Genomic DNA, 144,179 nt, shown 5'->3' on the forward strand with positions numbered 1-144,179 from the left:
AACTGCAGGAAGGGTTTGTGCAAAATGTGACTCATCGGCGCGTTCAGTAATTGGCATATTTTTGGTATAAAAAGTCGTAATTTCAATCTGCGAATACGTGCAGAGAGCCAGAATTTAGCGCCAAAATATGGCCCAAGCGTCGAATTTGGGATGTTTGGGATATTTTGAAAACTGTAGGGAGGGTTTGGGCAAAATGTGATCCATCGCCGCTTTCAGTAATTGGCATTTTTTCTGTATAAAAAGTCGTATTTTCAAACTGCGAATACGTTCAGAGAGCCAGAATTTGGCTCCAAAATATGGTTCAAGAGTCGAATTTTATATGTTTGTGATATTTTTAAAACTGCAGGGAGGGTTTGGGCAAAATGTGACCCATCGCTGATCCCAGTAATTGGCATATATTCGGTATAAAAATCATAATTTCAAACTGTGAATACATGCAGAGAGCGAGAATTTTGCTCCAAAATATTGCTCAAGCGTCAAATTTGGGATGTTTTGGATATTTTGAAAACTGCAGGGAGGGTTTGGGAAAAATGTGATCCATCGCCGCTTTCAGTAATTGGCATTTTTCTGTAAAAAAATTCGTAATTTCAAACTGCGAATACGTGCAGAGAGTCAGAATTTGGCTCCAAAATATGGTTCAAGAGTCGAATTTGGGATGTTTGTGATATTTTTAAAACTGCAGGGAGGGTTTGGGCAAAATGTGATCCATCGCCACTTTCAATAACTGGCATATTTTCGGTATAAAAAGTCGTAATTTCATTCTGCGAATACGTGCAGAGAGCCAGAAGTTTTTCCAAAATATTCCTCAAGGGTCGTATTTGGGATGTTTTGGATATTTCGAAAACTGCAGAGGGGTTTGGGCAAAATGTGACCTATCGTCGCTTTCAGTAATTGGTATATTTTCGGTATAAAAAGTCGTAATTTCAAACTGCGAATACGTGCAGAGAGCCAGAATTTGACTCCAAAATATGGTTCAAGGGTTGAATTTGGGATGTTTGGGATATTTTGAAAAATGCAGAGAGGGTTTGGGCAAAATGTGACCCATCGCTGATCCCAGTAACTGGCATATAATCGGTATAAAAAGTCGTAATTTCAAACTGCGAATACGTGCAGAGAGCCAGAATTTGGCTCCAAAATATTGTTCAAGAGTCGAATTTTGGATGTTTGTGATATTTTTAAAACTGCAGGGAGGGTTTGGGCAAAATGTGACCCATCGCTGATCCCAGTAATTGGCATATATTCGGTATAAAAATCATAGTTTCAAACTGCGAATACATGCAGAGAGCGAGAATTTTGTTCCAAAATATTGCTCAAGCTTCAAATTTGGGATGTTTTGGATATTTTGAAAACTGCAGGGATTGTTTGGGCAAAATGTGACTCATCGGCGCGTTCAGTAATTGGCATATTTTGGTTTAAAAAGTCGTAATTTCATACTACGAATACGTGCAGAAAGCCAGAATTTGGCTCCAAATTATGCCTCAAGGGTCGTATTTTGGATGTTTTGGATATTTTGAAAACTGCAGGGAGGGTTTGAGCAAAATGTGACTCATCGGCGCGTTCAGTAATTGGCCTATTTTGGTATAAAAAGTCGTAATTTCAAACTGCGAATACGTGCAGAGAACCAGAGTTTGGTTCCAAAATATGGCTCAGGAGTCGAATTTTGGATGTTTGAGATATTTTCAAAACTGCAGGGTGAATTTGGGCAAACTGTGACCCATCGCCGCTCTCAGTAATTGGCATATCTTCGGTATAAAATTCGTAATTTCAAACTGCGAAAACGTGCAGAGAGCCAGAATTTGGCTCCAAAATATGGTTCAAGGGTCGAATTTGGGATGTTTGGGATATTTTGAAAACTGCAGAGAGGGTTTGGGCAAACTGTGATCCATCCCCGCTTTCAGAAATTGGCATTTTTTCTGTATAAAAATTCGTAATTTCAAACTGCGAATACGTGCAGAGAGCCAGAATTTGGCTCCAAAATATGGTTCAAGGGTCGAATTTGGGATGTTTGGGATATTTTGAAAAATGCAGAGAGGGTTCGGGCAAAATGTGACCCATCGCTGATGCCAGTAATTGGCATATATTCGGTATAAAAAGTCATAATTTCAAACTGGGAATACGAGCAAAGAGAGATAATTTTGCTCCAAAATATTGACCAAGCGTCAAATTTGGGATGTTTTGGGTATTTTGAAAACGGTAGGGAGGGTTTGGGCAAAATGTGATCCATCGCCGCTTTCAGTAATTGGCATTTTTTCTGTAAAAAAAAGTCGTAATTTCAAACTGCGAATACGTGCAGAGAGCCAGAATTTGGCTCCAAAATATGGTACAAGAGTCGAATTTCGGATGTTTGTGATATTTTTAAAACTGCAGGGAGGGTTTGGACAAAATATGACTCATCGGCGCGTTCAGTAATTGGCATATTTTCGGTATAAAAAGTCGTAATTTCAAACTGCGAATACGTGCAGAGAGCGAGAATTTTGCTCCAAAATATTGCTTAAGCGTCAAATTTGGGATGTTTTGGATATTTTGAAAACTGCAGGGAGGGTTTGGGCAAAATGTGATCCATCGCCGCTTTCAGTAATTGGCATTTTTTCTGTAAAAAAATTCGTAATTTCAAAATGCGAATAAGTGCAAAGAGCCAGAATTTGGCTCCAAAATATGGCTCAAGCTTCGAATTTGGGATGTTTGGAATATTTTCAAAACTTCAGGGTGGGTTTGGTCAAACTGTGACCCATCGCTGCTCTCAGTAATTGGCATATTTTCGTTATAAAATTCGTAATTTCAAACTGCGAATACGTGCAGAGAGCCAGAATTTGGCTCATTAATATGGCCCAAGTGTCGAATTTGGGAAGTTTGGGATATTTTGAAAACGGCAGGGAGAGTTTTTGCAAAATGTGATCCATCGCCGCTTTCAGTAATTGGCATTTTTTCTGTATAAAAAGTCGTATTTTCAAACTGCGAATACGTGCAGAGAGCCAGATTTTGGCTCCAAAATATGGTTCAAGAGTCGAATTTTGGATGTTTGTGATATTTTTAAAACTGCAGGGAGGGTTTGGGCAAAATGTGACCCATCGCTGATCCCAGTCACTATATAACCATATTTGAGGATTTTAACTTCAAATCATAGAGCGAGGTTTCGTATTATTTAGATCCAAGAAAAGACATACACCAATGTTGTTTCCAATACAAATGATAAAAAACAATGTGTTTTCATTAGAAATAACTAAAATGTTCTTGATTTTCCGTTTATATTAACGAGGGAAGATGTACTCGTAAAACCGCTCTAATCCGGCTGAAACGTCGATATATGCAATACAAACCGAACTTCTCCTCTTTTCAATATCTTACTCAGTATTTTACCGAGAAACAAATAGATGATTGAAAATGAAGTATTTAAGGTTATTATCTAATCAATTATGTGTTTGCATCATTTTTATCGTATATATATGAATTAATATCCATGGACTGAAAATTCACAAAAACGTGGAAAACGGCAAAATATTGCCTAATTCGATGATATTTTGTTTAAATCACATGAAGGAAAAGGGGATGATAAACGTCAAAACATTGCTAAATTCGATGATTTTTCGTACGAAACAAAATGCAAGAAAACTTGCTTAAAATGCAATATTATGCGAAATTCTGAGATTTGAAGGCCAAATCACATATCGTGATACTACATGAAATAGTATCGAAATATTGGTTAAAAATGAATATATTTACGTAATATCAAACTACATGATTAACGTGAAAAAGTTACTATTTTACCATATTTGAGGATTTTAACTTCAAATCATAGAGCGAGGTTTCGTATTATTTAGATCCAAGAAAAGACATATGACAATGTTGTTTCCAATACAAATGATAAAAAACAATTTGTTTTCATTAGAATTAACTATAATGTTCTTGATTTTCCGTTTATATTAACGAGGGAAGATGTACACGTAAAACCGCTCTAATCCGGCTGAAACGTCGATATATGCAATAAAAACCGAACTTCTCCCCTTTTCAATATCTTACTCAGTATTTTAACGAGAAACAAATAGATGATTGAAAATGAAGTATTTAAGGTTATTATCTAATCAATTATGTGTTTGCATCATTTTTATCGTATATATATATGAATTAATACCCATGGACTGAAAATTCACAAAAACGTGGAAAACGGCAAAATATTGCCTAATTCGATGATATTTTGTTTAATTCACATGAAGGAAAAGGGGATGATAAACGTCAAAATGTTGCTAAATTCGATGATTTTTCGTACAAAACATAATGCAAGAAAACTTGTTTAAAATGCAATATTATGCGAAATTCGGAGATTTGAAGGCCAAATCACATATCGTGATACTACATGAAATAGTATCGAAATATTGGTATAAATGAATATATTTACGTAATATCAAACTACATGAAAAACGTGAAAAAGTCACTATATAACCATATTTGAGGATTTTAACTTCAAATCATAGAGCGAGGTTTCGTATTATTTAGATCCAAGAAAAGACATATGACAATGTTGTTTCCAATACAAATGATAAAAATCAATGTGTTTTCATTAGAATTAACTAAAATGTTCCTGATTTTCCGTTTATATTACTGATGGAAGATGTACACGTAAAACCGCTCTATTCCGGCTGAAACGTCGATATATGCAATAAAAACAGAACTTCTCCCCTTTTCAATATCTTACTCAGTATTTTAACGAGAAACAAATAGTTGATTGAAAATGAAGTATTTAAGGTTATTATCTAATCAATTATGTGTTTGCATCATTTTTATCGTATATATAATGAATTAATACCCATGGACGGAAAATTCACAAAAACGTGGAAAACGGCAAAATATTGCCTAATTCGATGATATTTTGTTTAAATCACATGAAGGAAAAGGGGATGATAAACGTCAAAATATTGCTAAATCAGATGATTTTTCGTACGAAACAAAATGCAAGAAAACTTGCATAAAATGCAATATTATGCGAAATTCTGAGATTTCAAGGCCAAATCACATATCGTTATACTACATGAAATAGTATCGAAATATTGGTAAAAATGAATATATTTACGTAATATCAAACTACATGAAAATCGTGAAAAAAGTCACTATTTAACTATATTTGAGGATTATAACTTAGAATCATAGAGCGAGGTTTCGTATTATTTAGATCCAAGAAAAGACTTATGACAATGTTGTTTCCAATACAAATGATAAAAATCAATGTGTTTTCATTAGAATTAATTAAAATGTTCCTGATTTTCCGTTTATATTACCGATGGAAGATGTACACGAAAACCGCTCTATTCCGGCTGAAACGTCGATATATGCAATAAAATCAGAACTTCTCCCCCTTTAAATATCTTACTCAGTATTTTAACGAGAAAGAAATAGTTGATTGAAAATGAAGTATTTAAGGTTATTATCTAATCAATTATGTGTTTGCATCATTTTTATCGTATATATATGAATTAAAACCCATGGACTGAAAATTCACAAAAACGTGGAAAACGGCAAAATATTGCTTAATTCGATGATATTTTGTTTAAATCACATGAAGCAAAAGGAGATGATAAACGTCAAAATATTGCTTTATTCGATGATTTTTCGTACGAAACAAAATGTAAGAAAACTTGCTTAAAATGCAATATTATGCGAAATTCTGAGATTTCAAGGCCAAATCACATATCGTGATACTACATGAAATAGTATCGAAATATTGGTATAAATGAATATATTTACGTAATATCAAACTACATGAAAATCGTGAAAAAAGTCACTATTTAACCATATTTGAGGATTTTAACTTAGAATCATAGAGCGAGGTTTCGTATTATTTAGATCCAAGAAAAGACATATGACAATGTTGTTTCCAATACAAATGATAAAAATCAATGTGTTTTCATTAGAATTAACTAAAATGTTCCTTATTTTCCGTTTATATTACTGATGGAAGATAAACACGTAAAACCGCTCTATTCCAGCTGAAACGTACAATAAATGCATGCAATAAAAACAGAACTTCTCCCCTTTTCAATATCTTACTCAGTATTTTAACGAGAAACAAATAGATGATTGAAAATGAAGTATTTAAGGTTATTTTCTGATCAATTATGTGTTTGCATCACTTTTATCGCATATATATGAATCATATGTCTTTTCTACCCATGGACTGAAAATTCACAAAAACGTGGAAAACGGCAAAATATTGCCTAATTCGATGATATTTTGTTTAAATCACATGAAGGAAAAGGGGATGATAAACGTCAAAATATTGCTAAATTCGATGATTTTTCGTACGAAACAAAATGCAAGAAAACTTGCTTAAAATGCAATATTATGCGAAATTCCGAGATTTCAAGGCCAAATCACATATCGTGATACTACATGAAATAGTATCGAAATAATGGTAAAAATGAATATATTTACGTAATATCAAACTACATGAAAAACGTGAAAAAAGTCACTATATAACCATATTTGAGGATTTTAACTTCAAATCATAGAGCGAGGTTTCGTATTATTTAGATCCAAGAAAAGACATACACCAATGTTGTTTCCAATACAAATGATAAAAAACAATGTGTTTTCATTAGAAATAACTAAAATGTTCTTGATTTTCCGTTTATATTAACGAGGGAAGATGTACTCGTAAAACCGCTCTAATCCGGCTGAAACGTCGATATATGCAATAAAAACCGAACTTCTCCTCTTTTCAATATCTTACTCAGTATTTTACCGAGAAACAAATAGATGATTGAAAATGAAGTATTTAAGGTTATTATCTAATCAATTATGTGTTTGCATCATTTTTATCGTATATATATGAATTGATACCCATGGACTGAAAATTCACAAAAACGTGGAAAACGGCAAAATATTGCCTAATTCGATGATATTTTGTTTAAATCACATGAAGGAAAAGGGGATGATAAACGTCAAAACATTGCTAAATTCGATGATTTTTCGTACGAAACAAAATGCAAGAAAACTTGCTTAAAATGCAATATTATTCGAAATTCTCAGATTTCAAGGCCAAATCACATATCGTGATACTACATGAAATGGTATCGAAATAATGGTAAAAATGAATATATTTACGTAATATCAAACTACATGAAAAACGTGAAAAAAGTCACTATTTAACCATATTTGAGGATTTTAACTTTAAATCATAGAGGTAGGTTTCGTATTATTTGGATCCAAGAAAAGACATATGACAATGTTGTTTCCAATACAAATGATAAAAATCAATGTGTTTTCATTAGAATTAACTAAAATGTTCCTGATTTTCCGTTTATATTACTGATGGAAGATAAACACGTAAAACCGCTCTATTCCAGCTGAAACGTACAATAAATGCATGCAATAAAAACAGAACTTCTCCCCTTTTCAATATCTTACTCAGTATTTTAACGAGAAACAAATAGATGATTGAAAATGAAGTATTTAAGGTTATTTTCTAATCAATTATGTGTTTGCATCACTTTTATCGCATATATATGAATCATATGTCTTTTCTACCCATGGACTGAAAATTCACAAAAACGTGGAAAACGGCAAAATATTGCCTAATTCGATGATATTTTGTTTAAATCACATGAAGGAAAAGGGGATGATAAACGTCAAAATATTGCTAAATTCGATGATTTTTCGTACGAAACAAAATGCAAGAAAACTTGCTTAAAATGCAATATTATGCGAAATTCCGAGATTTCAAGGCCAAATCACATATCGTGATACTACATGAAATAGTATCGAAATAATGGTAAAAATGAATATATTTACGTAATATCAAACTACATGAAAAACGTGAAAAAAGTCACTATATAACCATATTTGAGGATTTTAACTTCAAATCATAGAGCGAGGTTTCGTATTATTTAGATCCAAGAAAAGACATACACCAATGTTGTTTCCAATACAAATGATAAAAAACAATGTGTTTTCATTAGAAATAACTAAAATGTTCTTGATTTTCCGTTTATATTAACGAGGGAAGATGTACTCGTAAAACCGCTCTAATCCGGCTGAAACGTCGATATATGCAATAAAAACCGAACTTCTCCTCTTTTCAATATCTTACTCAGTATTTTAACGAGAAACAAATAGATGATTGAAAATGAAGTATTTAAGGTTAGTATCTAATCAATTATGTGTTTGCATCATTTTTATCGTATATATATGAATTAATATCCATGGACTGAAAATTCACAAAAACGTGGAAAACGGCAAAATATTGCCTAATTCGATGATATTTTGTTTAAATCACATGAAGGAAAAGGGGATGATAAACGTCAAAACATTGCTAAATTCGATGATTTTTCGTACGAAACAAAATGCAAGAAAACTTGCTTAAAATGCAATATTATGCGAAATTCTGAGATTTGAAGGCCAAATCACATATCGTGATACTACATGAAATAGTATCGAAATATTGGTTAAAAATGAATATATTTACGTAATATCAAACTACATGATTAACGTGAAAAAGTTACTATTTTACCATATTTGAGGATTTTAACTTCAAATCATAGAGCGAGGTTTCGTATTATTTAGATCCAAGAAAAGACATATGACAATGTTGTTTCCAATACAAATGATAAAAAACAATTTGTTTTCATTAGAATTAAATATAATGTTCTTGATTTTCCGTTTATATTAACGAGGGAAGATGTACACGTAAAACCGCTCTAATCCGGCTGAAACGTCGATATATGCAATAAAAACCGAACTTCTCCCCTTTTCAATATCTTACTCAGTATTTTAACGAGAAACAAATAGATGATTGAAAATGAAGTATTTAAGGTTATTATCTAATCAATTATGTGTTTGCATCATTTTTATTGTATATATATATGAATTAATACCCATGGACTGAAAATTCACAAAAACGTGGAAAACGGCAAAATATTGCCTAATTCGATGATATTTTGTTTAATTCACATGAAGGAAAAGGGGATGATAAACGTCAAAATATTGCTAAATTCGATGATTTTTCGTACAAAACAAAATGCAAGAAAACTTGCTTAAAATGCAATATTATGCGAAATTCTGAGATTTGAAGGCCAAATCACATATCGTGATACTACATGAAATAGTATCGAAATATTGGTAAAAATGAATATATTTACGTAATATCAAACTACATGAAAAACGTGAAAAAAGTCACTATATAACCATATTTGAGGATTTTAACTTCAAATCATAGAGCGAGGTTTCGTATTATTTAGATCCAAGAAAAGACATATGACAATGTTGTTTCCAATACAAATGATAAAAATCAATGTGTTTTCATTAGAATTAACTAAAATGTTCCTGATTTTCCGTTTATATTACTGATGGAAGATGTACACGTAAAACCGCTCTATTCCGGCTGAAACGTCGATATATGCAATAAAAACAGAACTTCTCCCCTTTTCAATATCTTACTCAGTATTTTAACGAGAAACAAATAGTTGATTGAAAATGAAGTATTTAAGGTTATTATCTAATCAATTATGTGTTTGCATCATTTTTATCGTATATATAATGAATTAATACCCATGGACGGAAAATTCACAAAAACGTGGAAAACGGCAAAATATTGCCTAATTCGATGATATTTTGTTTAAATCACATGAAGGAAAAGGGGATGATAAACGTCAAAATATTGCTAAATCCGATGATTTTTCGTACGAAACAAAATGCAAGAAAACTTGCATAAAATGCAATATTATGCGAAATTCTGAGATTTCAAGGCCAAATCACATATCGTTATACTACATGAAATAGTATCGAAATATTGGTAAAAATGAATATATTTACGTAATATCAAACTACATGAAAATCGTGAAAAAAGTCACTATTTAACTATATTTGAGGATTATAACTTAGAATCATAGAGCGAGGTTTCGTATTATTTAGATCCAAGAAAAGACTTATGACAATGTTGTTTCCAATACAAATGATAAAAATCAATGTGTTTTCATTAGAATTAACTAAAATGTTCCTGATTTTCCGTTTATATTACCGATGGAAGATGTACACGAAAACCGCTCTATTCCGGCTGAAACGTCGATATATGCAATAAAATCAGAACTTCTCCCCCTTTAAATATCTTACTCAGTATTTTAACGAGAAAGAAATAGTTGATTGAAAATGAAGTATTTAAGGTTATTATCTAATCAATTATGTGTTTGCATCATTTTTATCGTATATATATGAATTAAAACCCATGGACTGAAAATTCACAAAAACGTGGAAAACGGCAAAATATTGCTTAATTCGATGATATTTTGTTTAAATCACATGAAGCAAAAGGAGATGATAAACGTCAAAATATTGCTTTATTCGATGATTTTTCGTACGAAACAAAATGTAAGAAAACATGCTTAAAATGCAATATTATGCGAAATTCTGAGATTTCAAGGCCAAATCACATATCGTGATACTACATGAAATAGTATCGAAATATTGGTATAAATGAATATATTTACGTAATATCAAACTACATGAAAATCGTGAAAAAAGTCACTATTTAACCATATTTGAGGATTTTAACTTAGAATCATAGAGCGAGGTTTCGTATTATTTAGATCCAAGAAAAGACATATGACAATGTTGTTTCCAATACAAATGATAAAAATCAATGTGTTTACATTAGAATTAACTAAAATGTTCCTGATTTTCCGTTTATATTACTGATGGAAGATAAACACGTAAAACCGCACTATTCCAGCTGAAACGTACAATAAATGCATGCAATAAAAACAGAACTTCTCCCCTTTTCAATATCTTACTCAGTATTTTAACGAGAAACAAATAGATGATTGAAAATGAAGTATTTAAGGTTATTTTCTAATCAATTATGTGTTTGCATCACTTTTATCGCATATATATGAATCATATGTCTTTTCTACCCATGGACTGAAAATTCACAAAAACGTGGAAAACGGCAAAATATTGCCTAATTCGATGATATTTTGTTTAAATCACATGAAGGAAAAGGGGATGATAAACGTCAAAATATTGCTAAATTCGATGATTTTTCGTACGAAACAAAATGCAAGAAATCTTGCTTAAAATGCAATATTATGCGAAATTCCAAGATTTCAAGGCCAAATCACATATCGTGATACTACATGAAATGGTATCGAAATAATGGTAAAAATGAATATATTTACGTAATATCAAACTACATGAAAAACGTGAAAAAAGTCACTATATAACCATATTTGAGGATTTTAACTTCAAATCATAGAGCGAGGTTTCGTATTATTTAGATCCAAGAAAAGACATACACCAATGTTGTTTCCAATACAAATGGTAAAAAACAATGTGTTTTCATTAGAAATAACTAAAATGTTCTTGATTTTCCGTTTATATTAACGAGGGAAGATGTACTCGTAAAACCGCTCTAATCCGGCTGAAACGTCGATATATGCAATAAAAACCGAACTTCTCCTCTTTTCAATATCTTACTCAGTATTTTACCGAGAAACAAATAGATGATTGAAAATGAAGTATTTAAGGTTATTATCTAATCAATTATGTGTTTGCATCATTTTTATCGTATATATATGAATTAATATCCATGGACTGAAAATTCACAAAAACGTGGAAAACGGCAAAATATTGCCTAATTCGATGATATTTTGTTTAAATCACATGAAGGAAAAGGGGATGATAAACGTCAAAACATTGCTAAATTCGATGATTTTTCGTACGAAACAAAATGCAAGAAATCTTGCTTAAAATGCAATATTATGCGAAATTCCGAGATTTCAAGGCCAAATCACATATCGTGATACTACATGAAATGGTATCGAAATAATGGTAAAAATGAATATATTTACGTAATATCAAACTACATGAAAAACGTGAAAAAGTCACTATTTAACCATATTTGAGGATTTTAACTTTAAATCATAGAGGTAGGTTTCGTATTATTTGGATCCAAGAAAAGACATATGACAATGTTGTTTCCAATACAAATGATAAAAATCAAAGTGTTTTCATTAGAGTTAACTAAAATGTCCCTGGTTTTCCGTTTATATTACCGATGGAAGATGTACACGAAAATCGCTCTATTCCGGCTGAAACGTCGATATATGCAATAAAAACAGATCTTCTCCCCTTTTCAATATCTTACTCAGTATTTTAACGAGAAACAAATAGTTGATTGAAAATGAAGTATTTAAGGTTATTATCTAATCAATTATGTGTTTGTATCATTTTTATCGTATATATATGAATTAATACCCATGGACTGAAAATTCACAAAAACGTGGAAAAACGGCAAAATATTGCCTAATTCGATGATATTTTGTTTAAATCACATGAAGGAAAAGGGGATGATAAACGTCAAAATATTGCTAAATTCGATGATTTTTCGTACGAAACAAAATGCAAGAAAACTTGCTTAAAATGCAATATTATGCGAAATTCTGAGATTTGAAGGCCAAATCACATATCGTGATACTACATGAAATAGTATCGAAATATTGGTTAAAAATGAATATATTTACGTAATATCAAACTACATGATTAACGTGAAAAAGTTACTATTTTACCATATTTGAGAATTTTAACTTCAAATCATAGAGCGAGGTTTCGTATTATTTAGATCCAAGAAAAGACATATGACAATGTTGTTTCCAATACAAATGATAAAAAACAATTTGTTTTCATTAGAATTAACTATAATGTTCTTGATTTTCCGTTTATATTAACGAGGGAAGATGTACACGTAAAACCGCTCTAATCCGGCTGAAACGTCGATATATGCAATAAAAACCGAACTTCTCCCCTTTTCAATATCTTACTCAGTATTTTAACGAGAAACAAATAGATGATTGAAAATGAAGTATTTAAGGTTATTATCTAATCAATTATGTGTTTGCATCATTTTTATCGTATATATATGAATTAAAACCCATGGACTGAAAATTCACAAAAACGTGGAAAACGGCAAAATATTGCTTAATTCGATGATATTTTGTTTAAATCACATGAAGCAAAACGAGATGATAAACGTCAAAATATTGCTATATTCGATGATTTTTCGTACGAAACAAAATGTAAGAAAACTTGCTTAAAATGCAATATTATGCGAAATTCTGAGATTTCAAGGCCAAATCACATATCGTGATACTACATGAAATAGTATCGAAATATTGGTATAAATGAATATATATTTACGTAATATCAAACTACATGAAAATCGTGAAAAAGTCACTATTTAACCATATTTGAGGATTTTAACTTAGAATCATAAAGCGAGGTTTCGTATTATTTAGATCCAAGAAAAGACATATGACAATGTTGTTTCCAATACAAATGATAAAAATCAATGTGTTTTCATTAGAATTAACTAAAATGTTCCTGATTTTCCGTTTATATTACTGATGGAAGATGTACACGTAAAACCGCTCTATTCCGGCTGAAACGTCGATATATGCAATAAAAACAGAACTTCTCCCCCTTTAAATATCTTACTCAGTATTTTAACGAGAAACAAATAGTTGATTGAAAATGAAGTTTTTAAGGTTATTATCTAATCAATTATGTGTTTGCATCATTTTTATCGTATATATAATGAATTAATACCCATGGACGGAAAATTCACAAAAACGTGGAAAACGGGAAAATATTGCCTAATTCGATGATATTTTGTTTAAATCACATGAAGGAAAGGGGGATGATAAACGTCAAAATATTGCTAAATCCGATGATTTTTCGTACGAAACAAAATGCAAGAAAACTTGCATAAAATGCAATATTATGCGAAATTCTGAGACTTCAAGGCCAAATCACATATCGTGATACTACATGAAATAGTATCGAAATATTGGTAAAAATGAATATATTTACGTAATATCAAACTACATGAAAATCGTGAAAAAGGTCACTATTTAACTATATTTGAGGATTATAACTTAGAATCATAGAGCGAGGTTTCGTATTATTTAGATCCAAGAAAAGACATATGACAATGTTGTTTCCAATACAAATGATAAAAATCAATGTGTTTTCATTAGAATTAACTAAAATGTTCCTGATTTTCCGTTTATATTACCGATGGAAGATGTACACGTAAAACCGCTCTATTCCGGCTGAAACGTCGATATATGCAATAAAAACAGAACTTCTCCCCTTTTCAATATCTTACTCAGTATTTTAACGAGTATTTTCTGTTTTTATTGCATATATCGACGTTTCAGCCGGATTAGAGCGGTTTTCGTGTACATCTTCCATCGGTAATATAAACGGAAAATCAAGAACAATTTAGTTAATTCTAATGAAAATACATTGTTTTTTATCATTTGTTTTGGAAACAACATTGTCATATGTCTTTTCTTGGATCTAAATAATACGAAACCTCGCTCTATGATTTGAAGTTAAAATCCTCTAATATGGTAACTTTTTCACCTTAATCATGTAGTTTGATATTACGTAAATATATTCATTTTTACCAATATTTCGATACTATTTCATGTAGTATCACGATATGTGATTTGGCCTTCAAATCTCAGAATTTCGCATAATATTGCATTTTAAGCAAGTTTTCTTGCATTTTGTTTCGTACGAAAAATCATCGAATTTAGCAATATTTTGACGTTTATCATCTCCTTTTCCTTTATGTGATTTAAACAAAATATCATCAAAATAGGCAATATTTTGCCGTTTCTCCACGTTTTTGTGAATTTTCAGTCTATGGGTATTAATTCATTATATATACGATAAAAATGATGCAAACACATAATTGATTAGATACTTCATTTATATAAGCCTTAAATACTTCATTTTATATCATCTATTTGTTTCTCGTTAAAATACTGAGAAAGATATTGAAAAATGGAGAAGTTCGGTTTTTATTGCATATATCGACGTTTCAGCCGGATTAGAGCGGTTTTACGTGTATATCTTCCATCGGTAATATAAACGGAAAATCAAGAACATTTTTATTAATTCTAATGAAAACACATTGTTTTTTTATCATTTGTATTGGAAACAAAATTGTCATATGTCTTCTCTTGGATCTAAATAATACGAAACCTCGCTCTATGACTTGAAGTTAAAATCCTCAATATGGTAAAATAAGGACTTTTTCACGTTAATCATGTAGTTTGATATTACGTAAATATATTCATTTTTACCAATATTTCGATACTATTTCATATAGTATCACGATATGTTATTAGGCCTTCAAATCTCAGAATTTCGCATAATATTGCATTTTAAGCAAGTTTTCTTGCATTTTGTTTTGTATGAAAAATCATCGAATTTAGCAATATTTAGACGTTTATCATCCCCTTTTCCTTTGTGATTTAAACAAAATATCATCGAATTTGGCAATATTTTGCCGTTTTTCAACGTTTTTGTGAATTCGCAGTTTATTGGTTATTGGTTTATTGGTTTATTGGTTATTGCAGTTTATTCATTAAATATACGATAAAAATGATGCAAACACATAATTGATTAGAAATTAACCTTAAATACTTCATTTTCAATCAACCATTTGTTTCTCGTTAAAATACTGAGTACGTTATTGAAAAGGGGAGAAGTTCGGTTTTTATTGCATATATCGACGTTACAGCCGGATTGGAGCGGTTTTACGTGTACATCTTCCATCGGTAATATAAACGGAAAATCAAGAACATTTTAGTTAATTCTAATGAAAACACATTGTTTTTTATCATTTGTATTGGAAACAACATTGTCATATGTCTTTTCTTGGATCTAAATAATACGAAACCTCGCTCTATGATTTGAAGTTAATATGATCAAATATGGTAAAATAGTGACTTTTCACGTTAATCATGTAGTTTGATATTACGTAAATATATTCATTTTTACCAATATTTCGATACTATTTCATGTAGTATCACGGTATGTGATTTGGCCTTCAAATCTCAGAATTTCGCATAATATTGCATTTTAAGCAAGTTTTCTTGCATTTTGTTTCGTACGAAAAATCATCGAATTTAGCAATATTTTGACGTTTATCATCCCCCTTTTCCTTTATGTGATTTAAACAAAATATCATCAAATTAGGCAATATTTTGCCATTTTTCCACGTTTTTGTGAATTTTCAGTCTATGGGTATTAATTCATTATATATACGATAAAAATGAAGCAAACACATAATTGATTAGAAATTAATTTTAAATACTTCATTTTCAATCAACCATTTGTTTCTCGTTAAAATATGATATATATTAAAATATGAGTAGGATATTGTAAAGGGGAGAACTTCGGTTTTTATTGCATATATCGACGTTTCATCCGGATTAGAGCGGTTTTACGTATACATCTTCCATCGGTAATATAAACGGAAAATCAGGAACATTTTAGTTAATTCTAATGAAAACATATTAGTTTTTATCATTTGTATTGGAAACAACATTGACATATGTCATTTCTTTTATCTAAATAATACGAAACCTTGCTCTATGATTTGTAGTTAAAATCCTCAAATATGGTAAAATAGTGACTTTTTTCACGTTTTTCATGTAATTTGATATTACGTAAATATGTTCATTTTTACCAATATTTCGATACTATTTCATGTAGTATCACGATATGTGATTTGGCCTTCAAATCTCAGAATTTCGCATAATATTGCATTTTAAGCAAGTTTTCTTGCATTTTGTTTCGTACGAAAAATCATCGAATTTAGCAATATTTTGACGTTTATCATCTCCTTTTCCTTCATGTGATTTAAACAAAATATCATCGAATTAGGCAATATTTTGCCGTTTTTCCACGTTTTTGTGAATTTTCAGTCTATGGGTAGTAATTCATTATATATACGATAAAAATGATGCAAACACATAATTGATTAGATAATAACCTTAAATACTTCAATTCTCGTTAAAATACTGAGTAAGATATTGAAAAGAGGAGAAGTTCGGGTTTTATTGCATATATCGACGTTTCAGCAGGATTAGAGCGGTTTTACGTGTATATCTTCCATCGGTAATATAAACGGAAAATCAAGAACATTTTAGTTAGTTCTAATGAAAATACATTGTTTTTTATCATTTGTATTGGAAACAACATTGTCATTTGTCTTTTCTTGGATCTAAATAATACGAAACCTCGCTCTATGATATGAAGTTAAAATCCTCAAATATGGTAAAAAAGTGACTTTTTTCACGTTTTTCATGTCGTTTGATATTACGTAAATATATTCATTTTTACCAATATTTCGATACTATTTCATGTAGTATCACGATATGTGATTTGGCTTTCAAATCTCAGAATTTCGCATAATATTGCATTTTAAGCAAGTTTTCTTGCATTTTGTTTCGTACGAAAAATCATCGAATTTAGCAATATTTTGACGTTTATCATCCCCTTTTTCTTTATGTGATTTAAACAAAATATCATCGAATTAGGTAATATTTTGCCGTTTTTCCACGTTTTTGTGAATTTTCAGTTTATTGGTATTAATTCATTATATATACGATAAAAATGATGCAAACACATAATTGATTAGATAATAACCTTAAGTACTTCATTTTCAATCAACTATTTGTTTCTCGTAAAATACTGAGTAAGATATTGAAAAGGGAAGAAGTTCTGTTTTTATTGCATATATCGACGTTTCAGCCGGAATAGAGCGGTTTTACGTGTACATCTTCCATCAGTAATATAAACGGAAAATCAGGAACATTTTAGTTAATTCTAATGAAAACACATTGATTTTTATCATTTGTATTGGAAACAACATTGTCATATGTCTTTTCTTGGATCTAAATAATACGAAACCTCGCTTTATGATTCTAAGTTAAAATCCTCAAATATGGTTAAATAGTGACTTTTTCACGATTTTCATGTAGTTTGATATTACGTAAATATATATTCATTTATACCAATATTTCGATACTATTTCATGTAGTATCACGATATGTGATTTGGCCTTGAAATCTCAGAATTTCGCATAATATTGCATTTTAAGCAAGTTTTCTTACATTTTGTTTCGTACGAAAAATCATCGAATATAGCAATATTTTGACGTTTATCATCTCGTTTTGCTTCATGTGATTTAAACAAAATATCATCGAATTAAGCAATATTTTGCCGTTTTCCACGTTTTTGTGAATTTTCAGTCCATGGGTTTTAATTCATATATATACGATAAAAATGATGCAAACACATAATTGATTAGATAATAACCTTAAATACTTCATTTTCAATCAACTATTTCTTTCTCGTTAAAATACTGAGTAAGATATTTAAAGGGGGAGAAGTTCTGATTTTATTGCATATATCGACGTTTCAGCCGGAATAGAGCGGTTTTCGTGTACATCTTCCATCGGTAATATAAACGGAAAATCAGGAACATTTTAGTTAATTCTAATGAAAACACATTGATTTTTATCATTTGTATTGGAAACAACATTGTCATATGTCTTTTCTTGGATCTAAATAATACGAAACCTCGCTCTATGATTCTAAGTTATAATCCTCAAATATAGTTAAATAGTGACTTTTTTCACGATTTTCATGTAGTTTGATATTACGTAAATATATTCATTTATACCAATATTTCGATACTATTTCATGTAGTATCACGATATGTGATTTGGCCTTGAAATCTCAGAATTTCGCATAATATTGCATTTTAAGCAAGTTTTCTTACATTTTGTTTCGTACGAAAAATCATCGAATATAGCAATATTTTGACGTTTATCATCTCCTTTTGCTTCATGTGATTTAAACAAAATATCATCGAATTAAGCAATATTTTGCCGTTTTCCACGTTTTTGTGAATTTTCAGTCCATGAGTTTTAATTCATATATATACGATAAAAATGATGCAAACACATAATTGATTAGATAATAACCTTAAATACTTCATTTTCAATCAACTATTTCTTTCTCGTTAAAATACTGAGTAAGATATTTAAAGGGGGAGAAGTTCTGATTTTATTGCATATATCGACGTTTCAGCCGGAATAGAGCGGTTTTCGTGTACATCTTCCATCGGTAATATAAACGGAAAATCAGGAACATTTTAGTTAATTCTAATGAAAACACATTGATTTTTATCATTTGTATTGGAAACAACATTGTCATATGTCTTTTCTTAGATCTAAATAATACGAAACCTCGCTCTATGATTTGAAGTTAAAATCCTCAAATATGGTTATATAGTGACTTTTTTCACGTTTTTCATGTAGTTTGATATTACGTAAATATATTCATTTTTACCAATATTTCGATACTATTTCATGTAGTATCACGATATGTGATTTGGCCTTCAAATCTCAGAATTTCGCATAATATTGCATTTTAAGCAAGTTTTCTTGCATTTTGTTTTGTACGAAAAATCATCGAATTTAGCAATATTTTGACGTTTATCATCCCCTTTTCCTTCATGTGAATTAAACAAAATATCATCGAATTAGGCAATATTTTGCCGTTTTCCACGTTTTTGTGAATTTTCAGTCCATGGGTATTAATTCATATATATATACGATAAAAATGATGCAAACACATAATTGATTAGATAATAACCTTAAATACTTCATTTTCAATCATCTATTTGTTTCTCGTTAAAATACTGAGTAAGATATTGAAAAGGGGAGAAGTTCGGTTTTTATTGCATATATCGACGTTTCAGCCGGATTAGAGCGGTTTTACGTGTACATCTTCCCTCGTTAATATAAACGGAAAATCAAGAACATTATAGTTAATTCTAATGAAAACAAATTGTTTTTTATCATTTGTATTGGAAACAACATTGTCATATGTCTTTTCTTGGATCTAAATAATACGAAACCTCGCTCTATGATTTGAAGTTAAAATCCTCAAATATGGTAAAATAGTAACTTTTTCACGTTAATCATGTAGTTTGATATTACGTAAATATATTCATTTTTAACCAATATTTCGATACTATTTCATGTAGTATCACGATATGTGATTTGGCCTTCAAATCTCAGAATTTCGCATAATATTGCATTTTAAGCAAGTTTTCTTGCATTTTGTTTCGTACGAAAAATCATCGAATTTAGCAATATTTTGACGTTTATCATCCCCTTTTCCTTCATGTGATTTAAACAAAATATCATCGAATTAGGCAATATTTTGCCGTTTTTCCACGTTTTTGTGAATTTTCAGTCCATGGGTATTAATTCATATATATACGATAAAAATGATACAAACACATAATTGATTAGATAATAACCTTAAATACTTCATTTTCAATCAACTATTTGTTTCCCGTTAAAATACTGAGTAAGATATTGAAAAGGGGAGAAGATCTGTTTTTATTGCATATATCGACGTTTCAGCCGGAATAGAGCGATTTTCGTGTACATCTTCCATCAGTAATGTAAACGGAAAACCAGGGACATTTTAGTTAACTCTAATGAAAACACTTTGATTTTTATCATTTGTATTGGAAACAACATTGTCATATGTCTTTTCTTGGATCCAAATAATACGAAACCTACCTCTATGATTTAAAGTTAAAATCCTCAAATATGGTTAAATAGTGACTTTTTCACGTTTTTCATGTAGTTTGATATTACGTAAATATATTCATTTTTACCATTATTTCGATACCATTTCATGTAGTATCACGATATGTGATTTGGCCTTGAAATCTCGGAATTTCGCATAATATTGCATTTTAAGCAAGATTTCTTGCATTTTGTTTCGTACGAAAAATCATCGAATTTAGCAATGTTTTGACGTTTATCATCCCCTTTTCCTTCATGTGATTTAAACAAAATATCATCGAATTAGGCAATATTTTGCCGTTTTCCACGTTTTTGTGAATTTTCAGTCCATGGATATTAATTCATATATATACGATAAAAATGATGCAAACACATAATTGATTAGATAATAACCTTAAATAATTCATTTTCAATCATCTATTTGTTTCTCGGTAAAATACTGAGTAAGATATTGAAAAGAGGAGAAGTTCGGTTTTTATTGCATATATCGACGTTTCAGCCGGATTAGAGCGGTTTTACGAGTACATCTTCCCTCGTTAATATAAACGGAAAATCAAGAACATTTTAGTTATTTCTAATGAAAACACATTGTTTTTTATCATTTGTATTGGAAACAACATTGGTGTATGTCTTTTCTTGGATCTAAATAATACGAAACCTCGCTCTATGATTTGAAGTTAAAATCCTCAAATATGGTTATATAGTGACTTTTTTCACGTTTTTCATGTAGTTTGATATTACGTAAATATATTCATTTTTACCATTATTTCGATACCATTTCATGTAGTATCACGATATGTGATTTGGCCTTGAAATCTCGGAATTTCGCATAATATTGCATTTTAAGCAAGATTTCTTGCATTTTGTTTCGTACGAAAAATCATCGAATTTAGCAATATTTTGACGTTTATCATCCCCTTTTCCTTCATGTGATTTAAACAAAATATCATCGAATTAGGCAATATTTTGCCGTTTTCCACGTTTTTGTGAATTTTCAGTCCATGGGTAGAAAAGACATATGATTCATATATATGCGATAAAAGTGATGCAAACACATAATTGATTAGAAAATAACCTTAAATACTTCATTTTCAATCATCTATTTGTTTCTCGTTAAAATACTGAGTAAGATATTGAAAAGGGGAGAAGTTCTGTTTTTATTGCATGCATTTATTGTACGTTTCAGCTGGAATAGAGCGGTTTTACGTGTTTATCTTCCATCAGTAATATAAACGGAAAATCAGGAACATTTTAGTTAATTCTAATGTAAACACATTGATTTTTATCATTTGTATTGGAAACAACATTGTCATATGTCTTTTCTTGGATCTAAATAATACGAAACCTCGCTCTATGATTCTAAGTTAAAATCCTCAAATATGGTTAAATAGTGACTTTTTTCACGATTTTCATGTAGTTTGATATTACGTAAATATATTCATTTATACCAATATTTCGATACTATTTCATGTAGTATCACGATATGTGATTTGGCCTTGAAATCTCAGAATTTCGCATAATATTGCATTTTTAGCATGTTTTCTTACATTTTGTTTCGTACGAAAAATCATCGAATAAAGCAATATTTTGACGTTTATCATCTCCTTTTGCTTCATGTGATTTAAACAAAATATCATCGAATTAAGCAATATTTTGCCGTTTTCCACGTTTTTGTGAATTTTCAGTCCATGGGTTTTAATTCATATATATACGATAAAAATGATGCAAACACATAATTGATTAGATAATAACCTTAAATACTTCATTTTCAATCAACTATTTCTTTCTCGTTAAAATACTGAGTAAGATATTTAAAGGGGGAGAAGTTCTGATTTTATTGCATATATCGACGTTTCAGCCGGAATAGAGCGGTTTTCGTGTACATCTTCCATCGGTAATATAAACGGAAAATCAGGAACATTTTAGTTAATTCTAATGAAAAAACATTGATTTTTATCATTTGTATTGGAAACAACATTGTCATAAGTCTTTTCTTGGATCTAAATAATACGAAACCTCGCTCTATGATTTGAAGTTAAAATCCTCAAATATGGTTATATAGTGACTTTTTTCACGTTTTTCATGTAGTTTGATATTACGTAAATATATTCATTTTTACCAATATTTCGATACTATTTCATGTAGTATCACGATATGTGATTTGGCCTTCAAATCTCAGAATTTCGCATAATATTGCATTTTAAGCAAGTTTTCTTGCATTTTGTTTTGTACGAAAAATCATCGAATTTAGCAATATTTTGACGTTTATCATCCCCTTTTCCTTCATGTGAATTAAACAAAATATCATCGAATTAGGCAATATTTTGCCGTTTTCCACGTTTTTGTGAATTTTCAGTCCATGGGTATTAATTCATATATATATACAATAAAAATGATGCAAACACATAATTGATTAAATAATAACCTTAAATACTTCATTTTCAATCATCTATTTGTTTCTCGTTAAAATACTGAGTAAGATATTGAAAAGGGGAGAAGTTCGGTTTTTATTGCATATATCGACGTTTCAGCCGGATTAGAGCGGTTTTACGTGTACATCTTCCCTCGTTAATATAAACGGAAAATCAAGAACATTATATTTAATTCTAATGAAAACAAATTGTTTTTTATCATTTGTATTGGAAACAACATTGTCATATGTCTTTTCTTGGATCTAAATAATACGAAACCTCGCTCTATGATTTGAAGTTAAAATCCTCAAATATGGTAAAATAGTAACTTTTTCACGTTAATCATGTAGTTTGATATTACGTAAATATATTCATTTTTAACCAATATTTCGATACTATTTCATGTAGTATCACGATATGTGATTTGGCCTTCAAATCTCAGAATTTCGCATAATATTGCATTTTAAGCAAGTTTTCTTGCATTTTGTTTCGTACGAAAAATCATCGAATTTAGCAATGTTTTGACGTTTATCATCCCCTTTTCCTTCATGTGATTTAAACAAAATATTATCGAATTAGGCAATATTTTGCCGTTTTCCACGTTTTTGTGAATTTTCAGTCCATGGATATTAATTCATATATATACGATAAAAATGATGCAAACACATAATTGATTAGATACTAACCTTAAATACTTCATTTTCAATCATCTATTTGTTTCTCGTTAAAATACTGAGTAAGATATTGAAAAGAGGAGAAGTTCGGTTTTTATTGCATATATCGACGTTTCAGCCGGATTAGAGCGGTTTTACGAGTACATTTTCCCTCGTTAATATAAACGGAAAATCAAGAACATTTTAGTTATTTCTAATGAAAACACATTGTTTTTTATCATTTGTATTGGAAACAACATTGGTGTATGTCTTTTCTTGGATCTAAATAATACGAAACCTCGCTCTATGATTTGAAGTTAAAATCCTCAAATATGGTTATATAGTGACTTTTTCACGTTTTTCATGTAGTTTGATATTACGTAAATATATTCATTTTTACCATTATTTCGATACTATTTCATGTAGTATCACGATATGTGATTTGGCCTTGAAATCTCGGAATTTCGCATAATATTGCATTTTAAGCAAGTTTTCTTGCATTTTGTTTCGTACGAAAAATCATCGAATTTAGCAATATTTTGACGTTTATCATCCCCTTTTCCTTCATGTGATTTAAACAAAATATCATCGAATTAGGCAATATTTTGCCGTTTTCCACGTTTTTGTGAATTTTCAGTCCATGGGTAGAAAAGACATATGATTCATATATATGCGATAAAAGTGATGCAAACACATAATTGATTAGAAAATAACCTTAAATACTTCATTTTCAATCATCTATTTGTTTCTCGTTAAAATACTGAGTAAGATATTGAAAAGGGGAGAAGTTCTGTTTTTATTGCATGCATTTATTGTACGTTTCAGCTGGAATAGAGCGGTTTTACGTGTTTATCTTCCATCAGTAATATAAACGGAAAATCAGGAACATTTTAGTTAATTCTAATGAAAACACATTGATTTTTATCATTTGTATTGGAAACAACATTGTCATATGTCTTTTCTTGGATCCAAATAATACGAAACCTACCTCTATGATTTAAAGTTAAAATCCTCAAATATGGTTAAATAGTGACTTTTTTCACGTTTTTCATGTAGTTTGATATTACGTAAATATATTCATTTTTACCATTATTTCGATACCATTTCATGTAGTATCACGATATGTGATTTGGCCTTGAAATCTGAGAATTTCGAATAATATTGCATTTTAAGCAAGTTTTCTTGCATTTTGTTTCGTACGAAAAATCATCGAATTTAGCAATGTTTTGACGTTTATCATCCCCTTTTCCTTCATGTGATTTAAACAAAATATCATCGAATTAGGCAATATTTTGCCGTTTTCCACGTTTTTGTGAATTTTCAGTCCATGGGTATCAATTCATATATATACGATAAAAATGATGCAAACACATAATTGATTAGATAATAACCTTAAATACTTCATTTTCAATCATCTATTTGTTTCTCGGTAAAATACTGAGTAAGATATTGAAAAGAGGAGAAGTTCGGTTTTTATTGCATATATCGACGTTTCAGCCGGATTAGAGCGGTTTTACGAGTACATCTTCCCTCGTTAATATAAACGGAAAATCAAGAACATTTTAGTTATTTCTAATGAAAACACATTGTTTTTTATCATTTGTATTGGAAACAACATTGGTGTATGTCTTTTCTTGGATCTAAATAATACGAAACCTCGCTCTATGATTTGAAGTTAAAATCCTCAAATATGGTTATATAGTGACTTTTTTCACGTTTTTCATGTAGTTTGATATTACGTAAATATATTCATTTTTACCATTATTTCGATACTATTTCATGTAGTATCACGATATGTGATTTGGCCTTGAAATCTCGGAATTTCGCATAATATTGCATTTTAAGCAAGTTTTCTTGCATTTTGTTTCGTACGACAAATCATCGAATTTAGCAATATTTTGACGTTTATCATCCCCTTTTCCTTCATGTGATTTAAACAAAATATCATCGAATTAAGCAATATTTTGCCGTTTTCCACGTTTTTGTGAATTTTCAGTCCATGAGTTTTAATTCATATATATACGATAAAAATGATGCAAACACATAATTGATTAGATAATAACCTTAAATACTTCATTTTCAATCAACTATTTCTTTCTCGTTAAAATACTGAGTAAGATATTTAAAGGGGGAGAAGTTCTGATTTTATTGCATATATCGACGTTTCAGCCGGAATAGAGCGGTTTTCGTGTACATCTTCCATCGGTAATATAAACGGAAAATCAGGAACATTTTAGTTAATTCTAATGAAAACACATTGATTTTTATCATTTGTATTGGAAACAACATTGTCATATGTCTTTTCTTAGATCTAAATAATACGAAACCTCGCTCTATGATTTGAAGTTAAAATCCTCAAATATGGTTATATAGTGACTTTTTTCACGTTTTTCATGTAGTTTGATATTACGTAAATATATTCATTTTTACCAATATTTCGATACTATTTCATGTAGTATCACGATATGTGATTTGGCCTTCAAATCTCAGAATTTCGCATAATATTGCATTTTAAGCAAGTTTTCTTGCATTTTGTTTTGTACGAAAAATCATCGAATTTAGCAATATTTTGACGTTTATCATCCCCTTTTCCTTCATGTGAATTAAACAAAATATCATCGAATTAGGCAATATTTTGCCGTTTTCCACGTTTTTGTGAATTTTCAGTCCATGGGTATTAATTCATATATATATACGATAAAAATGATGCAAACACATAATTGATTAGATAATAACCTTAAATACTTCATTTTCAATCATCTATTTGTTTCTCGTTAAAATACTGAGTAAGATATTGAAAAGGGGAGAAGTTCGGTTTTTATTGCATATATCGACGTTTCAGCCGGATTAGAGCGGTTTTACGTGTACATCTTCCCTCGTTAATATAAACGGAAAATCAAGAACATTATAGTTAATTCTAATGAAAACAAATTGTTTTTTATCATTTGTATTGGAAACAACATTGTCATATGTCTTTTCTTGGATCTAAATAATACGAAACCTCGCTCTATGATTTGAAGTTAAAATCCTCAAATATGGTAAAATAGTAACTTTTTCACGTTAATCATGTAGTTTGATATTACGTAAATATATTCATTTTTAACCAATATTTCGATACTATTTCATGTAGTATCACGATATGTGATTTGGCCTTCAAATCTCAGAATTTCGCATAATATTGCATTTTTAGCAAGTTTTCTTGCATTTTGTTTCGTACGAAAAATCATCGAATTTAGCAATATTTTGACGTTTATCATCCCCTTTTCCTTCATGTGATTTAAACAAAATATCATCGAATTAGGCAATATTTTGCCGTTTTTCCACGTTTTTGTGAATTTTCAGTCCATGGGTATTAATTCATATATATACGATAAAAATGATACAAACACATAATTGATTAGATAATAACCTTAAATACTTCATTTTCAATCAACTATTCGTTTCCCGTTAAAATACTGAGTAAGATATTGAAAAGGGGAGAAGATCTGTTTTTATTGCATATATCGACGTTTCAGCCGGAATAGAGCGATTTTCGTGTACATCTTCCATCGGTAATGTAAACGGAAAACCAGGGACATTTTAGTTAACTCTAATGAAAACACTTTGATTTTTATCATTTGTATTGGAAACAACATTGTCATATGTCTTTTCTTGGATCCAAATAATACGAAACCTACCTCTATGATTTAAAGTTAAAATCCTCAAATATGGTTAAATAGTGACTTTTTCACGTTTTTCATGTAGTTTGATATTACGTAAATATATTCATTTTTACCATTATTTCGATACCATTTCATGTAGTATCACGATATGTGATTTGGCCTTGAAATCTCGGAATTTCGCATAATATTGCATTTTAAGCAAGATTTCTTGCATTTTGTTTCGTACGAAAAATCATCGAATTTAGCAATGTTTTGACGTTTATCATCCCCTTTTCCTTCATGTGATTTAAACAAAATATCATCGAATTAGGCAATATTTTGCCGTTTTCCACGTTTTTGTGAATTTTCAGTCCATGGATATTAATTCATATATATACGATAAAAATGATGCAAACACATAATTGATTAGATAATAACCTTAAATACTTCATTTTCAATCATCTATTTGTTTCTCGGTAAAATACTGAGTAAGATATTGAAAAGAGGAGAAGTTCGGTTTTTATTGCATATATCGACGTTTCAGCCGGATTAGAGCGGTTTTACGAGTACATCTTCCCTCGTTAATATAAACGGAAAATCAAGAACATTTTAGTTATTTCTAATGAAAACACATTGTTTTTTATCATTTGTATTGGAAACAACATTGGTGTATGTCTTTTCTTGGATCTAAATAATACGAAACCTCGCTCTATGATTTGAAGTTAAAATCCTCAAATATGGTTATATAGTGACTTTTTTCACGTTTTTCATGTAGTTTGATATTACGTAAATATATTCATTTTTACCATTATTTCGATACCATTTCATGTAGTATCACGATATGTGATTTGGCCTTGAAATCTCGGAATTTCGCATAATATTGCATTTTAAGCAAGATTTCTTGCATTTTGTTTCGTACGAAAAATCATCGAATTTAGCAATATTTTGACGTTTATCATCCCCTTTTCCTTCATGTGATTTAAACAAAATATCATCGAATTAGGCAATATTTTGCCGTTTTCCACGTTTTTGTGAATTTTCAGTCCATGGGTAGAAAAGACATATGATTCATATATATGCGATAAAAGTGATGCAAACACATAATTGATTAGAAAATAACCTTAAATACTTCATTTTCAATCATCTATTTGTTTCTCGTTAAAATACTGCGTAAGATATTGAAAAGGGGAGAAGTTCTGTTTTTATTGCATGCATTTATTGTACGTTTCAGCTGGAATAGAGCGGTTTTACGTGTTTATCTTCCATCAGTAATATAAACGGAAAATCAGGAACATTTTAGTTAATTCTAATGTAAACACATTGATTTTTATCATTTGTATTGGAAACAACATTGTCATATGTCTTTTCTTGGATCTAAATAATACGAAACCTCGCTCTATGATTCTAAGTTAAAATCCTCAAATATGGTTAAATAGTGACTTTTTTCACGATTTTCATGTAGTTTGATATTACGTAAATATATTCATTTATACCAATATTTCGATACTATTTCATGTAGTATCACGATATGTGATTTGGCCTTGAAATCTCAGAATTTCGCATAATATTGCATTTTTAGCATGTTTTCTTACATTTTGTTTCGTACGAAAAATCATCGAATAAAGCAATATTTTGACGTTTATCATCTCCTTTTGCTTCATGTGATTTAAACAAAATATCATCGAATTAAGCAATATTTTGCCGTTTTCCACGTTTTTGTGAATTTTCAGTCCATGGGTTTTAATTCATATATATACGATAAAAATGATGCAAACACATAATTGATTAGATAATAACCTTAAATACTTCATTTTCAATCAACTATTTCTTTCTCGTTAAAATACTGAGTAAGATATTTAAAGGGGGAGAAGTTCTGATTTTATTGCATATATCGACGTTTCAGCCGGAATAGAGCGGTTTTCGTGTACATCTTCCATCGGTAATATAAACGGAAAATCAGGAACATTTTAGTTAATTCTAATGAAAAAACATTGATTTTTATCATTTGTATTGGAAACAACATTGTCATAAGTCTTTTCTTGGATCTAAATAATACGAAACCTCGCTCTATGATTTGAAGTTAAAATCCTCAAATATGGTTATATAGTGACTTTTTTCACGTTTTTCATGTAGTTTGATATTACGTAAATATATTCATTTTTACCAATATTTCGATACTATTTCATGTAGTATCACGATATGTGATTTGGCCTTCAAATCTCAGAATTTCGCATAATATTGCATTTTAAGCAAGTTTTCTTGCATTTTGTTTTGTACGAAAAATCATCGAATTTAGCAATATTTTGACGTTTATCATCCCCTTTTCCTTCATGTGAATTAAACAAAATATCATCGAATTAGGCAATATTTTGCCGTTTTCCACGTTTTTGTGAATTTTCAGTCCATGGGTATTAATTCATATATATATACAATAAAAATGATGCAAACACATAATTGATTAAATAATAACCTTAAATACTTCATTTTCAATCATCTATTTGTTTCTCGTTAAAATACTGAGTAAGATATTGAAAAGGGGAGAAGTTCGGTTTTTATTGCATATATCGACGTTTCAGCCGGATTAGAGCGGTTTTACGTGTACATCTTCCCTCGTTAATATAAACGGAAAATCAAGAACATTATATTTAATTCTAATGAAAACAAATTGTTTTTTATCATTTGTATTGGAAACAACATTGTCATATGTCTTTTCTTGGATCTAAATAATACGAAACCTCGCTCTATGATTTGAAGTTAAAATCCTCAAATATGGTAAAATAGTAACTTTTTCACGTTAATCATGTAGTTTGATATTACGTAAATATATTCATTTTTAACCAATATTTCGATACTATTTCATGTAGTATCACGATATGTGATTTGGCCTTCAAATCTCAGAATTTCGCATAATATTGCATTTTAAGCAAGTTTTCTTGCATTTTGTTTCGTACGAAAAATCATCGAATTTAGCAATGTTTTGACGTTTATCATCCCCTTTTCCTTCATGTGATTTAAACAAAATATTATCGAATTAGGCAATATTTTGCCGTTTTCCACGTTTTTGTGAATTTTCAGTCCATGGATATTAATTCATATATATACGATAAAAATGATGCAAACACATAATTGATTAGATACTAACCTTAAATACTTCATTTTCAATCATCTATTTGTTTCTCGTTAAAATACTGAGTAAGATATTGAAAAGAGGAGAAGTTCGGTTTTTATTGCATATATCGACGTTTCAGCCGGATTAGAGCGGTTTTACGAGTACATCTTCCCTCGTTAATATAAACGGAAAATCAAGAACATTTTAGTTATTTCTAATGAAAACACATTGTTTTTTATCATTTGTATTGGAAACAACATTGGTGTATGTCTTTTCTTGGATCTAAATAATACGAAACCTCGCTCTATGATTTGAAGTTAAAATCCTCAAATATGGTTATATAGTGACTTTTTCACGTTTTTCATGTAGTTTGATATTACGTAAATATATTCATTTTTACCATTATTTCGATACTATTTCATGTAGTATCACGATATGTGATTTGGCCTTGAAATCTCGGAATTTCGCATAATATTGCATTTTAAGCAAGTTTTCTTGCATTTTGTTTCGTACGAAAAATCATCGAATTTAGCAATATTTTGACGTTTATCATCCCCTTTTCCTTCATGTGATTTAAACAAAATATCATCGAATTAGGCAATATTTTGCCGTTTTCCACGTTTTTGTGAATTTTCAGTCCATGGGTAGAAAAGACATATGATTCATATATATGCGATAAAAGTGATGCAAACACATAATTGATTAGAAAATAACCTTAAATACTTCATTTTCAATCATCTATTTGTTTCTCGTTAAAATACTGAGTAAGATATTGAAAAGGGGAGAAGTTCTGTTTTTATTGCATGCATTTATTGTACGTTTCAGCTGGAATAGAGCGGTTTTACGTGTTTATCTTCCATCAGTAATATAAACGGAAAATCAGGAACATTTTAGTTAATTCTAATGAAAACACATTGATTTTTATCATTTGTATTGGAAACAACATTGTCATATGTCTTTTCTTGGATCCAAATAATACGAAACCTACCTCTATGATTTAAAGTTAAAATCCTCAAATATGGTTAAATAGTGACTTTTTTCACGTTTTTCATGTAGTTTGATATTACGTAAATATATTCATTTTTACCATTATTTCGATACCATTTCATGTAGTATCACGATATGTGATTTGGCCTTGAAATCTGAGAATTTCGAATAATATTGCATTTTAAGCAAGTTTTCTTGCATTTTGTTTCGTACGAAAAATCATCGAATTTAGCAATGTTTTGACGTTTATCATCCCCTTTTCCTTCATGTGATTTAAACAAAATATCATCGAATTAGGCAATATTTTGCCGTTTTCCACGTTTTTGTGAATTTTCAGTCCATGGGTATCAATTCATATATATACGATAAAAATGATGCAAACACATAATTGATTAGATAATAACCTTAAATACTTCATTTTCAATCATCTATTTGTTTCTCGGTAAAATACTGAGTAAGATATTGAAAAGAGGAGAAGTTCGGTTTTTATTGCATATATCGACGTTTCAGCCGGATTAGAGCGGTTTTACGAGTACATCTTCCCTCGTTAATATAAACGGAAAATCAAGAACATTTTAGTTATTTCTAATGAAAACACATTGTTTTTTATCATTTGTATTGGAAACAACATTGGTGTATGTCTTTTCTTGGATCTAAATAATACGAAACCTCGCTCTATGATTTGAAGTTAAAATCCTCAAATATGGTTATATAGTGACTTTTTTCACGTTTTTCATGTAGTTTGATATTACGTAAATATATTCATTTTTACCATTATTTCGATACTATTTCATGTAGTATCACGATATGTGATTTGGCCTTGAAATCTCGGAATTTCGCATAATATTGCATTTTAAGCAAGTTTTCTTGCATTTTGTTTCGTACGACAAATCATCGAATTTAGCAATATTTTGACGTTTATCATCCCCTTTTCCTTCATGTGATTTAAACAAAATATCATCGAATTACGCAATATTTTGCCGTTTTCCACGTTTTTGTGAATTTTCAGTCCATGGGTAGAAAAGACATATGATTCATGTATATGCGATAAAAGTGATGCAAACACATAATTGATCAGAAAATAACCTTAAATACTTCATTTTCAATCATCTATTTGTTTCTCGTTAAAATACTGAGTAAGATATTGAAAAGGGGAGAAGTTCTGTTTTTATTGCATGCATTTATTGTACGTTTCAGCTGGAATAGAGCGGTTTTACGTGTTTATCTTCCATCAGTAATATAAACGGAAAATAAGGAACATTTTAGTTAATTCTAATGAAAACACATTGATTTTTATCATTTGTATTGGAAACAACATTGTCATATGTCTTTTCTTGGATCTAAATAATACGAAACCTCGCTCTATGATTCTAAGTTAAAATCCTCAAATATGGTTAAATAGTGACTTTTTTCACGATTTTCATGTAGTTTGATATTACGTAAATATATTCATTTATACCAATATTTCGATACTATTTCATGTAGTATCACGATATGTGATTTGGCCTTGAAATCTCAGAATTTCGCATAATATTGCATTTTTAGGATGTTTTCTTACATTTTGTTTCGTACGAAAAATCATCGAATAAAGCAATATTTTGACGTTTATCATCTCCTTTTGCTTCATGTGATTTAAACAAAATATCATCGAATTAAGCAATATTTTGCCGTTTTCCACGTTTTTGTGAATTTTCAGTCCATGGGTTTTAATTCATATATATACGATAAAAATGATGCAAACACATAATTGATTAGATAATAACCTTAAATACTTCATTTTCAATCAACTATTTCTTTCTCGTTAAAATACTGAGTAAGATATTTAAAGGGGGAGAAGTTCTGATTTTATTGCATATATCGACGTTTCAGCCGGAATAGAGCGGTTTTCGTGTACATCTTCCATCGGTAATATAAACGGAAAATCAGGAACATTTTAGTTAATTCTAATGAAAAAACATTGATTTTTATCATTTGTATTGGAAACAACATTGTCATAAGTCTTTTCTTGGATCTAAATAATACGAAACCTCGCTCTATGATTTGAAGTTAAAATCCTCAAATATGGTTATATAGTGACTTTTTTCACGTTTTTCATGTAGTTTGATATTACGTAAATATATTCATTTTTACCAATATTTCGATACTATTTCATGTAGTATCACGATATGTGATTTGGCCTTCAAATCTCAGAATTTCGCATAATATTGCATTTTAAGCAAGTTTTCTTGCATTTTGTTTTGTACGAAAAATCATCGAATTTAGCAATATTTTGACGTTTATCATCCCCTTTTCCTTCATGTGAATTAAACAAAATATCATCGAATTAGGCAATATTTTGCCGTTTTCCACGTTTTTGTGAATTTTCAGTCCATGGGTATTAATTCATATATATATACAATAAAAATGATGCAAACACATAATTGATTAAATAATAACCTTAAATACTTCATTTTCAATCATCTATTTGTTTCTCGTTAAAATACTGAGTAAGATATTGAAAAGGGGAGAAGTTCGGTTTTTATTGCATATATCGAAGTTTCAGCCGGATTAGAGCGGTTTTACGTGTACATCTTCCCTCGTTAATATAAACGGAAAATCAAGAACATTATATTTAATTCTAATGAAAACAAATTGTTTTTTATCATTTGTATTGGAAACAACATTGTCATATGTCTTTTCTTGGATCTAAATAATACGAAACCTCGCTCTATGATTTGAAGTTAAAATCCTCAAATATGGTAAAATAGTAACTTTTTCACGTTAATCATGTAGTTTGATATTACGTAAATATATTCATTTTTAACCAATATTTCGATACTATTTCATGTAGTATCACGATATGTGATTTGGCCTTCAAATCTCAGAATTTCGCATAATATTGCATTTTAAGCAAGTTTTCTTGCATTTTGTTTCGTACGAAAAATCATCGAATTTAGCAATGTTTTGACGTTTATCATCCCCTTTTCCTTCATGTGATTTAAACAAAATATCATCGAATTAGGCAATATTTTGCCGTTTTCCACGTTTTTGTGAATTTTCAGTCCATGGATATTAATTCATATATATACGATAAAAATGATGCAAACACATAATTGATTAGATACTAACCTTAAATACTTCATTTTCAATCATCTATTTGTTTCTCGTTAAAATACTGAGTAAGATATTGAAAAGAGGAGAAGTTCGGTTTTTATTGCATATATCGACGTTTCAGCCGGATTAGAGCGGTTTTACGAGTACATCTTCCCTCGTTAATATAAACGGAAAATCAAGAACATTTTAGTTATTTCTAATGAAAACACATTGTTTTTTATCATTTGTATTGGAAACAACATTGGTGTATGTCTTTTCTTGGATCTAAATAATACGAAACCTCGCTCTATGATTTGAAGTTAAAATCCTCAAATATGGTTATATAGTGACTTTTTTCATGTTTTTCATGTAGTTTGATATTACGTAAATATATTCATTTTTACCATTATTTCGATACTATTTCATGTAGTATCACGATATGTGATTTGGCCTTGAAATCTCGGAATTTCGCATAATATTGCATTTTAAGCAAGTTTTCTTGCATTTTGTTTCGTACGAAAAATCATCGAATTTAGCAATATTTTGACGTTTATCATCCCCTTTTCCTTCATGTGATTTAAACAAAATATCATCGAATTAGGCAATATTTTGCCGTTTTCCACGTTTTTGTGAATTTTCAGTCCATGGGTAGAAAAGACATATGATTCATATATATGCGATAAAAGTGATGCAAACACATAATTGATTAGAAAATAACCTTAAATACTTCATTTTCAATCATCTATTTGTTTCTCGTTAAAATACTGAGTAAGATATTGAAAAGGGGAGAAGTTCTGTTTTTATTGCATGCATTTATTGTACGTTTCAGCTGGAATAGAGCGGTTTTACGTGTTTATCTTCCATCAGTAATATAAACGGAAAATCAGGAACATTTTAGTTAATTCTAATGAAAACACATTGATTTTTATCATTTGTATTGGAAACAACATTGTCATATGTCTTTTCTTGGATCCAAATAATACGAAACCTACCTCTATGATTTAAAGTTAAAATCCTCAAATATGGTTAAATAGTGACTTTTTTCACGTTTTTCATGTAGTTTGATATTACGTAAATATATTCATTTTTACCATTATTTCGATACCATTTCATGTAGTATCACGATATGTGATTTGGCCTTGAAATCTGAGAATTTCGAATAATATTGCATTTTAAGCAAGTTTTCTTGCATTTTGTTTCGTACGAAAAATCATCGAATTTAGCAATGTTTTGACGTTTATCATCCCCTTTTCCTTCATGTGATTTAAACAAAATATCATCGAATTAGGCAATATTTTGCCGTTTTCCACGTTTTTGTGAATTTTCAGTCCATGGGTATCAATTCATATATATACGATAAAAATGATGCAAACACATAATTGATTAGATAATAACCTTAAATACTTCATTTTCAATCATCTATTTGTTTCTCGGTAAAATACTGAGTAAGATATTGAAAAGAGGAGAAGTTCGGTTTTTATTGCATATATCGACGTTTCAGCCGGATTAGAGCGGTTTTACGAGTACATCTTCCCTCGTTAATATAAACGGAAAATCAAGAACATTTTAGTTATTTCTAATGAAAACACATTGTTTTTTATCATTTGTATTGGAAACAACATTGGTGTATGTCTTTTCTTGGATCTAAATAATACGAAACCTCGCTCTATGATTTGAAGTTAAAATCCTCAAATATGGTTATATAGTGACTTTTTTCACGTTTTTCATGTAGTTTGATATTACGTAAATATATTCATTTTTACCATTATTTCGATACTATTTCATGTAGTATCACGATATGTGATTTGGCCTTGAAATCTCGGAATTTCGCATAATATTGCATTTTAAGCAAGTTTTCTTGCATTTTGTTTCGTACGACAAATCATCGAATATAGCAATATTTTGACGTTTATCATCTCCTTTTCCTTCATGTGATTTAAGCAAAATATCATCGAATTAGGCAATATTTTGCCGTTTTCCACGTTTTTGTGAATTTTCAGTCCATGGGTATTAATTCATATATATACGATAAAAATGATGCAAACACATAATTGATTAGATAATAACCTTAAATACTTCATTTTCAATCGTCTATTTGTTTCTCGTTAAAATACTGAGTAAATTATTGAAAAGGGGAGAAGTTCTGTTTTTATTGCATATATCGACGTTTCAGCCGGAATAGAGCGGTTTTCGTGTATATCTTCCATCGGTAATATAAACGGAAAACCAGGAACATTTTAGTTAATTCTAATGAAAACACTTTGATTTTTATCATTTGTATTGGACACAACATTGTCATATGTCTTTTCTTGGATCCAAATAATACGAAACCTCGCTCCATGATTTAAAGTTAAAATCCTAATATATGGTTAAATAGTGACTTTTTTCACGTTTTTCATGTAGTTTGATATTACGTAAATATATTCATTTTTACCATTATTTCGATACTATTTCATGTAGTATCACGATATGTGATTTGGCCTTGAAATCTCAGAATTTCGCATAATATTGCATTTTAAGCAAGTTTTCTTGCATTTTGTTTCGTACAAAAAATCATCGAACTTAGCAATATTTTGACGTTTATCATCCCCTTTTCCTTCATGTGATTTAAACAAAATTTCATCGAATTAGGCAATATTTTGCCGTTTTCCACGTTTTTGTAAATTTTCAGTCCATGGGTATTAATTCATATATATACGATAAAAGTTATGCAAACACATAATTGATTAGATAATAACCTTAAATACTTCATTTTCAATCAACTATTTCTTTCTCGTTAAAATACTGAGTAAGATATTGAAAGGGGGGAGAAGTTCTGATTTTATTGCATATATCGACGTTTCAGCCGGAATAGAGCGGTTTTCGTGTACATCTTCCATCGGTAATATAAACGGAAAATCAGGAACATTTTAGTTAATTCTAATGAAAACACATTGATTTTTATCATTTGTATTGGAAACAACATTGTCATATGTCTTTTCTTGGATCTAAATAATACGAAACCTCGCTCTATGATTTGAAGGGAAAATCCTCAAATATGGTAAAATAGTAACTTTTTCACGTTAATCATGTAGTTTGATATTACTCAAATATATTCATTTTTACCAATATTCCGATACTATTTCATGTAGTATCACGATATGTGATTTGCCCTTTAAATCGCAGAATTTCGCGTAATATTGCATTTTAAGCAAGTTTTCTTGCATTTTGTTTCGTACGAAAAATCATCGAATTTAGCAATATTTTGACGTTTATCATCCCCTTTTCCTTCATGTGATTTAAACAAAATATCAACGAATTAGGCAATATTTTGCCGTTTTTCCACGTTTTTGTGAATTTTCAGTCCATGGGTATTGATTCATATATATACGATAAAAATGATACAAACACATAATTGATTAGATAATAACCTTAAATACTTCATTTTCAATCAACTATTTGTTTCTCGTTAAAATACTGAGTAAGATATTGAAAAGGGGAGAAGTTCGGTTTTTATTGCATATATCGACGTTTCAGCCGGATTAGAGCGGTTTTACGTGTACATCTTCCCTCGTTAATATAAACGGAAAATCAAGAACATTATAGTTAATTCTAATGAAAACACTTTGATTTTTATCATTTGTATTGGAAACAACATTGTCATATGTCTTTTCTTGGATCCAAATAATACGAAACCTACCTCTATGATTTAAAGGTAAAATCCTCAAATATGGTTAAATAGTGACTTTTTTCACGTTTTTCATGTAGTTTGATATTACGTAAATATATTCATTTTTACCATTATTTCGATACTATTTCATGTAGTATCACGATATGTGATTTGGCCTTGAAATTTCAGAACTTCGCATAATATTGTATTTTAAGCAAGTTTTCTTGCATTTTGTTTCGTACGAAAAATCATCGAATTCAGCAATGTTTTGACGTTTATCATCCCCTTTTCCTTCATGTGATTTAAACAAAATATCATCGAATTAGGCAATATTTTGCCGTTTTCCACGTTTTTGTGAATTTTCAGTCCATGGGTATTAATTCATATATATACGATAAAAATGATTCAAACACATAATTGATTAGATAATAACCTTAAATACTTCATTTTCAATCATCTATTTGTTTCTCGGTAAAATACTGAGTAAGATATTGAAAAGGGGAGAAGTTCGGTTTTTATTGCATATATCGACGTTTCAGCCGGATTAGAGCGGTTTTACGTGTACATCTTCCCTCGTTAATATAAACGGAAAATCAAGAACATTTTAGTTATTTCTAATGAAAACACATTGTTTTTTATCATTTGTATTGGAAACAACATTGTCATATGTCTTTTCTTGGATCTAAATAATACGAAACCTCGCTCTATGATTTGAAGTTAAATCCTTAAATATGGTTATATAGTGACTTTTTTCACGTTTTTCATGTAGTTTGATATTACGTAAATATATTCATTTTTACCAATATTTCGATACTATTTCATGTAGTATCACGATATGTGATTTGGCCTTCAAATCTCAGAATTTCGCATAATATTGCATTTTAAGCAAGTTTTCTTGCATTTTGTTTCGTACGAAAAATCATCGAATTTAGCAATATTTTGACGTTTATCATCCCCTTTTCCTTTATTTGATTTAAACAAAATATCATCGAATTAGGCAATATTTTGCCGTTTTTCCACGTTTTTGTGAATTTTCAGTCTATGGGTATTAATTCATTATATATACGATAAAAATGATGCCAACACATAATTGATTAGATAATAACCTTAAATACTTCATTTTCAATCAACTATTTGTTTCTCGGTAAAATACTGAGTAAGATATTGAAAAGGGGAGAAGTTCTGATAGAATTGCATATATCGACGTTTCAGCCAGAATAGAGCGGTTTTACGTGTACATCTTCCATCGGTAATATAAACGGAAAATCAGGAACATTTTAGTTAATTCTAATGAAAACACTTTGATTTTTATCATTTGTATTGGAAACAACATTGTCATATGTCTTTTCTTGGATCTAAATAATACGAAACCTCGCTCTATGATTTGAACTTAAAATCCTCAAATATGGTTAAATAGTGACTTTTTTCACGTTTTTCATGTAGTTTGATATTACGTAAATATATTCATTTTTACCAATATTTCGATACTATTTCATGTAGTATCACGATATGTGATTTGGCTTTCAAATCTCAGAATTTCGCATAATATTGCATTTCAAGCAAGTTTTCTTGCATTTTGTTTCGTACGAAAAATCTTCGAATTTAGCAATATTTTGACGTTTATCATCCCCTTTTCCTTCATGTGATTTAAACAAAATATCATCGAATTAGGCAATATTTTGCCGTTATTCCACGTTTTTGTGAATTTTCAGTCCATGGGTATTAAATCATATATATACGATAAAAATGATGCAAACACATAATTGATTAGATAATAACCTTAAATACTTCATTTTCAAGCAACTATTTGTTTCTCGTTAAAATACTGAGTAAGATATTGAAAAGGGGGAGAAGTTCTAATTTTATTGCATATATCGACGTTTCAGCCGGAATAGAGCGATTTTTGTGTTCATCTTCCATCGGTAATATAAACGGAAAACCAGGAACATTTTAGTTAATTCTAATGAAAACACTTTGATTTTTATCATTTGTATTGGAAACAACATTGTCATATGTCTTTTCTTGGATCCAAATAATACGAAACCTCGCTCTATGATTTAAAGTTAAAATCCTCAAATATGGCTAAATAGTGACTTTTTTCACGTTTTTCATGTAGTTTGATATTACGTAAATATATTCATTTTTACCAATATTTCGATACTATTTCATGTAGTATCACGATATGTGATTTGGCCTTCAAATCTCAGAATTTCGCATAATATTGCATTTTAAGCAAGTTTTCTTGCATTTTGTTTCGTACGAAAAATCATCGAATTTAGCAATATTTTAACGTTTATCATCCCCTTTTCCTTCATGTGATTTAAACCAAATATCATCGAATTACGCAATATTTTGCCGTTTTCCACGTTTTTGTAAATTTTCAGTCCATGGGTTTTAATTCATATATATACGATAAAAATGATGCAAACACATAATTGATTAGATAATAACCTTAAATACTTCATTTTCAATCATCTATTTGTTTCTCGTTAAAATACTGAGTAAGATATTGAAAAGGGGAGAAGTTCGGTTTTCATTGCATATATCGACGTTTCAACTGGATTAGAGCGGTTTTACGTGTACATCTTCCCTCGTTAATATAAACGGAAAATCAAGAACATTTTAGTTATTTCTAATGAAAACACATTGTTTTTTATCATTTGTATTGGAAACAACATTGTCATATGTCTTTTCTTGGATCTAAATAATACGAAACCTCGCTCTTTGATTTGAAGGTAAAATCCTCAAATATTGTAAAATAGTAACTTTTTCACGTTAATCATGTAGTTTGATATTACGCAAATATATTCATTTTTACCAATATTCCGATACTATTTCATGTAGTATCACGATATGTGATTTGCCCTTCAAATCTCAGAATTTCGCGTAATATTGCATTTTAAGCAAGTTTTCTTGCATTTTGTTTCGTACGAAAAATCATCGAATTTAGCAATATTTTGACGTTTATCATCACCTTTTCCTTCATGTGATTTAAACAAAATATCATCGAATTAGGCAATATTTTGCCGTTATTCCACGTTTTTGTGAATTTTCAGTCCATGGGTATTAAATCATATATATACGATAAAAATGATGCAAACACATAATTGATTAGATAATAACCTTAAATACTTCATTTTCAAGCAACTATTTGTTTCTCGTTAAAATACTGAGTAAGATATTGAAAAGGGGAGAAGTTCTAATTTTATTGCATATATCGTCGTTTCAGCCGGAATAGAGCGATTTTTGTGTTCATCTTCCATCGGTAATATAAACGGAAAACCAGGAACATTTTAGTTAATTCTAATGAAAACACTTTGATTTTTATCATTTGTATTGGAAACAACATTGTCAAATGTCTTTTCTTGGATCCAAATAATACGAAACCTCGCTCTATGATTTGAAGTTAAAATCCTCAAATATGGTTAAATAGTGACTTTTTTCACGTTTTTCATGTTGTTTGATATTACGTAAATATATTCATTTTTACCAATATTTCGATACTATTTCATGTAGTATCACGATATGTGATTTGGCCTTGAAATCTCAGAATTTCGCATAATATTGCATTTTAAGCAAGTTTTCTTGCATTTTGTTTCGTACGAAAAATCATCGAATTTAGCAATATTTTGACGTTTATCATCCCCTTTTCCTTCATGTGATTTAAACAAAATTTCATCGAATTAGGCAATATTTTGCCGTTTTCCACGTTTTTGTAAATTTTCAGTCCATGGGTATTAATTCATATATATACGATAAAAGTTATGCAAACACATAATTGATTAGATAATAACCTTAAATACTTCATTTTCAATCAACTATTTCTTTCTCGTTAAAATACTGAGTAAGATATTGAAAGGGGGGAGAAGTTCTGATTTTATTGCATATATTGACGTTTCAGCCGGAATAGAGCGGTTTTCGTGTACATCTTCCATCGGTAATATAAACGGAAAATCAGGAACATTTTAGTTAATTCTAATGAAAACACATTGATTTTTATCATTTGTATTGGAAACAACATTTTCATATGTCTTTTCTTGGATCTAAATAATACGAAACCTCGCTCTATGATTTGAAGGGAAAATCCTCAAATATGGTAAAATAATAACTTTTTCACGTTAATCATGTAGTTTGATATTACGTAAATATATTCATTTTTACCAATATTCCGATACTATTTCATGTAGTATCACGATATATGATTTGCCCTTTAAATCGCAGAATTTCGCGTAATATTGCATTTCAAGCAAGTTTTCTTGCATTTTGTTTCGTACGAAAAATCATCGAATTTAGCAATATTTTGACGTTTATCGTCCCCTTTTCCTTCATGTGATTTAAACAAAATATCAACGAATTAGGCAATATTTTGCCGTTTTTCCACGTTTTTGTGAATTTTCAGTCCATGGGTATTGATTCATATATATACGATAAAAATGATACAAACACATAATTGATTAGATAATAACCTTAAATACTTCATTTTCAATCAACTATTTGTTTCTCGTTAAAATACTGAGTAAGATATTGAAAAGGGGAGAAGATCTGTTTTTATTGCATACATCGACGTTTCAACCGGAATAGAGCGATTTTCGTGTACATCTTCCATCGGTAATATAAACGTAAAACCAGGGACATTTTAGTTAATTCTAATGAAAACACTTTGATTTTTATCATTTGTATTGGAAACAACATTGTCATATGTCTTTTCTTGGATCCAAATAATACGAAACCTACCTCTATGATTTAAAGGTAAAATCCTCAAATATGGTTATTTAGTGACTTTTTTCACGTTTTTCATGTAGTTTGATATTACGTAAATATATTCATTTTTACCATTATTTCGATACTATTTCATGTAGTATCACGATATGTGATTTGGCCTTGAAATTTCAGACCTTCGCATAATATTGCATTTTAAGCAAGTTTTCTTGCATTTTGTTTCGTACGAAAAATCATCGAATTCAGCAATGTTTTGACGTTTATCATCCCCTTTTCTTTCATGTGATTTAAACAAAATATCATCGAATTATGCAATATTTTGCCGTTTTCCACGTTTTTGTGAATTTTCAGTCCATGGGTATTAATTCATATATATACGATAAAAATGATGCAAACACATAATTGATTAGATAATAACCTTAAATACTTCATTTTCAATCATCTATTTGTTTCTCGGTAAAATACTGAGTAAGATATTGAAAAGGGGAGAAGTTCGGTTTTTAATGCATATATCGACGTTTCAGCCGGATTAGAGCGGTTTTACGTGTACATCTTCCCTCGTTAATATTAACGGAAAATCAAGAACATTTTAGTTATTTCTAATGAAAACACATTGTTTTTTATCATTTGTATTGGAAACAACATTGTCATATGTCTTTTCTTGGATCTAAATAATACGAAACCTCGCTCTATGATTTGAAGTTAAATCCTCAAATATGGTTATATAGTGACTTTTTTCACGTTTTTCATGTAGTTTGATATTACGTAAATATATTCATTTTTACCAATATTTCGATACTATTTCATGTAGTATCACGATATGTGATTTGGCCTTCATATCTCAGAATTTCGCATAATATTGCATTTTAAGCAAGTTTTCTTGCATTTTGTTTCGTACGAAAAATCATCGAATTTAGCAATATTTTGACGTTTATCATCCCCTTTTCCTTTATTTGATTTAAACAAAATATCGAATTAGGCAATATTTTGCCGTTTTCCACGTTTTTGTGAATTTTCAGTCTATGGGTATTAATTCATTATATATACGATAAAAATGATGCCAACACATAATTGATTAGATAATAACCTTAAATACTTCATTTTCAATCAACTATTTGTTTCTCGGTAAAATACTGAGTAAGATATTGAAAAGGGGAGAAGTTCTGATAGAATTGCATATATCGACGTTTCAGCCAGAATAGAGCGGTTTTACGTGTACATCTTCCATCGGTAATATAAACGGAAAATCAGGAACATTTTAGTTAATTCTAATGAAAACACATTGATTTTTATCATTTGTATTGGAAACAACATTGTCATATGTCTTTTCTTGGATCTAAATAATACGAAACCTCGCTCTATGATTTGAACTTAAAATCCTCAAATATGGTTAAATAGTGACTTTTTTCACGTTTTTCATGTAGTTTGATATTACGTAAATATATTCATTTTTACCAATATTTCGATACTATTTCATGTAGTATCACGATATGTGATTTGGCTTTCAAATCTCAGAATTTCGCATAATATTGCATTTCAAGAAAGTTTTCTTGCATTTTGTTTCGTACGAAAAATCATCGAAAATAGATATATTTTGACGTTTATCATCCCATTTTCATTCATGTGATTTAAACAAAATATCATCGAATTAGGCAATATTTTGCCGTTTTTCCACGTTTTTGTGAATTTTCAGTCCATGCGTATTAATTCATATATATACGATAAAAATGATGCAAACACATAATTGATTAGATAATAACCTTAAATTCTTCATTTTCAATCATCTATTTGTTTCTCGTTAAAATACTGAGTAAATTATTGAAAAGGGGGAGAAGTTCTGTTTTTATTGCATATATCGACGTTTCAGCCGGAATAGAGCGATTTTCGTGTACATCTTCCATCGGTAATATAAACGGAAAACCAGGAACATTTTAGTTAATTCTAATGAAAACACTTTGATTTTTATCATTTGTATTGGAAACAACATTGTCATATGTCTTTTCTTGGATCCAAATAATACGAAACCTCGCTCTATGATTTAAAGTTAAAATCCTCAAATATGGTTAAATAGTGACTTTTTTCACGTTTTTCATGTAGTTTGATATTACGTAAATATATTCATTTTTACCAATATTTCGATACTATTTCATGTAGTATCACGATATGTGATTTGGCCTTCAAATCTCAGAATTTCGCATAATATTGCATTTTAAGCAAGTTTTCTTGCATTTTGTTTCGTACGAAAAATCATCGAATATAGCAATATTTTGACGTTTATCATCTCCTTTTCCTTCATGTGATTTAAACAAAATATCATCGAATTAGGCAATATTTTTGCCGTTTTCCACGATTTTGTGAATTTTCAGTCCATGGGCTTTAATTCATATATATACGATAAAAATGATGCAAACACATAATTGATTAGATAATAACCTTAAATATTTAATTTTCAATCAACTATTTCTTTCTCGTTAAAATACTGAGTAAGATATTGAAAGGGGGAGAAGTTCTGATATTATTGCATATATCGACGTTTCAGCCGGAATAGAGCGGTTTTCGTGTCCATCTTCCATCGGTAATATAAACGGAAAATCAGGAACATTTTAGTTAATTCTAATGAAAACACATTGATTTTTATCATTTGTATTGGAAACAACATTGTCATATGTCTTTTCTTGGATCTAAATAACACGAAACCTCGCTCTATGATTTGAAGGTAAAATCCTCAAATATGGTAAAATAGTAACTTTTTCACGTTAATCATGTAGTTTGATATTATGCAAATATATTCATTTTTACCAATATTCCGATACTATTTCATGTAGTATCACGATATGTGATTTGCCCTTCAAATCTCAGAATTTCGCGTAATATTGCATTTTAAGCAAGTTTTCTTGCATTTTGTTTCGTACGAAAAATCATCGAATTTAGCAATATTTTGATGTTTATCATTCCCTTTTCCTTCATGTGATTTAAACAAAATATCGTCGAATTAGGCAATATTTTGCCGTTTTTCCACGTTTTTGTGAATTTTCAGTCCATGGGTTTTAATTCATATATATACGATAAAAATGATGCAAACACATAATTGATTAGATAATAACCTTAAATACTTCATTTCCAATCATCTATTTGTTTCTCGTTAAAATACTGAGTAAGATATTGAAAAGGGGAGAAGTTCGGTTTTTATTGCATATATCGACGTTTCAGCCGGATTAGAGCGGTTTTACGTGTACATCTTCCCTCGTTAATATAAACGGAAAATCAAGAACATTTTAGTTATTTCTAATGAAAACACATTGTTTTTTATCATTTGTATTGGAAACAACATTGTCATATGTCTTTTCTTGGATCTAAATAATACGAAACCTCGCTCTATGATTTGAAGTTAAAATCCTCAAATATGGTTAAATAGTGACTTTTTTCACGTTTTTCATGTTGTTTGATATTACGTAAATATATTCATTTTTACCAATATTTCGATACTATTTCATGTAGTATCACGATATGTGATTTGGCCTTGAAATCTCAGAATTTCGAATAATATTGCATTTTAAGCAAGTTTTCTTGCATTTTGTTTCGTACGAAAAATCATCGAATTTAGCAATATTTTGACGTTTATCATCCCCTTTTCCTTCATGTGATTTACACAAAATTTCATCGAATTAGGCAATATTTTGCCGTTTTCCACGTTTTTGTAAATTTTCAGTCCATGGGTATTGATTCATATATATACGATAAAAATGATACAAACACATAATTGATTAGATAATAACCTTAAATACTTCATTTTCAATCAACTATTTGTTTCTCGTTAAAATACTGAGTAAGATATTGAAAAGGGGAGAAGATCTGTTTTTATTGCATACATCGACGTTTCAACCGGAATAGAGCGATTTTCGTATACATCTTCCATCGGTAATATAAACGGAAAACCAGGGACATTTTAGTTAATTCTAATGAAAACACTTTGATTTTTATCATTTGTATTGGAAACAACATTGTCATATGTCTTTTCTTGGATCCAAATAATACGAAACCTACCTCTATGATTTAAAGGTAAAATCCTCAAATATGGTTAAATAGTGACTTTTTTCACGTTTTTCATGTAGTTTGATATTACGTAAATATATTCATTTTTACCAGTATTTCGATACTATTTCATGTAGTATCACGATATGTGATTTGGCCTTGAAATTTCAGAACTTCGCATAATATTGCATTTTAAGCAAGTTTTCTTGCATTTTGTTTCGTACGAAAAATCATCGAATTCAGCAATGTTTTGACGTTTATCATCCCCTTTTCCTTCATGTGATTTAAACAAAATATCATCGAATTAGGCAATATTTTGCCGTTTTCCACGTTTTTGTGAATTTTCAGTCCATGGGTATTAATTCATATATATACGATAAAAATGATGCAAACACATAATTGATTAGATAATAACCTTAAATACTTCATTTTCAATCATCTATTTGTTTCTCGGTAAAATACTGAGTAAGATATTGAAAAGGGGAGAAGTTCGGTTTTTATTGCATATATCGACGTTTCAGCCGGATTAGAGCGGTTTTACGTGTACATCTTCCCTCGTTAATATAAACGGAAAATCAAGAACATTTTAGTTATTTCTAATGAAAACACATTGTTTTTTATCATTTGTATTGGAAACAACATTGTCATATGTCTTTTCTTGGATCTAAATAATACGAAACCTCGCTCTATGATTTGAAGTTAAATCCTCAAATATGGTTATATAGTGACTTTTTTCACGTTTTTCATGTAGTTTGATATTACGTAAATATATTCATTTTTACCAATATTTCGATACTATTTCATGTAGTATCACGATATGTGATTTGGCCTTCAAATCTCAGAATTTCGCATAATATTGCATTTTAAGCAAGTTTTCTTGCATTTTGTTTCGTACGAAAAATCATCGAATTTAGCAATATTTTGACGTTTATCATCCCCTTTTCCTTTATTTGATTTAAACAAAATATCATCGAAATAGGCAATATTTTGCCGTTTTCCACGTTTTTGTGAATTTTCAGTCTATGGGTATTAATTCATTATATATACGATAAAAATGATGCCAACACATAATTGATTAGATAATAACCTTAAATACTTCATTTTCAATCAACTATTTGTTTCTCGGTAAAATACTGAGTAAGATATTGAAAAGGGGAGAAGTTCTGATAGAATTGCATATATCGACGTTTCAGCCAGAATAGAGCGGTTTTACGTGTACATCTTCCATCGGTAATATAAACGGAAAATCAGGAACATTTTAGTTAATTCTAATGAAAACACATTGATTTTTATCATTTGTATTGGAAACAACATTGTCATATGTCTTTTCTTGGATCTAAATAATACGAAACCTCGCTCTATGATTTGAACTTAAAATCCTCAAATATGGTTAAATAGTGACTTTTTTCACGTTTTTCATGTAGTTTGATATTACGTAAATATATTCATTTTTACCAATATTTCGATACTATTTCATGTAGTATCACGATATGTGATTTGGCTTTCAAATCTCAGAATTTCGCATAATATTGCATTTCAAGCAAGTTTTCTTGCATTTTGTTTCGTACGAAAAATCATCGAAAATAGATATATTTTGACGTTTATCATCCCATTTTCATTCATGTGATTTAAACAAAATATCATCGAATTAGGCAATATTTTGCCGTTTTTCCACGTTTTTGTAAATTTTCAGTCCATGCGTATTAATTCATATATATACGATAAAAATGATGCAAACACATAATTGATTAGATAATAACCTTAAATTCTTCATTTTCAATCATCTATTTGTTTCTCGTTAAAATACTGAGTAAATTATTGAAAAGGGGAGAAGTTCTGTTTTTATTGCATATATCGACGTTTCAACCGGAATAGAGCGATTTTCGTGTACATCTTCCATCGGTAATATAAACGGAAAACCAGGAACATTTTAGTTAATTCTAATGAAAACACTTTGATTTTTATAATTTGTATTGGAAACAACATTGTCATATGTCTTTTCTTGGATCCAAATAATACGAAACCTCGCTCTATGATTTAAAGTTAAAATCCTCAAATATGGTTAAATAGTGACTTTTTTCACGTTTTTCATGTAGTTTGATATTACGTAAATATATTCATTTTTACCAATATTTCGATACTATTTCATGTAGTATCACGATATGTGATTTGGCCTTCAAATCTCAGAATTTCGCATAATATTGCATTTTAAGCAAGTTTTCTTGCATTTTGTTTCGTACGAAAAATCATCGAATATAGCAATATTTTGACGTTTATCATCTCCTTTTCCTTCATGTGATTTAAACAAAATATCATCGAATTAGGCAATATTTTTGCCGTTTTCCACGATTTTGTGAATTTTCAGTCCATGGGCTTTAATTCATATATATACGATAAAAATGATGCAAACACATAATTGATTAGATAATAACCTTAAATATTTAATTTTCAATCAACTATTTCTTTCTCGTTAAAATACTGAGTAAGATATTGAAAGGGGGAGAAGTTCTGATATTATTGCATATATCGACGTTTCAGCCGGAATAGAGCGGTTTTCGTGTCCATCTTCCATCGGTAATATAAACGGAAAATCAGGAACATTTTAGTTAATTCTAATGAAAACAGATTGATTTTTATCATTTGTATTGGAAACAACATTGTCATATGTCTTTTCTTGGATCTAAATAACACGAAACCTCGCTCTATGATTTGAAGGTAAAATCCTCAAATATGGTAAAATAGTAACTTTTTCACGTTAATCATGTAGTTTGATATTATGCAAATATATTCATTTTTACCAATATTCCGATACTATTTCATGTAGTATCACGATATGTGATTTGCCCTTCAAATCTCAGAATTTCGCGTAATATTGCATTTTAAGCAAGTTTTCTTGCATTTTGTTTCGTACGAAAAATCATCGAATTTAGCAATATTTTGATGTTTATCATCCCCTTTTCCTTCATGTGATTTAAACAAAATATCGTCGAATTAGGCAATATTTTGCCGTTTTTCCACGTTTTTGTGAATTTTCAGTCCATGGGTTTTAATTCATATATATACGATAAAAATGATGCAAACACATAATTGATTAGATAATAACCTTAAATACTTCATTTCTAATCATCTATTTGTTTCTCGTTAAAATACTGAGTAAGATATTGAAAAGGGGAGAAGTTCGGTTTTTATTGCATATATCGACGTTTCAGCCGGATTAGAGCGGTTTTACGTGTACATCTTCCCTCGTTAATGTAAACGGAAAATCAAGAACATTTTAGTTATTTCTAATGAAAACACATTGTTTTTTATCATTTGTATTGGAAACAACATTGTCATATGTCTTTTCTTGGATCTAAATAATACGAAACCTCGCTCTATGATTTGAAGTTAAAATCCTCAAATATGGTTAAATAGTGACTTTTTTCACGTTTTTCATGTTGTTTGATATTACGTAAATATATTCATTTTTACCAATATTTCGATACTATTTCATGTAGTATCACGATATGTGATTTGGCCTTGAAATTTCAGAATTTCGAATAATATTGCATTTTAAGGAAGTTTTCTTGCATTTTGTTTCGTACGAAAAATCATCGAATTTTGCAATATTTTGACGTTTATCATCCCCTTTTCCTTCATGTGATTTAAACAAAATATCATCGAATTAGGCAATATTTTGCCGTTTTCCACGTTTTTGTGAATTTTCAGTCCATGGGTATTAATTCATATATATACGATAAAAATGATGCAAACACATAATTGATTAGATAATAACCTTAAATACTTCATTTTCAATCATCTATTTGTTTCTCGGTAAAATACTGAGTAAGATATTGAAAAGGGGAGAAGTTCGGTTTTTATTGCATATATCGACGTTTCAGCCGGATTAGAGCGGTTTTACGTGTACATCTTCCCTCGTTAATATAAACGGAAAATCAAGAACATTTTAGTTATTTCTAATGAAAACACATTGTTTTTTATCATTTGTATTGGAAACAACATTGTCATATGTCTTTTCTTGGATCTAAATAATACGAAACCTCGCTCTATGATTTGAAGTTAAATCCTCAAATATGGTTATATAGTGACTTTTTTCACGTTTTTCATGTAGTTTGATATTACGTAAATATATTCATTTTTACCAATATTTCGATACTATTTCATGTAGTATCACGATATGTGATTTGGCCTTCAAATCTCAGAATTTCGCATAATATTGCATTTTAAGCAAGTTTTCTTGCATTTTGTTTCGTACGAAAAATCATCGAATTTAGCAATATTTTGACGTTTATCATCCCCTTTTCCTTTATTTGATTTAAACAAAATATCATCGAATTAGGCAATATTTTGCCGTTTTCCACGTTTTTGTGAATTTTCAGTCTATGGGTATTAATTCATTATATATACGATAAAAATGATGCCAACACATAATTGATTAGATAATAACCTTAAATACTTCATTTTCAATCAACTATTTGTTTCTCGGTAAAATACTGAGTACGATATTGAAAAGGGGAGAAGTTCTGATAGAATTGCATATATCGACGTTTCAGCCAGAATAGAGCGGTTTTACGTGTACATCTTCCATCGGTAATATAAACGGAAAATCAGGAACATTTTAGTTAATTCTAATGAAAACACATTGATTTTTATCATTTGTATTGGAAACAACATTGTCATATGTCTTTTCTTGGATCTAAATAATACGAAACCTCGCTCTATGATTTGAACTTAAAATCCTCAAATATGGTTAAATAGTGACTTTTTTCACGTTTTTCATGTAGTTTGATATTACGTAAATATATTCATTTTTACCAATATTTCGATACTATTTCATGTAGTATCACGATATGTGATTTGGCTTTCAAATCTCAGAATTTCGCATAATATTGCATTTCAAGCAAGTTTTCTTGCATTTTGTTTCGTACGAAAAATCATCGAAAATAGATATATTTTGACGTTTATCATCCCATTTTCATTCATGTGATTTAAACAAAATATCATCGAATTAGGCAATATTTTGCCGTTTTTCCACGTTTTTGTGAATTTTCAGTCCATGCGTATTAATTCATATATATACGATAAAAATGATGCAAACACATAATTGATTAGATAATAACCTTAAATTCTTCATTTTCAATCATCTATTTGTTTCTCGTTAAAATACTGAGTAAATTATTGAAAAGGGGAGAAGTTCTGTTTTTATTGCATATATCGACGTTTCAGCCGGAATAGAGCGATTTTCGTGTACATCTTCCATCGGTAATGTAAATGGAAAACCAGGAACATTTTAGTTAATTCTAATGAAAACACTTTGATTTTTATCATTTGTATTGGAAACAACATTGTCATATGTCTTTTCTTGGATCCAAATAATACGAAACCTCGCTCTATGATTTAAAGTTAAAATCCTCAAATATGGCTAAATAGTGACTTTTTTCACGTTTTTCATGTAGTTTGATATTACGTAAATATATTCATTTTTACCAATATTTCGATACTATTTCATGTAGTATCACGATATGTGATTTGGCCTTCAAATCTCAGAATTTCGCATAATATTGCATTTTAAGCAAGTTTTCTTTCATTTTGTTTCGTACTAAAAATCATCGAATATAGCAATATTTTGACGTTTATCATCTCCTTTTCCTTCATGTGATTTAAACAAAATATCATCGAATTAGGCAATATTTTTGCCGTTTTCCACGATTTTGTGAATTTTCAGTCCATGGGCTTTAATTCATATATATACGATAAAAATGATGCAAACACATAATTGATTAGATAATAACCTTAAATATTTAATTTTCAATCAACTATTTCTTTCTCGTTAAAATACTGAGTAAGATATTGAAAGGGGAAGAAGTTCTGATATTATTGCATATATCGACGTTTCAGCCGGAATAGAGCGGTTTTCGTGTCCATCTTCCATCGGTAATATAAACGGAAAATCAGGAACATTTTAGTTCATTCTAATGAAAACACATTGATTTTTATCATTTGTATTGGAAACAACATTGTCATATGTCTTTTCTTGGATCTAAATAACACGAAACCTCGCTCTATGATTTGAAGGTAAAATCCTCAAATATGGTAAAATAGTAACTTTTTCACGTTAATCATGTAGTTTGATATTATGCAAATATATTCATTTTTACCAATATTCCGATACTATTTCATGTAGTATCACGATATGTGATTTGCCCTTGAAATCTCAGAATTTCGCGTAATATTGCATTTTAAGCAAGTTTTCTTGCATTTTGTTTCGTACGAAAAATCATCGAATTTAGCAATATTTTGATGTTTATCATCCCCTTTTCCTTCATGTGATTTAAACAAAATATCGTCGAATTAGGCAATATTTTGCCGTTTTTCCACGTTTTTGTGAATTTTCAGTCCATGGGTTTCAATTCATATATATACGATAAAAATGATGCAAACACATAATTGATTAGATAATAACCTTAAATACTTAATTTCCAATCATCTATTTGTTTCTCGTTAAAATACTGAGTAAGATATTGAAAAGGGGAGAAGTTCGGTTTTTATTGCATATATCGACGTTAAAGCCGGATTAGAGCGGTTTTACGTGTACATCTTCCATCGTTAATGTAAACGGAAAATCAAGAACATTTTAGTTATTTCTAATGAAAACACATTGTTTTTTATCATTTGTATTGGAAACAACATTGTCATATGTCTTTTCTTGGATCTAAATAATACGAAACCTCGCTCTATGATTTGAAGTTAAAATCCTCAAATATGGTTATATAGTGACTTTTTTCACGTTTTTCATGTAGTTTGATATTACGTAAATATATTCATTTTTACCAATATTTCGATACTATTTCATGTAGTATCACGATATGATATGGCCTTGAAATCTCAGAATTTCGCATAATATTGCATTTTAAGCAAGTTTTCTTGCATTTTGTTTCGTACGAAAAATCATCGAATTTAGCAATATTTTAACGTTTATCATCCCCTTTTCCTTCTTGTGATTTAAACCAAATATCATCGAATTACGCAATATTTTGCCGTTTTCCACGTTTTTGTAAATTTTCAGTCCATGGGTATTAATTCATATATATACGATAAAAATGATGCAAACACATAATTGATTAGATAATAACCTTAAATACTTCATTTTCAATCATCTATTTGTTTCTCGTTAAAATACTGAGTAAGATATTGAAAAGGGGAGAAGTTCGGTTTTCATTGCATATATCGACGTTTCAGCTGGATTAGAGCGGTTTTACGTGTACATCTTCCCTCGTTAATATAAACGGAAAATCAAGAACATTTTAGTTATTTCTAATGAAAACACATTGTTTTTTATCATTTGTATTGGAAACAACATTGTCATATGTCTTTTCTTGGATCTAAATAATACAAAACCTCGCTCTATGATTTGAAGTTAAAATCCTCAAATATGGTTATATAGTGACTTTTTTCACGTTTTTCATGTAGTTTGATATAATAATATATAGTAAATATATTAATTTTTACCAATATTTCGATACTATTTTATGTAGTATCACGATATGTGATTTGCCTTCAAATCTCCGAATTTCGCATAATATTGCATTTAAAGCAAGTTTTCTTGCATTTTGTTTCGTACGAAAAATCATCGAATATAGCAATATTTTGACGTTTATCATCTCCTTTTCCTTCATGTGATTTAAACAAAATATCATCGAATTAGGCAATATTTTGCCGTTTTCCACGTTTTTGTGAATTTTCAGTCCATGGGTTTTAATTCATATATATACGATAAAAATGATGCAAACACATAATTGATTAGATAATAACCTTAAATACTTCATTTTCAATCAACTATTTCTTTCTCGTTAAAATACTGAGTAAGATATTGAAAGGGGGAGAAGTTCTGATTTTATTGCATATACCGACGTTTCAGCCGGAATAGAGCGGTTTTCGTGTACATCTTCCATCGGTAATATAAACGGAAAATCAGGAACATTTTAGTTAATTCTAATGAAAACACATTGATTTTTATCATTTGTATTGGAAACAACATTGTCATATGTCTTTTCTTGGATCTAAATAATACGAAACCTCGCTCTTTGATTTGAAGGTAAAATCCTCATATATGGTAAAATAGTAACTTTTTCACGTTAATCATGTAGTTTGATATTACGCAAATATATTCATTTTTACCAATATTCCGATACTATTTCATGTAGTATCATGATATGTGATTTGCCCTTCAAATCTCAGAATTTCGCGTAATATTGCATTTTAAGCAAGTTTTCTTGCATTTTGTTTCGTACGAAAAATCATCGAATTTAGCAATATTTTGACGTTTATCATCCCCTTTTCCTTCATGTGATTTAAACAAAATATCATCGAATTAGGCAATATTTTGCCGTTATTCCACGTTTTTGTGAATTTTCAGTCCATGGGTATTAAATCATATATATACGATAAAAATGATGCAAACACATAATTGATTAGATAATAACCTTAAATACTTCATTTTCAAGCAACTATTTGTTTCTCGTTAAAATACTGAGTAAGATATTGAAAAGGGGAGAAGTTCTAATTTTATTGCATATATCGACGTTTCAGCCGGAATAGAGCGATTTTTGTGTTCATCTTCCATCGGTAATATAAACGGAAAACCAGGAACATTTTAGTTAATTCTAATGAAAACACTTTGATTTTTATCATTTGTATTGGAAACAACATTGTCATATGTCTTTTCTTGGATCCAAATAATACGAAACCTCGCTCTATGATTTGAAGTTAAAATCCTCAAATATGGTTAAATAGTGACTTTTTTCACGTTTTTCATGTTGTTTGATATTACGTAAATATATTCATTTTTACCAATATTTCGATACTATTTCATGTAGTATCACGATATGTGATTTGGCCTTGAAATCTCAGAATTTCGCATAATATTGCATTTTAATCAAGTTTTCTTGCATTTTGTTTCGTACGAAAAATCATCGAATTTAGCAATATTTTGACGTTTATCATCCCCTTTTCCTTCATGTGATTTAAACAAAATTTCATCGAATTAGGCAATATTTTGCCGTTTTCCACGTTTTTGTAAATTTTCAGTCCATGGGTATTAATTCATATATATACGATAAAAGTTATGCAAACACATAATTGATTAGATAATAACCTTAAATACTTCATTTTCAATCAACTATTTCTTTCTCGTTAAAATACTGAGTAAGATATTGAAAGGGGGGAGAAGTTCTGATTTTATTGCATATATCGACGTTTCAGCCGGAATAGAGCGGTTTTCGTGTACATCTTCCATCAGTAATATAAACGGAAAATCAGGAACATTTTAGTTAATTCTAATGAAAACACATTGATTTTTATCATTTGTATTGGAAACAACATTGTCATATGTCTTTTCTTGGATCTAAATAATACGAAACCTCGCTCTATGATTTGAAGGGAAAATCCTCAAATATGGTAAAATAGTAACTTTTTCACGTTAATCATGTAGTTTGATATTACTCAAATATATTCATTTTTACCAATATTCCGATACTATTTCATGTAGTATCACGATATGTGATTTGCCCTTTAAATCTCAGAATTTCGCGTAATATTGCATTTTAAGCAAGTTTTCTTGCATTTTGTTTCGTACGAAAAATCATCGAATTTAGCAATATTTTGACGTTTATCATCCCCTTTTCCTTCATGTGATTTAAACAAAATATCAACGAATTAGGCAATATTTTGCCGTTTTTCCACGTTTTTGTGAATTTTCAGTCCATGGGTATTGATTCATATATATACGATAAAAATGATACAAACACATAATTGATTAGATAATAACCTTAAATACTTCATTTTCAATCAACTATTTGTTTCTCGTTAAAATACTGAGTAAGATATTGAAAAGGGGAGAAGATCTGTTTTTATTGCATACATCGACGTTTCAACCGGAATAGAGCGATTTTCGTGTACATCTTCCATCGGTAATATAAACGGAAAACCAGGGACATTTTAGTTAATTCTAATGAAAACACTTTGATTTTTATCATTTGTATTGGAAACAACATTGTCATATGTCTTTTCTTGGATCCAAATAATACGAAACCTACCTCTATGATTTAAAGGTAAAATCCTCAAATATGGTTAAATAGTGACTTTTTCACGTTTTTCATGTAGTTTGATATTACGTAAATATATTCATTTTTACCATTATTTCGATACTATTTCATGTAGTATCACGATATGTGATTTGGCCTTGAAATTTCAGAACTTCGCATAATATTGCATTTTAAGCAAGTTTTCTTGCATTTTGTTTCGTACGAAAAATCATCGAATTCAGCAATGTTTTGACGTTTATCATCCCCTTTTCCTTCATGTGATTTAAACAAAATATCATCGAATTAGGCAATATTTTGCCGTTTTCCACGTTTTTGTGAATTTTCAGTCCATGGGTATTAATTCATATATATACGATAAAAATGATGCAAACACATAATTGATTAGATAATAACCTTAAATACTTCATTTTCAATCATCTATTTGTTTCTCGGTAAAATACTGAGTAAGATATTGAAAAGGGGAGAAGTTAGGTTTTTATTGCATATATCGACGTTTCAGCCGGATTAGAGCGGTTTTACGTGTACATCTTCCCTCGTTAATATAAACGGAAAATCAAGAACATTTTAGTTATTTCTTATGAAAACACATTGTTTTTTATCATTTGTATTGGAAACAACATTGTCATATGTCTTTTCTTGGATCTAAATAATACGAAACCTCGCTCTATGATTTGAAGTTAAATCCTCAAATATGGTTATATAGTGACTTTTTTCAAGTTTTTCATGTAGTTTGATATTACGTAAATATATTCATTTTTACCAATATTTCGATACTATTTCATGTAGTATCACGATATGTGATTTGGCCTTCAAATCTCAGAATTTCGCATAATATTGCATTTTAAGCAAGTTTTCTTGCATTTTGTTTCGTACGAAAAATCATCGAATTTAGCAATATTTTGACGTTTATCATCCCCTTTTCCTTTATTTGATTTAAACAAAATATCATCGAATTAGGCAATATTTTGCCGTTTTTCCACGTTTTTGTGAATTTTCAGTCTATGGGTATTAACTCATTATATATACGATAAAAATGATGCCAACACATAATTGATTAGATAATAACCTTAAATACTTCATTTTCAATCAACTATTTGTTTCTCGGTAAAATACTGAGTAAGATATTGAAAAGGGGAGAAGTTCTGATAGAACTGCATATATCGACGTTTCAGCCAGAATAGAGCGGTTATACGTGTACATCTTCCATCGGTAATATAAACGGAAAATCAGGAACATTTTAGTTAATTCTAATGAAAACACATTGATTTTTATCATTTGTATTGGAAACAACATTGTCATATGTCTTTTCTTGGATCTAAATAATACGAAACCTCGCTCTATGATTTGAACTTAAAATCCTCAAATATGGTTAAATAGTGACTTTTTTCACGTTTTTCATGTAGTTTGATATTACGTAAATATATTCATTTTTACCAATATTTCGATACTATTTCATGTAGTATCACGATATGTGATTTGGCTTTCAAATCTCAGAATTTCGCATAATATTGCATTTCAAGCAAGTTTTCTTGCATTTTGTTTCGTACGAAAAATCATCGAAAATAGATATATTTTGACGTTTATCATCCCATTTTCATTCATGTGATTTAAACAAAATATCATCGAATTAGGCAATATTTTGCCGTTTTTCCACGTTTTTGTGAATTTTCAGTATATGCGTATTAATTCATATATATACGATAAAAATGATGCAAACACATAATTGATTAGATAATAACCTTAAATTCTTCATTTTCAATCATCTATTTGTTTCTCGTTAAAATACTGAGTAAATTATTGAAAAGGGGAGAAGTTCTGTTTTTATTGCATATATCGACGTTTCAGCCGGAATAGAGCGATTTTCGTGTACATCTTCCATCGGTTATATAAACGGAAAACCAGGAACATTTTAGTTAATTCTAATGAAAACACTTTGATTTTTATCATTTGTATTGGAAACAACATTGTCATATGTCTTTTCTTGGATCTAAATAACACGAAACCTCGCTCTATGATTTGAAGGTAAAATCCTCAAATATGGTAAAATAGTAACTTTTTCACGTTAATCATGTAGTTTGATATTATGCAAATATATTCATTTTTACCAATATTCCGATACTATTTCATGTAGTATCACGATATGTGATTTGCCCTTCAAATCTCAGAATTTCGCGTAATATTGCATTTTAAGCAAGTTTTCTTGCATTTTGTTTCGTACGAAAAATCATCGAATTTAGCAATATTTTGATGTTTATCATCCCCTTTTCCTTCATGTGATTTAAACAAAATATCGTCGAATTAGGCAATATTTTGCCGTTTTTCCACGTTTTTGTGAATTTTCAGTCCATGGGTTTTAATTCATATATATACGATAAAAATGATGCAAACACATAATTGATTAGATAATAACCTTAAATACTTTATTTCCAATCATCTATTTGTTTCTCGTTAAAATACTGAGTAAGATATTGAAAAGGGGAGAAGTTCGGTTTTTATTGCATATATCGACGTTTCAGCCGGATTAGAGCGGTTTTACGTGTACATCTTCCCTCGTTAATGTAAACGGAAAATCAAGAACATTTTAGTTATTTCTAATGAAAACACATTGTTTTTTATCATTTGTATTGGAAACAACATTGTCATATGTCTTTTCTTGGATCTAAATAATATGAAACCTCGCTCTATGATTTGAAGTTAAAATCCTCAAATATGGTTATATAGTGACTTTTTTCACGTTTTTCATGTAGTTTGATATTACGTAAATATATTCATTTTTACCAATATTTCGATAGTATTTCATGTAGTATCACGATATGATATGGCCTTGAAATCACAGAATTTCGCATAATATTGCATTTTAAGCAAGTTTTCTTGCATTTTGTTTCGTACGAAAAATCATCGAATTTAGCAATATTTTAACGTTTATCATCCCCTTTTCCTTCATGTGATTTAAACCAAATATCATCGAATTACGCAATATTTTGCCGTTTTCCACGTTTTTGTAAATTTTCAGTCCATGGGTATTAATTCATATATATACGATAAAAATGATGCAAACACATAATTGATTAGATAATAACCTTAAATACTTCATTTTCAATCATCTATTTGTTTCTCGTTAAAATACTGAGTAAGATATTGAAAAGGGGAGAAGTTCGGTTTTCATTGCATATATCGACGTTTCAGCTGGATTAGAGCGGTTTTACGTGTACATCTTCCCTCGTTAATATAAACGGAAAATCAAGAACATTTTAGTTATTTCTAATGAAAACACATTGTTTTTTATCATTTGTATTGGAAACAACATTGTCATATGTCTTTTCTTGGATCTAAATAATACAAAACCTCGCTCTATGATTTGAAGTTAAAATCCTCAAATATGGTTATATAGTGACTTTTTTCACGTTTTTCATGTAGTTTGATATAATAATATATAGTAAATATATTCATTTTTACCAATATTTCGATACTATTTTATGTAGTATCACGATATGTGATTTGCCTTCAAATCTCCGAATTTCGCATAATATTGCATTTAAAGCAAGTTTTCTTGCATTTTGTTTCGTACGAAAAATCATCGAATTTAGCAATATTTTGACGTTTATCATCCCCTTTTCCTTCATGTGATTTAAACAAAATATCATCGAATTAGGCAATATTTTGCCGTTTTTCCACGTTTTTGTGAATTTTCAGTCCATGCGTATTAATTAATATATATACGATAAAAATGATGCAAACACATAATTGATTAGATAATAACCTTAAACACTTCATTTTCAATCAACTATTTGTTTCTCGTTAAAATACTGAGTAAGATATTGACAAGGGGAGAAGTTCGGTTTTTATTGCATATATCGACGTTTCAGCCGGATTAGAGCGGTTTTACGTGTACATCTTCCCTCGTTAATATAAACGGAAAATCAAGAACATTATAGTAAATTCTAATGAAAACACATTGTTTTATATCATTTGTATTGGAAACAACATTGTCATATGTCTTTTCTTGGAACTAAATAATACGAAACCTCGCTCTATGATTTGAAGGTAAAATCCTCAAATATGGTAAAATAGTGACTTTTTCACGTTAATCATGTAGTTTGATATTACGCAAATATATTCATTTTTACCAATATTTCGATACTATTTCATGTAGTATCACGATATGTGATTTGGCCTTCAAATCTCAGAATTTCGAATAATATTGCATTTTAAGCAAGTTTTCTTGCATTTTGTTTCGTACGAAAAATCATCGAATTTAGCAATATTTTGACGTTTATCATCCCCTTTTCCTTCATGTGATTTAAACAAAATATCATCGAATTAGGCAATATTTTGCCGTTTTCCACGTTTTTGTGAATTTTCAGTCCATGGGTAGAAAGGACATATGATTCATATATATACGATAAAAATGATGCAAATACATAATTGATTAGATAATAACCTTAAATACTTCATTTTCAATCATCGATTTGTTTCTCGTTAAAATACTGAGTAAGATATTGAAAAGGGGAGAAGTTCGGTTTTTATTGCATATATCGACGTTTCAGCCGGATTAGAGCAGTTTTACGTGTACATCTTCCCTCGTTAATATAAACGGAAAATCAAGAACATCATAGTTAATTCTAATGAAAACACATTGTTTTTTATCATTTGTATTGGAAACAACATTGTCATATGTCTTTTCTTGGAACTAAATAATACGAAACCTCGCTATGATTTGAAGTTAAAATCCTCAAATATGGTTATATAGTGACTTTTTCACATTTTTCATGTAGTTTGATATTACGTATATATATTCATTTTTACCAATATTTCGATACTATTTCATGTAGTATCACGATATGTGATTTGGCCTTCAAATCTCAGAATTTCGCATAATATTGCATTTTAAGCATGTTTTCTTGCATTTTGCTTCGTACGAAAAATCATCGAATTTAGCAATATTTTAACGTTTATCATCTCCTTTTCCTTCTTGTGATTTAAACAAAATATCATCGAATTAGGCAATATTTTGCCGTTTTCCACGTTTTTGTGAATATTCAGTCCATGGGTATTAATTCATATATATACGATAAAAATGATGCAAACACATAATTGATTAGATAATAACCTTAAATACTTCATTGCAATCATCTATTTGTTTCTCATTAAAATACTGAGTAAGATATTGAAAAGGGGAGAAGTTCGGTTTTTATTGCATATATCGACGTTTCAGCCGGATTAGAGCGGTTTTACGTGATTCACGTTAATCATGTAGTTTGATATTACGCAAATATATTCATTTTTACCAATATTACGATACTATTTCATGTAGTATCACGATATGTGATTTGCCCTTCAAATCTCAGAATTTCGCGTAATATTGCATTTTAAGCAAGTTTTCTTGCATTTTGTTTCGTACGAAAAATCATCGAATTTAGCAATATTTTGACGTTTATCATCCTCTTTTCCTTCATGTGATTTAAACAAAATATTATCGAATAAGGCAATATTTTGCCGTTTTCCACGTTTTTGTGAATTTTCAGTCCATGGGTATTAATTCATATATATACGATAAAAATGATGCAAACACATAATTGATTAGATAATAACCTTAAATACTTCATTGCAATCATCTATTTGTTTCTCATTAAAATACTGAGTAAGATATTGAAAAGGGGAGAAGTTCGGTTTTTATTGCATATATCGACGTTTCAGCCGGATTAGAGCGGTTTTACGTGAGTCACGTTAATCAAGTAGTTTGATATTACGCAAATATATTCATTTTTACCAATATTACGATACTATTTCATGTAGTATCACGATATGTGATTTGCCCTTCAAATCTCAGAATTTCGCGTAATATTGCATTTTAAGCAAGTTTTCTTGCATTTTGTTTCGTACGAAAAATCATCGAATTTAGCAATATTTTGACGTTTATCATCCCCTTTTCCTTTATGTGATTTAAACAAAATATCATCGGATTAGGCAATATTTTGCCGTTTCCACGTTTTTGTGAATTTTCCGTCCGTGGGTATTAATTCATATATATATACGATAAAAATGATGCAAACACATAATTGATTAGATAATAACCTTAAATACTTCATTTTCAATCATCTATTTGTTTCTCGTTAAAATACTGAGTAAGATATTAAAATGGGGAGAAGTTCGGTTTTTATTGCATATATCGACGTTTCTGCCGGAATAGAGCGATTTTCGTGTACATCTTCCATCGGTAATATAAACGGAAAACCAGGAACATTTTAGTTAATTCTAATGAAAACACTTTGATTTTTATCATTTGTATTGGAAACAACATTGTCATATGTCTTTTCTTGGATCCAAATAATACGAAACCTCGCTCTATGATTTAAAGTTAAAATCCTCAAATATGGCTAAATAGTGACTTTTTTCACGTTTTTCATGTAGTTTGATATTACATAAATATATTCATTTTTACCATTTTTTCGATACTATTTCATGTAGTATCACGATATGTGATTTGGCCTTCAAATCTCAGAATTTCGCATAATATTGCATTTTAAGCAAGTTTTCTTGCATTTTGTTTCGTACGAAAAATCATCGAATTTAGCAATATTTTGACGTTTATCATCCCCTTTTCCTTCATATGATTTAAACAAAATATCATCGAATTAGGCAATATTTTGCCGTTTTCCACGTTTTTGTGAATTTTCAGTCCATGGGTACTAATTCATATATATACGATAAAAATGATGCAAACACATAATTGATTAGATAATAACCTTAAATACTTCATTTTCAATCATCTATTTGTTTCTCGTTAAAATACTGAGTAAGATATTGAAAAGGGGAGAAGTTCGGTTTTAATTGCATATATCGACGTTTCAACCGGATTAGAGCGGTTTTACGTGTACACCTTCCCTCGTTAATATAAACGGAAAATCAAGAACATTTTAGTTATTTCTAATGAAAACACATGGTTTTTTATCATTTGTATTGGAAACAACATTGTCATATGTCTTTTCTTGGATCTAAATAATACGAAACCTCGCTCTATGATTTGAAGTTAAAATCCTCAAATATGGTTATATAGTGACTTTTTTCACGTTTTTCATGTAGTTTGATATTACGTAAATATATTCATTTTAACCAATATTTCGATACTATTTCATGTAGTATCACGATATGTGATTTGGCCTTCAAATCTCAGAATTTCGCATAATATTGCATTTTAAGCAAGTTTTCTTGCATTTTATTTCGTACGAAAAATCATCGAATATAGCAATATTTTTTCGTTTATCATCTCCTTTTTCTTCATTTGATTTTAACAAAATATCATCGAATTAGGCAATATTTTGCCGTTTTCCACGTTTTTGTGAATTTTCAGTCCATGGGTTTTAATTCATACATATACGATAAAAATGATGCAAACACATAATTGATTAGATAATAACCTTAAATACTTCATTTTCAATAAACTATTTCTTTCTCGTTAAAATACTGAGTAAGATATTGAAAGGGGGGAGAAGTTCTGATTTTATTGCATATATCGACGTTTCAGCCGGAATGGAGCGGTTTTCGTGTACATCTTCCATCGGTAATATAACCGGAAAATCAGGAACATTTTAGTTAATTCTAATGAAAACACATTGATTTTTATCATTTGTATTGGAAACAACATTGTCATATGTCTTTTCTTGGATCTAAATAATACGAAACCTCGCTCTATGATTTGAAGGTAAAATCCTCAAATATGGTAAAATATTAACTTTTTCACGTTAATCATGTAGTTTGATATTACGCAAATATATTCATTTTCACCAATATTCCGATACTATTTCATGTAGTATCACGATATGTGATTTGCCCTTCAAATCTCAGAATTTCGCGTAATATTGCATTTTAAGCAAGTTTTCTTGCATTTTGTTTCGTACGAAAAATCATCGAATTTAGCAATATTTTGACGTTTATCATCCTCTTTTCCTTCATGTGATTTAAACAAAATATCATCGAATTAGGCAATATTTTGCCGTTTTCCACGTTTTTGTGAATTTTCAGTCCATGGGTATTAATTCATATATATACGATAAAAATGATGCAAACACATAATTGATTAGATAATAACCTTAAATACTTCATTGCAATCATCTATTTGTTTCTCATTAAAATACTGAGTAAGATATTGATAAGGGGAGAAGTTCGGTTTTTATTGCATATATCGACGTTTCAGCCGGATTAGAGCGGTTTAACGTGATTCACGTTAATTATGTAGTTTGATATTACGCAAATATATTCATTTTTACCAATATTCCGATACTATTTCATGTAGTATCACGATATGTGATTTGCCCTTCAAATCTCAGAATTTCGCGTAATATTGCATTTTAAGCAAGTTTTCTTGCATTTTGTTTCGTACGAAAAATCATCGAATTTAGCAATATTTTGACGTTTATCATCCCCTTTTCCTTTATGGGATTTAAACAAAATATCATCGGATTAGGCAATATTTTGCCGTTTCCACGTTTTTGTGAATTTTCCGTCTATGGGTATTAATTCATATATATATACGATAAAAATGATGCAAACACATAATTGATTAGATAATAACCTTAAATACTTAATTTTCAATCAACTATTTCTTTCTCGTTAAAATACTGAGTAAGATATTGAAAGGGGGAGAAGTTCTGATTTATTGCATATATCGACGTTTCAGCCGGAATAGAGCGGTTTTCGTGTACCTCTTCCATCGGTAATATAAACGGAAAATCAGGAACATTTTAGTTAATTCTAATGAAAACACATTGTTTTTTATCATTTGTATTGGAAACAACATTGTCATATGTCTTTTCTTGGAACTAAATAATACGAAACCTCGCTCTATGATTTGAAGTTAAAATCCTCAAATATGGTTATATAGTGAGTTTTTTCACGTTTTTCATGTAGTTTGATATTACGTAAATATATTCATTTTTACCAATATTTCGATACTATTTCATGTAGAATCACGATATGTGATTTGGCCTTCAAATCTCAGAATTTCGCATAATATTGCATTTTAAGCAAGTTTTCTTGCATTTTGTTTCGTACGAAAAATCATCGAATATAGCAATATTTTGACGTTTATCATCTCCTTTTCCTTCATGTGATTTAAACAAAATATCATCGAATTAGGCAATATTTTGCCGTTTTCCACGTTTTTGTGAATTTTCAGTCCATGGGTTTTAATTCATATATATACGATAAAAATGATGCAAACACATAATTGATTAGATAATAACCTTAAATACTTAATTTTCAATCAACTATATCTTTCTCGTTAAAAGAGTGAGTAAGATATTGAAAGGATGAGAAGTTCTGATTTTATTGCATATATCGACGTTTCAGCCGGAATAGAACGGTTTTCGTGTACATTTTCCATCGGTAATATAAACGGAAAATCAGGAACATTTTAGTTAATTCTAATGAAAACACATTGATTTTTATCATTTGTATTGGAAACAACATTGTCATATGTCTTTTCTTGGATCTAAATAATACGAAACCTCGCTCTATGATTTGAAGGTAAAATCCTCAAATATGGTAAAATAGTAACTTTTTCACGTTAATCATGTAGTTTGATATTACGCAAATATATTCATTTTTACCAATATTCCGATACTATTTCATGTAGTATCACGATATGTGATTTGCCCTTCAAATCTCAGAATTTCGCGTATTACTGCATTTTAAGCAAGTTTTCTTGCATTTTGTTTCGTACGAAAAATCATCGAATTTAGCAATATTTTGACGTTTATCATCCCCTTTTTCTTCATGTGATTTAAACAAAATATCATCGAATTAGGCAATATTTTGCCGTTTTTCCACGTTTTTGTGAATTTTCAGTCCATGGGTATTAATTCATATATATACGATAAAAATGATGCAGACACATAATTGATTAGATAATAACCTTAAATACTTCATTTTCAATCAACTATTTGTTTCTCGTTAAAATACTGAGTAAGATATTGAAAGGGGGGAGAAGTTCTGATTTTATTGCATATATCGACGTTTCAGCCGGAATGGAGCGGTTTTCGTGTACATCTTCCATCGGTAATATAACCGGAAAATCAGGAACATTTTAGTTAATTCTAATGAAAACACATTGATTTTTATCATTTGTATTGGAAACAACATTGTCATATGTCTTTTCTTGGATCTAAATAATACGAAACCTCGCTCTATGATTTGAAGGTAAAATCCTCAAATATGGTAAAATATTAACTTTTTCACGTTAATCATGTAGTTTGATATTACGCAAATATATTCATTTTCACCAATATTCCGATACTATTTCATGTAGTATCACGATATGTGATTTGCCCTTCAAATCTCAGAATTTCGCGTAATATTGCATTTTAAGCAAGTTTTCTTGCATTTTGTTTCGTACGAAAAATCATCGAATTTAGCAATATTTTGACGTTTATCATCCTCTTTTCCTTCATGTGATTTAAACAAAATATCATCGAATTAGGCAATATTTTGCCGTTTTCCACGTTTTTGTGAATTTTCAGTCCATGGGTATTAATTCATATATATACGATAAAAATGATGCAAACACATAATTGATTAGATAATAACCTTAAATACTTCATTGCAATCATCTATTTGTTTCTCATTAAAATACTGAGTAAGATATTGAAAAGGGGAGAAGTTCGGTTTTTATTGCATATATCGACGTTTCAGCCGGATTAGAGCGGTTTAACGTGATTCACGTTAATTATGTAGTTTGATATTACGCAAATATATTCATTTTTACCAATATTCCGATACTATTTCATGTAGTATCACGATATGTGATTTGCCCTTCAAATCTCAGAATTTCGCGTAATATTGCATTTTAAGCAAGTTTTCTTGCATTTTGTTTCGTACGAAAAATCATCGAATTTAGCAATATTTTGACGTTTATCATCCCCTTTTCCTTTATGGGATTTAAACAAAATATCATCGGATTAGGCAATATTTTGCCGTTTCCACGTTTTTGTGAATTTTCCGTCTATGGGTATTAATTCATATATATATACGATAAAAATGATGCAAACACATAATTGATTAGATAATAACCTTAAATACTTAATTTTCAATCAACTATTTCTTTCTCGTTAAAATACTGAGTAAGATATTGAAAGGGGGAGAAGTTCTGATTTATTGCATATATCGACGTTTCAGCCGGAATAGAGCGGTTTTCGTGTACCTCTTCCATCGGTAATATAAACGGAAAATCAGGAACATTTTAGTTAATTCTAATGAAAACACATTGTTTTTTATCATTTGTATTGGAAACAACATTGTCATATGTCTTTTCTTGGAACTAAATAATACGAAACCTCGCTCTATGATTTGAAGTTAAAATCCTCAAATATGGTTATATAGTGAGTTTTTTCACGTTTTTCATGTAGTTTGATATTACGTAAATATATTCATTTTTACCAATATTTCGATACTATTTCATGTAGAATCACGATATGTGATTTGGCCTTCAAATCTCAGAATTTCGCATAATATTGCATTTTAAGCAAGTTTTCTTGCATTTTGTTTCGTACGAAAAATCATCGAATATAGCAATATTTTGACGTTTATCATCTCCTTTTCCTTCATGTGATTTAAACAAAATATCATCGAATTAGGCAATATTTTGCCGTTTTCCACGTTTTTGTGAATTTTCAGTCCATGGGTTTTAATTCATATATATACGATAAAAATGATGCAAACACATAATTGATTAGATAATAACCTTAAATACTTAATTTTCAATCAACTATATCTTTCTCGTTAAAAGAGTGAGTAAGATATTGAAAGGATGAGAAGTTCTGATTTTATTGCATATATCGACGTTTCAGCCGGAATAGAACGGTTTTCGTGTACATTTTCCATCGGTAATATAAACGGAAAATCAGGAACATTTTAGTTAATTCTAATGAAAACACATTGATTTTTATCATTTGTATTGGAAACAACATTGTCATATGTCTTTTCTTGGATCTAAATAATACGAAACCTCGCTCTATGATTTGAAGGTAAAATCCTCAAATATGGTAAAATAGTAACTTTTTCACGTTAATCATGTAGTTTGATATTACGCAAATATATTCATTTTTACCAATATTCCGATACTATTTCATGTAGTATCACGATATGTGATTTGCCCTTCAAATCTCAGAATTTCGCGTATTACTGCATTTTAAGCAAGTTTTCTTGCATTTTGTTTCGTACGAAAAATCATCGAATTTAGCAATATTTTGACGTTTATCATCCCCTTTTTCTTCATGTGATTTAAACAAAATATCATCGAATTAGGCAATATTTTGCCGTTTTTCCACGTTTTTGTGAATTTTCAGTCCATGGGTATTAATTCATATATATACGATAAAAATGATGCAGACACATAATTGATTAGATAATAACCTTAAATACTTCATTTTCAATCAACTATTTGTTTCTCGTTAAAATACTGAGTAAGATATTGAAAAGGGGAGAAGTTCTGTTTTTATTGCATATATCGACGTTTCAGCCGGAATAGAGCGGTTTTACGTGTACATCTTCCATCATTAATATAAACGGAAAATCAGGAACATTTTAGTTAATTCTGATGAAAACACATTGATTTTTATCATTTGTATTGGAAACAACATTGTCATATGTCTTTTCTTGGATCTAAATAATACAAAACCTCGCTCTATGATTCTAAGTTATAATCCTCATATATGGTTAAATAGTGACTTTTTTCACGATTTTCATGTAGTTTGATATTGCGTAAATATATTCATTTTTACCAATATTTCGATACTATTTCATGTAGTATCACGATATGTGATTTGGCCTTCAAATCTCAGAATTTCGCATAATATTGCATTTTAAGCAAGTTTTCTTGCATTTTGCTTCGTACGAAAAATCATCGAATTTAGCAATATTTTAACGTTTATCATCTCCTTTTCCTTCATGTGATTTAAACAAAATATCATCGAATTAGGCAATATTTTGCCGTTTTCCACGTTTTTGTGAATTTTCCGTCAATGGGTATTAATTCATATATATATACGATAAAAATGGTGCAAACACATAATTGATTAGATAATAACCTTAAATACTTCATTTTCAATCATCTATTTGTTTCTCGGTTAAATACTGAGTAAGATATTGAAAAGGAGAGAAGTTCGGTTTTTATTGCATATATCGACGTTTCAGCCGGATTAGAGCGGTTTTACGTGTACATCTTCCATCGTTAATATAAACGGAAAATCAAGAACATTATAGTTAATTCTAACGAAAACACATTGTTTTTTATAATTTGTATTGGAAACAACATTGTCATATGTCTTTTCTTGGATCTAAATAATACGAAACCTCGCTCTATGATTTGAAGTTAAAATCCTCAAATATGGTTATATAGTGATTTTTTTCACGTTTTTCATGTAGTTTGATATTACGTAAATATATTCATTTTTACCAATATTTCGATACTATTTCATGTAGTATCACGATATGTGATTTGGCCTTCAAAGCTCAGAATTTCGCATAATATTGCATTTTAAGCAAGTTTTTTTGCATTTTGTTTCGTACGAAAAATCATCGAATATAGCAATATTTTGACGTTTATCATCTCCTTTTCCTTCATGTGATTTAAACAAAATATCATCGAATTAGGCAATATTTTGCCGTTTTCCACGTTTTTGTGAATTTTCACTCCATGGGTTTTAATTCATATATATACGATAAAAATGATGCAAACACATAATTGATTAGATAATAACCTTAAATACTTAATTTTTAATCAACTATTTCTTCCTCGTTAAAATACTGAGTAAGATATTTAAAGGGGGAGAAGTTCTGATTTTATTGCATATATCGACGTTTCAGCCGGAATAGAGCGGTTTTCGTGTACATCTTCCATCGGTAATATAAACGGAAAATCAGGAACATTTTAGTTAATTCTAATGAAAACACTTTGATTTTTATCATTTGTATTGGAAACAACATTGTCATATGTCTTTTCTTGGATCCAAATAATAAGAAACCTCGCTCTATGATTTGAAGTTAAAATCCTCAAAATGGTTAAATAGTGACTTATTTCACGTTTTTCATGTAGTTTGATATTACGTAAATATATTGATTTTTACCAATATTTCGATACTATTTCATGTAGTATCACGATATGTGATTTGGACTTGAAATCTCAGAATTTCGCGTAATATTGCATTTTAAGCAAGTTTTCTTGCATTTTGTTTCGTACGAAAAATCATCGAATTTAGCAATATTTTGACGTTTATCATCCCCTTTTCCTTCATGTGATTTAAACAAAATTTCATCGAATTAGTCAATATTTTGCCGTTTTCCAAGTTTTTGTAAATTTTCAGTCCATGGGTATTAATTCATTATATATACGATAAAAATAATGCAAACACATAATTGATTAGATAATAACCTTAAATACTTCATTTTCAATCATCTATTTGTTTCTCGTTAAAATACTGCGTAAGATAATGAAAAGGGGAGAAGTTCTGTTTTTATTGCATATATCGACGTTTCATCCGGAATAGAGCGGTTTTACGTGTACATCTTATATCAGTAATATAAACGGAAAATCAGGAACATTTTAGTTAATTCTAATGAAAACACATTGATTTTTATCATTTGTATTGGAAACAACATTGTCATATGTCTTTTCTTGGATCTAAATAATACGAAACCTCGCTCTATGATTCTAAGTTATAGTCCTCAAATATGGTTAAATAGTGACTTTTTCACGATTTTCATGTAGTTTGATATTACGTAAATATATTCATTTTTACCAATATTTCGATACTATTTCATGTAGTATCACGATATGTGATTTGGCCTTGAAATCTCAGAATTTCGAATAATATTGCATTTTAAGCAAGTTTTCTTGCATTTTGTTTCGTACGAAAAATCATCGAATTTACCAATATTTTGACGTTTATCATCCCCTTTTCCTTCATGTGAATTAAACAAAATATCATCGAATTAGGCAATATTTTGCCGTTTTCCACGTTTTTGTGAATTTTCAGTCCATGGGTATTAATTCATATATATATACGATAAAAATGATGCAAACACATAATTGATTAGATAATAACCTTAAATACTTCATTTTCAATCATCTATTTGTTTCTCGTTAAAATACTGAGTAAGATATTGAAAAGGGGAGAAGTTCGGTTTTTATTGCATATATCGACGTTTCAGCCGGAATAGAGCGGTTTTACGTGTACATCTTCCCTCGTTAATATAAACGGAAAATCAAGAACATTATAGTTAATTCTAATGAAAACACTTTGTTTTTTATCATTTGTATTGGAAACAACATTGTCATATGTCTTTTCTTGGAACTAAATAATACGAAACCTCGCTCTATGAATTGAAGTTAAAATCCTCAAATATGGTTATATAGTGATTTTTTCACGTTTTTCATGTAGTTTGATATTACGTAAATATATTCATTTTTACCAATATTTCGATACTATTTCATGTAGTATCACGATATGTGATTTGGCCTTCAAATCTCAGACTTTCGCATAATATTGCATTTTAAGCAAGTTTTTTTGCATTTTGTTTCGTACGAAAAATCATCGAATATAGCAATATTTTGACGTTTATCATCTCCTTTTCCTTCATGTGATTTAAACAAAATATCACCGAATTAGGCAATATTTTGCCGTTTTCCACGTTTTTGTGAATTTTCAGTCCATGAGTTTTAATTCATATATATACGATAAAAATGATGCAAACACATAATTGATTAGATAATAACCTTAAATACTTCATTTTCAATCAACTATTTCTTTCTCGTTAAAATACTGAGTAAGATGTTGAAAGGGGGAGATGTTCTGATTTTATTGCATATATCGACGTTTCAGCCGGAATAGAGCGGTTTTCGTGTGCATCTTCCATCGGTAATATAAACGGAAAATCAGGAACATTTTAGTTAATTCTAATGAAAACTCATTGATTTTTATCATTTGTATTGGAAACAACATTGTCATATGTCTTTTCTTGGATCTAAATAATACGAAACCTCGCTGTATGATTTGAAGTTAAAATCCTCAAATATGGTAAAATAGTAACTTTTTCACGTTTTTCATGTAGTTTGATATTACGTAAATATACTCATTTTTACCAATATTTCGATACTATTTCATGTAGTATCACGATATGTGATTTGGACTTGAAATCTCAGAATTTCGCGTAATATTGCATTTTAAGCAAGTTTTCTTGCATTTTGTTTCGTACGAAAAATCATCGAATTTAGCAATATTTTGACGTTTATCGTCTCCTTTTCCTTCATGTGATTTAAACAAAATATCATCGAATTAGGCAATATTTTGCCGTTTTCAACGTTTTTGTGAATTTTCAGTCCATGGGTTTTAATTCATATATATACGATAAAAATGATGCAAACACATAATTGATTAGATAATAACCTTAAATACTTAATTTTTAATCAACTATTTCTTCCTCGTTAAAATACTGAGTAAGATATTGAAAGGGGGAGAAGTTCTGATTTTATTGCATATATCGACGTTTCAGCCGGAATAGAGCGGTTTTCGTGTACATCTTCCATCGCTAATATAAACGGAAAACAGGAACATTTTAGTTAATTCTAATGAAAACACTTTGATTTTTATCATTTGTATTGGAAACAACATTGTCATATGTCTTTTCTTGGATCCAAATAATAAGAAACCTCGCTCTATGATTTGAAGTTAAAATCCTCAAATATGGTTAAATAGTGACTTATTTCACGTTTTTCATGTAGTTTGATATTACGTAAATATATTGATTTTTACCAATATTTCGATACTATTTCATGTAGTATCACGATATGTGATTTGCCCTTCAAAATCTCAGAATTTCGCGTAATATTGCATTTCAAGCAAGTTTTCTTGCATTTTGTTTCGTACGAAAAATCATCGAATTTAGCAATATTTTGACGTTTATCATCCCCTTTTCCTTCATGTGATTTAAACAAAATATCATCGAATTAGGCAATATTTTGCTGTTTCTCCACGTTTTTGTGAATTTTCAGTCCATGGGTTTTAATTCATATATATACGATAAAAATTATGCAAACACATAATTGATTAGATAATAACCTTAAATACTTCATTTTCAATCATCTATTTGTTTCTCGTTAAAATACTGAGTAAATTATTGAAAAGGGGAGAAGTTCTGTTTTTATTGCATATATCGACGTTTCAGCCGGAATAGAGCGATTTTCGTGTACATCTTCCATCGGTAATATAAACGGAAAACCAGGAACATTTTAGTTAATTCTAATGAAAACACTTTGATTTTTATCATTTGTATTGGAAACAACATTGTCATATGTCTTTTCTTGGATCCAAATAATACGAAACCTCGCTCTATGATTTAAAGTTAAAATCCTCAAATATAGCTAAATAGTGACTTTTTTCACGTTTTTCATGTAGTTTGATATTACGTAAATATATTCATTTTTACCATTATTTCGATACTATTTCATGTAGTATCACGATATGTGATTTGCCCTTCAAATCTCAGAATTTCGCGTAATATTGCATTTCAAGCAAGTTTTCTTGCATTTTGTTTCGTACGAAAAATCATCGAATTTAGCAATATTTTGACGTTTATCATCCCCTTTTCCTTCATGTGATTTAAACTAAATATCATCGAATTAGGCAATATTTTGCCGTTTTCCACGTTTTTGTGAATTTTCAGTTCATGGGTATTAATTCATATATATACGATAAAAATGATGCAAACACATAATTGATTAGATAATAACCTTAAATACTTCATTTTCAATCATCTATTTGTTTCTCGTTAAAATACTGAGTAAGATATTGAAAAGGGGAGAAGTTCGGTTTTAATTGCATATATCGACGTTTCAGCCGGATTAGAGCGGTTTTACGTGTACATCTTCCCTCGTTAATATAAACGGAAAATCAAGAACATTTTAGTTATTTCTAATGAAAACACATTGTTTTTTATCATTTGTATTGGAAACAACATTGTCATATGTCTTTTCTTGGATCTAAATAATACGAAACCTCGCTCTATGATTTGAAGTTAAAATCCTCAAATATGGTTATATAGTGACTTTTTTCACGTTTTTCATGTAGTTTGATATTACGTAAATATATTCATTTTTACCAATATTTCGATACTATTTCATGTAGTATCACGATATGTGATTTGGCCTTCAAATCTCAGAATTTCGCATAATATTGCATTTTAAGCAAGTTTTCTTGCATTTTGCTTCGTACGAAAAATCATCGAATTTAGCAATATTTTAACGTTTATCATCTCCTTTTCCTTCATGTGATTTAAACAAAATATCATCGAATTAGGCAATATTTTGCCGTTTTCCACGTTTTTGTGAATTTTCCGTCAATGGGTATTAATTCATATATATATACGATAAAAATGGTGCAAACACATAATTGATTAGATAATAACCTTAAATACTTCATTTTCAATCATCTATTTGTTTCTCGGTTAAATACTGAGTAAGATATTGAAAAGGAGAGAAGTTCGGTTTTTATTGCATATATCGACGTTTCAGCCGGATTAGAGCGGTTTTACGTGTACATCTTCCATCGTTAATATAAACGGAAAATCAAGAACATTATAGTTAATTCTAACGAAAACACATTGTTTTTTATAATTTGTATTGGAAACAACATTGTCATATGTCTTTTCTTGGATCTAAATAATACGAAACCTCGCTCTATGATTTGAAGTTAAAATCCTCAAATATGGTTATATAGTGATTTTTTTCACGTTTTTCATGTAGTTTGATATTACGTAAATATATTCATTTTTACCAATATTTCGATACTATTTCATGTAGTATCACGATATGTGATTTGGCCTTCAAAGCTCAGAATTTCGCATAATATTGCATTTTAAGCAAGTTTTTTTGCATTTTGTTTCGTACGAAAAATCATCGAATATAGCAATATTTTGACGTTTATCATCTCCTTTTCGTTCATGTGATTTAAACAAAATATCATCGAATTAGGCAATATTTTGCCGTTTTCCACGTTTTTGTGAATTTTCACTCCATGGGTTTTAATTCATATATATACGATAAAAATGATGCAAACACATAATTGATTAGATAATAACCTTAAATACTTAATTTTTAATCAACTATTTCTTCCTCGTTAAAATACTGAGTAAGATATTTAAAGGGGGAGAAGTTCTGATTTTATTGCATATATCGACGTTTCAGCCGGAATAGAGCGGTTTTCGTGTACATCTTCCATCGGTAATATAAACGGAAAATCAGGAACATTTTAGTTAATTCTAATGAAAACACTTTGATTTTTATCATTTGTATTGGAAACAACATTGTCATATGTCTTTTCTTGGATCCAAATAATAAGAAACCTCGCTCTATGATTTGAAGTTAAAATCCTCAAAATGGTTAAATAGTGACTTATTTCACGTTTTTCATGTAGTTTGATATTACGTAAATATATTGATTTTTACCAATATTTCGATACTATTTCATGTAGTATCACGATATGTGATTTGGACTTGAAATCTCAGAATTTCGCGTAATATTGCATTTTAAGCAAGTTTTCTTGCATTTTGTTTCGTACGAAAAATCATCGAATTTAGCAATATTTTGACGTTTATCATCCCCTTTTCCTTCATGTGATTTAAACAAAATTTCATCGAATTAGTCAATATTTTGCCGTTTTCCAAGTTTTTGTAAATTTTCAGTCCATGGGTATTAATTCATTATATATACGATAAAAATAATGCAAACACATAATTGATTAGATAATAACCTTAAATACTTCATTTTCAATCATCTATTTGTTTCTCGTTAAAATACTGCGTAAGATATTGAAAATGGGAGAAGTTCTGTTTTTATTGCATATATCGACGTTTCATCCGGAATAGAGCGGTTTTACGTGTACATCTTATATCAGTAATATAAACGGAAAATCAGGAACATTTTAGTTAATTCTAATGAAAACACATTGATTTTTATCATTTGTATTGGAAACAACATTGTCATATGTCTTTTCTTGGATCTAAATAATACGAAACCTCGCTCTATGATTCTAAATTATAGTCCTCAAATATGGTTAAATAGTGACTTTTTCACGATTTTCATGTAGTTTGATATTACGTAAATATATTCATTTTTACCAATATTTCGATACTATTTCATGTAGTATCACGATATTTGATTTGGCCTTGAAATCTCAGAATTTCGAATAATATTGCATTTTAAGCAAGTTTTCTTGCATTTTGTTTCGTACGAAAAATCATCGAATTTACCAATATTTTGACGTTTATCATCCCCTTTTCCTTCATGTGAATTAAACAAAATATCATCGAATTAGGCAATATTTTGCCGTTTTCCACGTTTTTGTGAATTTTCAGTCCATGGGTATTAATTCATATATATATACGATAAAAATGATGCAAACACATAATTGATTAGATAATAACCTTAAATACTTCATTTTCAATCATCTATTTGTTTCTCGTTAAAATACTGAGTAAGATATTGAAAAGGGGAGAAGTTCGGTTTTTATTGCATATATCGACGTTTCAGCCGGATTAGAGCGGTTTTACGTGTACATCTTCCCTCGTTAATATAAACGGAAAATCAAGAACATTATAGTTAATTCTAATGAAAACACTTTGTTTTTTATCATTTGTATTGGAAACAACATTGTCATATGTCTTTTCTTGGATCTAAATAATACGAAACCTCGCTCTATGATTTGAAGTTAAAATCCTCAAATATGGTTATATAGTGACTTTTTTCACGTTTTTCATGTAGTTTGATATTACGTAAATATATTCATTTTTACCAATATTTCGATACTATTTCATGTAGTATCACGATATGTGATTTGGCCTTCAAATCTCAGAATTTCGCATAATATTGCATTTTAAGCAAGTTTTCTTGCATTTTGCTTCGTACGAAAAATCATCGAATTTAGCAATATTTTAACGTTTATCATCTCCTTTTCCTTCATGTGATTTAAACAAAATATCATCGAATTAGGCAATATTTTGCCGTTTTCCACGTTTTTGTGAATTTTCCGTCAATGGGTATTAATTCATATATATATACGATAAAAATGGTGCAAACACATAATTGATTAGATAATAACCTTAAATACTTCATTTTCAATCATCTATTTGTTTCTCGGTTAAATACTGAGTAAGATATTGAAAAGGAGAGAAGTTCGGTTTTTATTGCATATATCGACGTTTCAGCCGGATTAGAGCGGTTTTACGTGTACATCTTCCATCGTTAATATAAACGGAAAATCAAGAACATTATAGTTAATTCTAACGAAAACACATTGTTTTTTATAATTTGTATTGGAAACAACATTGTCATATGTCTTTTCTTGGATCTAAATAATACGAAACCTCGCTCTATGATTTGAAGTTAAAATCCTCAAATATGGTTATATAGTGATTTTTTTCACGTTTTTCATGTAGTTTGATATTACGTAAATATATTCATTTTTACCAATATTTCGATACTATTTCATGTAGTATCACGATATGTGATTTGGCCTTCAAAGCTCAGAATTTCGCATAATATTGCATTTTAAGCAAGTTTTTTTGCATTTTGTTTCGTACGAAAAATCATCGAATATAGCAATATTTTGACGTTTATCATCTCCTTTTCGTTCATGTGATTTAAACAAAATATCATCGAATTAGGCAATATTTTGCCGTTTTCCACGTTTTTGTGAATTTTCACTCCATGGGTTTTAATTCATATATATACGATAAAAATGATGCAAACACATAATTGATTAGATAATAACCTTAAATACTTAATTTTTAATCAACTATTTCTTCCTCGTTAAAATACTGAGTAAGATATTTAAAGGGGGAGAAGTTCTGATTTTATTGCATATATCGACGTTTCAGCCGGAATAGAGCGGTTTTCGTGTACATCTTCCATCGGTAATATAAACGGAAAATCAGGAACATTTTAGTTAATTCTAATGAAAACACTTTGATTTTTATCATTTGTATTGGAAACAACATTGTCATATGTCTTTTCTTGGATCCAAATAATAAGAAACCTCGCTCTATGATTTGAAGTTAAAATCCTCAAAATGGTTAAATAGTGACTTATTTCACGTTTTTCATGTAGTTTGATATTACGTAAATATATTGATTTTTACCAATATTTCGATACTATTTCATGTAGTATCACGATATGTGATTTGGACTTGAAATCTCAGAATTTCGCGTAATATTGCATTTTAAGCAAGTTTTCTTGCATTTTGTTTCGTACGAAAAATCATCGAATTTAGCAATATTTTGACGTTTATCATCCCCTTTTCCTTCATGTGATTTAAACAAAATTTCATCGAATTAGTCAATATTTTGCCGTTTTCCAAGTTTTTGTAAATTTTCAGTCCATGGGTATTAATTCATTATATATACGATAAAAATAATGCAAACACATAATTGATTAGATAATAACCTTAAATACTTCATTTTCAATCATCTATTTGTTTCTCGTTAAAATACTGCGTAAGATATTGAAAATGGGAGAAGTTCTGTTTTTATTGCATATATCGACGTTTCATCCGGAATAGAGCGGTTTTACGTGTACATCTTATATCAGTAATATAAACGGAAAATCAGGAACATTTTAGTTAATTCTAATGAAAACACATTGATTTTTATCATTTGTATTGGAAACAACATTGTCATATGTCTTTTCTTGGATCTAAATAATACGAAACCTCGCTCTATGATTCTAAATTATAGTCCTCAAATATGGTTAAATAGTGACTTTTTCACGATTTTCATGTAGTTTGATATTACGTAAATATATTCATTTTTACCAATATTTCGATACTATTTCATGTAGTATCACGATATTTGATTTGGCCTTGAAATCTCAGAATTTCGAATAATATTGCATTTTAAGCAAGTTTTCTTGCATTTTGTTTCGTACGAAAAATCATCGAATTTACCAATATTTTGACGTTTATCATCCCCTTTTCCTTCATGTGAATTAAACAAAATATCATCGAATTAGGCAATATTTTGCCGTTTTCCACGTTTTTGTGAATTTTCAGTCCATGGGTATTAATTCATATATATATACGATAAAAATGATGCAAACACATAATTGATTAGATAATAACCTTAAATACTTCATTTTCAATCATCTATTTGTTTCTCGTTAAAATACTGAGTAAGATATTGAAAAGGGGAGAAGTTCGGTTTTTATTGCATATATCGACGTTTCAGCCGGATTAGAGCGGTTTTACGTGTACATCTTCCCTCGTTAATATAAACGGAAAATCAAGAACATTATAGTTAATTCTAATGAAAACACTTTGTTTTTTATCATTTGTATTGGAAACAACATTGTCATATGTCTTTTCTTGGAACTAAATAATACGAAACCTCGCTCTATGAATTGAAGTTAAAATCCTCAAATATGGTTATATAGTGATTTTTTCACGTTTTTCATGTAGTTTGATATTACGTAAATATATTCATTTTTACCAATATTTCGATACTATTTCATGTAGTATCACGATATGTGATTTGGCCTTCAAATCTCAGACTTTCGCATAATATTGCATTTTAAGCAAGTTTTTTTGCATTTTGTTTCGTACGAAAAATCATCGAATATAGCAATATTTTGACGTTTATCATCTCCTTTTCCTTCATGTGATTTAAACAAAATATCACCGAATTAGGCAATATTTTGCCGTTTTCCACGTTTTTGTGAATTTTCAGTCCATGGGTTTTAATTCATATATATACGATAAAAATGATGCAAACACATAATTGATTAGATAATAACCTTAAATACTTCATTTTCAATCAACTATTTCTTTCTCGTTAAAATACTGAGTAAGATGTTGAAAGGGGGAGAAGTTCTGATTTTATTGCATATATCGACGTTTCAGCCGGAATAGAGCGGTTTTCGTGTGCATCTTCCATCGGTAATATAAACGGAAAATCAGGAACATTTTAGTTAATTCTAATGAAAACTCATTGATTTTTATCATTTGTATTGGAAACAACATTGTCATATGTCTTTTCTTAGATCTAAATAATACGAAACCTCGCTGTATGATTTGAAGTTAAAATCCTCAAATATGGTAAAATAGTAACTTTTTCACGTTTTTCATGTAGTTTGATATTACGTAAATATATTCATTTTTACCAATATTTCGATACTATTTCATGTAGTATCACGATATGTGATTTGGACTTGAAATCTCAGAATTTCGCGTAATATTGCATTTTAAGCAAGTTTTCTTGCATTTTGTTTCGTACGAAAAATCATCGAATTTAGCAATATTTTGACGTTTATCGTCTCCTTTTCCTTCATGTGATTTAAACAAAATATCATCGAATTAGGCAATATTTTGCCGTTTTCAACGTTTTTGTGAATTTTCAGTCCATGGGTTTTAATTCATATATATACGATAAAAATGATGCAAACACATAATTGATTAGATAATAACCTTAAATACTTAATTTTTAATCAACTATTTCTTCCTCGTTAAAATACTGAGTAAGATATTGAAAGGGGGAGAAGTTCTGATTTTATTGCATATATCGACGTTTCAGCCGGAATAGAGCGGTTTTCGTGTACATCTTCCATCGCTAATATAAACGGAAAACAGGAACATTTTAGTTAATTCTAATGAAAACACTTTGATTTTTATCATTTGTATTGGAAACAACATTGTCATATGTCTTTTCTTGGATCCAAATAATAAGAAACCTCGCTCTATGATTTGAAGTTAAAATCCTCAAATATGGTTAAATAGTGACTTATTTCACGTTTTTCATGTAGTTTGATATTACGTAAATATATTGATTTTTACCAATATTTCGATACTATTTCATGTAGTATCACGATATGTGATTTGCCCTTCAAATCTCAGAATTTCGCGTAATATTGCATTTCAAGCAAGTTTTCTTGCATTTTGTTTCGTACGAAAAATCATCGAATTTAGCAATATTTTGACGTTTATCATCCCCTTTTCCTTCATGTGATTTAAACAAAATATCATCGAATTAGGCAATATTTTGCTGTTTTTCCACGTTTTTGTGAATTTTCAGTCCATGGGTTTTAATTCATATATATACGATAAAAATTGTGCAAACACATAATTGATTAGATAATAACCTTAAATACTTCATTTTCAATCATCTATTTGTTTCTCGTTAAAATACTGAGTAAATTATTGAAAAGGGGAGAAGTTCTGTTTTTATTGCATATATCGACGTTTCAGCCGGAATAGAGCGATTTTCGTGTACATCTTCCATCGGTAATATAAACGGAAAACCAGGAACATTTTAGTTAATTCTAATGAAAACACTTTGATTTTTATCATTTGTATTGGAAACAACATTGTCATATGTCTTTTCTTGGATCCAAATAATACGAAACCTCGCTCTATGATTTAAAGTTAAAATCCTCAAATATAGCTAAATAGTGACTTTTTTCACGTTTTTCATGTAGTTTGATATTACGTAAATATATTCATTTTTACCATTATTTCGATACTATTTCATGTAGTATCACGATATGTGATTTGCCCTTCAAATCTCAGAATTTCGCGTAATATTGCATTTCAAGCAAGTTTTCTTGCATTTTGTTTCGTACGAAAAATCATCGAATTTAGCAATATTTTGACGTTTATCATCCCCTTTTCCTTCATGTGATTTAAACTAAATATCATCGAAAAAGGCAATATTTTGCCGTTTTCCACGTTTTTGTGAATTTTCAGTTCATGGGTATTAATTCATATATATACGATAAAAATGATGCAAACACATAATTGATTAGATAATAACCTTAAATACTTCATTTTCAATCATCTATTTGTTTCTCGTTAAAATACTGAGTAAGATATTGAAAAGGGGAGAAGTTCGGTTTTAATTGCATATATCGACGTTTCAGCCGGATTAGAGCGGTTTTACGTGTACATCTTCCCTCGTTAATATAAACGGAAAATCAAGAACATTTTAGTTATTTCTAATGAAAACACATTGTTTTTTATCATTTGTATTGGAAACAACATTGTCATATGTCTTTTCTTGGATCTAAATAATACGAAACCTCGCTCTATGATTTGAAGTTAAAATCCTCAAATATGGTTATATAGTGACTTTTTTCACGTTTTTCATGTAGTTTGATATTACGTAAATATATTCATTTTTACCAATATTTCGATACTATTTCATGTAGTATCACGATATGTGATTTGGCCTTCAAATCTCAGAATTTCGCATAATATTGCATTTTAAGTAAGTTTTCATGCATTTTGTTTCGTACGAAAAATCATCGAATATAGCAATATTTTTTCGTTTATCATCTCCTTTTTCTTCATTTGATTTAAACAAAATATCATCGAATTAGGCAGTATTTTGCCGTTTTCCACGTTTTTGTGAATTTTCAGTCCATGGGTATTAATTCATATATATACGATAAAAATGATGCAAACACATAATTGATTAGATAATAACCTTAAATACTTCATAGCAATCATCTATTTGTTTCTCATTAAAATACTGAGTAAGATATTGAAAAGGGGAGAAGTTCGGTTTTTATTGCATATATCTACGTTTCAGCCGGATTAGAGCGGTTTTACGTGATTCACGTTAATCATGTAGTTTGATATTACGCAAATATATTCATTTTTACCAATATTCCGATACTATTTCATGTAGTATCACGATATGTGATTTGCCCTTCAAATCTCAGAATTTCGCGTAATATTGCATTTTAAGCAAGTTTTCTTGCATTTTGTTTCGTACGAAAAATCATCGAATTTAGCAATATTTTGACCTTTATCATCCCCTTTTCCTTTATGTGATTTAAACAAAATATCATCGGATTAGGCAATATTTTGCCGTTTCCACGTTTTTGTGAATTTTCCGTCCTTTTGTATTAATTCATATATATATACGATAAAAATGATGCAAACACATAATTGATTAGATAATAACCTTAAATACTTCATTTTCAATCATCTATTTGTTTCTCGTTAAAATACTGAGTAAGATATTAAAAAGGGGAGAAGTTCGGTTTTTATTGCATATATCGACGTTTCAGCCGGATTAGAGCGGTTTTACGTGTACATCTTCCATCGTTAATATAAACGGAAAATCAAGAACATTATAGTTAATTCTAACGAAAACACATTGTTTTTTATCATTTGTATTGGAAACAACATTGTCATATGTCTTTTCTTGGATCTAAATAATACGAAACCTCGCTCTATGATTTGAAGTTAAAATCCTCAAATATGGTTATATAGTGACTTTTTTCACGTTTTTCATGTTGTTTGATATTACGTAAATATATTCATTTTTACCAATATTTCGATACTATTTCATGTAGTATCACGATATGTGATTTGGCCTTCAAATCTCAGAATTTCGCATAATATTGCATTTTAAGCAAGTTTTCTTGCATTTTGTTTCGTACGAAAAATCATCGAATATAGCAATATTTTGACGTTTATCATCTCCTTTTCCTTCATGTGATTTAAACAAAATATCATCGAATTAGGCAATATTTTGCCGTTTTCCACGTTTTTGTGAATTTTCAGTCCATGGGTTTTAATTCATATATATACGATAAAAATGATTCAAACACATAATTGATTAGATAATAACCTTAAATACTTAATTTTCAATCAACTATTTCTTTCTCGTTAAAATACTGAGTAAGATATTGAAAGGGGGAGAAGTTCTGATTTATTGCATATATCGACGTTTCAGCCGGAATAGAGCGGTTTTCGAGTACATCTTTCATCGGTAATATAAACGGAAAATCAGGAACATTTTAGTTAATTCTAATGAAAACACATTGATTTTTATCATTTGTATTGGAAACAACATTGTCATATGTCTTTTCTTGGATCTAAATAATACGAAACCTCGCTCTATGATTTGAAGTTAAAATCCTCAAATATGGTTATATAGTGACTTTTTTCACGTTTTTCATGTAGTTTGATATTACGCAAATATATTCATTTTTACCAATATTCCGATACTATTTCATGTAGTATCACGATATGTGATTTGCCCTTCAAATCTCAGAATTTCGCGTAATATTGCATTTCAAGCAAGTTTTCTTGCATTTTGTTTCGTACGAAAAATCATCGAATTTAGCAATATTTTGACGTTTATCATCCCCTTTTCCTTCATGTGACTTAAACAAAATATCATCGAATTAGGCAATATTTTGCCGTTTTTCCACGTTTTTGTGAATTTTCAGGTCATGGGTTTTAATTCATATATATACGATAGAAATGATGCAAACACATAATTGATTAGATAATAACCTTAAATACTTCATTTTCAATCATCTATTTGTTTCTCGTTAAAATACTGAGTAAATTATTGAAAAGGGGAGAAGTTCTGTTTTTATTGCATATATCGACGTTTCAGCCGGAATAGAGCGATTTTCGTGTACATCTTCCATCGGTAATATAAACGGAAAACCAGGAACATTTTAGTTAATTCTAATGAAAACACTTTGATTTTTATCATTTGTATTGGAAACAACATTGTCATGTCTTTTCTTGGATCCAAATAATACGAAACCTCGCTCTATGATTTAAAGTTAAAATCCTCAAATATAGCTAAATAGTGACTTTTTTCACGTTTTTCATGTAGTTTGATATTACGTAAATATATTCATTTTTACCATTATTTCGATACTATTTCATGTAGTATCACGATATGTGATTTGGCCTTCAAATCTCAGAATTTCGCATAATATTGCATTTTAAGCAAGTTTTCTTGCATTTTGTTTCGTACGAAAAATCATCGAATTTAGCAATATTTTGACGTTTATCATCCCCATTTCCTTCATGTGATTTAAACAAAATATCATCGAATTAGGCAATATTTTGCCGTTTTCCACGTTTTTGTGAATTTTCAGTCCATGGGTATTAATTCATATATATACGATAAAAATGATGCAAACACATAATTGATTAGATAATAACCTTAAATACTTCATTTTCAATCATCTATTTGTTTCTCGTTAAAATACTGAGTAAGATATTGAAAAGGGGAGAAGTTCGGTTTTTATTGCATATATCGACGTTTCAGCCGGATTAGAGCGGTTTTACGTGTACATCTTCCCTCGTTAATATAAACGGAAAATCAAGAACATTTTAGTTATTTCTTATGAAAACACATTGTTTTTTATCATTTGTATTGGAAACAACATTGTCATATGTCTTTTCTTGGATCTAAATAATACGAAACCTCGCTCTATGATTTGAAGTTAAAATCCTCAAATATGGTTATATAGTGACTTTTTTCACGTTTTTCATGTAGTTTGATATTACGTAAATATATTCATTTTTACCAATATTTCGATACTTTTTCATGTAGTATCACAATATGTGATTTGGCCTTCAAATCTCAGAATTTTGCATAATATTGCATTTTAAGCAAGTTTTCTTGCATTTTGTTTCGTATGAAAAATCATCGAATATAGCAATATTTTTTCGTTTATCATCTCCTTTTTCTTCATTTGATTTAAACAAAATATCATCGAATTAGGCAATATTTTGCCGTTTTCCACGTTTTTGTGAATTTTCAGTCCATGGGTTTTAATTCATACATATACGATAAAAATGATGCATACACATAATTGATTAGATAATAACCTTAAATACTTCATTTTCAATCAACTATTTCTTTCTCGTTAAAATACTGAGTAAGATATTGAAAGGGGGGAGAAGTTCTGATTTTATTGCATATATCGACGTTTCAGCCGGAATAGAGCGGTGTTCGTGTACATCTTCCATCGTTAATATAAACGGAAAATCAGGAACATTTTAGTTAATTCTAATGAAAACACATTGATTTTTATCATTTGTATTGGAAACAACATTGTCATATGTCTTTTCTTGGATCTAAATAATACGAAACCTCGCTCTATGATTTGAAGGTAAAATCCTCAAATATGGTAAAATAGTAACTTTTTCACGTTAATCATGTAGTTTGATATTACGCAAATATATTCATTTTTACCAATATTCCGATACTATTTCATGTAGTATCACGATATGTGATTTGCTCTTCAAATCTCAGAATTTCGCGTAATATTGCATTTTAAGCAAGTTTTCTTGCATTTTGTTTCGTACGAAAAATCATCGAATTTAGCAATATTTTGACGTTTATCATCCCCTTTTCCTTCATGTGATTTAAACAAAATATCATCGAATTAGGCAATATTTTGCCGTTTTTCCACGTTTTTGTGAATTTTCAGTCCATGGGTTTTAATTCATATATATACGATAAAAATGATGCAAACACATAATTGATTAGATAATAACCTTAAATACTTCATTTTCAATCATCTATTTGTTTCTCGTTAAAATACTGAGTAAATTATTGAAAAGGGGAGAAGTTCTGTTTTTATTGCATATATCGACGTTTCAGCCGGAATAGAGCGATTTTCGTGTACATCTTCCATCGGTAATATAAACGGAAAACCAGGAACATTTTAGTTAATTCTAATGAAAACACTTTGATTTTTATCATTTGTATTGGAAACAACATTGTCATATGTCTTTTCTTGGATCCAAATAATACGAAACCTCGCTCTATGATTTAAAGTTAAAATCCTCAAATATGGCTAAATAGTGACTTTTTTCACGTTTTTCATGTAGTTTGATATTACGTAAATATATTAATTTTTACCATTATTTCGATACTATTTCATGTAGTATCACGACATGTGATTTGGCCTTCAAATCTCAGAATTTCGCAAAATATTGCATTTTAAGCAAGTTTTCTTGCATTTTGTTTCGTACAAAAAATCATCGAATTTAGCAATATTTTGACGTTTATCATCCCCTTTTCCTTCATGTGATTTAAACAAAATATCATCGAATTAGGCAATATTTTGCCGTTTTCCACGTTTTTGTGAATTTTCAGTCCATGGGTATAAATTCATATATATATACGATAAAAATGATGCAAACACATAATTGATTAGATAATAACCTTAAATACTTCATTTTCAATCATCTATTTGTTTCTCGTTAAAATACTGAGTAAGATATTAAAAAGGGGAGAAGTTCGGTTTTTATTGCATATATCGACGTTTCAGCCGGAATAGAGCGATTTTCGTGTACATCTTCCATCGGTAATATAAACGGAAAACCAGGAACATTTTAGTTAATTCTAATGAAAACACTTTGATTTTTATCATTTGTATTGGAAACAACATTGTCATATGTCTTTTCTTGGATCCAAATAATACGAAACCTCGCTCTATGATTTAAAGTTAAAATCCTCAAATATGGCTAAATAGTGACTTTTTTCACGTTTTTCATGTAGTTTGATATTACGTAAATATATTCATTTTTACCATTATTTCGATACTATTTCATGTAGTATCACGATATGTGATTTGGCCTTCAAATCTCAGAATTTCGCATAATATTGCATTTTAAGCAAGTTTTCTTGCATTTTGTTTCGTATGAAAAATCATCGAATATAGCAATATTTTTTCGTTTATCATCTCCTTTTTCTTCATTTGATTTAAACAAAATATCATCGAATTAGGCAATATTTTGCCGTTTTCCACGTTTTTGTGAATTTTCAGTCCATTGGTTTTAATTCATACATATACGATAAAAATGATGCATACACATAATTGATTAGATAATAACCTTAAATACTTCATTTTCAATCAACTATTTCTTTCTCGTTAAAATACTGAGTAAGATATTGAAAGGGGGGAGAAGTTCTGATTTTATTGCATATATCGACGTTTCAGCCGGAATAGAGCGGTTTTCGTGTACATCTTCCATCGTTAATATAAACGGAAAATCAGGAACATTTTAGTTAATTCTAATGAAAACACATTGATTTTTATCATTTGTCTTGGAAACAACATTGTCATATGTCTTTTCTTGGATCTAAATAATACGAAACCTCGCTCTATGATTTGAAGGTAAAATCCTCAAATATGGTAAAATAGTAACTTTTTCACGTTAATCATGTAGTTTGATATTACGCAAATATATTCATTTTCACCAATATTCCGATACTATTTCATGTAGTATCACGATATGTGATTTGCCCTTCAAATCTCAGAATTTCGCGTAATATTGCATTTTAAGCAAGTTTTCTTGCATTTTGTTTCGTACGAAAAATCATCGAATTTAGCAATATTTTGACGTTTATCATCCTCCTTTCCTTCATGTGATTTAAACAAAAAATCATCGAATTAGGCAATATTTTGCCGTTTTCCACGTTTTTGTGAATTTTCAGTCCATGGGTATTAATTCATATATATACGATAAAAATGATGCAAACACATAATTGATTAGATAATAACCTTAAATACTTCATTGCAATCATCTATTTGTTTCTCATTAAAATACTGAGTAAGATATTGAAAAGGGGAGAAGTTCGGTTTTTATTGCATATATCGACGTTTCAGCCGGATTAGAGCGGTTTTACGTGATTCACGTTAATCATGTAGTTTGATATTACGCAAATATATTCATTTTTACCAATATTCCGATACTATATCATGTAGTATCACGATATGTGATTTGCCCTTCAAATCTCAGAATTTCGCGTAATATTGCATTTTAAGCAAGTTTTCTTGCATTTTGTTTCGTACGAAAAATCATCGAATTTAGCAATATTTTGACCTTTATCATCCCCTTTTCCTTTATGTGATTTAAACAAAATATCATCGGATTAGGCAATATTTTGCCGTTTCCACTTTTTTGTGAATTTTCCGTCCATGGGTATGAATTCATATATATATACGAAAAAAATGATGCAAACACATAATTGATTAGATAATAACCTTAAATACTTCATTTTCAATCATCTATTTGTTTCTCGTTAAAATACTGAGTAAGATATTAAAAAGGGGAGAAGTTCGGTTTTTATTGCATATATCGACGTTTCAGCCGGAGTAGAGCGGTTTTACGTGTACATCTTCCATCGTTAATATAAACGGAAAATCAAGAACATTATAGTTAATTCTAACGAAAACACATTGTTTTTTATCATTTGTATTGGAAACAACATTGTCATATGTCTTTTCTTGGATCTAAATAATACGAAACATCGCTCTATGATTTGAAGTTAAAATCCTCAAATATGGTTATATAGTGACTTTTTTCACGTTTTTCATGTTGTTTGATATTACGTAAATATATTCATTTTTACCAATATTTCGATACTATTTCATGTAGTATCACGATATGTGATTTGGCCTTCAAATCTCAGAATTTCGCATAATATTGCATTTTAAGCAAGTTTTCTTGCATTTTGTTTCGTACGAAAAATCATCGAATATAGCAATATTTTGACGTTTATCATCTCCTTTTCCTTCATGTGATTTAAACAAAATATCATCGAATTAGGCAATATTTTGCCGTTTTCCACGTTTTTGTGAATTTTCAGTCCATGGGTTTTAATTCATATATATACGATAAAAATGATTCAAACACATAATTGATTAGATAATAACCTTAAATACTTAATTTTCAATCAACTATTTATTTCTCGTTAAAATACTGAGTAAGATATTGAGAGGGGGAGAAGTTCTGATTTATTGCATATATCGACGTTTCAGCCGGAATAGAGCGGTTTTCGTGTACATCTTCCATCGGTAATATAAACGGAAAATCAGGAACATTTTAGTTAATTCTGATGAAAACACATTGATTTTTATCATTTGTATTGGAAACAACATTGTCATATGTCTTTTCTTGGATCTAAATAATACGAAACCTCGCTCTATGATTTGAAGGTAAAATCCTCAAATATGGTAAAATAGTAACTTTTTCACGTTAATCATGTAGTTTGATATTACGCAAATATATTCATTTTTACCAATATTCCGATACTATTTCATGTAGTATCACGATATGTGATTTGCCATTCAAATCTCAGAATTTCGCGTAATATTGCACTTTAAGCAAGTTTTCTTGCATTTTGTTTCGTACGAAAAATCATCGAATTTAGCAATATTTTGACGTTTATCATCCCCTTTTACTTCATGTGATTTAAACAAAATATCATCGAATTAGGCAATATTTTGCCGTTTTTCCACGTTTTTGTGAATTTTCAGTCCATGGGTTTTAATTCATATATATACGATAAAAATGATGCAAACACATAATTGATTAGATAATAACCTTAAATACTTCATTTTCAATCATCTATTTGTTTCTCGTTAAAATACTGAGTAAATTATTGAAAAGGGGAGAAGTTCTGTTTTTATTGCATATATCGACGTTTCAGCCGGAATAGAGCGATTTTCGTGTACATCTTCCATCGGTAATATAAACGGAAAACCAGGAACATTTTAGTTAATTCTAATGAAAACACTTTGATTTTTATCATTTGTATTGGAAACAACATTGTCATATGTCTTTTCTTGGATCCAAATAATACGAAACCTCGCTCTATGATTTAAAGTTAAAATCCTCAAATATGGCTAAATAGTGACTTTTTTCACGTTTTTCATGTAGTTTGATATTACGTAAATATATTCATTTTTACCATTATCTCGATACTATTTCATGTAGTATCACGATATGTGATTTGGCCTTCAAATCTCAGAATTTCGCATAATATTGCATTTTAAGCAAGTTTTCTTGTATTTTGTTTCGTACGAAAAATCATCGAATTTAGCAATATTTTGACGTTTATCATCCCCTTTTCCTTCATGTGATTTAAACAAAATATCATCGAATTAGGCAATATTTTGCCGTTTTCCACGTTTTTGTGAATTTTCAGTCCATGGGTATTAATTCATATATATACGATAAAAATGATGCAAACACATAATTGATTAGATAATAACCTTTAATACTTCATTTTCAATCATCTATTTGTTTCTCGTTAAAATACTGAGTAAGATATTGAAAAGGGGAGAAGTTCGGTTTTTATTGCATATATCGACATTTCAGCCGGATTAGAGCGGTTAACGTGTAAATCTTCCATCGTTAATATAAACGGAAAACCAAGAACATTATAGTTAATTCTAATGAAAACACATTGTTTTTTATCATTTGTATTGGAAACAACATTGTCATATGTCTTTTCTTGGATCTAAATAATACGAAACCTCGCTCTATGATTTGAAGTTAAAATCCTCAAATATGGTTATATAGTGACTTATTTCACGTTTTTCATGTAGTTTGATATTACGTAAATATATTCATTTTTACCAATATTTCGATACTATTTCTAAATAATACTTGAATCTAAATAATACGAAACCTCGCTCTATGATTTGAAGGTAAAATCCTCAAATATGGTAAAATAGTAACTTTTTCACGTTAATCATGTAGTTTGATATTACGCAAATATATTCATTTTTACCAATATTCCGATACTATTTCATGTAGTATCACGATATGTGATTTGCCCTTCAAATCTCAGAATTTCGCGTAATATTGCATTTTAAGCAAGTTTTCTTGCATTTTGTTTCGTACGAAAAATCATCGAATTTAGCAATATTTTGACGTTTATCATCCCCTTTTCCTTCATGTGATTTAAACAAAATATCATCGAATTAGGCAATATTTTGCCGTTTTTCCACGTTTTTGTGAATTTTCAGTCCATGGGTTTTAATTCATATATATACGATAAAAATGATGCAAACACATAATTGATTAGATAATAACCTTAAATACTTCATTTTCAATCATCTATTTGTTTCTCGTTAAAATACTGAGTAAATTATTGAAAAGGGGAGAAGTTCTGTTTTTATTGCATATATCGACGTTTCAGCCGGAATAGAGCGATTTTCGTGTACATCTTCCATCGGTAATATAAACGGAAAATCAGGAACATTTTAGTTAATTCTAATGAAAACACATTGATTTTTATCATTTCTATTGGAAACAACATTGTCATATGTCTTTTCTTGGATCTAAATAATACGAAACCTCGCTTTATGATTTGAAGGTAAAATCCTCAAATATGGTAAAATAGTAACTTTTTCACGTTAATCATGTAGTTTGATATTACGCAAATATATTCATTTTTACCAATATTCCGATACTATTTCATGTAGTATCACGATATGTGATTTGCCCTTCAAATCTCAAAATTTCGCGTAATATTGCATTTTAAGCAAGTTTTCTTGCATTTTGTTTCGTACGAAAAATCATCGAATTTAGCAATATTTTGACGTTTATCATCCCCTTTTCCTTCATGTGATTTAAACAAAATATCATCGAATTAGGCAATATTTTGCCGTTTTTCCACGTTTTTGTGAATTTTCAGTCCATGGGTTTTAATTCATATATTTACGATAAAAATGATGCAAACACATAATTGATTAGATAATAACCTTATCTTGAGGTTATCTTGAGATGATTTCGGGGCTTTCGTGTCCCCGCGGCCCGGTCCTCGACCTTAAATACTTCATTGCAATCATCTATTTGTTTCTCATTAAAGTAATGAGTAAGATATTGAAAAGGGGAGAAGTTCGGTTTTTATTGCATATATCGACGTTTCAGCCGGATTAGAGCGGTTTTACGTGATTCACGTTAATCATGTAGTTTGATATTACGCAAATATATTCATTTTTACCAATATTCCGATACTATTTCATGTAGTATCACGATATGTGATTTGCCCTTCAAATCTCAGAATTTCGCGTAATATTGCATTTTAAGCAAGTTTTCTTGCATTTTGTTTCGTACGAAAAATCATCGAATTTAGCAATATTTTGACGTTTATCATCCCCTTTTCCTTTATGTGATTTAAACAAAATATCATCGGATTAGGCAATATTTTGCCGTTTCCACGTTTTTGTGAATTTTCCGTCCATGGGTATTAATTCATATATATATACGATAAAAATGATGCAAACACATAATTGATTAGATAATAACCTTAAATACTTCATTTTCAATCATCTATTTGTTTCTCGTTAAAATACTGAGTAAGATATTAAAAAGGGGAGAAGTTCGGTTTTTATTGCATATATCGACGTTTCAGCCGGAATAGAGCGATTTTCGTGTACATCTTCCATCGGTAATATAAACGGAAAACCAGGAACATTTTAGTTAATTCTAATGAAAACACTTTGATTTTTATCATTTGTATTGGAAACAACATTGTCATATGTCTTTTCTTGGATCCAAATAATACGAAACCTCGCTCTAAGATTTAAAGTTAAAATCCTCAAATATGGCTAAATAGTGACTTTTTTCACGTTTTTCATGTAGTTTGATAATACGTAAATAAATTCATTTTACCATTATTTCGATACTGTTTCATGTAGTATCACGATATGTGATTTGGCCTTCAAATCTCAGAATTTCGCATAATATTGCATTTTAAGCAAGTTTTCTTGCATTTTGTTTCGTACGAAAAATCATCGAATTTAGCAATATTTTGACGTTTATCATCCCCTTTTCCTTCATGTGATTTAAACAAAATATCATCGAATTAGGCAATATTTTGCCGTTTTCCACGTTTTTGTGAATTTTCAGTCCATGGGTATTAATTCATATATATACGATAAAAATGATGCAAACACATAATTGATTAGATAATAACCTTAAATACTTCATTTTCAATCATCTATTTGTTTCTCGTTAAAATACTGAGTAAGATATTGAAAAGGGGAGAAGTTCGGTTTTAATTGCATATATCAACGTTTCAGCCGGATTAGAGCGGTTTTACGTGTACATCTTCCCTCGTTAATATAAACGGAAAATCAAGAACATTTTAGTTATTTCTAATGAAAACACATTGTTTTTTATAATTTGTATTGGAAACAACATTGTCATATGTCTTTTCTTGGATCTAAATAATACGGAACCTCGCTCTATGATTTGAAGTTAAAATCCTCAAATATGGTTATATAGTGACTTTTTTCACGTTTTTCATGTAGTTTGATATTACGTAAATATATTAATTTTTACCAATATTTCGATACTATTTCATGTAGTATCACGATATGTGATTTGGCCTTCAAATCTCAGAATTTCGCATAATATTGCATTTTAAGCAAGTTTTCTTGCATTTTGTTTCGTACGAAAAATCATCGAATATAGCAATATTTTTTCGTTTATCACCTCCTTTTTCTTCATTTGATTTAATCAAAATATCATCGAATTAGGCAATATTTTGCCGTTTTCCACGTTTTTGTGAATTTTCAGTCCATGGGTTTTAATTCATACATATACGATAAAAATGATGCAAACACATAATTGATTAGATAATAACCTTAAATACTTCATTTTCAATCATCTATTTGTTTCTCGTTAAAATACTGAGTAAGATATTGAAAAGGGGAGAAGTTCGGTTTTAATTGCATATATCAACGTTTCAGCCGGATTAGAGCGGTTTTACGTGTACATCTTCCCTCGTTAATATAAACGGAAAATCAAGAACATTTTAGTTATTTCTAATGAAAACACATTGTTTTTTATAATTTGTATTGGAAACAACATTGTCATATGTCTTTTCTTGGATCTAAATAATACGAAACCTCGCTCTATGATTTGAAGGTAAAATCCTCAAATATGGTAAAATAGTAACTTTTTCACGTTAATCATGTAGTTTGATATTACGCAAACATATTCATTTTCACGAATATTCCGATACTATTTCATGTAGTATCACGATATGTGATTTGCCCTTCAAATCTCAGAATTTCGCGTAATATTGCATTTTAAGCAAGTTTTCTTGCATTTTGTTTCGTATGAAAAATCATCGAATTTAGCAATATTTTGACCTTTATCATCCCCTTTTCCTTTATGTGATTTAAACAAAATATCATCGAATTAGGCAATATTTTGCCGTTTTCCACGTTTTTGTGAATTTTCAGTCCATGGGTATTAATTCATATATATACGATAAAAATGATGCAAACACATAATTGATTAGATAATAACCTTAAATACTTCATTGCAATCATCTATTTGTTTCTCATTAAAATACTGAGTAAGATATTGAAAAGGGGAGAAGTTCTGTTTTTATTGCATATATCGACGTTTCAGCCGGATTAGAGCGGATTTACGTGATTCACGTTAATTATGTAGTTTGATATTACGCAAATATATTCATTTTTACCAATATTCCGATACTATTTCATGTAGTATCACGATATGTGATTTGCCCTTCAAATCTCAGAATTTCGCGTAATATTGCATTTTAAGCAAGTTTTCTTGCATTTTGTTTCGGATGAAAAATCATCGAATTTAGCAATATTTTGACCTTTATCATCCCCTTTTCCTTTATGTGATTTAAACAAAATATCATCGGATTAGGCAATATTTTGCCGTTTCCACGTTTTTGTGAATTTTCCGTCCATTTGTATTAATTCATATATATATACGATAAAAATGATGCAAACACATAATTGATTAGATAATAACCTTAAATACTTCATTTTCAATCATCTATTTGTTTCTCGTTAAAATACTGAGTAAGATATTAAAAAGGGGAGAAGTTCGGTTTTTATTGCATATATCGACGTTTCAGCCGGAGTAGAGCGGTTTTACGTGTACATCTTCCATCGTTAATATAAACGGAAAATCAAGAACATTATAGTTAATTCTAACGAAAACACATTGTTTTTTATCATTTGTATTGGAAACAACATTGTCATATGTCTTTTCTTGGATCTAAATAATACGAAACATCGCTCTATGATTTGAAGTTAAAATCCTCAAATATGGTTATATAGTGACTTTTTTCACGTTTTTCATGTTGTTTGATATTACGTAAATATATTCATTTTTACCAATATTTCGATACTATTTCATGTAGTATCACGATATGTGATTTGGCCTTCAAATCTCAGAATTTCGCATAATATTGCATTTTAAGCAAGTTTTCTTGCATTTTGTTTCGTACGAAAAATCATCGAATATAGCAATATTTTGACGTTTATCATCTCCTTTTCCTTCATGTGATTTAAACAAAATATCATCGAATTAGGCAATATTTTGCCGTTTTCCACGTTTTTGTGAATTTTCAGTCCATGGGTTTTAATTCATATATATACGATAAAAATGATTCAAACACATAATTGATTAGATAATAACCTTAAATACTTAATTTTCAATCAACTATTTATTTCTCGTTAAAATACTGAGTAAGATATTGAGAGGGGGAGAAGTTCTGATTTATTGCATATATCGACGTTTCAGCCGGAATAGAGCGGTTTTCGTGTACATCTTCCATCGGTAATATAAACGGAAAATCAGGAACATTTTAGTTAATTCTGATGAAAACACATTGATTTTTATCATTTGTATTGGAAACAACATTGTCATATGTCTTTTCTTGGATCTAAATAATACGAAACCTCGCTCTATGATTTGAAGGTAAAATCCTCAAATATGGTAAAATAGTAACTTTTTCACGTTAATCATGTAGTTTGATATTACGCAAATATATTCATTTTTACCAATATTCCGATACTATTTCATGTAGTATCACGATATGTGATTTGCCATTCAAATCTCAGAATTTCGCGTAATATTGCACTTTAAGCAAGTTTTCTTGCATTTTGTTTCGTACGAAAAATCATCGAATTTAGCAATATTTTGACGTTTATCATCCCCTTTTACTTCATGTGATTTAAACAAAATATCATCGAATTAGGCAATATTTTGCCGTTTTTCCACGTTTTTGTGAATTTTCAGTCCATGGGTTTTAATTCATATATATACGATAAAAATGATGCAAACACATAATTGATTAGATAATAACCTTAAATACTTCATTTTCAATCATCTATTTGTTTCTCGTTAAAATACTGAGTAAATTATTGAAAAGGGGAGAAGTTCTGTTTTTATTGCATATATCGACGTTTCAGCCGGAATAGAGCGATTTTCGTGTACATCTTCCATCGGTAATATAAACGGAAAACCAGGAACATTTTAGTTAATTCTAATGAAAACACTTTGATTTTTATCATTTGTATTGGAAACAACATTGTCATATGTCTTTTCTTGGATCCAAATAATACGAAACCTCGCTCTATGATTTAAAGTTAAAATCCTCAAATATGGCTAAATAGTGACTTTTTTCACGTTTTTCATGTAGTTTGATATTACGTAAATATATTCATTTTTACCATTATTTCGATACTATTTCATGTAGTATCACGATATGTGATTTGGCCTTCAAATCTCAGAATTTCGCATAATATTGCATTTTAAGCAAGTTTTCTTGTATTTTGTTTCGTACGAAAAATCATCGAATTTAGCAATATTTTGACGTTTATCATCCCCTTTTCCTTCATGTGATTTAAACAAAATATCATCGAATTAGGCAATATTTTGCCGTTTTCCACGTTTTTGTGAATTTTCAGTCCATGGGTATTAATTCATATATATACGATAAAAATGATGCAAACACATAATTGATTAGATAATAACCTTTAATACTTCATTTTCAATCATCTATTTGTTTCTCGTTAAAATACTGAGTAAGATATTGAAAAGGGGAGAAGTTCGGTTTTTATTGCATATATCGACATTTCAGCCGGATTAGAGCGGTTAACGTGTAAATCTTCCATCGTTAATATAAACGGAAAACCAAGAACATTATAGTTAATTCTAATGAAAACACATTGTTTTTTATCATTTGTATTGGAAACAACATTGTCATATGTCTTTTCTTGGATCTAAATAATACGAAACCTCGCTCTATGATTTGAAGTTAAAATCCTCAAATATGGTTATATAGTGACTTTTTTCACGTTTTTCATGTAGTTTGATATTACGCAAATATATTCATTTTTACCAATATTCCGATACTATTTCATGTAGTATCACGATATGTGATTTGCCCTTCAAATCTCAGAATTTCGCGTAATATTGCATTTCAAGCAAGTTTTCTTGCATTTTGTTTCGTACGAAAAATCATCGAATTTAGCAATATTTTGACGTTTATCATCCCCTTTTCCTTCATGTGACTTAAACAAAATATCATCGAATTAGGCAATATTTTGCCGTTTTTCCACGTTTTTGTGAATTTTCAGGTCATGGGTTTTAATTCATATATATACGATAGAAATGATGTAAACACATAATTGATTAGATAATAACCTTAAATACTTCATTTTCAATCATCTATTTGTTTCTCGTTAAAATACTGAGTAAATTATTGAAAAGGGGAGAAGTTCTGTTTTTATTGCATATATCGACGTTTCAGCCGGAATAGAGCGATTTTCGTGTACATCTTCCATCGGTAATATAAACGGAAAACCAGGAACATTTTAGTTAATTCTAATGAAAACACTTTGATTTTTATCATTTGTATTGGAAACAACATTGTCATGTCTTTTCTTGGATCCAAATAATACGAAACCTCGCTCTATGATTTAAAGTTAAAATCCTCAAATATAGCTAAATAGTGACTTTTTTCACGTTTTTCATGTAGTTTGATATTACGTAAATATATTCATTTTTACCATTATTTCGATACTATTTCATGTAGTATCACGATATGTGATTTGGCCTTCAAATCTCAGAATTTCGCATAATATTGCATTTTAAGCAAGTTTTCTTGCATTTTGTTTCGTACGAAAAATCATCGAATTTAGCAATATTTTGACGTTTATCATCCCCATTTCCTTCATGTGATTTAAACAAAATATCATCGAATTAGGCAATATTTTGCCGTTTTCCACGTTTTTGTGAATTTTCAGTCCATGGGTATTAATTCATATATATACGATAAAAATGATGCAAACACATAATTGATTAGATAATAACCTTAAATACTTCATTTTCAATCATCTATTTGTTTCTCGTTAAAATACTGAGTAAGATATTGAAAAGGGGAGAAGTTCGGTTTTTATTGCATATATCGACGTTTCAGCCGGATTAGAGCGGTTTTACGTGTACATCTTCCCTCGTTAATATAAACGGAAAATCAAGAACATTTTAGTTATTTCTTATGAAAACACATTGTTTTTTATCATTTGTATTGGAAACAACATTGTCATATGTCTTTTCTTGGATCTAAATAATACGAAACCTCGCTCTATGATTTGAAGTTAAAATCCTCAAATATGGTTATATAGTGACTTTTTTCACGTTTTTCATGTAGATTGATATTACGTAAATATATTCATTTTTACCAATATTTCGATACTTTTTCATGTAGTATCACAATATGTGATTTGGCCTTCAAATCTCAGAATTTCGCATAATATTGCATTTTAAGCAAGTTTTCTTGCATTTTGTTTCGTATGAAAAATCATCGAATATAGCAATATTTTTTCGTTTATCATCTCCTTTTTCTTCATTTGATTTAAACAAAATATCATCGAATTAGGCAATATTTTGCCGTTTTCCACGTTTTTGTGAATTTTCAGTCCATGGGTTTTAATTCATACATATACGATAAAAATGATGCATACACATAATTGATTAGATAATAACCTTAAATACTTCATTTTCAATCAACTATTTCTTTCTCGTTAAAATACTGAGTAAGATATTGAAAGGGGGGAGAAGTTCTGATTTTATTGCATATATCGACGTTTCAGCCGGAATAGAGCGGTGTTCGTGTACATCTTCCATCGTTAATATAAACGGAAAATCAGGAACATTTTAGTTAATTCTAATGAAAACACATTGATTTTTATCATTTGTATTGGAAACAACATTGTCATATGTCTTTTCTTGGATCTAAATAATACGAAACCTCGCTCTATGATTTGAAGGTAAAATCCTCAAATATGGTAAAATAGTAACTTTTTCACGTTAATCATGTAGTTTGATATTACGCAAATATATTCATTTTTACCAATATTCCGATACTATATCATGTAGTATCACGATATGTGATTTGCCCTTCAAATCTCAGAATTTCGCGTAATATTGCATTTTAAGCAAGTTTTCTTGCATTTTGTTTCGTACGAAAAATCATCGAATTTAGCAATATTTTGACCTTTATCATCCCCTTTTCCTTTATGTGATTTAAACAAAATATCATCGGATTAGGCAATATTTTGCCGTTTCCACTTTTTTGTGAATTTTCCGTCCATGGGTATGAATTCATATATATATACGAAAAAAATGATGCAAACACATAATTGATTAGATAATAACCTTAAATACTTCATTTTCAATCATCTATTTGTTTCTCGTTAAAATACTGAGTAAGATATTAAAAAGGGGAGAAGTTCGGTTTTTATTGCATATATCGACGTTTCAGCCGGAATAGAGCGATTTTCGTGTACATCTTCCATCGGGAATATAAACGGAAAACCAGGAACATTATAGTTAATTCTAATGAAAACACTTTGATTTTTATCATTTGTATTGGAAACAACATTGTCATATGTCTTTTCTTGGATCCAAATAATACGAAACCTCGCTCTATGATTTAAAGTTAAAATCCTCAATTATGGCTAAATAGTGACTTTTTTCACGTTTTTCATGTAGTTTGATATTACGTAAATATATTCATTTTTACCATTATTTCGATACTATTTCATGTAGTATCACGATATGTGATTTGGCCTTCAAATCTCAGAATTTCGCATAATATTGCATTTTAAGCAAGTTTTCTTGCATTTTGTTTCGTATGAAAAATCATCGAATATAGCAATATTTTTTCGTTTATCATCTCCTTTTTCTTCATTTGATTTAAACAAAATATCATCGAATTAGGCAATATTTTGTCGTTTTCCACGTTTTTGTGAATTTTCAGTCCATGGGTTTTAATTCATACATATACGATAAAAATGATGCAAACACATAATTGATTAGATAATAAATTTAAATACTTCATTTTCAATCAACTATTTCTTTCTCGTTAAAATACTGAGTAAGATATTGAAAGGGGGGAGAAGTTCTGATTTTATTGCATATATCGACGTTTCAGCCGGAATAGAGCGGTTTTCGTGTACATCTTCCATCGTTAATATAAACGGAAAATCAGGAACATTTTAGTTAATTCTAATGAAAACACATTGATTTTTATCATTTGTCTTGGAAACAACATTGTCATATGTCTTTTCTTGGATCTAAATAATACGAAACCTCGCTCTATGATTTGAAGGTAAAATCCTCAAATATGGTAAAATAGTAACTTTTTCACGTTAATCATGTAGTTTGATATTACGCAAACATATTCATTTTCACGAATATTCCGATACTATTTCATGTAGTATCACGATATGTGATTTGCCCTTCAAATCTCAGAATTTCGCGTAATATTGCATTTTAAGCAAGTTTTCTTGCATTTTGTTTCGTATGAAAAATCATCGAATTTAGCAATATTTTGACCTTTATCATCCCCTTTTCCTTTATGTGATTTAAACAAAATATCATCGAATTAGGCAATATTTTGCCGTTTTCCACGTTTTTGTGAATTTTCAGTCCATGGGTATTAATTCATATATATACGATAAAAATGATGCAAACACATAATTGATTAGATAATAACCTTAAATACTTCATTGCAATCATCTATTTGTTTCTCATTAAAATACTGAGTAAGATATTGAAAAGGGGAGAAGTTCTGTTTTTATTGCATATATCGACGTTTCAGCCGGATTAGAGCGGATTTACGTGATTCACGTTAATTATGTAGTTTGATATTACGCAAATATATTCATTTTTACCAATATTCCGATACTATTTCATGTAGTATCACGATATGTGATTTGCCCTTCAAATCTCAGAATTTCGCGTAATATTGCATTTTAAGCAAGTTTTCTTGCATTTTGTTTCGTATGAAAAATCATCGAATTTAGCAATATTTTGACCTTTATCATCCCCTTTTCCTTTATGTGATTTAAACAAAATATCATCGGATTAGGCAATATTTTGCCGTTTCCACGTTTTTGTGAATTTTCCGTCCATTTGTATTAATTCATATATATATACGATAAAAATGATGCAAACACATAATTGATTAGATAATAACCTTAAATACTTCATTTTCAATCATCTATTTGTTTCTCGTTAAAATACTGAGTAAGATATTAAAAAGGGGAGAAGTTCGGTTTTTATTGCATATATCGACGTTTCAGCCGGAGTAGAGCGGTTTTACGTGTACATCTTCCATCGTTAATATAAACGGAAAATCAAGAACATTATAGTTAATTCTAACGAAAACACATTGTTTTTTATCATTTGTATTGGAAACAACATTGTCATATGTCTTTTCTTGGATCTAAATAATACGAAACATCGCTCTATGATTTGAAGTTAAAATCCTCAAATATGGTTATATAGTGACTTTTTTCACGTTTTTCATGTTGTTTGATATTACGTAAATATATTCATTTTTACCAATATTTCGATACTATTTCATGTAGTATCACGATATGTGATTTGGCCTTCAAATCTCAGAATTTCGCATAATATTGCATTTTAAGCAAGTTTTCTTGCATTTTGTTTCGTACGAAAAATCATCGAATATAGCAATATTTTGACGTTTATCATCTCCTTTTCCTTCATGTGATTTAAACAAAATATCATCGAATTAGGCAATATTTTGCCGTTTTCCACGTTTTTGTGAATTTTCAGTCCATGGGTTTTAATTCATATATATACGATAAAAATGATTCAAACACATAATTGATTAGATAATAACCTTAAATACTTAATTTTCAATCAACTATTTATTTCTCGTTAAAATACTGAGTAAGATATTGAGAGGGGGAGAAGTTCTGATTTATTGCATATATCGACGTTTCAGCCGGAATAGAGCGGTTTTCGTGTACATCTTCCATCGGTAATATAAACGGAAAATCAGGAACATTTTAGTTAATTCTGATGAAAACACATTGATTTTTATCATTTGTATTGGAAACAACATTGTCATATGTCTTTTCTTGGATCTAAATAATACGAAACCTCGCTCTATGATTTGAAGGTAAAATCCTCAAATATGGTAAAATAGTAACTTTTTCACGTTAATCATGTAGTTTGATATTACGCAAATATATTCATTTTTACCAATATTCCGATACTATTTCATGTAGTATCACGATATGTGATTTGCCATTCAAATCTCAGAATTTCGCGTAATATTGCACTTTAAGCAAGTTTTCTTGCATTTTGTTTCGTACGAAAAATCATCGAATTTAGCAATATTTTGACGTTTATCATCCCCTTTTACTTCATGTGATTTAAACAAAATATCATCGAATTAGGCAATATTTTGCCGTTTTTCCACGTTTTTGTGAATTTTCAGTCCATGGGTTTTAATTCATATATATACGATAAAAATGATGCAAACACATAATTGATTAGATAATAACCTTAAATACTTCATTTTCAATCATCTATTTGTTTCTCGTTAAAATACTGAGTAAATTATTGAAAAGGGGAGAAGTTCTGTTTTTATTGCATATATCGACGTTTCAGCCGGAATAGAGCGATTTTCGTGTACATCTTCCATCGGTAATATAAACGGAAAACCAGGAACATTTTAGTTAATTCTAATGAAAACACTTTGATTTTTATCATTTGTATTGGAAACAACATTGTCATATGTCTTTTCTTGGATCCAAATAATACGAAACCTCGCTCTATGATTTAAAGTTAAAATCCTCAAATATGGCTAAATAGTGACTTTTTTCACGTTTTTCATGTAGTTTGATATTACGTAAATATATTCATTTTTACCATTATCTCGATACTATTTCATGTAGTATCACGATATGTGATTTGGCCTTCAAATCTCAGAATTTCGCATAATATTGCATTTTAAGCAAGTTTTCTTGTATTTTGTTTCGTACGAAAAATCATCGAATTTAGCAATATTTTGACGTTTATCATCCCCTTTTCCTTCATGTGATTTAAACAAAATATCATCGAATTAGGCAATATTTTGCCGTTTTCCACGTTTTTGTGAATTTTCAGTCCATGGGTATTAATTCATATATATACGATAAAAATGATGCAAACACATAATTGATTAGATAATAACCTTTAATACTTCATTTTCAATCATCTATTTGTTTCTCGTTAAAATACTGAGTAAGATATTGAAAAGGGGAGAAGTTCGGTTTTTATTGCATATATCGACATTTCAGCCGGATTAGAGCGGTTAACGTGTAAATCTTCCATCGTTAATATAAACGGAAAACCAAGAACATTATAGTTAATTCTAATGAAAACACATTGTTTTTTATCATTTGTATTGGAAACAACATTGTCATATGTCTTTTCTTGGATCTAAATAATACGAAACCTCGCTCTATGATTTGAAGTTAAAATCCTCAAATATGGTTATATAGTGACTTATTTCACGTTTTTCATGTAGTTTGATATTACGTAAATATATTCATTTTTACCAATATTTCGATACTATTTCTAAATAATACTTGAATCTAAATAATACGAAACCTCGCTCTATGATTTGAAGGTAAAATCCTCAAATATGGTAAAATAGTAACTTTTTCACGTTAATCATGTAGTTTGATATTACGCAAATATATTCATTTTTACCAATATTCCGATACTATTTCATGTAGTATCACGATATGTGATTTGCCCTTCAAATCTCAGAATTTCGCGTAATATTGCATTTTAAGCAAGTTTTCTTGCATTTTGTTTCGTACGAAAAATCATCGAATTTAGCAATATTTTGACGTTTATCATCCCCTTTTCCTTCATGTGATTTAAACAAAATATCATCGAATTAGGCAATATTTTGCCGTTTTTCCACGTTTTTGTGAATTTTCAGTCCATGGGTTTTAATTCATATATATACGATAAAAATGATGCAAACACATAATTGATTAGATAATAACCTTAAATACTTCATTTTCAATCATCTATTTGTTTCTCGTTAAAATACTGAGTAAATTATTGAAAAGGGGAGAAGTTCTGTTTTTATTGCATATATCGACGTTTCAGCCGGAATAGAGCGATTTTCGTGTACATCTTCCATCGGTAATATAAACGGAAAATCAGGAACATTTTAGTTAATTCTAATGAAAACACATTGATTTTTATCATTTCTATTGGAAACAACATTGTCATATGTCTTTTCTTGGATCTAAATAATACGAAACCTCGCTTTATGATTTGAAGGTAAAATCCTCAAATATGGTAAAATAGTAACTTTTTCACGTTAATCATGTAGTTTGATATTACGCAAATATATTCATTTTTACCAATATTCCGATACTATTTCATGTAGTATCACGATATGTGATTTGCCCTTCAAATCTCAAAATTTCGCGTAATATTGCATTTTAAGCAAGTTTTCTTGCATTTTGTTTCGTACGAAAAATCATCGAATTTAGCAATATTTTGACGTTTATCATCCCCTTTTCCTTCATGTGATTTAAACAAAATATCATCGAATTAGGCAATATTTTGCCGTTTTTCCACGTTTTTGTGAATTTTCAGTCCATGGGTTTTAATTCATATATTTACGATAAAAATGATGCAAACACATAATTGATTAGATAATAACCTTATCTTGAGGTTATCTTGAGATGATTTCGGGGCTTTCGTGTCCCCGCGGCCCGGTCCTCGACCTTAAATACTTCATTGCAATCATCTATTTGTTTCTCATTAAAGTAATGAGTAAGATATTGAAAAGGGGAGAAGTTCGGTTTTTATTGCATATATCGACGTTTCAGCCGGATTAGAGCGGTTTTACGTGATTCACGTTAATCATGTAGTTTGATATTACGCAAATATATTCATTTTTACCAATATTCCGATACTATTTCATGTAGTATCACGATATGTGATTTGCCCTTCAAATCTCAGAATTTCGCGTAATATTGCATTTTAAGCAAGTTTTCTTGCATTTTGTTTCGTACGAAAAATCATCGAATTTAGCAATATTTTGACGTTTATCATCCCCTTTTCCTTTATGTGATTTAAACAAAATATCATCGGATTAGGCAATATTTTGCCGTTTCCACGTTTTTGTGAATTTTCCGTCCATGGGTATTAATTCATATATATATACGATAAAAATGATGCAAACACATAATTGATTAGATAATAACCTTAAATACTTCATTTTCAATCATCTATTTGTTTCTCGTTAAAATACTGAGTAAGATATTAAAAAGGGGAGAAGTTCGGTTTTTATTGCATATATCGACGTTTCAGCCGGAATAGAGCGATTTTCGTGTACATCTTCCATCGGTAATATAAACGGAAAACCAGGAACATTTTAGTTAATTCTAATGAAAACACTTTGATTTTTATCATTTGTATTGGAAACAACATTGTCATATGTCTTTTCTTGGATCCAAATAATACGAAACCTCGCTCTAAGATTTAAAGTTAAAATCCTCAAATATGGCTAAATAGTGACTTTTTTCACGTTTTTCATGTAGTTTGATAATACGTAAATAAATTCATTTTACCATTATTTCGATACTGTTTCATGTAGTATCACGATATGTGATTTGGCCTTCAAATCTCAGAATTTCGCATAATATTGCATTTTAAGCAAGTTTTCTTGCATTTTGTTTCGTACGAAAAATCATCGAATTTAGCAATATTTTGACGTTTATCATCCCCTTTTCCTTCATGTGATTTAAACAAAATATCATCGAATTAGGCAATATTTTGCCGTTTTCCACGTTTTTGTGAATTTTCAGTCCATGGGTATTAATTCATATATATACGATAAAAATGATGCAAACACATAATTGATTAGATAATAACCTTAAATACTTCATTTTCAATCATCTATTTGTTTCTCGTTAAAATACTGAGTAAGATATTGAAAAGGGGAGAAGTTCGGTTTTAATTGCATATATCAACGTTTCAGCCGGATTAGAGCGGTTTTACGTGTACATCTTCCCTCGTTAATATAAACGGAAAATCAAGAACATTTTAGTTATTTCTAATGAAAACACATTGTTTTTTATAATTTGTATTGGAAACAACATTGTCATATGTCTTTTCTTGGATCTAAATAATACGGAACCTCGCTCTATGATTTGAAGTTAAAATCCTCAAGTATGGTTATATAGTGACTTTTTTCACGTTTTTCATGTAGTTTGATATTACGTAAATATATTAATTTTTACCAATATTTCGATACTATTTCATGTAGTATCACGATATGTGATTTGGCCTTCAAATCTCAGAATTTCGCATAATATTGCATTTTAAGCAAGTTTTCTTGCATTTTGTTTCGTACGAAAAATCATCGAATATAGCAATATTTTTTCGTTTATCACCTCCTTTTTCTTCATTTGATTTAATCAAAATATCATCGAATTAGGCAATATTTTGCCGTTTTCCACGTTTTTGTGAATTTTCAGTCCATGGGTTTTAATTCATACATATACGATAAAAATGATGCAAACACATAATTGATTAGATAATAACCTTAAATACTTCATTTTCAATCATCTATTTGTTTCTCGTTAAAATACTGAGTAAGATATTGAAAAGGGGAGAAGTTCGGTTTTAATTGCATATATCAACGTTTCAGCCGGATTAGAGCGGTTTTACGTGTACATCTTCCCTCGTTAATATAAACGGAAAATCAAGAACATTTTAGTTATTTCTAATGAAAACACATTGTTTTTTATAATTTGTATTGGAAACAACATTGTCATATGTCTTTTCTTGGATCTAAATAATACGAAACCTCGCTCTATGATTTGAAGGTAAAATCCTCAAATATGGTAAAATAGTAACTTTTTCACGTTAATCATGTAGTTTGATATTACGCAAACATATTCATTTTCACGAATATTCCGATACTATTTCATGTAGTATCACGATATGTGATTTGCCCTTCAAATCTCAGAATTTCGCGTAATATTGCATTTTAAGCAAGTTTTCTTGCATTTTGTTTCGTATGAAAAATCATCGAATTTAGCAATATTTTGACCTTTATCATCCCCTTTTCCTTTATGTGATTTAAACAAAATATCATCGAATTAGGCAATATTTTGCCGTTTTCCACGTTTTTGTGAATTTTCAGTCCATGGGTATTAATTCATATATATACGATAAAAATGATGCAAACACATAATTGATTAGATAATAACCTTAAATACTTCATTGCAATCATCTATTTGTTTCTCATTAAAATACTGAGTAAGATATTGAAAAGGGGAGAAGTTCTGTTTTTATTGCATATATCGACGTTTCAGCCGGATTAGAGCGGATTTACGTGATTCACGTTAATTATGTAGTTTGATATTACGCAAATATATTCATTTTTACCAATATTCCGATACTATTTCATGTAGTATCACGATATGTGATTTGCCCTTCAAATCTCAGAATTTCGCGTAATATTGCATTTTAAGCAAGTTTTCTTGCATTTTGTTTCGTATGAAAAATCATCGAATTTAGCAATATTTTGACCTTTATCATCCCCTTTTCCTTTATGTGATTTAAACAAAATATCATCGGATTAGGCAATATTTTGCCGTTTCCACGTTTTTGTGAATTTTCCGTCCATTTGTATTAATTCATATATATATACGATAAAAATGATGCAAACACATAATTGATTAGATAATAACCTTAAATACTTCATTTTCAATCATCTATTTGTTTCTCGTTAAAATACTGAGTAAGATATTAAAAAGGGGAGAAGTTCGGTTTTTATTGCATATATCGACGTTTCAGCCGGAGTAGAGCGGTTTTACGTGTACATCTTCCATCGTTAATATAAACGGAAAATCAAGAACATTATAGTTAATTCTAACGAAAACACATTGTTTTTTATCATTTGTATTGGAAACAACATTGTCATATGTCTTTTCTTGGATCTAAATAATACGAAACATCGCTCTATGATTTGAAGTTAAAATCCTCAAATATGGTTATATAGTGACTTTTTTCACGTTTTTCATGTTGTTTGATATTACGTAAATATATTCATTTTTACCAATATTTCGATACTATTTCATGTAGTATCACGATATGTGATTTGGCCTTGAAATCTCAGAATTTCGCATAATATTGCATTTTAAGCAAGTTTTCTTGCATTTTGTTTCGTACGAAAAATCATCGAATATAGCAATATTTTGACGTTTATCATCTCCTTTTCCTTCATGTGATTTAAACAAAATATCATCGAATTAGGCAATATTTTGCCGTTTTCCACGTTTTTGTGAATTTTCAGTCCATGGGTTTTAATTCATATATATACGATAAAAATGATTCAAACACATAATTGATTAGATAATAACCTTAAATACTTAATTTTCAATCAACTATTTATTTCTCGTTAAAATACTGAGTAAGATATTGAGAGGGGGAGAAGTTCTGATTTATTGCATATATCGACGTTTCAGCCGGAATAGAGCGGTTTTCGTGTACATCTTCCATCGGTAATATAAACGGAAAATCAGGAACATTTTAGTTAATTCTGATGAAAACACATTGATTTTTATCATTTGTATTGGAAACAACATTGTCATATGTCTTTTCTTGGATCTAAATAATACGAAACCTCGCTCTATGATTTGAAGGTAAAATCCTCAAATATGGTAAAATAGTAACTTTTTCACGTTAATCATGTAGTTTGATATTACGCAAATATATTCATTTTTACCAATATTCCGATACTATTTCATGTAGTATCACGATATGTGATTTGCCATTCAAATCTCAGAATTTCGCGTAATATTGCACTTTAAGCAAGTTTTCTTGCATTTTGTTTCGTACGAAAAATCATCGAATTTAGCAATATTTTGACGTTTATCATCCCCTTTTACTTCATGTGATTTAAACAAAATATCATCGAATTAGGCAATATTTTGCCGTTTTTCCACGTTTTTGTGAATTTTCAGTCCATGGGTTTTAATTCATATATATACGATAAAAATGATGCAAACACATAATTGATTAGATAATAACCTTAAATACTTCATTTTCAATCATCTATTTGTTTCTCGTTAAAATACTGAGTAAATTATTGAAAAGGGGAGAAGTTCTGTTTTTATTGCATATATCGACGTTTCAGCCGGAATAGAGCGATTTTCGTGTACATCTTCCATCGGTAATATAAACGGAAAACCAGGAACATTTTAGTTAATTCTAATGAAAACACTTTGATTTTTATCATTTGTATTGGAAACAACATTGTCATATGTCTTTTCTTGGATCCAAATAATACGAAACCTCGCTCTATGATTTAAAGTTAAAATCCTCAAATATGGCTAAATAGTGACTTTTTTCACGTTTTTCATGTAGTTTGATATTACGTAAATATATTCATTTTTACCATTATTTCGATACTATTTCATGTAGTATCACGATATGTGATTTGGCCTTCAAATCTCAGAATTTCGCATAATATTGCATTTTAAGCAAGTTTTCTTGTATTTTGTTTCGTACGAAAAATCATCGAATTTAGCAATATTTTGACGTTTATCATCCCCTTTTCCTTCATGTGATTTAAACAAAATATCATCGAATTAGGCAATATTTTGCCGTTTTCCACGTTTTTGTGAATTTTCAGTCCATGGGTATTAATTCATATATATACGATAAAAATGATGCAAACACATAATTGATTAGATAATAACCTTTAATACTTCATTTTCAATCATCTATTTGTTTCTCGTTAAAATACTGAGTAAGATATTGAAAAGGGGAGAAGTTCGGTTTTTATTGCATATATCGACATTTCAGCCGGATTAGAGCGGTTAACGTGTAAATCTTCCATCGTTAATATAAACGGAAAACCAAGAACATTATAGTTAATTCTAATGAAAACACATTGTTTTTTATCATTTGTATTGGAAACAACATTGTCATATGTCTTTTCTTGGATCTAAATAATACGAAACCTCGCTCTATGATTTGAAGTTAAAATCCTCAAATATGGTTATATAGTGACTTATTTCACGTTTTTCATGTAGTTTGATATTACGTAAATATATTCATTTTTACCAATATTTCGATACTATTTCTAAATAATACTTGAATCTAAATAATACGAAACCTCGCTCTATGATTTGAAGGTAAAATCCTCAAATATGGTAAAATAGTAACTTTTTCACGTTAATCATGTAGTTTGATATTACGCAAATATATTCATTTTTACCAATATTCCGATACTATTTCATGTAGTATCACGATATGTGATTTGCCCTTCAAATCTCAGAATTTCGCGTAATATTGCATTTTAAGCAAGTTTTCTTGCATTTTGTTTCGTACGAAAAATCATCGAATTTAGCAATATTTTGACGTTTATCATCCCCTTTTCCTTCATGTGATTTAAACAAAATATCATCGAATTAGGCAATATTTTGCCGTTTTTCCACGTTTTTGTGAATTTTCAGTCCATGGGTTTTAATTCATATATATATACGATAAAAATGATGCAAACACATAATTGATTAGATAATAACCTTAAATACTTCATTTTCAATCATCTATTTGTTTCTCGTTAAAATACTGAGTAAATTATTGAAAAGGGGAGAAGTTCTGTTTTTATTGCATATATCGACGTTTCAGCCGGAATAGAGCGATTTTCGTGTACATCTTCCATCGGTAATATAAACGGAAAATCAGGAACATTTTAGTTAATTCTAATGAAAACACATTGATTTTTATCATTTCTATTGGAAACAACATTGTCATATGTCTTTTCTTGGATCTAAATAATACGAAACCTCGCTTTATGATTTGAAGGTAAAATCCTCAAATATGGTAAAATAGTAACTTTTTCACGTTAATCATGTAGTTTGATATTACGCAAATATATTCATTTTTACCAATATTCCGATACTATTTCATGTAGTATCACGATATGTGATTTGCCCTTCAAATCTCAAAATTTCGCGTAATATTGCATTTTAAGCAAGTTTTCTTGCATTTTGTTTCGTACGAAAAATCATCGAATTTAGCAATATTTTGACGTTTATCATCCCCTTTTCCTTCATGTGATTTAAACAAAATATCATCGAATTAGGCAATATTTTGCCGTTTTTCCACGTTTTTGTGAATTTTCAGTCCATGGGTTTTAATTCATATATTTACGATAAAAATGATGCAAACACATAATTGATTAGATAATAACCTTATCTTGAGGTTATCTTGAGATGATTTCGGGGCTTTCGTGTCCCCGCGGCCCGGTCCTCGACCTTAAATACTTCATTGCAATCATCTATTTGTTTCTCATTAAAGTAATGAGTAAGATATTGAAAAGGGGAGAAGTTCGGTTTTTATTGCATATATCGACGTTTCAGCCGGATTAGAGCGGTTTTACGTGATTCACGTTAATCATGTAGTTTGATATTACGCAAATATATTCATTTTTACCAATATTCCGATACTATTTCATGTAGTATCACGATATGTGATTTGCCCTTCAAATCTCAGAATTTCGCGTAATATTGCATTTTAAGCAAGTTTTCTTGCATTTTGTTTCGTACGAAAAATCATCGAATTTAGCAATATTTTGACGTTTATCATCCCCTTTTCCTTTATGTGATTTAAACAAAATATCATCGGATTAGGCAATATTTTGCCGTTTCCACGTTTTTGTGAATTTTCCGTCCATGGGTATTAATTCATATATATATACGATAAAAATGATGCAAACACATAATTGATTAGATAATAACCTTAAATACTTCATTTTCAATCATCTATTTGTTTCTCGTTAAAATACTGAGTAAGATATTAAAAAGGGGAGAAGTTCGGTTTTTATTGCATATATCGACGTTTCAGCCGGAATAGAGCGATTTTCGTGTACATCTTCCATCGGTAATATAAACGGATAACCAGGAACATTTTAGTTAATTCTAATGAAAACACTTTGATTTTTATCATTTGTATTGGAAACAACATTGTCATATGTCTTTTCTTGGATCCAAATAATACGAAACCTCGCTCTAAGATTTAAAGTTAAAATCCTCAAATATGGCTAAATAGTGACTTTTTTCACGTTTTTCATGTAGTTTGATAATACGTAAATAAATTCATTTTACCATTATTTCGATACTGTTTCATGTAGTATCACGATATGTGATTTGGCCTTCAAATCTCAGAATTTCGCATAATATTGCATTTTAAGCAAGTTTTCTTGCATTTTGTTTCGTACGAAAAATCATCGAATTTAGCAATATTTTGACGTTTATCATCCCCTTTTCCTTCATGTGATTTAAACAAAATATCATCGAATTAGGCAATATTTTGCCGTTTTCCACGTTTTTGTGAATTTTCAGTCCATGGGTATTAATTCATATATATACGATAAAAATGATGCAAACACATAATTGATTAGATAATAACCTTAAATACTTCATTTTCAATCATCTATTTGTTTCTCGTTAAAATACTGAGTAAGATATTGAAAAGGGGAGAAGTTCGGTTTTAATTGCATATATCAACGTTTCAGCCGGATTAGAGCGGTTTTACGTGTACATCTTCCCTCGTTAATATAAACGGAAAATCAAGAACATTTTAGTTATTTCTAATGAAAACACATTGTTTTTTATAATTTGTATTGGAAACAACATTGTCATATGTCTTTTCTTGGATCTAAATAATACGGAACCTCGCTCTATGATTTGAAGTTAAAATCCTCAAATATGGTTATATAGTGACTTTTTTCACGTTTTTCATGTAGTTTGATATTACGTAAATATATTAATTTTTACCAATATTTCGATACTATTTCATGTAGTATCACGATATGTGATTTGGCCTTCAAATCTCAGAATTTCGCATAATATTGCATTTTAAGCAAGTTTTCTTGCATTTTGTTTCGTACGAAAAATCATCGAATATAGCAATATTTTTTCGTTTATCACCTCCTTTTTCTTCATTTGATTTAATCAAAATATCATCGAATTAGGCAATATTTTGCCGTTTTCCACGTTTTTGTGAATTTTCAGTCCATGGGTTTTAATTCATACATATACGATAAAAATGATGCAAACACATAATTGATTAGATAATAACCTTAAATACTTCATTTTCAATCAACTATTTCTTTCTCGTTAAAATACTGATTAAGATATTGAAAGGGGGGAGAAGTTCTGATTTTATTGCATATATCGACGTTTCAGCCGGAATAGAGCGGTTTTCGTGTACATCTTCCATCGGTAATATAAACGGAAAATCAGGAACATTTTAGTTAATTCTAATGAAAACACATTGATTTTTATAATTTGTATTGGAAACAACATTGTCATATGTCTTTTCTTGGATCTAAATAATACGAAACCTCGCTCTATGATTTGAAGGTAAAATCCTCAAATATGGTAAAATAGTAACTTTTTCACGTTAATCATGTAGTTTGATATTACGCAAATATATTCATTTTTACCAATATTCCGATACTATTTCATGTAGTATCACGATATGTGATTTGCCCTTCAAATCTCAAAATTTCGCGTAATATTGCATTTTAAGCAAGTTTTCTTGCATTTTGTTTCGTACGAAAAATCATCGAATTTAGCAATATTTTGACGTTTATCATCCCCTTTTCCTTCATGTGATTTAAACAAAATATCATCGAATTAGGCAATATTTTGCCGTTTTTCCACGTTTTTGTGAATTTTCAGTCCATGGGTTTTAATTCATATATATACGATACAAATGATGCAAACACATAATTGATTAGATAATAACCTTAAATACTTCATTGCAATCATCTATTTGTTTCTCATTAAAGTAATGAGTAAGATATTGAAAAGGGGAGAAGTTCGGTTTTTATTGCATATATCGACGTTTCAGCCGGATTAGAGCGGTTTTACGTGATTCACGTTAATCATGTAGTTTGATATTACGCAAATATATTCATTTTTACCAATATTCCGATACTATTTCATGTAGTATCACGATATGTGATTTGCCCTTCAAATCTCAGAATTTCGCGTAATATTGCATTTTAAGCAAGTTTTCTTGCATTTTGTTTCGTACGAAAAATCATCGAATTTAGCAATATTTTGACGTTTATCATCCCCTTTTCCTTTATGTGATTTAAACAAAATATCATCGGATTAGGCAATATTTTGCCGTTTCCACGTTTTTGTGAATTTTCCGTCCATGGGTATTAATTCATATATATATACGATAAAAATGATGCAAACACATAATTGATTAGATAATAACCTTAAATACTTCATTTTCAATCATCTATTTGTTTCTCGTTAAACTACTGAGTAAGATATTAAAAAGGGGAGAAGTTCGGTTTTTATTGCATATATCGACGTTTCAGCCGGAATAGAGCGATTTTCGTGTACATCTTCCATCGGTAATATAAACGGAAAACCAGGAACATTTTAGTTAATTCTAATGAAAACACTTTGATTTTTATCATTTGTATTGGAAACAACATTGTCATATGTCTTTTCTTGGATCCAAATAATACGAAACCTCGCTCTATGATTTAAAGTTAAAATCCTCAAATATGGCTAAATAGTGACTTTTTTCACGTTTTTCATGTAGTTTGATAATACGTAAATAAATTCATTTTACCATTATTTCGATACTGTTTCATGTAGTATCACGATATGTGATTTGGCCTTCAAATCTCAGAATTTCGCATAATATTGCATTTTAAGCAAGTTTTCTTGCATTTTGTTTCGTACGAAAAATCATCGAATTTAGCAATATTTTGACGTTTATCATCCCCTTTTCCTTCATGTGATTTAAACAAAATATCATCGAATTAGGCAATATTTTGCCGTTTTCCACGTTTTTGTTAATTTTCAGTCCATGGGTTTTAATTCATATATATACGATAAAAATGATGCAAACACATAATTGATTAGATAATAACCTTAAATACTTCATTTTCAATCATCTATTTGTTTCTCGTTAAAATACTGAGTAAGATATTGAAAAGGGGAGAAGTTCGGTTTTAATTGCATATATCAACGTTTCAGCCGGATTAGAGCGGTTTTACGTGTACATCTTCCCTCGTTAATATAAACGGAAAATCAAGAACATTTTAGTTATTTCTAATGAAAACACATTGTTTTTTATAATTTGTATTGGAAACAACATTGTCATATGTCTTTTCTTGGATCTAAATAATACGGAACCTCGCTCTATGATTTGAAGTTAAAATCCTCAAATATGGTTATATAGTGACTTTTTTCACGTTTTTCATGTAGTTTGATATTACGTAAATATAATAATTTTTACCAATATTTCGATACTATTTCATGTAGTATCACGATATGTGATTTGGCCTTCAAATCTCAGAATTTCGCATAATATTGCATTTTAAGCAAGTTTTCTTGCATTTTGTTTCGTACGAAAAATCATCGAATATAGCAATATTTTTTCGTTTATCACCTCCTTTTTCTTCATTTGATTTAATCAAAATATCATCGAATTAGGCAATATTTTGCCGTTTTCCACGTTTTTGTGAATTTTCAGTCCATGGGTTTTAATTCATACATATACGATAAAAATGATGCAAACACATAATTGATTAGATAATAACCTTAAATACTTCATTTTCAATCAACTATTTCTTTCTCGTTAAAATACTGAGTAAGATATTGAAAGGGGGGAGAAGTTCTGATTTTATTGCATATATCGACGTTTCAGCCGGAATAGAGCGGTTTTCGTGTACATCTTCCATCGGTAATATAAACGGAAAATCAGGAACATTTTAGTTAATTCTAATGAAAACACATTGATTTTTATCATTTGTATTGGAAACAACATTGTCATATGTCTTTTCTTGGATCTAAATAATACGAAACCTCGCTCTATGATTTGAAGGTAAAATCCTCAAATATGGTAAAATAGTAACTTTTTCACGTTAATCATGTAGTTTGATATTACGCAAATATATTCATTTTCACCAATATTATGATACTATTTCATGTAGTATCACGATATGTGATTTGCCCTTCAAATCTCAGAATTTCGCGTAATATTGCATTTTAAGCAAGTTTTCTTGCATTTTGTTTCGTACGAAAAATCATCGAATTTAGCAATATTTTGACGTTTATCATCCTCTTTTCCTTCATGTGATTTAAACAAAATATCATCGAGTTAGGCAATATTTTGCCGTTTTCCTCGTTTTTGTGAATTTTCAATCCATGCGTATTAATTCATATATATACGATAAAAATGATGCAAACACATAATTGATTAGATAATAACCTTAAATACTTCATTGCAATCATCTATTTGTTTCTCATTAAAATACTGAGTAAGATATTGAAAAGGGGAGAAGTTCGGTTTTTATTGCATATATCGACGTTTCAGCCGGATTAGAGCGGTTTTACGTGATTCACGTTAATCATGTAGTTTGATATTACGCAAATATATTCATTTTTACCAATATTCCGATACTATTTCATGTAGTATCACGATATGTGATTTGCCCTTCAAATCTCAGAATTTCGCGTAATATTGCATTTTAAGCAAGTTTTCTTGCATTTTGTTTCGTACGAAAAATCTTCGAATATAGCAATATTTTGACTTTTATCATCTCCTTTTCCTTCATGTGATTTAAACAAAATATCATCGAATTAGGCAATATTTTGCCGTTTTCCACGTTTTTGTGAATTTTCAGTCCATGGGTTTTAATTCATATATATACGATAATGATGCAAACACATAATTGATTAGATTATATTGCCTTAAATATACCTTAAATACTTAATTTTAAATCAACTATTTCTTTCTCGTTAAAATACTGAGTAAGATATTGAAAGGGGGAGAAGTTCTGATTTATTGCATATATCGACGTTTCAGCCGGAATAGAGCGGTTTTCGTGTACATCTTCCATCGGTAATATAAACGGAAAATCAGGAACATTTTAGTTAATTCTAATGAAAACACTTTGATTTTTATCATTTGTATTGGAAACAACGTTGTCATATGTCTTTTCTTGGATCTAAATAATACGAAACCTCGCTCTATGATTTGAAGGTAAAATCCTCAAATATGGTAAAATAGTAACTTTTTCACGTTAATCATGTAGTTTGATATTACGCAAATATATTCATTTTTACCAATATTCCGATACTATTTCATGTAGTATCACGATATGTGATTTGCCCTTCAAATCTCAGAATTTCGCGTAATATTGCATTTTAAGCAAGTTTTCTTGCATTTTGTTTCGTACGAAAAATCATCGAATTTAGCAATATTTTGACGTTTATCATCCCCTTTTCCTTCATGTGATTTAAACAAAATATCATCGAATTAGGCAATATTTTGCCGTTTTTCCACGTTTTTGTGAATTTTCAGTCCATGGATTTTAATTCATATATATACGATAAAAATGATGCAAACACATAATTGATTAGATAATAACCTTAAATACTTCATTTTCAATCATCTATTTGTTTCTCGTTAAAATACTGAGTAAATTATTGAAAAGGGGAGAAGTTCTGTTTTTATTGCATATATCGACGTTTCAGCCGGAATAGAGCGATTTTCGTGTACATCTTCCATCGGTAATATAAACGGAAATCCAGGAACATTTTAGTTAATTCTAATGAAAACACTTTGATTTTTATCATTTGTATTGGAAACAACATTGTCATATGTCTTTTCTTGGATCCAAATAATACGAAACCTCGCTCTATGATTTAAAGTTAAAATCCTCAAATATGGCTAAATAGTGACTTTTTTCACGTTTTTCATGTAGTTTGATATTACGTAAATATATTCATTTTTACCATTATTTCGATACTATTTCATGTAGTATCACGATATGTGATTTTGCCTTCAAATCTCAGAATTTCGCATAATATTGCATTTTAAGCAAGTTTTCTTGCAGTTTGTTTCGTACGAAAAATCATCGAATTTAGCAATATTTTGACGTTTATCATCCCCTTTTCCTTCACGTGATTTAAACAAAATATCATCGAATTAGGCAATATTTTGCCGTTTTCCACGTTTTTGTGAATTTTCAGTCCATGGGTAATAATTCATATATATACGATAAAAATGATGCAAACGCATAATTGATTAGATAATAACCTTAAATACTTCATTTTCAATCATCTATTTGTTTCTCGTTAAAATACTGAGTAAGATGTTGAAAAGGGGAGAAGTTCGGTTTTAATTGCATATATCGACGTTTCAGCCGGATTAGAGCGGTTTTACGTGTACATCTTCCCTCGTTAATATAAACGGAAAATCAAGAACATTTTAGTTATTTCTAATGAAAACACATTGTTTTTTTATCATTTGTATTGGAAACAACATTGTCATATGTCTTTTCTTGGATCTAAATAATACGAAACCTCGCTCTATGATTTGAAGTTAAAATCCTCAAATATGGTTATATAGTGACTTTTTTCACGTTTTTCATGTAGTTTGATATTACGTAAATATATTCATTTTTACCAATATTTCGATACTATTTCATGTAGTATCACGATATGTGATTTGGCCTTCAAATCTCAGAATTTCGCATAATATTGCATTTTAAGCAAGTTTTCTTGCATTTTGTTTCGTACGAAAAATCATCGAATATAGCAATATTTTTTCGTTTATCATCTCCTTTTTCTTCATTTGATTTAAACAAAATATCATCGAATTAGGCAATATTTTGCTTTTTCCACGTTTTTGTGAATTTTCAGTCCATGGGTTTTAATTCATACATATACGATAAAAATGATGCAAACACATAATTGATTAGATAATAACCTTAAATACTTCATTTTCAATCAACTATTTCTTTCTCGTTAAAATACTGAGTAAAATATTGAAAGGGGGGGAGAAGTTCTGATTTTATTGCATATATCGACGTTTCAGCCGGAATAGAGCGGTTTTGGTGTACATCTTCCATCGGTAATATAAACGGAAAATCAGAAACATTTTAGTTAATTCTAATGAAAACACATTGATTTTTATCATTTGTATTGGAAACAACATTGTCATATGTCTTTTCTTGGATCTAAATAATACGAAACCTCGCTCTATGATTTGAAGGTAAAATCCTCAAATATGGTAAAATAGTAACTTTTTCACGTTAATCATGTAGTTTGATATTACGCAAATATATTCATTTTCACCAATATTCCGATACTATTTCATGTAGTATCACGATATGTGATTTGCCCTTCAAATCTCAGAATTTCGCGTAATATTGCATTTTAAGCAAGTTTTCTTGCATTTTGTTTCGTACGAAAAACCATCGAATTTAGCAATATTTTGACGTTTATCATCCTCTTTTCCTTCATGTGATTTAAACAAAATATCATCGAGTTAGGCAATATTTTGCCGTTTTCCTCGTTTTTGTGAATTTTCAATCCATGCGTATTAATTCATATATATACGATAAAAATGATGCAAACACATAATTGATTAGATAATAACCTTAAATACTTCATTGCAATCATCTATTTGTTTCTCATTAAAATACTGAGTAAGATATTGAAAAGGGGAGAAGTTCGGTTTTTATTGCATATATCGACGTTTCAGCCGGATTAGAGCGGTTTTACGTGATTCACGTTAATCATGTAGTTTGATATTACGCAAATATATTCATTTTTACCAATATTCCGATACTATTTCATGTAGTATCACGATATGTGATTTGCCCTTCAAATCTCAGAATTTCGCGTAATATTGCATTTTAAGCAAGTTTTCTTGCATTTTGTTTCGTACGAAAAATCTTCGAATATAGCAATATTTTGACTTTTATCATCTCCTTTTCCTTCATGTGATTTAAACAAAATATCATCGAATTAGGCAATATTTTGCCGTTTTCCACGTTTTTGTGAATTTTCAGTCCATGGGTTTTAATTCATATATATACGATAATGATGCAAACACATAATTGATTAGATTATATTGCCTTAAATATACCTTAAATACTTAATTTTCAATCAACTATTTCTTTCTCGTTAAAATACTGAGTAAGATATTGAAAGGGGGAGAAGTTCTGATTTATTGCATATATCGACGTTTCAGCCGGAATAGAGCGGTTTTCGTGTACATCTTCCATCGGTAATATAAACGGAAAATCAGGAACATTTTAGTTAATTCTAATGAAAACACTTTGATTTTTATCATTTGTATTGGAAACAACGTTGTCATATGTCTTTTCTTGGATCTAAATAATACGAAACCTCGCTCTATGATTTGAAGGTAAAATCCTCAAATATGGTAAAATAGTAACTTTTTCACGTTAATCATGTAGTTTGATATTACGCAAATATATTCATTTTTACCAATATTCCGATACTATTTCATGTAGTATCACGATATGTGATTTGCCCTTCAAATCTCAGAATTTCGCGTAATATTGCATTTTAAGCAAGTTTTCTTGCATTTTGTTTCGTACGAAAAATCATCGAATTTAGCAATATTTTGACGTTTATCATCCCCTTTTCCTTCATGTGATTTAAACAAAATATCATCGAATTAGGCAATATTTTGCCGTTTTTCCACGTTTTTGTGAATTTTCAGTCCATGGGTTTTAATTCATATATATACGATAAAAATGATGCAAACACATAATTGATTAGATAATAACCTTAAATACTTCATTTTCAATCATCTATTTGTTTCTCGTTAAAATACTGAGTAAATTATTGAAAAGGGGAGAAGTTCTGTTTTTATTGCATATATCGACGTTTCAGCCGGAATAGAGCGATTTTCGTGTACATCTTCCATCGGTAATATAAACGGAAATCCAGGAACATTTTAGTTAATTCTAATGAAAACACTTTGATTTTTATCATTTGTATTGGAAACAACATTGTCATATGTCTTTTCTTGGATCCAAATAATACGAAACCTCGCTCTATGATTTAAAGTTAAAATCCTCAAATATGGCTAAATAGTGACTTTTTTCACGTTTTTCATGTAGTTTGATATTACGTAAATATATTCATTTTTACCATTATTTCGATACTATTTCATGTAGTATCACGATATGTGATTTTGCCTTCAAATCTCAGAATTTCGCATAATATTGCATTTTAAGCAAGTTTTCTTGCAGTTTGTTTCGTACGAAAAATCATCGAATATAGCAATATTTTTTCGTTTATCATCTCCTTTTTCTTCATTTGATTTAAACAAAATATCATCGAATTAGGCAATATTTTGCTTTTTCCACGTTTTTGTGAATTTTCAGTCCATGGGTTTTAATTCATACATATACGATAAAAATGATGCAAACACATAATTGATTAGATAATAACCTTAAATACTTCATTTTCAATCAACTATTTCTTTCTCGTTAAAATACTGAGTAAAATATTGAAAGGGGGGGAGAAGTTCTGATTTTATTGCATATATCGACGTTTCAGCCGGAATAGAGCGGTTTTCGTGTACATCTTCCATCGGTAATATAAACGGAAAATCAGAAACATTTTAGTTAATTCTAATGAAAACACATTGATTTTTATCATTTGTATTGGAAACAACATTGTCATATGTCTTTTCTTGGATCTAAATAATACGAAACCTCGCTCTATGATTTGAAGGTAAAATCCTCAAATATGGTAAAATAGTAACTTTTTCACGTTAATCATGTAGTTTGATATTACGCAAATATATTCATTTTCACCAATATTCCGATACTATTTCATGTAGTATCACGATATGTGATTTGCCCTTCAAATCTCAGAATTTCGCGTAATATTGCATTTTAAGCAAGTTTTCTTGCATTTTGTTTCGTACGAAAAATCATCGAATTTAGCAATATTTTGACGTTTATCATCCACTTTTCCTTCATGTGATTTAAACAAAATATCATCGAATTAGGCAATATTTTGCCGTTTTCCACGTTTTTGTGAATTTTCAGTCCATGGGTATTAATTCATATATATACGATAAACATGATGCAAACACATAATTGATTAGATAATAACCTTAAATACTTCATTGCAATCATCTATTTGTTTCTCATTAAAATACTGAGTAAGATATTGAAAAGGGGAGAAGTTCGGTTTTTATTGCATATATCGACGTTTCAGCCGGATTAGAGCGGTTTTACGTGATTCACGTTAATCATGTAGTTTGATATTACGCAAATATATTCATTTTTACCAATATTCCGATACTATTTCATGTAATATCACGATATGTGATTTGCCCTTCAAATCTCAGAATTTCGCGTAATATTGCATTTTAAGCAAGTTTTCTTGCATTTTGTTTCGTACGAAAAATCATCGAATTTAGCAATATTTTGACGTTTATCATCCCCTTTTCCTTTATGTGATTTAAACAAAATATCATCGGATTAGGCAATATTTTGCCGTTTCCACGTTTTTGTGAATTTTCCGTCCATGGGTATTAATTCATATATATATACGATAAAAATGATGCAAACACATAATTGATTAGATTATATCCTTAAATACTTCATTTTCAATCATCTATTTGTTTCTCGTTAAAATACTGAGTAAAATATTGAAAGGGGGGAGAAGTTCTGATTTTATTGCATATGTCGACGTTTCAGCCGGAATAGAGCGATTTTCGTGTACATCTTCCATCGGTAATATAAACGGAAAACCAGGAACATTTTAATTAATTCTAATGAAAACACTTTGATTTTTATCATTTGTATTGGAAACAACATTGTCATATGTCTTTTCTTGGATCTAAATAATACGAAACCTCGCTCTATGATTTGAAGGTAAAATCCTCAAATATGGTAAAATAGTAACTTTTTCACGTTAATCATGTAGTTTGATATTACGCAAATATATTCATTTTCACCAATATTCCGATACTATTTCATGTAGTATCACGATATGTGATTTGCCCTTCAAATCTCAGAATTTCGCGTAATATTGCATTTTAAGCAAGTTTTCTTGCATTTTGTTTCGTACGAAAAATCATCGAATTAAGCAATATTTTGACGTTTATCATCCCCTTTTCCTTTATGTGATTTAAACAAAATATCATCGGATTAGGCAATATTTTGCCGTTTCCACGTTTTTGTGAATTTTCCGTCCATGGGTATTAATTCATATACGATAAAAATGATGCAAACACATAATTGATTAGATAATAACCTTAATTACTTCATTTTCAATCATCTATTTGTTTCTCGTTAAAATACTGAGTAAGATATTAAAAAGGGGAGAAGTTCGGTTTTTATTGCATATATCGACGTTTCAGTTGGATTAGAGCGGTTTTACGTGTACATCTTCTATCGTTAATATAAACGGAAAATCAAGAACATTATAGTTAATTCTAACGAAAACACATTGTTTTTTATCATTTGTATTGGAAACAACATTGTCATATGTCTTTTCTTGGATCTAAATAATACGAAACCTCGCTCTATGATTTGAAGTTAAAATCCTCAAATATGGTTATATAGTGACTTTTTTCACGTTTTTTATGTTGTTTGATATTACGTAAATATATTCATTTTTACCAATATTTCGATACTATTTCATGTAGTATCACGATATGTGATTTGGCCTTCAAATCTCAGAATTTCGCATAATATTGCATTTTAAGCAAGTTTTCTTGCATTTTGTTTCGTACGAAAAATCATCGAATATAGCAATATTTTGACGTTTATCATCTCCTTTTCCTTCATGTGATTTAAACAAAATATCATCGAATTAGGCAATATTTTGCCGTTTTCCACGTTTTTGTGAATTTTCAGTCCATGGGTTTTAATTCATATATATACGATAAAAATGATGCAAACACATAATTGATTAGATAATAACCTTAAATACTTCATTTTCAATCATCTATTTGTTTCTCGTTAAAATACTGAGTAAATTATTGAAAAAGGGAGAAGTTCTGTTTTTATTGCATATATCGATATTTCAGCCGGAATAGAGCGATTTTCGTGTACATCTTCCATCGGTAATATAAACGGAAAACCAGGAACATTTTAGTTAATTCTAATGAAAACACTTTGATTTTTATCATTTGTATTGGAAACAACATTGTCATATGTCTTTTCTTGGATCCAAATAATACGAAACCTCGCTCTATGATTTAAAGTTAAAATCCTCAAATATGGCTAAATAGTGACTTTTTTCACGTTTTTCATGTAGTTTGATATTACGTAAATATATTCATTTTTACCATTATTTCGATACTATTTCATGTAGTATCACGATATGTGATTTGGCCTTCAAATCTCAGAATTTCGCAAAATATTGCATTTTAAGCAAGTTTTCTTGCATTTTGTTTCGCACGAAAAATCATCGAATTTAGCAATATTTTGACGTTTATCATCCCCTTTTCCTTCATGTGATTTAAACAACATATCATCGAATTAGGCAATATTTTGCCGTTTTCCACGTTTTTGTGAATTTTCAGTCCATGGGTATTAATTCATATATATATACGATAAAAATGATGCAAACACATAATTGATTAGATAATAACCTTGAATACTACATTTTCAATCATCTATTTGTTTCTCGTTAAAATACTGAGTAAGATATTGAAAAGGGGAGAAGTTCGGTTTTTATTGCATATATCGACGTTTCAGCCGGATTAGAGCGGTTTTACGTGTACATCTTCCCTCGTTAATATAAACGGAAAATCAAGAACATTTAATTATTTCTAATGAAAACACATTGTTTTTTATCATTTGTATTGGAAACAACATTGTCATATGTCTTTTCTTGGATCTAAATAATACGAAACCTCGCTCTATGATTTAAAGTTAAAATCCTCAAATATGGTTATATAGTGACTTTTTTCACGTTTTTCATGTAGTTTGATATTACGTAAATATATTCATTTTTACCAATATTTCGATACTATTTCATGTAGTATCACGATATGTGATTTGGCCTTCAAATCTCAGAATTTCGCATAATATTGCATTTTAAGCAAGTTTTCTTGCATTTTGTTTCGTACGAAAAATCATCGAATATAGCAATATTTTTTCGTTTATCATCACCTTTTTCTTCATTTGATTTAAACAAAATATCATCGAATTAGGCAATATTTTGCCGTTTTCCACGTTTTTGTGAATTTTCAGTCCATGGGTTTTAATTCATACATATACGATAAAAATGATGCAAACACATAATTGATTAGATAATAACCTTAAATACTTCATTTTCAATCAACTATTTCTTTCTCGTTAAAATACTGAGTAAAATATTGAAAGGGGGGAGAAGTTCTGATTTTATTGCATATATCGACATTTCAGCCGGAATAGAGCGGTTTTCGTGTACATCTTCCATCGGTAATATAAACGGAAAATCAGGAACATTTTAGCTAATTCTAATGAAAACACATTGATTTTTATCATTTGTATTGGAAACAACATTGTCATATGTCTTTTCTTGGATCTAAATAATACGAAACCTCGCTCTATGATTTGAAGGTAAAATCCTCAAATATGGTAAAATAGTAACTTTTTCACGTTAATCATGTAGTTTGATATTACGCAAATATATTCATTTTCACCAATATTCCGATACAATTTCATGTAGTATCACGATATGTGATTTGCCCTTCAAATCTCAGAATTTCGCGTAATATTGCATTTTAAGCAAGTTTTCTTGCATTTTGTTTCGTACGAAAAATCATCGAATTTAGCAATATTTTGACGTTTATCATCCTCTTTTCCTTCATGTGATTTAAACAAAATATCATCGAATTAGGCAATATTTTGCCGTTTTCCACGTTTTTGTGAATTTTCAGTCCATGGGTATTAATTCATATATATACGATAAAAATGATGCAAACACATAATTGATTAGATAATAACCTTAAATACTTCATTGCAATCATCTATTTGTTTCTCATTAAAATACTGAGTAAGATATTGAAAAGGGGAGAAGTTCGGTTTTTATTGCATATATCGACGTTTCAGCCGGATTAGAGCGGTTTTACGTGATTCACGTTAATCATGTAGTTTGATATTACGCAAATATATTCATTTTTACCAATATTCCGATACTATTTCATGTAGTATCACGATATGTGATTTGCCCTTCAAATCTCAGAATTTCGCGTAATATTGCATTTTAAGCAAGTTTTCTTGCATTTTGTTTCGTACGAAAAATCATCGAATTTAGCAATATTTTGACGTTTATCATCCCATTTTCCTTCATGTGATTTAAACAAAATATCATCGAATTAGGCAATATTTTGCCGTTTTTCCACGTTTTTGTAAATTTTCAGTCCATGGGTATTAAATCATATATATACGATAAAAATGATGCAAACACATAATTGATTAGATAATAACCTTAAATACTTAATTTTCAAGCAACTATTTGTTTCTCGTTAAAATACTGAGTAAGATATTGAAAAGGGGAGAAGTTCTAATTTTATTGCATATATCGACGTTTCAGCCGGAATAGAGCGATTTTTGTGTTCATCTTCCATCGGTAATATAAACGGAAAACCAGGAACATTTTAGTTAGTTCTAATGAAAACACTTTGATTTTTATCATTTGTATTGGAAACAACATTGTCATATGTCTTTTCTTGGATCCAAATAATACGAAACCTCGCTCTATGATTTGAAGTTAAAATCCTCAAATATGGTTAAATAGTGACTTTTTTCACGTTTTTCATGTAGTTTGATATTACGTAAATATATTCATTTTTACCAATATTTCGATACTATTTCATGTAGTATCACGATATGTGATTTGGCCTTGAAATCTCAGAATTTCGCATAATATTGCATTTTAAGCAAGTTTTCTTGCATTTTGTTTCGTACGAAAAATCATCGAATTTAGCAATATTTTGACGTTTATCATCCCCTTTTCCTTTAAGTGATTTAAACAAAATATCATCGGATTAGGCAATATTTTGCCGTTTCCACGTTTTTGTGAATTTTCCGTCCATGGGTATTAATTCATATATATATAAGATAAAAATGATGCAAACACATAATTGATTAGATAATAACCTTAAATACTTCATTTTCAATCATCTATTTGTTTCTCGTTAAAATACTGAGTAAGATATTAAGAAGGGGAGAAGTTCGGTTTTTATTGCATATATCGACGTTTCAGCCGGAATAGAGCGATTTTCGTGTACATCTTCCATCGGTAATATAAACGGAAAACCAGGAACATTTTAGTTAATTCTAATGAAAACACTTTGATTTTTATCATTTGTATTGGAAACAACATTGTCATATGTCTTTTCTTGGATCCAAATAATACGAAACCTCGCTCTATGATTTAAAGTTAAAATCCTCAAATATGGCTAAATAGTGACTTTTTTCACTTTTTTCATGTAGTTTGATATTACGTAAATATATTCATTTTTACCATTATTTCGATACTATTTCATGTAGTATCACGATATGTGATTTGGCCTTCAAATCTCAGAATTTCGCATAATATTGCATTTTAAGCAAGTTTTCTTGCATTTTGTTTCGTACGAAAAATCATCGAATTTAGCAATATTTTGACGTTTATCATCCCCTTTTCCTTCATGTGATTTAAACAAAATATCATCGAATTAGGCAATATTTTGCCGTTTTCCACGTTTTTGTGAATTTTCAGTCCATGGGTATTAATTCATATATATACGATAAAAATGATGCAAACACATAATTGATTAGATAATAACCTTAAATACTTCATTTTCAATCATCTATTTGTTTCCCGTTAAAATACTGAGTAAATTATTGAAAAAGGGAGAAGTTCTGTTTTTATTGCATATATCGATATTTCAGCCGGAATAGAGCGATTTTCGTGTACATCTTCCATCGGTAATATAAACGGAAAACCAGGAACATTTTAGTTAATTCTAATGAAAACACTTTGATTTTTATCATTTGTATTGGAAACAACATTGTCATATGTCTTTTCTTGGATCCAAATAATACGAAACCTCGCTCTATGATTTAAAGTTAAAATCCTCAAATATGGCTAAATAGTGACTTTTTTCACGTTTTTCATGTAGTTTGATATTACGTAAATATATTCATTTTTACCATTATTTCGATACTATTTCATGTAGTATCACGATATGTGATTTGGCCTTCAAATCTCAGAATTTCGCAAAATATTGCATTTTAAGCAAGTTTTCTTGCATTTTGTTTCGCACGAAAAATCATCGAATTTAGCAATATTTTGACGTTTATCATCCCCTTTTCCTTCATGTGATTTAAACAACATATCATCGAATTAGGCAATATTTTGCCGTTTTCCACGTTTTTGTGAATTTTCAGTCCATGGGTATTAATTCATATATATACGATAAAAATGATGCAAACACATAATTGATTAGATAATAACCTTGAATACTTCATTTTCAATCATCTATTTGTTTCTCGTTAAAATACTGAGTAAGATATTGAAAAGGGGAGAAGTTCGGTTTTTATTGCATATATCGACGTTTCAGCCGGATTACAGCGGTTTTACGTGTACATCTTCCCTCGTTAATATAAACGGAAAATCAAGAACATTTAATTATTTCTAATGAAAACACATTGTTTTTTATCATTTGTATTGGAAACAACATTGTCATATGTCTTTTCTTGGATCCAAATAATACGAAACCTCGCTCTATGATTTAAAGTTAAAATCCTCAAATATGGCTAAATAGTGACTTTTTTCACTTTTTTCATGTAGTTTGATATTACGTAAATATATTCATTTTTACCAATATTTCGATACTATTTCATGTAGTATCACGATATGTGATTTGGCCTTGAAATCTCAGAATTTCGCATAATATTGCATTTTAAGCAAGTTTTCTTGCATTTTGTTTCGTACGAAAAATCATCGAATTTAGCAATATTTTGACGTTTATCATCCCCTTTTCCTTTAAGTGATTTAAACAAAATATCATCGGATTAGGCAATATTTTGCCGTTTCCACGTTTTTGTGAATTTTCCGTCCATGGGTATTAATTCATATATATATAAGATAAAAATGATGCAAACACATAATTGATTAGATAATAACCTTTAATACTTCATTTTCAATCATCTATTTGTTTCTCGTTAAAATACTGAGTAAGATATTAAGAAGGGGAGAAGTTCGGTTTTTATTGCATATATCGACGTTTCAGCCGGAATAGAGCGATTTTCGTGTACATCTTCCATCGGTAATATAAACGGAAAACCAGGAACATTTTAGTTAATTCTAATGAAAACACTTTGATTTTTATCATTTGTATTGGAAACAACATTGTCATATGTCTTTTCTTGGATCCAAATAATACGAAACCTCGCTCTATGATTTAAAGTTAAAATCCTCAAATATGGCTAAATAGTGACTTTTTTCACTTTTTTCATGTAGTTTGATATTACGTAAATATATTCATTTTTACCATTATTTCGATACTATTTCATGTAGTATCACGATATGTGATTTGGCCTTCAAATCTCAGAATTTCGCATAATATTGCATTTTAAGCAAGTTTTCTTGCATTTTGTTTCGTACGAAAAATCATCGAATTTAGCAATATTTTGACGTTTATCATCCCCTTTTCCTTCATGTGATTTAAACAAAATATCATCGAATTAGGCAATATTTTGCCGTTTTCCACGTTTTTGTGAATTTTCAGTCCATGGGTATTAATTCATATATATACGATAAAAATGATGCAAACACATAATTGATTAGATAATAACCTTAAATACTTCATTTTCAATCATCTATTTGTTTCCCGTTAAAATACTGAGTAAATTATTGAAAAAGGGAGAAGTTCTGTTTTTATTGCATATATCGATATTTCAGCCGGAATAGAGCGATTTTCGTGTACATCTTCCATTGGTAATATAAACGGAAAACCAGGAACATTTTAGTTAATTCTAATGAAAACACTTTGATTTTTATCATTTGTATTGGAAACAACATTGTCATATGTCTTTTCTTGGATCCAAATAATACGAAACCTCGCTCTATGATTTAAAGTTAAAATCCTCAAATATGGCTAAATAGTGACTTTTTTCACGTTTTTCATGTAGTTTGATATTACGTAAATATATTCATTTTTACCATTATTTCGATACTATTTCATGTAGTATCACGATATGTGATTTGGCCTTCAAATCTCAGAATTTCGCAAAATATTGCATTTTAAGCAAGTTTTCTTGCATTTTGTTTCGCACGAAAAATCATCGAATTTAGCAATATTTTGACGTTTATCATCCCCTTTTCCTTCATGTGATTTAAACAACATATCATCGAATTAGGCAATATTTTGCCGTTTTCCACGTTTTTGTGAATTTTCAGTCCATGGGTATTAATTCATATATATACGATAAAAATGATGCAAACACATAATTGATTAGATAATAACCTTGAATACTTCATTTTCAATCATCTATTTGTTTCTCGTTAAAATACTGAGTAAGATATTGAAAAGGGGAGAAGTTCGGTTTTTATTGCATATATCGACGTTTCAGCCGGATTAGAGCGGTTTTACGTGATTCACGTTAATCATGTAGTTTGATATTACGCAAATATATTCATTTTTACCAATATTCCGATACTATTTCATGTAGTATCACGATATGTGATTTGCCCTTCAAATCTCAGAATTTCGCGTAATATTGCATTTTAAGCAAGTTTTCTTGCATTTTGTTTCGTACGAAAAATCATCGAATTTAGCAATATTTTGACGTTTATCATCCCATTTTCCTTCATGTGATTTAAACAAAATATCATCGAATTAGGCAATATTTTGCCGTTTTTCCACGTTTTTGTAAATTTTCAGTCCATGGGTATTAAATCATATATATACGATAAAAATGATGCAAACACATAATTGATTAGATAATAACCTTAAATACTTAATTTTCAAGCAACTATTTGTTTCTCGTTAAAATACTGAGTAAGATATTGAAAAGGGGAGAAGTTCTAATTTTATTGCATATATCGACGTTTCAGCCGGAATAGAGCGATTTTTGTGTTCATCTTCCATCGGTAATATAAACGGAAAACCAGGAACATTTTAGTTAGTTCTAATGAAAACACTTTGATTTTTATCATTTGTATTGGAAACAACATTGTCATATGTCTTTTCTTGGATCCAAATAATACGAAACCTCGCTCTATGATTTGAAGTTAAAATCCTCAAATATGGTTAAATAGTGACTTTTTTCACGTTTTTCATGTAGTTTGATATTACGTAAATATATTCATTTTTACCAATATTTCGATACTATTTCATGTAGTATCACGATATGTGATTTGGCCTTGAAATCTCAGAATTTCGCATAATATTGCATTTTAAGCAAGTTTTCTTGCATTTTGTTTCGTACGAAAAATCATCGAATTTAGCAATATTTTGACGTTTATCATCCCCTTTTCCTTTAAGTGATTTAAACAAAATATCATCGGATTAGGCAATATTTTGCCGTTTCCACGTTTTTGTGAATTTTCCGTCCATGGGTATTAATTCATGTATATATAAGATAAAAATGATGCAAACACATAATTGATTAGATAATAACCTTAAATACTTCATTTTCAATCATCTATTTGTTTCTCGTTAAAATACTGAGTAAGATATTAAGAAGGGGAGAAGTTCGGTTTTTATTGCATATATCGACGTTTCAGCCGGAATAGAGCGATTTTCGTGTACATCTTCCATCGGTAATATAAACGGAAAACCAGGAACATTTTAGTTAATTCTAATGAAAACACTTTGATTTTTATCATTTGTATTGGAAACAACATTGTCATATGTCTTTTCTTGGATCCAAATAATACGAAACCTCGCTCTATGATTTAAAGTTAAAATCCTCAAATATGGCTAAATAGTGACTTTTTTCACTTTTTTCATGTAGTTTGATATTACGTAAATATATTCATTTTTACCATTATTTCGATACTATTTCATGTAGTATCACGATATGTGATTTGGCCTTCAAATCTCAGAATTTCGCATAATATTGCATTTTAAGCAAGTTTTCTTGCATTTTGTTTCGTACGAAAAATCATCGAATTTAGCAATATTTTGACGTTTATCATCCCCTTTTCCTTCATGTGATTTAAACAAAATATCATCGAATTAGGCAATATTTTGCCGTTTTCCACGTTTTTGTGAATTTTCAGTCCATGGGTATTAATTCATATATATACGATAAAAATGATGCAAACACATAATTGATTAGATAATAACCTTAAATACTTCATTTTCAATCATCTATTTGTTTCCCGTTAAAATACTGAGTAAGATATTGAAAAGGGGAGAAGTTCGGTTTTTATTGCATATATCGACGTTTCAGCCGGATTAGAGCGGTTTTACGTGTACATCTTCCATCGTTAATATAAACGGAAAATCAAGAACATTATAGTTAATTCTAACGAAAACACATTGTTTTTTATCATTTGTATTGGAAACAACATTGTCATATGTCTTTTCTTGGATCTAAATAATACGAAACCTCGCTCCATGATTTGAAGTAAAAATCCTCAAATATGGTTATATAGTGACTTTTTTCACGTTTTTCATGTTGTTTGATATTACGTAAATATATTCATTTTTACCAATATTTCGATACTATTTCATGTAGTATCACGATATGTGATTTGGCCTTCAAATCTCAGAATTTCGCATAATATTGCATTTTAAGCAAGTTTTCTTGCATTTTGTTTCGTACGAAAAATCATCGAATATAGCAATATTTTGACGTTTATCATCTCCTTTTCCTTCATGTGATTTAAACAAAATATCATCGAATTAGGCAATATTTTTCCGTTTTCCACGTTTTTGTGAATTTTCAGTCCATGGGTTTTAATTCATATATATACGATAAAAATGATGCAAACACATAATTGATTAGATAATAACCTTAAATACTTAATTTTCAATCAACTATTTCTTTCTCGTTAAAATACTGAGTAAGATATTGAAAGGGGGAGAAGTTCTGATTTATTGCATATATCGACGTTTCAGCCGGAATAGAGCGGTTTTCGTGTACATCTTCCATCGGTAATATAAACGGAAAATCAGGAACATTTTAGTTAATTCTAATGAAAACACATTGATTTTTATCATTTGTATTGGAAACAACATTGTCATATGTCTTTTCTTGGATCTAAATAATACGAAACCTCGCTCTATGATTTGAAGGTAAAATCCTCAAATATGGTAAAATAGTAACTTTTTCACGTTAATCATGTAGTTTGTTATTACGCAAATATATTCATTTTTACCAATATTCCGATACTATTTCATGTAGTATCACGATATGTGATTTGCCCTTCAAATCTCAAAATTTCGCGTAATATTGCATTTTAAGCAAGTTTTCTTGCATTTTGTTTCGTACGAAAAATCATCGAATTTAGCAATATTTTGACGTTTATCATCCCCTTTTCCTTCATGTGATTTAAACAAAATATCATCGAATTAGGCAATATTTTGCCGTTTTTCCACGTTTTTGTGAATTTTCAGTCCATGGGTTTTAATTCATATATATATGATAAAAATGATGCAAACACATAATTGATTAGATAATAACCTTAAATACTTCATTTTCAATCATCTATTTGTTTCTCGTTAAAATACTGAGTAAATTATTGAAAAGGGGAGAAGTTCTGTTTTTATTGCATATATCGACGTTTCAGCCGGAATAGAGCGATTTTCGTGTACATCTTCCATCGGTAATATAAACGGAAAACCAGGAACATTTTAGTTAATTCTAATGAAAACACTTTGATTTTTATCATTTGTATTGGAAACAACATTGTCATATGTCTTTTCTTGGATCCAAATAATACGAAACCTCGCTCTATGATTTAAAGTTAAAATCCTCAAATATGGCTAAATAGTGACTTTTTTCACGTTTTTCATGTAGTTTGATATTACGTAAATATATTCATTTTTACCAATATTTCGATACTATTTCATGTAGTATCACGATATGATATGGCCTTGAAATCTCAGAATTTCGCATAATATTGCATTTTAAGCAAGTTTTCTTGCATTTTGTTTCGTACGAAAAATCATCGAATTTAGCAATATTTTAACGTTTATCATCCCCTTTTCCTTCATGTGATTTAAACAAAATATCATCGAATTAGGCAATATTTTGCCGTTTTCCACGTTTTTGTGAATTTTCAGTCCATGGGTATTAATTCATATATATACGATATAAATGATGCAAACACATAATTGATTAGATAATAACCTTAAATACTTCATTGCAATCATCTATTTGTTTCTCATTAAAATACTGAGTAAGATATTGAAAAGAGGAGAAGTTCGGTTTTTATTGCATATATCGACGTTTCAGCCGGATTAGAGCGGTTTTACGTGTACATCTTCCCTCGTTAATATAAACGGAAAATCAAGAACATTTTAGTTAATTCTAATGAAAACAATTTGATTTTTATCATTTGTATTGGAAACAACATTGTCATATGTCTTTTCTTGGATCCAAATAATACGAAACCTCGCTCTATTATTTGAAGTTAAAATCCTCAAATATGGTTAAATAGTGACTTATTTCACGTTTTTCATGTAGTTTGATATTACGTAAATATATTCATTTTTACCAATATTTCGATACTATTTCATGTAGTATCACGATATGATATGGCCTTGAAATCTCAGAATTTCGCATAATATTGCATTTAAAGCAAGTTTTCTTGCATTTTGATTGGTACGAAAAATCATCGAATATAGCAATATTTTGACGTTTATCATCTCCTTTTCCTTCATGTGATTTAAACAAAATATCATCGAATTAGGCAATATTTTGCCGTTTTCACCTTTTTTGTCAATTTTCAGTCCATGGGTTTTAATTCATATATATACGATAAAAATGATGCAAACACATAATTGATTAGATAATAACCTTAAATACTTCATTTTCAATCAACTATTTCTTTCTCGTTAAAATACTGAGTAAGATATTGAAAGGGGGAGAAGTTCTGATTTTATTGCATATACCGACGTTTCAGCCGGAATAGAGCGGTTTTCGTGTACATCTTCCATCGGTAATATAAACGGAAAATCAGGAACATTTTAGTTAATTCTAATGAAAACACATTGATTTTTATCATTTGTATTGGAAACAACATTGTCATATGTCTTTTCTTGGATCTAAATAATAGGAAACCTCGCTCTATGATTTGAAGGTAAAATCCTCAAATATGGTAAAATAGTAACTTTTTCACGTTATTCATGTAGTTTGATATTACGCAAATATATTCATTTTTACCAATATTCCGATACTATTTCATGTTGTATCACGATATGTGATTTGCCCTTCAAATCTCAGAATTTCGCGTAATATTGCATTTTAAGCAAGTTTTCTTGCATTTTGCTTCGTACGAAAAATCATCGAATTTAGCAATATTTTGACGTTTATCATCCTCTTTTCCTACATGTGATTTAAACAAAATATAATCGAATTAGGCAATATTTTGCCGTTTTCCACGTTTTTGTGAATTTTCAGTCCATGATTAATAATTCATATATATACGATAAAAATGATGCAAACACATAATTGATTAGATAATAACCTTAAATACTTCATTTTCAATCATCTATTTGTTTCTCGTTAAAATACTGAGTAAGATATTGAAAAGGGGAGAAGTTCGGTTTTTATTGCATATATCGACGTTTCAGCTGGATTAGAGCGGTTTTACGTGTACATCTTCCCTCGTTAATATAAACGGAAAATCAAGAACATTTTAGTTAATTCTAATGAAAACACATTGATTTTTATCATTTGTATTGGAAACAACATTGTCATATGTCTTTTCTTGGATCCAAATAATAAGAAACCTCGCTCTATGATTTGAAGTTAAAATCCTCAAATATGGTTAAATAGTGACTTATTTCACGTTTTTCATGTAGTTTGATATTACGTAAATATATTGATTTTTACCAATATTTCGATACTATTTCATGTAGTATCACGATATGTGATTTGGACTTGAAATCTCAGAATTTCGCGTAATATTGCATTTTAAGCAAGTTTTCTTGCATTTTGTTTCGTACGAAAAATCATCGAATTTAGCAATATTTTGACGTTTATCATCCCCTTTTCCTTCATGTGATTTAAACAAAATTTCATCGAATTAGGCAATATTTTGCCGTTTTCCACGTTTTTGTAAATTTTCAGTCCATGGGTATTAATTCATTATATATACGATAAAAATAATGCAAACACATAATTGATTAGATAATAACCTTAAATACTTCATTTTCAATCATCTATTTGTTTCTCGTTAAAATACTGAGTAAGATATTGAAAAGGGGAGAAGTTCTGTTTTTATTGCATATATCGACGTTTCATCCGGAATAGAGCGGTTTTACGTGTACATCTTATATCAGTAATATAAACGGAAAATCAGGAACATTTTAGTTAATTCTAATGAAAACACATTGATTTTTATCATTTGTATTGGAAACAACATTGTCATATGTCTTTTCTTGGATCTAAATAATACGAAACCTTGCTCTATGATTCTAAGTTATAGTCCTCAAATATGGTTAAATAGTGACTTTTTCACGATTTTCATGTAGTTTGATATTACGTAAATATATTCATTTTTACCAATATTTCGATACTATTTCATGTAGTATCACGATATGTGATTTGGCCTTGAAATCTCAGAATTTCGAATAATATTGCATTTTAAGCAAGTTTTCTTGCATTTTGTTTCGTACGAAAAATCATCGAATTTACCAATATTTTGACGTTTATCATCCCCTTCTCCTTCATGTGAATTAAACAAAATATCATCGAATTAGGCAATATTTTGCCGTTTTCCACGTTTTTGTGAATTTTCAGTCCATGGGTATTAATTCATATATATATACGATAAAAATGATGCAAACACATAATTGATTAGATAATAACCTTAAATACTTCATTTTCAATCATCTATTTGTTTCTCGTTAAAATACTGAGTAAGATATTAAAAAGGGGAGAAGTTCGGTTTTTATTGCATATATCGACGTTTCAGCCGGATTAGAGCGGTTTTACGTGTACATCTTCCCTCGTTAATATAAACGGAAAATCAAGAACATTATAGTTAATTCTAATGAAAACACTTTGTTTTTTATCATTTGTATTGGAAACAACATTGTCATATGTCTTTTCTTGGAACTAAATAATACGAAACCTCGCTCTATGAATTGAAGTTAAAATCCTCAAATATGGTTATATAGTGATTTTTTCACGTTTTTCATGTAGTTTGATATTACGTAAATATATTCATTTTTACCAATATTTCGATACTATTTCATGTAGTATCACGATATGTGATTTGGCCTTCAAATCTCAGAATTTCGCATAATATTGCATGTTAAGCAAGTTTTCTTGCATTTTGTTTCGTACGAAAAATCATCGAATATAGCAATATTTTGACGTTTATCATCTCCTTTTCCTTCATGTGATTTAAACAAAATATCACCGAATTAGGCAATATTTTGCCGTTTTCCACGTTTTTGTGAATTTTCAGTCTATGGGTTTTAATTCATATATATACGATAAAAATGATGCAAACACATAATTGATTAGATAATAACCTTAAATACTTCATTTCAATCAACTATTTCTTTCTCGTTAAAATACTGAGTAAGATGTTGAAAGGGGGAGAAGTTCTGATTTTATTGCATATATCGACGTTTCAGCCGGAATAGAGCGGTTTTCGTGTGCATCTTCCATCGGTAATATAAACGGAAAATCAGGAACATTTTAGTTAATTCTAATGAAAACTCATTGATTTTCAAACTCATTGAACGTGGAAAAACGGCAAAATATTGCCTAATTCGATGATATTTTGTTTAAATCACATGAAGGAAAAGGGGATGATAAACGTCAAAATATTGCTAAATTCGATGATTTTTCGTACGAAACAAAATGCAAGAAAACTTGCTTAACATGCAATATTATGCGAAATTCTGAGATTTGAAGGCCAAATCACATATCGTGATACTACATGAAATAGTATCGAAATATTGGTTAAAAATGAATATATTTACGTAATATCAAACTACATGATTAACGTGAAAAAGTTACTATTTTACCATATTTGAGAATTTTAACTTCAAATCATAGAGCGAGGTTTCGTATTATTTAGATCCAAGAAAAGACATATGACAATGTTGTTTCCAATACAAATGATAAAAAACAATTTGTTTTCATTAGAATTAACTATAATGTTCTTGATTTTCCGTTTATATTAACGAGGGAAGATGTACACGTAAAACCGCTCTAATCCGGCTGAAACGTCGATATATGCAATAAAAACCGAACTTCTCCCCTTTTCAATATCTTACTCAGTATTTTAACGAGAAACAAATAGATGATTGAAAATGAAGTATTTAAGGTTATTATCTAATCAATTATGTGTTTGCATCATTTTTATCGTATATATATGAATTAAAACTCATGGACTGAAAATTCACAAAAACGTGGAAAACGGCAAAATATTGCTTAATTCGATGATATTTTGTTTAAATCACATGAAGCAAAAGGAGATGATAAACGTCAAAATATTGCTATATTCGATGATTTTTCGTACGAAACAAAATGTAAGAAAACTTGCTTAAAATGCAATATTATGCGAAATTCTGAGATTTCAAGGCCAAATCACATATCGTGATACTACATGAAATAGTATCGAAATATTGGTATAAATGAATATATTTACGTAATATCAAACTACATGAAAATCGTGAAAAAAGTCACTATTTAACTATATTTGAGGATTATAACTTAGAATCATAGAGCGAGGTTTCGTATTATTTAGATCCAAGAAAAGACATATGACAATGTTGTTTCCAATACAAATGATAAAAATCAATGTGTTTTCATTAGAATTAACTAAAATGTTCCTGATTTTCCGTTTATATTACCGATGGAAGATGTACACGAAAACCGCTCTATTCCGGCTGAAACGTCGATATATGCAATAAAATCAGAACTTCTCCCCCTTTAAATATCTTACTCAGTATTTTAACGAGAAAGAAATAGTTGATTGAAAATGAAGTATTTAAGGTTATTATCTAATCAATTATGTGTTTGCATCATTTTTATCGTATATATATGAATTAAAACCCATGGACTGAAAATTCACAAAAACGTGGAAAACGGCAAAATATTGCTTAATTCGATGATATTTTGTTTAAATCACATGAAGCAAAACGAGATGATAAACGTCAAAATATTGCTATATTCGATGATTTTTCGTACGAAACAAAATGTAAGAAAACTTGCTTAAAATGCAATATTATGCGAAATTCTGAGATTTCAAGGCCAAATCACATATCGTGATACTACATGAAATAGTATCGAAATATTGGTATAAATGAATATATATTTACGTAATATCAAACTACATGAAAATCGTGAAAAAGTCACTATTTAACCATATTTGAGGATTTTAACTTAGAATCATAAAGCGAGGTTTCGTATTATTTAGATCCAAGAAAAGACATATGACAATGTTGTTTCCAATACAAATGATAAAAATCAATGTGTTTTCATTAGAATTAACTAAAATGTTCCTGATTTTCCGTTTATATTACTGATGGAAGATGTACACGTAAAACCGCTCTATTCCGGCTGAAACGTCGATATATGCAATAAAAACAGAACTTCTCCCCTTTTCAATATCTTACTCAGTATTTTAACGAGAAACAAATAGTTGATTGAAAATGAAGTTTTTAAGGTTATTATCTAATCAATTATGTGTTTGCATCATTTTTATCGTATATATAATGAATTAATACCCATGGACGGAAAATTCACAAAAACGTGGAAAACGGAAAAATATTGCCTAATTCGATGATATTTTGTTTAAATCACATGAAGGAAAGGGGGATGATAAACGTCAAAATATTGCTAAATCCGATGATTTTTCGTACGAAACAAAATGCAAGAAAACTTGCATAAAATGCAATATTATGCGAAATTCTGAGACTTCAAGGCCAAATCACATATCGTGATACTACATGAAATAGTATCGAAATATTGGTAAAAATGAATATATTTACGTAATATCAAACTACATGAAAATCGTGAAAAAAGTCACTATTTAACTATATTTGAGGATTATAACTTAGAATCATAGAGCGAGGTTTCGTATTATTTAGATCCAAGAAAAGACATATGACAATGTTGTTTCCAATACAAATGATAAAAATCAATGTGTTTTCATTAGAATTAACTAAAATGTTCCTGATTTTCCGTTTATATTACCGATGGAAGATGTACACGTAAAACCGCTCTATTCCGGCTGAAACGTCGATATATGCAATAAAAACAGAACTTCTCCCCTTTTCAATATCTTACTCAGTATTTTAACGAGTATTTTCTGTTTTTATTGCATATATCGACGTTTCAGCCGGATTAGAGCGGTTTTCGTGTACATCTTCCATCGGTAATATAAACGGAAAATCAAGAACAATTTAGTTAATTCTAATGAAAATACATTGTTTTTTATCATTTGTTTTGGAAACAACATTGTCATATGTCTTTTCTTGGATCTAAATAATACGAAACCTCGCTCTATGATTTGAAGTTAAAATCCTCTAATATGGTAACTTTTTCACCTTAATCATGTAGTTTGATATTACGTAAATATATTCATTTTTACCAATATTTCGATACTATTTCATGTAGTATCACGATATGTGATTTGGCCTTCAAATCTCAGAATTTCGCATAATATTGCATTTTAAGCAAGTTTTCTTGCATTTTGTTTCGTACGAAAAATCATCGAATTTAGCAATATTTTGACGTTTATCATCTCCTTTTCCTTTATGTGATTTAAACAAAATATCATCAAAATAGGCAATATTTTGCCGTTTCTCCACGTTTTTGTGAATTTTCAGTCTATGGGTATTAATTCATTATATATACGATAAAAATGATGCAAACACATAATTGATTAGATACTTCATTTATATAAGCCTTAAATACTTCATTTTATATCATCTATTTGTTTCTCGTTAAAATACTGAGAAAGATATTGAAAAATGGAGAAGTTCGGTTTTTATTGCATATATCGACGTTTCAGCCGGATTAGAGCGGTTTTACGTGTATATCTTCCATCGGTAATATAAACGGAAAATCAAGAACATTTTTATTAATTCTAATGAAAACACATTGTTTTTTTATCATTTGTATTGGAAACAAAATTGTCATATGTCTTCTCTTGGATCTAAATAATACGAAACCTCGCTCTATGACTTGAAGTTAAAATCCTCAATATGGTAAAATAAGGACTTTTTCACGTTAATCATGTAGTTTGATATTACGTAAATATATTCATTTTTACCAATATTTCGATACTATTTCATATAGTATCACGATATGTTATTAGGCCTTCAAATCTCAGAATTTCGCATAATATTGCATTTTAAGCAAGTTTTCTTGCATTTTGTTTTGTATGAAAAATCATCGAATTTAGCAATATTTAGACGTTTATCATCCCCTTTTCCTTTGTGATTTAAACAAAATATCATCGAATTTGGCAATATTTTGCCGTTTTTCAACGTTTTTGTGAATTCGCAGTTTATTGGTTATTGGTTTATTGGTTTATTGGTTATTGCAGTTTATTCATTAAATATACGATAAAAATGATGCAAACACATAATTGATTAGAAATTAACCTTAAATACTTCATTTTCAATCAACCATTTGTTTCTCGTTAAAATACTGAGTACGTTATTGAAAAGGGGAGAAGTTCGGTTTTTATTGCATATATCGACGTTACAGCCGGATTGGAGCGGTTTTACGTGTACATCTTCCATCGGTAATATAAACGGAAAATCAAGAACATTTTAGTTAATTCTAATGAAAACACATTGTTTTTTATCATTTGTATTGGAAACAACATTGTCATATGTCTTTTCTTGGATCTAAATAATACGAAACCTCGCTCTATGATTTGAAGTTAATATGATCAAATATGGTAAAATAGTGACTTTTCACGTTAATCATGTAGTTTGATATTACGTAAATATATTCATTTTTACCAATATTTCGATACTATTTCATGTAGTATCACGGTATGTGATTTGGCCTTCAAATCTCAGAATTTCGCATAATATTGCATTTTAAGCAAGTTTTCTTGCATTTTGTTTCGTACGAAAAATCATCGAATTTAGCAATATTTTGACGTTTATCATCCCCCTTTTCCTTTATGTGATTTAAACAAAATATCATCAAATTAGGCAATATTTTGCCATTTTTCCACGTTTTTGTGAATTTTCAGTCTATGGGTATTAATTCATTATATATACGATAAAAATGAAGCAAACACATAATTGATTAGAAATTAATTTTAAATACTTCATTTTCAATCAACCATTTGTTTCTCGTTAAAATATGATATATATTAAAATATGAGTAGGATATTGTAAAGGGGAGAACTTCGGTTTTTATTGCATATATCGACGTTTCATCCGGATTAGAGCGGTTTTACGTATACATCTTCCATCGGTAATATAAACGGAAAATCAGGAACATTTTAGTTAATTCTAATGAAAACATATTAGTTTTTATCATTTGTATTGGAAACAACATTGACATATGTCATTTCTTTTATCTAAATAATACGAAACCTTGCTCTATGATTTGTAGTTAAAATCCTC

This window comes from Procambarus clarkii, chromosome 26, assembly GCF_040958095.1.
Source record: "Procambarus clarkii isolate CNS0578487 chromosome 26, FALCON_Pclarkii_2.0, whole genome shotgun sequence".
Lineage (NCBI taxonomy): Eukaryota > Metazoa > Arthropoda > Malacostraca > Decapoda > Cambaridae > Procambarus > Procambarus clarkii.